The following is a 144,179-nucleotide window of genomic DNA, read 5'->3' on the forward strand; positions in this document are numbered from 1 at the left end:
AGCAGTGTAATTCCAGTAAATCTTATCTGTATGTATTTTGACCATTTCCTCATATTTTCCTATATGGAAAATGCACACATTTTGTTAAGAAAATTAATTTTAAAATGTTAGTTAAAAACAATGATAGTCCCTGTTTCATAGCACAATGAGATCAACTTTTACAGTTAATAGGTGAAGATGAAAACAGACCATTATTGATTCTCCTATGCATGAAAATTCGGGCTTAAGAAAGGTAATTCTAGTACCAGAAAAGGGCAGCAATGGAAGCAGATAATACTCAAGCGCTGGAGCAGAGAGATGTCGATAAGAACTTGCTGGGATCTTGAACAATAAAAACTCATTAATGGAGTTTGTTTTTCCTGTGTGTACCCTGCTGTGACATAGAGCGAATGAATCCAAACCAACAATCTCCCTCTCGACCTGTGAGGGCACTGTACGACAGGAACTGCGTGCCTCGTACTGAATGGATGGACAGTTCATTCCAGGGGCAGTCGGAAGTCGGTCATTCAGGAAGGGGGTGGCGTCACGGTACCAGGAGTCATCGCCCTAGTACAGTGAGCGGAGTTTCAGTCATGAATTGGAAGAGATGTGATTGAACTAGCTATCAGAGGGGGCGGGGCTTAGGGTACTTTATGGGGGTGTGACGTCGTAATCGGTTCCTTTTTTGTGGTTAATGGGAGGAAACGAGGACGGAGAAACAGTGAGTGAAGTGTTTTTGTTTGCTATCAATAACTGTGTACATTTGTCTTTGCCAGATGGCTACTATACGTATGCGGGAGCTGCCGCTTCAAGCCAGTCATAAGCCCGGACTTTACTGCACCTGCACCTAGAGCATGCCTAGACCTAGAGTCCATTATTAAGACGCCCGCAAGTCGTCGCACCCAACACAGCTCTTACCCACATTAAATGAATAAAAAGCAGAAATCGGTCACAAGTAAAACTATAAAAATAATAATCAATTCAGTTCTTCTATGATAGTCCAGGTCCAGAGAGGTCTTTGCTTAATAGGAGGAATAGCCAGACACTCGCAGCTGGACCCCTCAGCAGAAAGGTATTGGCATGTGACCTATAAAATAATAAGAATAAAAAACGGGTAGTGAACAGCAATACAATATTAAAAACAAATAAAAAGCGCTACACCAGTAGAACCCTTCACACTAACAAAAGCCTCTGCAATTTACCCTAAAATCCTGTTAAATACAAACAGCCTAAGACCAGATGCAGTAGAGTAACAAACAGTGGAGTAGGTTAAACCACACACAATGTCTCAGACCACTAAAGAAAATATTGCCTATCCCACAGCAATATTACACACTTAACTTTCCATGTCTGGATTCAATCTGATCTCCAGGACAAGTTAAAACCACCACTTTTACAGGCAGCTGTCCAAGCTTGTTTATCTTTCTCTTGCTCTCGCCTCCACACTCCAGCCCTACTTGTCTTTGATTTCCCACTTCCTGGTCCACTCCCAGTCTCTCTCCCACGTTTTCCCCCCTCCCCCCTCCCCACTCCCACGTCTTCCTTCCTTCCCCTCCCCCCCCCGGTCTCTCTCTCATGTCTCCGCCGGTCTCTCTCCCACATCTCCCCTCCGGTCTCTCTCTCACGTCTCCCCTCCGGTCTCTCTCCCACGTCTCTCCCCCTCTCTCTCTCCCACGCCCCTCCCCGGTCTCGGTCTCGTCTCAGTCTCGGTCTCTCTCTCTCTCTCTCTTTCTCCGGTCTTTCAAACAGCTGCGCACCAATAAACTATCCGTCCCGTAGCTGTCGGCAGTTGTCAGCAGCCCAAGTCCTTGTGCTCAATTTAATAAAAAGTGAGTGCTCAACACAACACATTAATTAGTACAAATCATAAAAAACACACAAAATGAAACCAGTGAACATATGTGGAAACAACAATGTAAAAAATAAATGTGCCCAAATAAATAACCAAATCAAACAAAGTGATGCAAAAATAAAATGTGTTAATAAATCATGCAATAAAGGACTTGGTTGCCCTGCAACAGTCACTCTACATTCTGTGATATTTAGGAATTGAAGGCATGTGTGCTCTTTCTGTATGCCCTTGTGAGGTGTTGCAGCCTTACCTTATGCTTACGAGACTTCAGCACTACAAATCCTGTTTGTGATGTAACCTCGCGTGGCTTTCTACTATAGTTGTGTTCTGGTACATGCCCTCTGAATGCTATCTGTCAATGTAAACTGTCTGCTTCTTCGCTGTCCTATATGTTTAATCTATCTATTTAAATATAGTATCGCAAATAAAGTTTCTCTTAACAATTCAGTGGCAATACAGTTACCACCCTCCTCTGTGTCTAACCCAACTACTCTTTCCTTAGCCTTATATAATTTGGCTAGCTGCAGGTTACCATGGAGCTGTGTTTACAGGAAAGCTAAGAAAATGATTATCATTTAGAAGATGCCTTTCAGGGGCTACAGTGTGTGAACTATGAATCAGCTGGAGTCACTTACAACATCTCACACAAAAGACAGAGCACAAGTGGTCAGGGCCACACAGTAAGTGAACCACTATTTGAACCGGGAACCTCCCAGTTACAAGCCCTTTTCTTTAACCACTGGACCACACAGGAAATGAGAATATACCAGAATGAGTTGAACCCTCTTCTTTGAAGTACCTGGTGAAAATGTATCATTTTTATTTTTGGCACTGGGTCCAAATACATGCAGCAGTGATATTTTAAGAAGATAGTTATTGGAATTATGTCACAATATCAGCAATATTGTGCTGATGGCAAAATACAAAAGCTAATTAATTATACGCATCTGTCTTTGTTTCTTCCAAGTCTGACAGTTTCCGCTAAACCTATTATCAAAATCCAGGAATCAGTTCAGTAGAGCAGATTCATTGCAAGGCAAACCCCCCTCAGGCAAGGAGCATACAAACAATGTGGGTGAAAGACTGACAACACAAAGAAGTTACTGTTAATTTGTAGCCAGACAATGCCAATTCAATGCAATAAGGCACAGAACAAACTATGATATCATCATTTAACAGGTTCGCCCTGAAAGGTTAGCTCCTCATTTAAAACAGCACAAAATTAAACGTCACAGTGACTATTATAAATATTATTAGAACTGCAGCACCTGTCATTTGTGATAAAAAATGAAGGTAGAGAGGAGTGGGCCTCATCTCCATAGCAACACTGATAAAGTTTGGAGGACTCACAGACTTTTCTTTCACTTCCTTGAATTCCAGTGCTGGTAATTCAAGCTAGCTGTTGTAAATAATGACATATGTTGGTGAGTTTGAAGATAACAAGTCGTCAATCGTCACACACTGTATCAGTGCTGCAGTCTGAATGAAGTATTTTGTGCAATGGAATTAAAGAATAGAGAATTGCAAAAACTATACTTGGGGAATGTAATCAATGTATAGTTACAGAAAGGTTGATGTTGTGGAATGTAAAAGAGGCGTGGTTTGAATCTTTCATGAAAGTAAATTAGCAGCTAAACAGCTAGGATAATTACAAAGTGATACATGAAACTGAATAAGAGGTGCTGGGGTTGTTTTTAACAGTACATAAATGGGTGGTATGTGTTGTGAAGGACATTTTATATATATATATATATATATATATATATATATATATATATATATATATATATATATATATATATATAGTGGCTCTCAAAAGTATTCACCCCCCTTGGACTTTTCCACGTTTTATTGTGTTACAACACAGACTCAAAATGGATTTAAGCAGTTTTTGCCACTGATCAACACAAAAAAAGTCCATAATGTCAAAGTGAAAAATAAAATCTACAAATTGTTTTAAATTAATTACAAATATAAAACAGAAAATAATTGATTGCATAAGTATTCACCCCTTTGCTATGACACACCTAAATAAGCTCTGGTGCAACCAATTGTCTTTAGAAGTCACATAAATAGTTGACTGGAGTCCACCTGTGTGCAATTAAGGTGTTTCACATGATTTCAGGTTAAATACACCTGTCTCTGGGAGGTCCCACAGTTGGTTAGTACATTTCCTAACAAAAACTACGTCATGAAGACGAAGGAACATTCAAAGCAAATCTGGAATAAGGTTCTTCAAAAGCACTAATCAGGGGTAGGATATAAGAACATTTTCAAGGCATGAATATCCCCCGGAGCACAGTAAAGTCCATTATTAAGAAATGGAGAGAATATGGCACAACTGGGAATCTGTCTAGAACAGGCCGTCCTCAAAAACTGAGTATCCGGGCGAGAAGGGCACTAGTCAGGGTGGCCAACAAAAGGCAACTCTAAAGGAGTTACAGTCTTCCACGGCTGAGCTGGGAGACACTGTGCATATGGCAACAATAGCCCGGGTGCTTCACAAAACTACCCTTTATGGGAGAGTGGCAAAAAGAAAGCTATTGTTGAAAAAAAACTCACATCAAAACTCGGCTAGAGTTTGCCAGAAGGCATGTGGGAGACTCTGAGACCAAGTGGAAGAAGAGTCTATGGTCTGATGAGACCAAAATAGAGCTTTTTGGCCTCAACGCTAAGTGCTAAGTTTGGCGCAAGCCTAACACCGCACATCATCCTGAGAACACCATCCCTACCGTGAAGCATGGTGGTGGCAGCATCATGCTATGGGGATGCTTCTCTGCGTCAGGGCCTGGAAACTCGTGAAGATAGAGGGCAAAATGGATGCAGCAAAGTACAGAGAAATCCTGGAAGAAAACCTGCTGAAGTCTGCAAGAGACCTGGGGCTTGGGAGAAGATTCATCTTCCAGCAGAACAATGACCCCAAACATACAGCCAAAGCCACACTGGAGTGGCTTAAAAACAAAAAGGTCAATGTCCTGGAGTGGCCCAGTCAAAGCCCAGACCTCAATCCAACTGAGAATATGTGGAAAGAATTGAAAATTGCTGTTCACTAAAGGTCCCCATCCAACTTGACGGAGCTTGAGCAATTTTGCAAAGAAGAATGGGCAAAAATTGCAGTTTCCAGATGTGCAAAGCTGGTAGAGACGTATCCAAATAGACTCATGGCTGTAATTGCTGCCAAAGGTGCCTCTACCAAATATTGACTCAAGGGGGTGAATACTTATGCAATCAATTATTTACTGTTTTGTATTTGTAATTAATTTAGAACAATTTGTAGATTTTATTTTTCACTTTGACATTATGGACTTAATTAATTAATTATCCCCTGCACCTGGTAGCCATTGTTAAATTAGAACCAGGTGCAGGGTATTTAAGAGAGGCAGTCAGTTTGCTCAGAGCTGCTGAGGAGAAGGAGGCAGAAAGGAGTGCTCTGCTTCCTGGCAGTCGTGAGGTAAAAGTGTGCTGTATTAAACCTGTGTGGTTTTTGTTTATTGTTTGGTGGGGAAACGGCCTAGCTGTCCCACTTGTAGTCAGGGTGTTCCTGTGTGTTTAGTTAGTACTCCTTTGAGAAGTTAGGCTTTTGTTTGTTTTGTTTGGGGTTTATGAATAAATATAAGGCCCTGTCCTGTTTAAATAACCTCTGTGGTCCAGTAAATGTTTCTTTTACAATCAAGAAGGTCCCGAATTGTAGCAAGGCACCCCTACTTTGTTACAATATATATATGCGCTTAGGATAGAAAAGGAGGCACTCTGTTACAGTTTGATCATTCATTATTTTAGTGAGTAGAAAGTCTTTGAGCCATGAGTACTTCTTATAAATACAGTTGATAAATGGGTATGTACTAACTACAATAGGAATCATGTTTGCATTCTAAGGCCTCATTTCCTCTCTGTCTTCTCAAACCCATTCCGGATGTGGGAAGACAGGCATTTCGAAGTTGGAGATGCTGAGAGTGCAGCTGTGCTTATCTTTGAAGTATGGACCATCTGCGCCTATGTGAATGCCAAGTTTAAGAACATTTATAATGAACTGTGCACCCTGAAAGCAGAAGCTCAACTTTTGGACAAATATTTATTTGCTGGTTTGGCGACGCTCCCCGTTTGGTTTTTAAAGCGAATTCACTGCAGATACATATCAATTTATTTTTCGTCTACTACAAACATTTTAAATGGATTTACAGGGGACATATTTGATGTGTCCATGGTTTTAATTGATTTAAATCATGTTTGCAATGTAAACTATTTCCTGTGACGTCAGACCTTTGGTCATTGCGCCACTGCCTTGAAGTAGCGTCCTCTGTGGTGGATGATGTGCTGCTGCTGTTGCTGCTCATACTATTGATCCCTCCAGAGCGTGGTTAAGTGTGGAGATGATTGCTGTAATTCCTGCTGCTATTTGTCGATGTCCGCTTGATATAGTGGCTGACATCACCTGTAGAGCTCTGGTCTGCTGTTCTAAATCTTTAGTTTGTCGGTCCACAGCCTTAGTAAGCTTTCTTGCAGATGCAGTCTGGTTTCTTATAGTTTGCGTTCATTTCACAAATTTTGACGTCCAACAGCCCATGCTGTTTCTGTTGTGAATGTAGGGTGGCTCTATCGTAATCGACTGCATTCAAGCCATCTTATAGACCTTTTCAAGGGCTGCTTCACCTTCACCTGGTGATGGGGAAGTTGCGGGCTCCCAATCGAGAATTAACTGGTCATCTACATTTTCATCCTCTACGAGTGTGGAAACCTCTGGTTCCTGAGAAGTCTACTCACCTTCAGTTGTTCCCTCTGGTTTATCTGGTGGCATATTTTGATGTTCCCCTGTAAAGCTAGAGGCACCTGTAATATAAATACGTGTTTATTTACCTATACATTTAGTAACTGTGTTTTAGTATTAACGTAACATGTAATTTCGTGAGACCGAACAAAACTGGACAATCTCATTTTGCTGAACCACTCTAGAAAATGAATGAGTTATGAATTTGAAACTGAAGATTTCATCTTTACAACTTGAAATTTTGTGTTTGAAAAAACTAACAAAATTTCACAAAATGGCCAAAACCTGTTCCCGTTACGCATCAACCACGCGGAACAAGTCTGTTTGCCTGACAAAATTCAGCCTTTAGATTTATTAAAGTTTTCATATAGAGCAGTGAAAATTACCTGTAAATAGCAGGTTCTATTAAGCGTGACTAAACGTGAATTAATGTTTAAATTTTAATTTTATAGTTCATTACATTGGCACAACTAATAGAGTGGTTAAATAAAACACTTTTAATTTTTAAATCAGATTGCAAGATGTTGTCTTCTGATCTAAAACTAGGTTGAAAACGTTCCTGTTCGATTAAGCTTATTCTTGATTGTACAGCACTTTGTGATAACTCTGTTGTGAAAGGTGCTTTATAAAAAACAATTGTATTGTATTGTATTGTATGTTGCATAAAATATGAAAAACTTTACAAAAGCAATTCAGTGGTTTGTGTCATTTGTAACTTATCTGGTTGAGAATCAGGTTTAAGTCTAGTGGTGATAATGGCGCCATGCAAACCTTCTAGTTGTTCTGGGTAGAAGATGTTCTCAATTTTCTTTCCCAGGCTGGTCAGTTCCACTTGTCTGGATGGTCCTCCTCCTGTGCGTGTTGCCGCAGACCCTGCTCTGCGCAATCTTATCTTTAGTTTTTCTTTTCAGCACAGTCCATTTCTTTTTTAGATGTCTATGATGGCTCTTTGGCTGTGACCAGGGCATTGACCTTGTGTTGTATGGCTGCCCATATTGCCTACTTTCTAGAAACAGGAGTTTTGGAAGAGGCTGGACCAAACAAGGTATATTCATTTAAAACAACCCCCTCCACTAGAATTTCTAACTATGCGTGCAGTTTTAGTTTGCATTGCCTGTCCCCTGCAGAGGGTTGCGTCTGTTGATCGCTCATTTTTGGTCAATGTAAACCACCTCCACCTTTCACAATAAGCCACTGACCAAAAGATACGCCTGGACTGCTGGACTTTTTTATATCACAGGTTAGTCTCGGACATTACCATGCACATTCAATTATCACTTGCAATACTTGTAGTGTACACGCTATGGTATGTAAATTAGCCAAACAGTGTGCACGTAAATTAATGCATGCTCTGTTAGTAAATGGGACAGTAAATTTAGATGGATGGTGCTCGCTACTTAATGTGCACGTTACAGCTACATTTAGTGCCCTTTCGTAAATGAGGCCCTAAGTGCAATACAAGTACTCTCGGTTGATTATAGTCTTACCCAGCTTAATAGCTTTGGCCATGCGGTTGAATTTAATTTTACAATAAATTAAACAAAACAAAGTTATAAAAATGACTTTATGTGAACTGTTTCAACTTTGAATTTCTAGGAGAAATACAGGTTACACATTTTTTATTCAACCTATAACCACATTCCTTATTAAGAATACAATAGGCCCCAGGTTACTCAGTTTGGATTGAAGCAGTTTAGGCATCCCAGTGCACCGTATTTTTTTTTATATCTTGCCTTCACAGTACCAGTACAAAAGCTATAAATACTAAACGCTAAAAGTCACAAATACAATGTTCTATAGAACGTTCATCCAATTGGTAGTTTTTTTCCATGTTCAATGACACAGCCAAACTGTATGTTTTTCAAACTAGTTTATTTGTTTTCTTGGTGCTAAGCTGAAGTTCTACGTTTTTTAGTACTAAGTGTGACCTGCAGAAACCAGCAACAGGATATCGCTCTGATGCACATTTTAATAATATATCAAAAGTTTAAACAACAAAACACTGATACTAAGCCGATTACCTGGCATACACAAAAACAAACCACATACTTTTTCCATTGACTGCTTGGACACATACCACACTACCCGTCTCCTTCTACACGGCAGCCCTGAACAGACTGGCTGCTTTGTTTAAATACCCTGCACCTGGCTCTAATTTACAATGATAGCCAGGTGCAGGGGATAATTACTAATCAAACAATTAATACAAATAATTAAATAATAAAACAATTAAATTAAACAATTACATTCAACCCATGTGCATTTTCACATGGTTTTCATGCAGGGAGGATATTAACCCTCTCCCTGCTATCTTACAATATATATATATATATATATATTTATTTCTTAGCAGACGCCCTTATCCAGGGCGACTTACAGTCATAAACAAAAATACATTTCAAGAATCACAGTACAAGTATTAATACAATTAAGAGCAAGATAAAATACAATCACTTCGGTTCTAGCAAGTAAAGGTATATGACAAAATACGACTCAATAACAGAGCAGATAACAGTGTTAGTGACAGTTACATCAGGATATAATTAAATACAAAATACTAGATTAAATGACACTTGACAGATTTCAGTACTCTAAAGTGGTGGAGAAGGAGCGGACTCTGGAGGCAGGGGAGCGTAGAGGAGGTAGAGCCAGGCTTCTAGTGCAGGAGGAGCGGAGAGGTCCTCCTGCACTAATGTTGCAGTATTATTTGTGTTTATCAGTTGGGACTTGCAGTCATGTATTGAAATTTGATTGTATCACTGCACACCTCAAGTGAGCTGTCTTTTGAGATTTCTACTGTTTCAATGAGCCTCCTGGTAGCCCATCAATCAGCCTTGACAGCTCATGGTGTCAGGCTGTCTGTCTACACTCTGGTTAATATACAAGTTACTCATTTTTCTAAGAAATTCATTGTTACCCCAATGATGCAGCAGAGACGAACAATGACGAATCTGGCTCTGAAGCAGACTGGGTCTGCGAAGATGAATCTTCCAGCAGTAGTGACACAGAGGGCGCAGGAGATCCCGTGGAAGAAGCAATCCTGAAGCCCACTGTCAACTACAAGATGATCCATGGTCAATGCCCTTGGAGGAATAGAAGCTTTCATAGTACTAGTATGTGCTCGTGGAGCATTTGGTGCCAGAAGCCTGGGTTTCTGTTGACAACTGTGCCAAATGCCCAAGACAGTCTGCGGAAAGTGCACTGCATATGTTGAAAAGCACAGGATCTGTGTGATTTGTGCCAGCACTTAGACTATGTAAACAATTGTAAATGAAGCCCATTCTGTTCAAATGTTTATTTATTCATGTCATTTCGATTATAATATGTTTGCATATAAACGCAAAGCTTCGGTTGCATATATGCGTTTTGTTATATAGGCAATATAAACCCATTTATTTCACATTTTTTTATACTTATTTACATCGTTTCAGTTGTACAGTTTTGTATGTACATGATATACCTGTATATACACAAATGTATTTTCAAATATTTGTTTATTTCATTTTTTACAGCAGATCACAGTTTGCCATAAACACACTGGTGAGTGAGATTTATTTGCAGCTTTGTAGCATACTTTTCATTTGCAACTCAAAAGAACACAAATACAAATCAGCTTAAGGGCAAACTCCCTTTACTCAGTCATTTCAGTGTTCACCACTTGTTATGTCTTTCAAGTCATAACAGTTTGTGTCTACATTCTGTTAAAAAAAATATTTTCCTTTTCAAGTCCTACACACACAAAATGTAAACCTGTAAACAAAGCCAGCACTGTAGCTATTTCCAAGACCAAGAATCTTTCAATCTACAGCATCTGGCGCAACAGATCATATTGTTACCGGAACATTAAGAAGTACAAATAAGTACAGATGGAAAAGAGGCATTTCTACAGGTGCTGTCTGAAGAGGTGAGTCTTGAGGAGGCACCGATTTATTTCTGTGGTTTTAGTGAAAGCTGAGAGATTAAGTGATCGTTCTAAAAGTTTACAACTGAGATATGTGACTCATAACTTTTGATACGAGGCACAAGGATCATTATTGTTATCTGATACAATCTACAGACATTGTTTTCTGCATCACAGAAGCTGCGTAGGAGTTTTTAGAAACAAAAACAACTGCAGTACTGAGATCACTGCTAGGAAATGAAGAGAGATGATGACTCTATGTACCACTATTTGTAAAACTCTTACCCATTGCCACTGCTATATTCTTTGATCTTTTAAAGTACTCGGATCCAGATCTTATCTAATATATATCACTTTGTAGTGATAGCACTAGACAGGGCCCAAGAAGTCATCAAACAGACAGTGGAGGAGGCAGGGAGCCAGTGTATATATATACAGTGTTTACTTGAATTTAAGTCCCCCTTTAAAATTGCAAGTCGCATTTTACTCGTAATGAAAAAAACACAATAATTAACGGTTAAATTACTTTTTAATTTCTAGGTGCCAGCAGGGAACACTGCATTACTGTACATTAAGAGTACGTCACCTACTATATTACAAAAGCAAATGGGAAAAGAAAATATGTAGAGTACAGTACAGAACTTTCAGTATTGAACAACAGTCATTGCAGTTTATGATAGCTGGGAAAGGGTAAATTACCTTGAACTTTACTTCAGTCTGCTTTATTGTCCTTGTTTGTTTAATTTGGCCAACGTGACTCTGTCACGTTCGCAAGCAAAATTAGTGTCGTTCATTTTAAGTTATTATTATTAGTTTATTTAGCAGACGCCTTTATCCAAGGCAACTTACAGAGACTAGGGTGTGTGAACTATGCATCAGCTGCAGAGTCACTTACAACTACATCTCACCCGAAAGACGGAGCACAAGGAGGTTAAGTGACTTGCTCAGGGTCACACAATGAGTCAGTGGCTGAGGTGGGATTTGAACCGGGGACCTCCTGGTTACACGCCCTTTTCTTTAACCACTGGACCACACAGCCTCCTATAGGACTTTGGAGTCGACACTAGTGGGGTTCCCGTAGTTAAACCAGCCACAGACCATAATAACAGTGAGTAAGTTATAGAATCAGAGAGCGATGGAGAATCCGCCATTAAGCAGTACATAGTGTTGCTGTTTCTTGTGCTCCTCCAGATAGAGAAAGAAAGATCTATAAATAAATGATTGTTCATTTTGAAGCCGGACCCGCGTTGATCATTTCAACAAGTACTATACTGGTAATATTATAGTATTACATAGCCTTTCGGTTGCATCTCTATCTTCTGACACATCTCAGATGCCGCAGATTCTCTTTTCTTTAGCTAACAAAATAACTTTTCTTTTAAAAGCTGCATTGAAGTTCACTGTGCAGCCATTTTAATATACGGGTACTGTACCAAGAGTAATATCTGTAGTGGGCAGTACTGTGTACAGTTGGTCTTGTTCAAGCGCACCAGAATAATTGACATGCGCAAATGTAAATTGTTACCCTAACTAAAAACTTCGAAAACAAGTCGCTCCCCTCAAATCTGAACTTATTTTGGTCACAAAAGTGCAACTTAAATTTGAGTAAATTAGGTATATTGTGTAGCATTATAATATAATAATGTTCAATTAAACAAAAATATAGTTATGCAAGAAAAATATATATTTTAATCTAAACCTTTGATTCAACATTCCTATAGTAACAGCAGTTCTGGCTCCTCAGAGGAGACAAGGCTCCGTTATAAACCCCTATCTGCTATTAACCACAGTACTAGCAGATCATGTGTCCGTGGTCGGCAGTGGAATAAGATTGTATTTCTGAATGGTGCTAACACCTAACAAAGCACTCTGTTGTAAATACAGTAGGGAAACCGGAACAATTTAACACATGTATTGTTTCTGACCAGGACAAAAAATGAAGGCTGAAAACTGTGTAAATCTGAGTTTCCCCCAGACGTCTGGTAACCCTGCTGATGGGCAGTAGGGGCACTATAGAGACAAGATGCAGTCCTACATGACTTTACCAGGTCAGCCACTCAGACCCAAATTATTTATCCTTCTAATAAAACCATTTAAACCTTATGTTATATACACTGCACTTACTTCTGCTGCTAAACCTCTAGATACCAAACAAGCTGTCTGCCATTAAGATAATTTACTGATTCGTCTGACAAGTTAAACAGTAAATCAACTTTTTCATTTTACTTTCAACATGTAAGGCAGCAGTGTGGAGTAGTGGTTAGGGCTCTGGACTCTTGACCGGAAGGTTGTGGGTTCAATCTCTGGTGGGGGACACTGCTGCTGTACCCTTGAGCAAGGTACTTTGCCTAGATTGCTCCAGTGAAAAAAAACCACCTGTATAAATGGGTAATTGTATGTAAAAAAAAAAATAATAATGTAATTGTATGTTAAAAATAATGTTATATCTTGTAATAATTGTAAGTCGCCTTGGATAAGGGCGTCTGCTAAGAAATAAATAATACAATTTCTGACTCGTACATAAATTGTAATTTATATTGAAGTGCTTCTAATAAGTGATCAAATATATTTATATAGACATACTGCCTTTAACAACATTTTTAGTACAGGATCAATTGAGTCTACAGCTATGCTCAAAAGTTTTGCATCACCTAGAATTTTAGGATTGAGTCATAACTGAAAAAAAAAATACATGAATATAATTTAGATATTTTATTTAACTTCATGTAATCAAAGAAACTAAAAAATGACATTGCAAAAGTCTACCAGAAACCGTAATAGTAGTGCAGTATTTCGTGCTATATTTCGAAATGCCACATTTTTCAATTTTTTTTGTCAGTTTTTCGTTGTGTATGGGAAAACTACAATGCAGTATGTAATTTAATATGTTAACATAACATTATTCAGCAGGTTTCATTCGACATTATCAAGCAAAATTAGTTCATTCTACAGGGTGATGCAGAACCTTTGGCCACAGATATAACTAAATTCCGTTTCATGTACCAAATGTATAAAATACACAAGCTTTCAAGACCACATATTAGTTGAGAAGCAGCAACTGAAAGCAAAGACAGTTCCATAGGACTGATTCTTATTATAAATCGTAAAAATGATTTTGTACTCGGAACTACTTTTATCAAAAGGTTTATTCAATTGATCTACTATTAGCAGGTTTAAATACAGTCACTGTGACCATCTGAGAACCATTGGTTGAAAACCAGCCCTCTATCTTATATAAAAAGATTATAAAAAATATATTAAAATGTAGCCCTTGTCTTTATCACCACACAATGTGGTACAATTAGCACTAGATGGAATTATATACTTATAAACAGGTCCTATAGAAAAACATTACCTGTCTGCTTATCTGTAATGTAGTCCTACAGCCACAAGATGTCACTTTACACTCAACCTAGGTAAAGTAATTAGCAATAATTCTCATTACTTTCCATCATTTAGGCTTGTATTTTCAAAACTTGGTTAGTGGTTTTTATGTTAAATTAAGAACCCATTTCCAGGAGCAACTACGATTGTAACTAAACAAAACTATGATTGTAATGTTCATGATGGACTGTTGTGAATTTTCCCAGACCGCCCCTCATACAGACAGATGAAAGAATAAACTGCACCCTCGCCCCCAAAGGAAAGGGTGGTCTAGACCTGCTGGCCAGGTCCGTTGTAATGCTTTTTCCATACACTTTCCCATAGCAAAGGAAAGAGGTTTGGAAATTTTAAAGCATAAGCCAGACTTTTCACATATTCGTTCATTTTGACACTATAATGACTAACATGTGGAAGTTTTTTTTTTTTTTTTCCACATGTCGTGTCATTTTAGTAAAATATGTTCTAAGTAAGAGAAAGGTTATCGTGGATGCGTCCTGCACGTTTGACTCACCCTGCACACCCAGAAACATTTTCTCGCTGACTCGCTAGGTCGTTGTAGTATTTGTTTGACCGCGTTGCAATACAGTGACCAAATGCACGGCGCTGATAAAAGTATGAATTCAATGCGTGAAATACTGTAAGGAAAGTAAAACGCCTATTTTTTTCACGGTAAATTGCAAGAAGCTGAAAGCAACTTTTATTTTTTGCTTACGAAATCAGCTGTCGATTGGCCAATGCCATCCATTGCTACAGTACACATTCCAAACACACACTCATTTTTCAGTTACCAAAATATTTTTAAGACGGAAAACTGTCTATAGTCAGACAGAACACAACCACTATATCTCCCATGTAAACCATTTAAAATGTTTTAAGTAGACAGAAAATAGATGTCCTTACATACAGGTAATGGACAAAAAAATGGAAACACCTGGGTAAATGAGGGACACCAAGCATATTGAAAGCAAGGGCTTCCACACAGGTGTGGCTCATACGTTAATTAAGCAAATAACATCCCAGCATACTTAGGGACATGTATAAAAATGCTGGACAGGCCTGGTTGCCTAGAATTATGGCTAGCATGGCTGTAAGAGGAGACCTCAGTGACTTTGAAAGAGGGGTGATTGTTGGGGCGCGTTTGGCAGGAGCTTCAGTGACCAAGACAGCTCAACTTGCTGATGTTTCACGAGCAACGGTGTCTAAGGTCAAACACGCAGCCTCACCAAACCAGCAAGAACACTGTATTACATTTGAAGCAATTACTAAATACAATGAAAGTCAGTCAGTTACTTACCATTGCCTAGTTAGTATCCTCTCATCTCCGCTCCATACACAGGATAAAGTGTTAGGGCTTGCAGTTATATAGTCATGACCCTCCAGAAAATCAGCTGTCTTAATCCTGTTCATCGAGCCTCTATTAAACTAAACTCTCAAAAGTGTGTGCATATTTATTTTGCCATGTTGACATTAATGCACATTAAAATAAACGTCTGTCACTTTCAAGAGATCCCCGCCAACTGCCTCGCAAGCTGTCAATTAAATGTGGCTTGCACATGATTCATTGTGTGAGAGGAAGATCCGTCCCAAATATTGCATCACAATTACTACTTTTAAACCTGCGGCATTTTAAAAAAATAGCTTATTTGACCTAAACTTAAACACCCGCCTTCAGAGCGCACAGTTGACGTTTATTTATTTTTATAAATGTACTTAAACTTGTCATTCACATAGGCATGGATTTGGATGGGTCTGTGCAAATTGGGTGGGCCTTGGGCCACCCAGGCTACACCACGATATATGTGTGTTACGGCTGAATTCGGCCAATGACGTCAATGACCAGGCACTGTTGTCAGAGCCCAACATCAACGGCCAATGACAGCATTGGCCGGTCATTCACATCATTGGCCGATTTTGTTGGTCAATGTAGTCATAAAGATCTAAATAACAACATTGGCCGGGCAAGGACGACATTGCCCAGTAGTAGGTGGTCAATGTTGAAACAATCGTAAATACAGATACTAAAATATACTGGAGGTAAAAATTAAAAAAAAAACCCTGGCCCTGTATATTTTAGAATACTTAATTGCTTTATTCAACAACATGTATTAAATATTTAAGAGAACCAACTATACAGATTTAAATTAACAAATCAGACGCCATTTTAGAAACTAGCGATATCAATTTATAAAAAACAGCTCTATAAATCAAACACATTCTCAATTCTTATTTCTAAATAAGAAAAGACCAAGAACAGAGAGATACAGTATCCCTCACTGAAAACAAAGAACTGCAAATAGCAAAAATGAAACGGGAAAATGTATCAAACTCAAAAGACTGTTTATTTACACAACATTTTCAAATGCTCAGAATGAAAAGAAAGAGAAAAGTAACAAAAACAAGTATATGCTTTGAAACACAAAACCAGTAACAAACATGTTACAGTAATCCAAATCGTGAAGGAGGAGTCTTCAGCGATAATATTCTTGCTGATCACGGCTTTAGAAGAATGAAGATCCACAGCAGGGCATGGCGTAACGCAGTAATAACACAGCTCCCTTGTAGTTTTTTGGTTGTTATTTATAGATTTGTTGTATCTTTCCATAGACCGCTACACTGACTGAACTACAATGGATTACAAACTTTACAAGCAACTCCATTCCCGGGAAATATATATCATTTCACAAAGTGTGCGCATGACCCAGGATGTCTCTTTTAAAGAGATACACTCCTAATAGAAAGCCAAACAATGGGCCAGAGAGCAACAGTAAAATCAGCTCATTTCTATCTTTCTGCATACCCTTTTTTTAAAAAATAGTGTTGCCTGGCCAGGCTTATTACTGCTAAAAATAAGAGACCGCAGGTGGAACGCTTATTGTCCCAAGTTATGAGGCATTTGCTACAAAATGGCATAGTTACACACACCATTTCCCATTGTTGACAATGGCCAGCTAATGTCCAAAGTACTCTACATTTATGTTAAGAAAACAACATTGCCCAAAATTAGCAGCGATTGACATCATTGACCGGGTACTGTTGTCAGAGGCTAAGAGCAGCATCGGCCAATGACAACATTAGCCGGTCATTGACATCATTGGCCGATTTTCTGACTTTGTGTGTGTGTGTGTGTGTGTGTGTGTGAATCAGTGATTGGAAATCCTGGCCTGTGACTGGTTAAAACCTCATCATAGAAGGAAAAATAGATTATAGATAACTATTTCCCTAACATCCTTACACCACCGGTCAATAGGCTCCATCTGTCATTTGGTTGGTTCACATCACTGTCAGTCCCACCCCTTTTGAAAGGAACACTTTTCTCCCCTGCACTCTTCACCAGAGAAAATGGCTGAACACCGATTCTGTGAGTTGACAGAAAATGAATTACAAAACATACTACAAAAGAAAGATGCTCCAAACACTAAAATGGTGATTAAAACATCACTGTCACTGTTTTCTGACTTTCTGGAATTCTAATATGCCGGGCGGGATACAAACTGGATTATGCAGCAGTCGGCAAACCACATATGGTATGAACTTCAAAAACATTTTCTGTTATTTATTTATTTATGTTATTTATTTATTTACTTATGCTGTATCAGTTATATTTAGACAAAATATATAAAGTTGTTTTTGTTATCCAACCTTGCCTCACTTATTTTCTTGAGTGATTCATCTATCAAATATGTACTCCAGACTAAGCCACAGTGGAAAATTAAATGCGAGAAGATTATTGTGGTTCCTGGCATTCTAGCCAGTGGCAGTTGCTCACTTGGACACAGAGAAGGGACATTGTAAGGTCGTTGGGTATATATATATATATATATATATATATATATATATACAGTGTGTGTGTGAGTGTATATATAAACTAATCTTAACAGTTAAGATTAGTTTTCTTATGATTTTTTTTTTTTACACAGTTTTGAAAATACAATCGAAGCTGTGAAAAACATCAAAATCATTTTTAAATAAAGATATGACATCTGGTGGTAGACCATGACAGCAATGCCCAAACACAAACCACATAAAACCATAAACAAAGTACCATAAACTAAACACACAAACACACCACAATTAATAAACTGCCAGAAATGGGCTTGTAAACACAATTACGGTATCAAAATAGTTAATAACAGAAAGATAGCGCAAATAGCAAAGTCACAATCCACATACAATCTTGCAAAGAGAACAAGTTCAGTACATATCTTTCAAACAATCAATGTATGTAAAAATGACTGATAATTGAATTCCCAATATGTTACATTTACTATAGACTTTGACAGCAAATTACTATTTTACGGCAAAAAAGGTTAAAGCTGTCAGTTCAACAGTTGTCTTACCATTACTTGTAAATAAAGTCTGCCCTTCTCTCCTTCTGAGATGCGAAGTGGTCAATCACACAGTCATGCCAACAGGGATTCTTCTCCAGAGCCTTCATGATTCCCTTCTCAATACACAGAAGTTCCTTAGTCGTTCTTGTCCCATTTTGTTTCTGGTTTAACTCTTTAGTCTCTTGAGACAGGAGAAGCTCCTTTCCACACCAGCTGAAGTTGCACCTCTTGTCATTACTAAATAAATGGAAGCTGGTGCATAGCTTTGTCAATGCTGTGATCATTGTAGTACCGCTCCCTGTCCAAGTAAAAAACCTGCAGCTCTGATTTTAATCGATCCATGTCAAAGAATCGTCCATTTACTCAACTGGAAATGTATAGATGAAGAAATATTAAAAAGTAAACATGGCCAACAATACAGGTGATTTGTAACAGCGCTGCCAATAAGCCAATCTACTCTATCATACCAATTTCATTGAAATAACCGACTCTTTCCAGAATCTACTTGTACTGTGTTTAGTTTAGGCTGAGGCCTATCTGCACCTTTTAGCCATTCTAAATGGATTCTTTAACAGTCAATCTACTACGTTCTCCATTTCACTTTAAAAACAGTTTTCAATAACACTGTGTGGTATCCAAATACTGTATTTTACTATTGACCTCTTACAAAAGTTGTGCAGTTGGGCGGGATGTTGTCTGAGGCACTAGCTATCCCATTCCATGTGAATTCAAGGTGTTGGTATAATCATCAGCATCTTACTACTATATTATTATTATTATTATTATTATTATTATTATTATTATTATTATTATTATTATTATTATAAGTATAATAATGATGATGATGATGATGATGCTCTAAGGAACCTCTACGTATTACAGCCCCCTGTCGGTAACAATAGTGTTTCTTCGGGCCAATCATTTTCTACTATAGCCCCCCTCTACAGTATACTGTATATATATATATATATATATATATATATATATATATAGTAAAAACCTTTGTATAAGTCTATTTTCTAGGTATTTTTAGGGGGTCCTAAAGGGGGGAGCGACATACACTGGTGTGACCTATAGGCTTTTTCCTGAAATTGTTGTCTCAAAAAGGGGGGGGGGGGGGGGTTATATAATCCTGTTTATACAGATAGACTCTTTATAAAAAGCACAGACTGATTAACTGTCTAGCCTGTAGTGTCTCGTTGAACAGTCTACTGAACATTTCCATTGCAATTGTCATACCTTGGTTTCCAATAACAGTTCAACATTGCACACTATAAGACACGAGCTAAACCTAACATTGGCATGCATAGATAACAAACATGCCATGGACATTGTTTGTTGTCTGCAGTCGACAGGAAATTGCAGAAGTATGGGTGGTTCCGGACTGTTTTCTACATTCTCTCTTAATTTAGTCATCTTTGTGCAGTACAGACACTGCTGGAATCCCACAAAGTCTCCAGTTCACATTGTTTTTATTCCATGAAGACAGTTTCAGTTTCTGATGACATTTCTCCTAGCCAAAGAAAAAAAAAAAAAAAAAGATCTTTAAAATCTTTTGCAAAATAGTATTAACTTCTGGGCCCCTAACTTCTATTCTAATATGAATAACAATAAATAGCAGGCATGTACACATGTTTGCACAGTGTGAGTATGAGAGAGAGAGAGAGAGAGAGAGAGAGAGAGAGAGAGAGAGAGAGAGAGAGAGAGAACCAGAACCAGAACCAGAACAAGAGTGAGTAAGCAAGTCGAAACTACCAACACCTGGGCGAGTAACCAGAGTTTATTATTTAACAGAGAAGATTAGTGCAGAGATTGTAGATCACACCATTCCTACCATTGCTGGTAGTGTCACGTGAGCTGTTCGGTGTGTTTAAATGTAAATAAATCCTGTTTGTCTGCGTGGCGTATCAACTTCTGCCTGTCACTCATCAGTGAATACATGCACCCACGCAGCAGATGGATACTCTGTCACTGTATCTTTCTAAAGAAGAGATTTAGGGGAGCTCTCTAATAAAAGCTGAATCTCAAAACAATAATTGTGTGAATATAGTAATTGTTACAGCAGTGTGTAATGGTATTTAAAACATGATTCATTTATCTGACTTTTTACATATCCGTCCTGACTCTGGTCCCACCCTAATCAGATTACTGTACTTCTATATTTACCATGTACAAGTTCAGACCTGTCTCTCCCTTATTTCTCGGGACTCTCTCCTGAACAACTCCCGGGACAGATTTTCTCCTGTATTTTGCTAAAACTCTACTGTTAATCCCCCTTTATGTCAGCAAACCTTTAAATCCTGCAAAAGTCATGTACAATCTGTGGTTACTGCAATCCTTGTCTGTACCTGTGCATTGTTTAAGACATTAGGGAACCCTGTGACAGGCATGCGTTCAGTCTAGGAGCAAAAATGGTGTGTGCGGTAAGCACAAGCGATCACAAAAACACCAAAAAGCCAAAGACACTCAGAAAACCAGCGCTTCAATAACATTTCGTTGCCAAAGGAAAAACGATGATCAAGAAAGTTACAATGCAGAAACCTTCGCATGTTGTGACTAGTTCTGCAGATATAGTAGGTATGTTCCCAGACTCACACATTGCAAAATAAAAAGGAAAGTCTTGGTCATAGACCGATTGTACTAGAATTTCAGCATCAGCATTGCTTTAGAAATTCTGATTGATTGATAGCATGTGCTTATATACAGCAGTAGTGTATTCATTTAAAATAGAATATAGTTGACAATGAAATGTTACTGACAGTGGTATTACTGATCTGCCACATATGTGCAGTGTAATGGATAACTTTGCAATACCACGTTGTTGTGTATTTTGGCTTTTTACTTATTTTATTTCTATAATGTACTTATTGAAGTTTTCTCCTCCTTTTAAAGTAGGTGCTATAGCTCATCCTCTGATGGCGAGGTCAATGTGCAGTATCAAAGTCAGCCTTTAGATTTGTTGCGTGATAAAAGTATTATTATTATTATTTGTTTATTTAGCAGACGTCTTTATCCAAGGCGACTTACAGAAACTAGGGTGTGTGAACTATGCATCAGCTGCAGAGTCACTTACAACTACATCTCACCCGAAAGACGGAGCACAAGGAGGTTAAGTGTCTTGCTCAGGGTCACACAATGAGTCAGTGGCTGAGGTGAGATTTGAACCGGGGACCGCCTGGTTATAAGCCCTTACAGGCCTTCTGTTTATATCCATCTTTCCAGTGTTAATTTGCCTTATTGGCTATTAACCAATGAGGGAGCTTGAAGCATCGCTAGATAACAAAGTCATGTGGGAGACCGAAGTGTGTTATATCCATCTGCTTGCTTACTTTGCTTTGGATTCGGACAATTGCTGAAAGATATTGATTAAGTATAAGTATTGTACTGTTTTCATCAAGGATCTGTTGTTTTTAATAATTGAGCATGTATTAACATATTCTAAATAATGTTTTCATTAAAAAAATAACACAATACTGTGCATAGTTAATCGCTTTATCCATGACTTTTTGTCAGTTGATAGCTGATACAGCATTAATAGCAAAATAAGGGTAACACTTTACATTAAGTGTCTCTAATTACTGTGTATTTACATGGTAATTACATAGTAAATACATGAGTACTTGCACATAATTACAATGTTATTATGCATAGTGTAATGGAAGTTTTCAATTCCTCCTTGAACCTAAGTTTGGTAAGGAGTCACCCTTCCTGGTTCTCTATCCCAGCCCGCGTGTTGACTCAATGAGGAGACGTTGTAGTTCAATCAATAGTTTTAATAAGTTTGCAAACTGGTGTGCTCAACAAAGTAACGTGGACTCTGTTAGCAATCAGCAAAGACACACACCGAGCTAATTTTAAATGCAGCTTATATAGTTTTCTGGTACATCATACAAGAAGGAAATTAAACAGTGTAACCATATAAGGATTTGTTATAAGACTTAAAAGGAAGTGGACACCATATATCATACAAACAGTCATAAGACAAGTGCACGCTAGACATGACAGCTAAAATTAGTTTACTGGTTGCTCCTTGTTACCCACAAGGGTTGTTTACTTTAGATTCTCATTGGTTCGTCTGAGTAGAGAGGTTAATAATAAGTCTCTGATTGGTTGTTGCTACTCCTGCCGGTGGGGGCAGTTCAGGCAGACTTTCTAGAAGCTTCTCAACAGTTACATGTGGCGCTGTGCCAAAAGGAAACTTATGTCTGTCATACCTCTAAAAGTATATAAAATATAAAAGAGAAATAAACATACACAAACTACCCTTTCTATCTTATTTCAGTTCCCAGTATCCTAGAGATACCGGGCAGGGCTAGTTCTTACCCTCATTGTTCCATCTATAAGCTCTTTGTACTGTTAATGCTGTGTCTAGCCTTATTGAGTTATTTAATGCCATTTAGGCAATACCTTATAAGAAAATAATCCACTACAATAGTTGCATTGTACTTAACATGTAAATCTTTTTGCACGGTATATATGTAAATACACAATTGTATCAGAAAAGGGTTAGGATTAAAGTTATACAACGCAAAAAGATGAGATGAGGTTAAAAGCTCTAAAAAGGATAAATGCCAACGAGCCCTACTCTTCTGTGTTGTGGGCAAGACACTTGCAGTCTCTGCTCAGTTACATTGATACCATGACCTGGATCTCATAGATCTGCAAGGTTAAAGGGGTGTGGAAGAGACTATAACAGGCAGTGTTGTGTGATACACTGTCTACATATTCTGAAACAGTTACTGATGTCTGGCTCATCTTTATTTGTTAGACACCTTTATCCAAGATGACTTACAGAGACTAGGGTGTGTGAACTATGCATCAGCTGCAGAGTCACAATTACATCTCACCTGAAAGACAGAGCACAAGGAGGTTAAATGATTTGCTCAGCGTCACACAATGAGTCAGTGGTAACAAGCCATTTTCTTTAACCACTGGACCACACAGCCTCCTATCTTCTGCATTGTGGTTAATTGTTTCTACACTGTTACAATAGTGTGGAACAAAAACTATTATTGTTTTATGAATCATTAGTTTAAGAGTTTAAGTTATTGCATGTTACCTAAAGGATAACTGCCATTAATGTCATCAGGGTTAGTAATGCTGTACTTATATGGACTGGGACAAGGGAAATGAATGCACAAGCCCACTCGAGCAGGAAGCATAAAAACATCATAAGCTGTTGTGATTAGACAAGTCATAACAGATCGATTAAAAAATAAAGTGATGAAAGTTTTATTTTTAACATTGCACAACAGCTATTGTTGACGTTGACAAACTATCGTTGTTCGAGCTTGTAAGAATGCTACAATCCCCTGCCAGGAGAGGAAGACATACCCCTCACTATTTAGTAGAAAGTGATTTTTATTGAACAGATTTGTAAATACAATGGACAATGGAAGACACAGAAACAACTCCAGTGTTTTGATACAATATTAGATCTCTTGCCCGCTGGTCTTGGTGAGACGATTGCCTAATTGGATATTTGAAGGTGATCCAAAACCCCTACATATATATATATATATATATATATATATATATATATATATATATATATATATATATATAGCCTTTCTGCAAAATCCGTTGGCTTCATGTTTCTGTTCTTCCAGGAAATGTGTGCATATGGAAATGTTTTTACCAGCGTTGCCAAACAACACAAAGTATTTACATTTTTTTATTTATTTTTTTCTTAATTATGACATGTCCTGAATTTTTGGCAGACGTGATAGGGGCATTGGAATCAGGTTTTGCAAACTGCCTGTGACTGGCAGCTGCAGACTCGGGTATAGGTAGTACTGTCGGTGGATTCAGTTTTTCTTTTTGCAACAGCTACCAACACCACCCTGGAAACATTCATAATGCTGATGATGTGATCAAAAAGAGTTCTTGAACGACTGTATACTCAATCATAAAGTGCTTTGCAACAGTCGCCCATATTCTCAGATCATGTTATGAACAGCAATATGGACGACTTTCGTTAATTTAAAAACGGAATTGGTTTTATTACGGCAGTCAGCAATTATTTTTATGAATAAGACCCACAATACTAGCGAGTTGCTTAAGTTTATTTTAAAGCTCAGAATTTCTTTTAAAGAAGAGAAGTGAAAGTGCTTGCTAATATTTTTAAAATGCATTTTGAATAAAAGTGAACATACAAGCAAGTTGGTGTAACTCTGGGCACCACCATCTTGAGGAGCGAACGCGTTGACGTCAGACTTTATTATAGTCGTGAGTGCACTTAATAATAGTTAATGTGGGAGGAATACAGTATATAATCTTTGGTTGGGTTTTAACTATAGTATGCTTAACTGGCGAGAGTGGGTATATAATGTTTAAACCAAGAGAAATTACCCTAACATTGTAATAAGTGTGAATCAGTTAATGCAGATACTGTAACATTTATAAAACCATACTTTAATTAAGGTGTAATGGATTAGTCCTGGGGAGGGGCTACGGATAAGGGAGGGTATAAGTACCTGTGTAGAGATCATTTTAGGGGCACTGGATATGAGATTCCAGTGAGGCTGGAGTGACTGAGTAGCAGTGTATAATATCTGTGTGTTAAATACAGTCTTGTGGATTTTGTTTATGTTAAATTACACTATGTAACACAATTTTTGTTCCTGGGTAGTAAGTGTTATTTCCTAATTGCTTATGCCTCAAAAGTATAGAAAATGGCTATTATTCCCCACAAACTTTGCTTTTGTGACCAGGACAGTGATATTTTGAAATTTACCTATTTCCAATGAGAAAACGGGCGAATTTGTGTCTTTTCGTTCACATAAAGTCAGAAAAAACATCATATGAATCCAAATTAACATGTATTTATACTAAAGTAATACAACAATGACTACAAAAGATTTAGAAGTGAGTAGTTTTTCGAGATTTACGATTATACTGTAAATCACTTTCACGAATCAGCCCCCAAATGTAGTCTCCCATCATGTTCTCGTTATACTGTCCTTGGTAGCGGCGTTCAAAGTCCAGTATATCCTGGTGGAAGCGCTCGCCTTGCTCCTCTGAGTACGCTCCCATGTTCTCCTTGAATTTATCAAGATGAGCATCAAGGATATGGACTTTGAGGGACATCCTACAGCCCATTGTGCCGTAGTTCTTCACCAGAGTCTCAACCAGCTCCACATAGTTTTTGGCCTTGTGATTGCCCAGGAAGCCCCGAACCACTGCGACAAAACTGTTCCAAGCCGCTTTCTCCTTACTAGTGAGCTTCTTGGGGAATTCATTGCACTCCAGGATCTTCTTTATCTGAGGTCCGACGAAGACACCGGCTTTGACCTTTGCCTCAGACAGCTTAGGGAAGAAGCCTTGAAGGTACTTGAAGGCTGCCGACTCCTTATCTAGAGCTCTGACAAATTGTTTCATAAGGCCCAATTTGATGTGCAGTGGTGGCATCAGCACCTTCCGGGGGTCCACCAGTGGCTCCCACTTGACGTTGTTCCTCCCCACAGAGAACTCGGTCCGCTGTGGCCAGTCCCGCCTGTGGTAGTGCGCCTTGGTGTCCCTGTTGTCCCAAAGACAAAGATAGCAGGGAAACTTGGTAAAACCGCCTTGGAGACCCATCAGGAATGCCACCATTTTGAAGTCTCCTATGACCTTGATGCCATCTCAGAAAAATGCAGATATGTATCCACTTAGGCAGCTGGAACTAAACTGAACTGGTGGGCTTAAGGCCCCTGTATTTATACTACTATTTATATTACTGGAAAGTTCTAGAAAGTTCTAGAAGTTACTCCAAGTTTACTCAGCACTGAATCTATCTGGAATGTTCTGGAAAATAGGTATATTTCAAAATATCACTGTCCTGGTCACAAAAGCAAAGTTTGTGGGGAATAATAGCCATTTTCTATACTTTTGAGGCATAAGCAATTAGGAAATAACACTTACTACCCAGGAACCAAAAAAAAAAAAAATTGTTACACGGTGTTATTAGTTTTTTGCTACTGACATTTTTTCACCTGTGACCTCTATAAAAGCTCACTTTTGGCATTTTAATTTTGACTTCTGACTGTTTCCTGCCACCTGAAATAGCCACTTGATCATGATACTTTGCAGGTGCTGGATTTAGAAGCTTAATAAATTCCATGACATTTCGAAATAGAATTATTCTTCAATGCCTTCATTGAATTTAGTGTTTCTAAATTTCCAGTCAATACTTGGACTGGTAAGTTTAGAAAATGAGGTGTGTGCTTTTAAATACACTGAACAGTATTTTCAAAAGTATTTGGAATGATTTTACTTATTTTTTATCTCAATTTAGTATTCTGTATAACAACTGAAGATCAATTGCAAGCTATTTAAAAATACAAACTACAAATATTAAATTGCACATTTCTAATTATCTACAGACTTTCAAACATGCATTGAAACGTTTGAATGGTCAGATGTACACAATTCTGCACGCATTGTCCAGGATTATAATCTAGATCCTGCATGTCTTTAAGAATTGTGACCCTTGTCTGTGAGATGAGATGACGTTAAAAGCTCTATAACCAACTAAACCTTTTGCCTAGTTGTTAAGATGCCCACTTCCGGTGTGCGCAGATGTGCACCCAGCCGTCATCCTGTTACACTGGTGCCTTGACTCAGATCTCACCGATTGGCTGCAGCCCATGATCACCAAGGTTAAAGGAGGGAAGATTGTAATGAACAGTTCAGTCAGGAAACTCATGCGATAGATTATTTATTAAAGTGTAGACTAGACAACACGAGTACATTATACATATTTTACACTACATTTTTTAGCCTCGCCTTTTGAGGTACCCCTGCCATAGGGAAGCAATGGGCAGGGGGCAGGATAGCTGCCCTCCCCCTTAGACGAAGCCAAAAAGCAGGTGGAGGCTGGGCAGGAGGCGGCAAACTCTGACACACAGCAGGGACGTAATGGATTGAGGGAGGATATAAATCATTTCCTTGCCGATCATTGGACGTATAGTTTATTGAAGGACAAATAAGATACAAGCTGTTCGACTGAATGATTTGATCTGGTATTGGAAAGGCCTACAATATGCTTGACGTTTAAGTGATTTGATCTAAGGTTAAAGTGAGTTCCCTGCCAGAGCCACCACTTTGCTTAACTGTTGTCTGATGGTCTGCCATTCCAGATTCTGATGAATCATGGTCAATCTGTGCATGCAATAATTCTAAATAGCTGTGTATCTGCACTTTCATCTTTCAATCATTTCATTCCTTAACATCCCTGTTGGAAAACATGGAACAAGTATTGAATAGCAGTTTGCTACGCATGAGGAATGACGGCTGTATTCATGTTATTTTTCTGAAAAGTGATTTAACATTGGATAGAAAAAACTGTTAGTTCCAAAAATGCAAGCACTGCTGTGATAGATGAAAGCTGCAATATGGTAGAGAAGTTAAGATTCATTTGTGTCAAAGCAAATGGCTGGCCAGCAGCACACGGCTGTACAAACAAGTCCTTTGATCTCCAGCCCTGACATGAAAGAAGCTTGCCCTTCGGGAGTCCACTGGGTTATAAAACTAGTTAACAGGTTTTTGCTTAGAAAATACAGCTGGTTTATGACGGGGTCATAAAGCTAATTTTCAAGGAGACCAAAGAGCCAGGCTCTAAGACTTCAGAGAGATCCAAAGAGAAAAGGTCTCAAGAAGATGACAAAAACCAGATGTATGGACCTTTGTGACACCAGGGTCTGAAGAAAGCACTGAGTTCAGAGGTCGTCACACTAGACTCACACACACACACACACACACACACACACACACACACACATACTCACACTCACACTAAATGAAATATATGTTAACAGGATAATGAGTTGTACCTTTTCTATTGGTTAAGTGTCAGAGAAAGAGGAGGAGAGAGACACCTATGCAGAAGGGTATTTAATGTCATGCAACAATTGTAAGAACGAGTATTCTGTGTCCTGTACCTGGGACCAGACTCCCTGCATATTTCAATAAACCTAACAACTGACTGAAGAAAAGGACTCTCTGCAGTTTCTTGAATCTACTTACTCACCATCCTCTTTTTTAAGTTACATCAATCCCACACACACAAGCACCTGTGTATCAACCCAACCTCAAGCCTTAGTTGATGTTAACCAGTTTATAGTGAACATTCTATTTTTATTTTAATATGTTTTATTAAAAAAAAAAAAAATAATAATTTATAGTCATGCAACACCAAAGTTCAGAACTACCACCACGACCTGACAGTAAGCTAGACCTTCCTAGCCAATGAAGTCTTACCGGTAGGCTACCTCCAAACCGGCTGTAAACACCATAACCTAATGGAAGCTGGCCTAAAAAGACATGGTCATTGTATGACAAACAGCAAGCCAATATTTTTGTCATGCATAGCCATCGAAAAGTATTTCTTAGTTTCCATATTCATAATTCTATAATATTTCCTGCATTTCACAAAAGCTACAAAAAAAAAAGTTTCGACAGATTTTCAAGTTAAATTCAGCACATGTTCATATTAGTAATGCATTAGTTGTAAGTGTAATACTAGAGCCTCTGTTTCACTATTTTGCCACAGTCACCCAGACAGCTGCTAGTGTTTACTTTGAACCAACATCTTTCTACCTACAGTAGTGTGCAAATGTATTAGAACACCCCATTGCTTCTGTTGTTTTGATTTGTTGTGCAAATTAAATCAAACCACTAACTTAACATATTGAAAAATTGTCACATATGCAATTAATTTAACATAGTAAAAGAAAAGGAACACATCACCACAAATAGTAAAACGCAAGCGACTTTTTGGAAATTGTTTAAGATGCCTAACTAAAGCACACTTTCACACAAGTGCCTATTGTTTCTATATCACTGATTACTGAGTGAAAATTGAAATTCCTACACCCAGAGGATTTCATGCAGGTAGGTATATAAATCATATACCATATAACGGGAAATTTTGGTGGGGAATTTATTTTGGTTTATTAGCAGTTTTGATTGGATCGCCAATAATTCTTCCACCAATCAGAGTGTGGCATACAGTGAGCGATCACAGCCTCTGACAGACTGGTATGCAGCACATGTTAAAGGGAAAGAATGTGTCGGATGTCAAAGTGAATATGAGAATATGAGAATGGCAGTGTGATAAAGCCAATTTGCTTGAGAAAATTAAAAGCAGACCGGACATTTACACCAATGGATTTAGAAAATCTGGAATTTATGATGTGTTCAGGAACTCCGAGGCTGTGTAAACTGCGCCTGCTACTGTGGTACCTGTACGACTCTTCTTTTTTATGTTAAGCAGTTTTGTGTTATTTATTTTTTTTACAAGGGGTTAATTAATTACTGTAACAGACAAAATAGTTTATTCCAGACTTGTTAGTAAGTCTGTAAAAAAAGCAAATTTGCTTTGGATTGTTATTGTTGATTCATTGTAGATACTTCTATTAAGATACCCACCATGCAGGTATCGCAACGCCCCTAAACAATATGTTAAAATATATTAGTTCTGCACCGTATAAAAATGAGTTGATTTTGCCAGTGCGTGCTAGTCTATTAACTAGTTTTAAATTTAAAGCATTTTTTGTTTTGGCTTTATTGTTAAAGTTTTAACACTTGGCAATACTGTCCTACAATTACTAAATGATATTGTGCTCATTGCACTGTGTTACGTTAGTGAACCAGAGCTACGTTTTAAAACCTATCGTTAAAGTGTACTGCAGCTACTAATCCTTTCCAGTTACTGGTATCTTAAAATTAATGACTATATAAAGATAATGCTGTAACTCATTTTTAGAAGGCCTTCTTTGTTCTTATCCAAGTTGCTGCAGTGACACTGTAGATGCTATAACGAGTTACAGTAAATGAGATACTGTTTTAGAAGACAGATTTCATTAAGTAAACATGTACTTGAATGTTTTTTAAATTAAAAGTAGAAATACAATACTGTGGCATTTTTCTTTGTGAACGTGCAAAGTGAAAAACGCCAATTCAAAAACCGACAAAATCTACCAAGGTAGGAAATCTGCTGAATTTAATACCAGCCGAAATGTCTCGTGATATGGTAAATGACAAATCTTAAGGTGTTCTAATAAATGTGCACACTACTGTATATGACCCATATCCTTTATTATTTTCTTAACCCTTTGCGGTCCATTCATTCAGCACGTCTCAGGCACGTCAGGTCCAATTTATTTTCACATGCGCAGTTTAGTTTAGACGCGCTGTTGAAAAGTATTTTTTCCACAGTAAAACAGGTTTAAAAGGCACCGCATATCAACAGGACACTCAGTACTGCATGTCGACATTGGACCGGAAAGGGAAAATTGCAATGTCAGACCAGGTCCGTCATAGGACCGCAATGGGTTAATTAATAAATAGATACATTTTAGAAGAATAATAATAAATTAAAAATGAAAATACTGAGAGTAGATTATACATTTAATAGTTTAAAGAACTGGATCTGAAACAATAGAAAAAGCTACCGGCCCCTGAAGGCAAGCTGAGGCACTGATGTTACACATAGAGGACAAAAAATCCCTGACAATCCTCCTAATCAAGAACCCCCAGAAAAGATTTCACACAGCCAGGATGCGAAAGCTGTGCTTCCCTTTACAACAGAACAAACCATGGAAAATCATTAGCTGGTTTTAAAAGGCTCCAGTCTAATGTAATATATACACAAAAGGTTAATTCTACTGAGTATTATTATTATTATTATTTATTTCTTAGCAGACGCCCTTATCCAGGGCGACTTACAATCGTAAGCAAAAACATTTCAAGCGTTACAATACAAGTAATACAATAAGAGCAAGAAATACAATAACTTTTGTTCAAGTAAAGTACAAGTTTGAGAAACATGTCGACACATGCTGTGTCGATTATTTACACTTGTCCATGACCTGCAGGATGGTGAATACAGGACAGGACTCAAGGTGGCTAAGTTCAGTCATTTCTACGGAATTTTCCAGTGTCACAGAGTCTATAGTCATGTTGTGTGGGATCCACAGTGCGTATGTCGCTCCCAGGTTCAGCAGAGGGCAGAGGCAATGGTCCACTGTGATGATCGTAGGATGAGACAGGGGGACAGCACTCTTGTTTTTCATCACTTCCAGGACATCGATCATCACATAGACTCGTCGAGAATGCTGAATAGCCAAGCTGTGCATTCTCCCCATGAGAACTAAATAAAGAATACAGAAACAAACAAGTCTGTAAATGACATACAGCTAATAGATAGAACGGTAAGAGCATGAAAAAGTCACTACAACCTACATTCAGTGTTTAAAGTCAAAATGCTAGCCCAGTTTTTTTTGTTTTACATAACTTTCTATTTATTGTTTAACAAATATTTTTTTTGGTAAATATAACACACACTGTGTATAACTCGCATGACTGAAATGTCTATAAATGGTGTGGGTTGTATACTGAGCATTATGGTATCCCCAGATTCTGGAACACTTTTGTGGTGAAGAATGTCCTTATCTAGTTTCTTCACAATTAGATAAGCGAATCTCCAGCACGTAAAACATGTGACATATTATGGGGGCAAATGGCTGTGTATAAGGAACCTTCAGCCTCAGGTCAATCTCTTCTACTTGTGCCTATAGAATCAACACAGACGCTTTCAATCCTATAACTCTATTATATACCTTTATCATTTACATATTACAATATAAAAAAACTGCTATATTTGTTTCGCTGTCATTACCAACCTTTATGTAGTCCCTTGTTGTTTTCAATGAAAATAAGGGTACACAGTAAGTATTGCACATTATGTTTTTCTTGGCATTATATCACTATTTGATTTGGATTTCCATAAAAATATATATCTGTAAGCTATTTATAGATTGCACAAAGCTAGTAATTACAGGAAAAACCGGTCTCCCCCCCCCCCCCCCTTTTCTGGAGACAACAATAGGCCTATAGGTCACACCGTTGCTCCTCCCTTTTTAGGGCCCCCTAAAAATACCTTATACAAAGGTTTTTACAGTTTGTAGCTCCAGTTCTACTCATAACTCAGTGGACATTCAGCTAATCATTTCATGGAACTGTTTATGAAATAAGAAGTTTCTGTTGAAAATTAAAGTAAAGATCCAGCAGGTAAAATAATCAGTGAATGAATTGATTTCATATAAAAAAAATACACATTTTATTGCTATTGTGGTTTACTGGGACATTAATAAAAACAGTATTCTACGAATGATTATTCAGTATCCTTCCTCTCTCTCTCTCTCTCTCTGTCTCTCTCTCTGTCTCTCTCTCTCTCTCTGTCTATTTGGGTCTGTTTATTTGTAGCTGGATTATATATTAGAGACCGGCTTTTTTATATATTTTTTTAAAGCTCCTGGGATGCTTGCATGAAGAACTCTATATAAGTGATATTTGTATTGCATGATTATTATTATTATTATTATTATTATTATTATTATTATCATCCAAAAAACAACCCAGCATAAAAAAAAAAGTTTTCCTATTTCTGGATTAATATTGTTGCCCCTTCTTTACAGTTTTATATTTATTTACACAGAATTATACTTAAAAATTCCAGCATTTGCTGTGAATTAGTTTCAACTGCTAAATCACAATGGAGTCAGTTTATTACTCACCTTAATGCATTTCAAATTATACTGTATATTTTCTCATCAGTTCCCTTTAATATAGAAGCCTGGGGGGGGGGGGGGGGCAAACCAAGGTCTTGGGGGACAGGGGACTGTCCCCTCTGCCCTATAACAAATGACCCCCCTGTACGGAACAAATGTAATCTCGAAACAAACAGCTCCTGTGTTACCTCTCTTGTTGCACACTGCTGAGTCTTCAATGTCTGCAATATGAACCAGTCTGCAGGCTTTTCCTAATAGAACAAAGACAAGCATATTATTGAAATAGTGAGTACTATTTCATCTATATTAGGGCTGTCAATTAATCGCAGTTAACTTCTGTGATTAAAATGTTAATTTTTTTGGGAGATTCATTTGGTATACGCTTAGAATACCTTAATTCATTTCCTGTGGCACTATTTTAGAGCATGCCAGGATTAAATGAGTCATTGTTTGAATCTAAAATTAGTCACAGAACAGCATTATGTAGCAAAGCACTCAAACTGAAGGCCCTGTGAGCGGGACGTTTATTTATTTTTTTCAACTTTCTGACGGTTGATTGGATAGAAAGAGGGTTACTTGTATCTATTGTCAAAGTGAGTTCCAGTATCACAGACATGCATCTAGTCTGCAGTACCCCCTGTGTGATGAACATGCCTGCAGTTCTCAAAATACACTCTAGTAGTTTTTTCTGCTACAGATATCAACAATACAACAACAAATGAAACCCATCAGTTTCAACAGAGTACTCTTTTAGAAATTCAGGATCGCTGCAAACCCATGAATCAAGCTCAGTACAATATTATAAGTATAGCCAGTGCTGTTGGATAGCTACCAACTGCAGTCCCATCAACACTGTAGCTCTGTTTTATTTCAATAACCACATTTATTTTTAAACAATATTATTTACAATTATGAAGAGATATAACAATTACTCATTGAATGTTTTGTTTTATTTAGACAATTTCAAGCTATTAAACAAGAGATTAAGAGATAAAAATTATTAGTGGTCCAGTGGTTAGAGAAAGGGGCTTGTTACCAGGAGGCTCCCAGTTCAATCCCAGCTTAGCCACTGACTGTGTGTGACCCTGAGCAAGTCACTTAACCTCCTTGCGCTCCGTACTTCGGATGAGACGTAAAACCAAGGTCCTATTGTAAGTGACTCTGCAGCATCAGCAGTTGTAAGTCGCTTTGGATAAAAGTGTCTGCTCAATGACTAATTAATAATAATAATAATAATAATAATAATAATAATAATAATAATAATAATAATAATAATAATAATAAATTATTCTACAAAGCTACTCTGTTGTGCACTCCCATTCATTATAGATGTCTCAAATGTCCATAAATGTGGTCCTACACTTGGTTAAAGAAACATCTGTTTACTATCAGATAGTGTTGCACTTGCTGGATCATTTCTCCTGGAGGGTGAAATTCTCCCCACCCCTTCAACAGCTTCTTTCCAGATGTTTTTTGTCTTTTGCTTTAAAAGTCAAAATATGCTGTTTCTGTTGATGTAAAATTACAGTGTAAAATGCTTTTCAAATATACTTTTCAAATAGTGATACGGTGACATTGTCTTTAAAATGGATACAGCTAATATAATTCTGTATAAAAACAGAAAACTTCCTTCACAAGTGTTCATCTCAGCATTTGCTACTAAATGCACAAGAACAATAAAAATAAAAACGAACAGACCCTGACCTGTGCTCTGTGCTTGTTTGTGTTTCTGAATGAGACGCCCAGCGCAGCAGGAGTCCAGTGAGGTCTTGTAGTGGTGGTGTCCACAGCAGGAGAACTCTGAATCCTTCTTGAAGACCAGATGCTGATCTTTGGAAGAGCAGCATTCGTGAGTCTGCAAGTCAATGAGACCCTCGCCACAGCAGCCCCACGATCGGGGATGACTTGACAGGGCATGTAGCTTCCCATTACAGCACTTGAAACTGGAGTTCGCTGGGTTGTACGGTTGCGAGCCACAGCACAGCAGCCCCGTGTTAGTCCTGGGGTGACTGAAAGCAGAAAAGATTAATGAACTGGACTGGAAGCAAACACTTAGAAATGCTTACTGTGGGTTACTTCCACTTACGAGGCCAATTCTTGAATATGAAACCACAAAGCTGCACTAAAAAAGGAAGTCCAATTAAAACAAGACTGAGGTCAATGAAAATGAGGGTAATTCACACACTAAATTTCTCAATTCCTAGACTGTTGGAGTGAGCCATAGGTATTGATTGGATTGAGAGGTTTGTATCAATGGACGAGTTTGATATTATTTGAGTACACTCCCGGGTATATGAAATTGCCAGTGGAGTTTTGTAGTGTCTACTATGACTAATAAACCCCTTGCAGAACTTGAAAATAACAACATTCACTGGAACACATTGAGTTAGTATGAAAATTATTGTGAAACTTTAACGAATCAGTCTGTAAATGAATAACAGGAAACTTGGTATAATCCCTGGTAGAAATCTTGCACAGGATCCTGTAAGTTCCTGTAAGATCAATCAACTCAACCAAAATTTGATGTTCAATGATATCAAAAGTACACCAAAATATCAAGAGTTCCAAGTTTGAATGTGACTGGTAATTAGCAGGATAGAGGGTGTCAGCTGTTTTCAGAAGCATCCTACACGATCCTACAGGTTCTTGCAGGATATTGACAGGATCCTGCAAGTACTCTTCCAGACTGCTATAGGGTACTGTGCAAGATCTTACAAGATATTCTAGGATCATGTGCAGGATCTTACAAGATCTTGTAGGGTCCTATAGGATCCTGTGCGGGATCCTACAAAGTCTTGTAGGATCCTGTGTAGGATCTTAACAGGAACCTGTAGGGTTTGGGTACTTTGCCAACTCCTTTTAAAATTATAAAGACTTTTAAAACACAAGCGATTCCTATAGAAATAGAGAACAACAATCTCTTATAATAGGTGGATACGATGGACATAGTATTTACAGTAAAAGCATTCTGTTCTGGGTTTTATGCCTTAAAAAAAACAGTGAAAAAATCAATAAAAAGCACTATTGTATTAAAAACTGTTTTCTGTGGTACAGTAATTATGCACTTTACCAAGTTTTCACTGTGCTGATGCCTTGCTCAAACATAAATCTCACAAAGCTCACAACATTCCACCCGCAGGCAAAAAAGGCAATTGTTTCTCAACCACCTGACAATCTAAAGTGATGTAATGTGCTAACATAACCATAAATGATGATCGTTTTGTGATTCTGGCACCTGCTTAACATGACTCATGAATATTATTTTAATGTAAAGCATGCTATAATTGAGTACAGTTTACCGTAAGTCACAGCCTACATGAACACTAACCTGTTTTTCATGCAGCTGTCAAAAAAAGCTGATGTTAGTCAAGCCTTTATTTAGTTTAAGAAATAATATATAACCACTTAAACCAATTTGTAAAACATAAAACCACATACAATAGGGAAACATATAAAGACATTGATATTTAGATTTGTAGTTTTATTGCAGGAAAGAAACAACAAGCGATATTAATCTTTTACAAAAAATGAACCACTAGGCAGGAGTCAGGGCTTCTCCTCTACCTTCAATCAGCTTGCTATTAAAACCCCAATTCAGGCTCGTCTCCTTGCCAGCATCAGCCTCACCTCCTCAAGGGCAGCTCTCAACGAGCCAGAGGGGGGAAAAAACTACAGCTCTGGACAAAAGTTTTGCATCACCCTGTAGAATGAACTAATAATGTTATGTTAACATATTGAATTACATACATACTTTGTGGTTTTCAGATACTTAACTGAATGTTTTTTTTCTTTTTAAAACAAAATCTAACATTAAATATTGTACTACTATTATGGCTTCCGGCAGACTTTTGCGCTATCATTTTGTAGTTTCTTTGATTACATGATGTTAAATAGAAGATCTAAAATATGTTCATATAGTCATGTTTTAAATACCATTATACACAGCTGTAATAATTACTGTACCATATTATTATTGTCTTGAGATTCAGTTTTTATTAGGGAGCTCCCCTAAATCCCTTGTTTAGAAAGACACAGGGTATTAATGCTTGTGACAGGGTAGTCGTCTGCCATGTGGGTGCGTGCATTCACTGCTGAGTGACAGGTGGGAGATCGAGACGGAGGTTGAAGGTGATACGCCCCCCGCAGGTGAACAGGATTAATGTACATATTGTAGCGCTGAGCTGCAGGGTTTCCAGGATATAATGAGACAGGCAAGAGTTGCGGTTCAAAGCAATAGGAAACCACTGCATTTATTTTTTTTTAGCTTTTAGTGAACAATGACTCTCATTTTTCTCCTCTCACTCACAGTCACACTCTCTCTCTCTCTCTCTCTCTCTCAATTATCCTGTCGCCAGATCCGCTTCTCTCTTTCAAACTGTCATCTCCTCACACACACCCAAGTCCCTGCCCCTTCCTCACTCATTGGTCCAACACTCCCTATCTCTGACTGGTCATGTCGGACCTGCTCCCACCCCCCTCAGTGACGCACTCACACACAGGCAGTAAACAAACTGTAAATAAACCGACACTGCGTACAGGGATTAAATAGCCAAAGTACAGTACAGGGGTAATCGCTCAGTAACGAGGTCCAAACAGCTGTTGATCGATCTGTCAAGTTTTTTAATTACACTGTACAGATGTGGTTTTGTACTGTATTTACAATTTAAAGCAATGTTAAAAGCTCAAAGACTGTCTCTACTATTAGGGAGTTTATTTGTAAATAGCAGTGCCAAGTGGGACTTAGAGAAAATACTAGACTGTTTAAATGAGAACAGGAGATGTGGGTCTGGCTGTATTTAATAAAATACTTAGCATATTACAGAGGTCCTGCTGTTGCCAGAATCAACATCTACTGTACAGTAGCCTGGCTGCCACACCAAATAGTCTGAGGCAGTGGTTCTCACACTTTTTGGGCTGCTCCCCTCTTCCTCTTGTCTTTGGTACACGGCCCTGAACCTTCTAATGCCCTCCCCCCCCCCCGGGATACAGTTTGAGAAGAGGAACAAAGTGAGAACAATAACAGAAATCAACGTGTAATCATTCTGGAATGCATTCAACAACAATTATATTTCTATGGAGTGGACAGCTCTGCTTACTTCAGTTGGTTTATCTCACCAGTAGAGAATTGTTATACGCTGAGATGAACACAACATCCTAATGGATGTACTGTTACTCCCCCAGCACAACACAGCATCCACTTAATGAAACTGATAGTTAAACTGACACCATTATCATTTAAAGCCTTTAATCTTCAGAGCTGTAAGAATATCTTTTTAAGTTTCCCATAGTAAAAGCACAGCAGACACAGTGAAAGCATGGCAAAGCATAATCTTATAGAGGTATGGTACAGCTTATTAAAAACCATGGTGAACAATAGTAAATGCATAGTATAACCATGGGAAAACTTCAAACTTACAGTGCAAATGCACCATGGCAAACTTTTATAAGCAATAGTGTATATAAAGATTGTTTTATGTTGATTGTGATAGAAAGAAATCACATATTTTTTTCCTTTATGTACAGCGATGGCTAAAAAAGATGGCCAGAAGTCTACAGGGAGCCATAATAGTATTTCCTGTTAGATTTTAGACAAAGAGAAGAAGATGTGAGACCTTTGATGCCTAAATACTTGTGATTAATTATTGTTTAGTTAGTCCAATAAAAGGTATCACATCTTCACTTTATCTATCATGTCTGGACTGATACGACTACCACTTCATCAGTGTTAGATTTTGAAATGTCAAGTATATAGAAAACTACAAAGCGGTAGGCAATTCAATATAACATTAACGTAACATCAACCAGGTTTCATTCAACTTCATGAAGCAAAATTAGTCTTCTACGGTATGTCAAAAAAAGTCCATGTTTCAGCTTTCCTGTTTCATGATAAAAACAACAGGTGCTCAAGGGTTTCACTTTAACCATGCCATGTAATACCTCATTTAAAAGACACAGAAAGCTTGAAAGTAAGTAAAAACCTTTTGGGAGAAAAATCTATTTAAATAATCGACTTATCTGAACGACAGCAAGGAGCAAGTCACCTCTCTTGCCTTCATTTTTAGTCCAGTAACCATGGTTGAAATATTACAGGGCTGTATTATGACGAATAAGTTATGTTACAGTTCATAAATACATGACATTGAGCGCATTTAATAACAAAATAGCTAGAATCCCACAATGCAGGTTTTTTCACTGAAATGTGAAGGCTCCATTGTTTGAGGAAAAAATAGACTGTTCTGGCCAGTTACCACATTTTAAATCTGTATTATAAATCTATATTCATAGCCTGTTGTTGTTTGTTTAAAATTAAACATTCACAGCATTTAATGATATTAAATGCGAAACCTGCGACTGAGCTTTGTCTGAGCTGTTGGGCAAAATGTTAAACTGTAGGAATAGCGATACTGTATGCCGTTCGTGTGGGCTGTATGGATCATAAATTGTACTGCATCAATAGAAGCGCTTATCCTAATTATTAATAACGATGGAAAACCAGGCTAAACTACGGTAAATACATAGTATAACCATGGGGAAAAAACATGGTAAAGCTGCAAAAATAGTGTGCAAAAACACTGTGGTAAACGTTTATAAGAGATCAGATTGATTTCTTTATACGGGGTATTCCTGACATAGATTCTGTTTATAAATAGTTAATGCTGCTTCTCCGTGCTGCTAATCAGTCACTGTGGGCAGAGCGAGCAGTTTATCAGAGATTCTGAACGAGAGCTGATAGTAACCGCTTGGTTGGCACAAATGACCGTTTCACAAGGAATAGACTCAAAATGTACCAAATATTTTAGTGAACAGACTTTAAAAAAAAAAAAACTGGTAGGTAAGTCGATCACTTAAAAAAAAAAGTTTGTCCACTTTGTTAAAGCTACTTTAAAAACTAGGCTATATTTCAGAATGGGGTGAAAACACATACATCGTAAGAAACGTGTATTTCAACCTCGGATCTCCTTAAAAAGGGTTTTCAATTTGAACTGCACCAAAAACCAAGATAGATAGATAACATTTAACGGTTACCATGCTAACAGAAACCTTACAGGCATAAATAAGTCCACTTGAGAAAGCTGTGTTCTTAAATATAAGGAAAACTGGCTTTTCAGACCAAAAAAAGCAAAAGAGAAAATTAAATACCTTTTTCCCCGGCAGCAAATATCAGTCAAAGGTTTGAAAATATGATTCCCGCAGCAATGTTGCCCACTCTCATGCGTAACTTTGCCACAAACGGTCTCATTTGTGGGATTAAAGGGGATGCCTCCACTGCAAACTGTCTCTCCGTCTGTCTCTTGATACAGAGTGCCGTTGCAGCATACACTTGATTTGATGTCATAGGCGGAACCACCACAGCACTGTAAAGAACAAAACATTTTCAGGCAGCGTTTCTATGCACAATACTTTATGTCTTCATGTAGGCAGGTTATCCTATAATTAGTGTTCCGCGTTTCCGGTTATTAACAACGTCGGTTTTTTTATGATTTTTGTCTATTATTCAATATTTTCCCGGTTCTGTTTTCTAGCAAATACACAATATTTTGATTAAATGCCGTTTTATTTTAACTTAATAACGGAAAACTGACCTGAAGCAGCACCCAGCAACCGATGGACATAAGAAAAAACACACAGATCAAAGGTATGACAAATATTAGCAAATTCTTTGTCTCTTCAAACACTGACTTGCAGCATGTGAAATTGCAACTGTTTGCCACACAGTTAAGCACAGCCTAAGTTATAATATCCTGTGGTAATAAGCTTGCCAGTGAAATGTTTCGTGATGTGGGAAAAAACTAAAACAGAGCTATGATTAGTGAGGAATGTTTTGGCCCCAAAGTGGGTGAGCAGCAAGTGTATGTTTCTATAGCGACCGATGCCTCAAATGAGAGGAACAGGAAATGTTTCTGATATTTCACCGTGTCAGACGGCGTTCAGTACAAACTCCTCAATTTTTGTGAAGACATTCATCGTGCTGTAATGAACTGCCTAGACTAGAGAAATACCAACTTAACGTTAATTCCATTATTGCATACTCTGCTGATAATGAAAATGTGAACTACGGCAAACACAATTCGGTAGCTCGAAATAATTACAAGGCTGAAAAGATTGTGCCAAAATGAAAAGACGAAATAAATAAAGAAATAAAAAGCGAAATAAAAAACGAAATAAATAGATAAATTATTAAATATATTTCAGTTTCTATTTATTTATGTATTTATTTCGTTTTATAGTTATTTATTTATTTATATTTGTATGCATTTATTTCGTTTTTTATTTATTTATTTAATTAATTATTTATTTCGAATTTTATTTATTTATTTATTTATTTTTTAATTTTGGCACAGATTATCCTCCATACCGGAAAAGCTACTGCTACAACAAAAACCGAAGGTAACTCAGGACTTTGACTTTGCTTTAGTACATCGATAGACGGTTTGATTTCTCTACTGACAATGCAGTGATGAAGCTCAAACCGATTGGCCTCTTTAGAGAAGCTTAGTTTCTCAGATATTGACGCAGACACACTCCAAAATGAGGGAAATCATTAATATGGACCAGCTGCATGAGGAATTCTGCACCAGTCGAGATGCGATCGAAACATCAAGCAATTTCCAGGTCTACCAGTGAAATATTGATGTATGTTTTTCATTAGTGTGGAAAAGAAACTTGTGTCGTTTGTACTTAGTGTACAAGGATCAAACGCATTTGTAGAGAAGATTCTTTCATTAATGGGGCAAGACATGCCCCTGGCAAATGTGAGTCCTGCTCATTATTATTATTATTATTATTATTATTATTATTATTATTATTATTATTATTATTATTATTATTATTATTATTATCGGAAGGAGGAGTGAGGCGGGGGTGCTAGGAAAACAGTCCTGTATTTTTTAAATACAATGTTGGTTTTAAAATTGGATATGCTACCAAAAATAGATGTTAGGTTTTACAAAGCCCTGTTGAGACTCAGGGAATGTATTTATCCTGGAAAGGTGTGAGAGGGGACATGGTGTTTTTTTTTATTTTATCTTGATATGCAGCAGGGATGGTATCACAAAGCTAAGAACCCATACACATCGGGATACATTCTTCCAGCTATTAATTGCTAATCTTTTTTTTTTTTTTTTTTTCTTAGAAAGGAAAAATAACCGAGTAAAGTTACCAAATCAAAAACCTTTAACATAGGCTTGCAAAGTAATCTTAAAGTAATTGTACGTAACAAAATAATTCCATAAATCCTGCCCATTTTGCATTTCCATTAATTACAGGCCTCAATTAAAACAACAACAACAACAACAAAAAAGCCTGTTATTGCAAACGTGTATTTTCATTTTCTAGGTTAATGAAGGCACATTGCTTGCCTTGACTCCCAGGAAGTCTGTAACTGCTTTACTTTATATTGTTGTTTTACTCGCAAGAGTGTCTTTAGGCCCTTACACAAGTTCAGCACTTGTTGTTCAAATGGTTCTTCTTAAAATACATTTGAGAGTGACTCAAGTATGACTCAAGGAGGAAACTGACCATTTGGACGAGTATATCCAACCTGTCAGTAAATTGTAAACCTGCTTCATGCACCTCGTTGCAAAAATAAGAAAGCTTTTTTTTATTATTTGTGGGACACCTACTGTATGTCCTTAGTACTCCTTAACCCAGAGTAGCAACAGATATCTCGTTTTAAAATGAAAATGCAAGTTTGCTAAAGCATGTGTTTCTTTCAAAACTGCACACCTAATGAATGGGTGTGCATGGCGAAGAACATTTATGGAATGGTTTTGTGAGCTGCAGTTACTTGAAGCTGTACTTTTTAGAATTGTAATAGCTGTTTTTTTTCAGCTGTTCCCTTTTTGTTATGGGCACTTGCTAAGGACTGGTTCGGCACAGGAATGAAACAACACATAAGTTCAATCAAGATGTAAATGTAAGTTGGTCCTTACCTCTTGGTGTATCCCTGGTTTTAATGTATGGATCACTCCTGAACAGCACATGTCTAGATTGGGGTTGTAGCCTTTTGAGTTGCAGCATTGTCCACCATTCAAACCAGTACCTAGGCAATACAGGGAGACAGCTGTTGGGCAAAATGTACTATTCTTGCAATAGGCATATCAATAGCAACAATTTACATTTCTATAGCGCCTTTCATCATTCCAAAGCTCTTCACACACACACAAACACCCAATGAACAATTAAACCATGAAATTAAAAACAGTCTAACATAGACTTTTAATAAAACAGAAATTAAAGAGAAAAAGGTGGTTTTAACTATAACATTTGAAAAACTAAGATAAAACTATTAAGAGTCTAAAACATTTTTTATTTTTATAGTTGGAATACAAAAAAATGTAAAATTAGAAAAACTAAGATTGGTTGTTAATAGTAAAGTTATACTGGTATGTGGAGTAGTGGTTAGGGCTCTGGACTCTTGAGCGGAGGGTTGTGGGTTCAATCCCAGGTGGGGGGCACTGCTGCTGTACCCTTGAGCAAGGTACTTTACCTAGATTGCTCCAGTAAAAACCCAACTGTATGTAAAAATAATGTGTAAAAAATAATGTAATTGTATGGAAAAATAATGTGATATCTTGTAACAATTGCAAGTTGCCCTAGATAAGGGCGTCTGCTAAGAAATAAATAATAATATTAACCTAATACAGACTTACTACAGTGTTATAAAATGGCCCAAGTTACATTACACGCTGCTCTTGTACTGTATTTAAATGTCATGTTCTGATATATTTTATTGTTCACTGTTAACTAATGCACAAACAGATTAACAAATGTGTTTTATTATTGTTTGTTAATATAGTGACTTCATTTTCTGGTAAATTTCTAGTCTTTAAAAATACATTTTAATTAAGATTTAATGTCATTTTAGAGACAGTGGTACTTTTTTTAATGCTGATGTTTAAACTAACCATTAACCAAGAACAAATGAACTGTAAGATAAACCCAGCCATGTTTATTTGATCAAAAACAGATTTCCTGCACAGGGCTGTGTGTAATTCCCAAATGTCAAGTTTCAATGCTTCCTTTGTAAAATGTCCAGGCAGGGCAAAAGGTTTTATGGATTTTCGCCAAAAAAAACAAACAACATTTTCACAGTAAATGTGTTTGGTGATTTTGCAGTTTACTATTGTTATACTATGCAGTATTTTAGTTTACTATACTTTACCATAACTTTCTAGGTTTTACAATCATTACCTATGCTTCACCAGGCCTTCACTGTGCTTTATTACACTTTGCCATGCTTTTACTGTGTTAGTTTTATAAAGGAGTGACTGCTAGATCTAACCACAGAATCTGTATACTGTACATTTATACAGCTGTGCCACGGTAAATACATGTATAGTATTAAATGTGTAAGAGGTAGGAAAATCTAACTATGGTAGCACAAATATGGTTAACCAAACATGCTGTAAGTTAGACAGAAATAGCACAAGACTGAGATAGAGAGTGTGAAGGTTGGTTCATACTTCAGACTGCAACCTAATTTCTCCGATCTCCGAGGGTCTCCGATCATCCACACTCCTGCAACATGCGTCTTTTTTGGAAAGCCATACTGCTTTTTCTCATGGTTCTGCGACCTGAATTCGCGTTGGGTCGGATGTTGAAAAATGTCAGCATTTGCTGCCTGGTCGGGGTGAAACTACACAGTTTTTACAGCTGTCTGTGCCTGACGCATCACATTCATCTGCGACGGAAGTATGAACCAGACCTTATGACGACAGCAAGTGCTACTACTGCACCTGCGTGAGTTCAAGAGTGTTAAGCCTAACCTAACCACCCGATTATATTACACTTAGGGATGAGTCAGAGGAATCTAGTGGCAGCAGACAGCCTACAGTAGTACAATGCAGAGTGAGAGAGTGCCTTTAGTCACAGAAAAAACAAACACAGAAAAGTGTGATAAATCCTTGTAGAATTCAGGCAAGTGTTGTGCCAGATGTGCAAGGCATAATACTGTAAAAAAAAATGCTGGTAGTTTGCCATAGTAAAAGCAAAGTGTAGTAAAGCACAGTTATTAAAGCATAGTAAAGCATGGCCATGCATTGTAAAATAACAATAGGAGCTTGTTTGTTTTACGTCTCATCCGAAGGACGGAGCACAAGGAAGTTAATTGACTTGTTCAGGGTCATACAGTTAATCAGTGGCTGAGTGGAGATTTGAACCGGGGACTTTCTGGTAACAAGCCCTAAACTTTAACCACTGGACCACCAAGCCTAAAATAAGCTGACAAAGTTAAGCCCAACCAATATTGTAAGCCAGAGGTGTAGTCGAGGGTATACGCAGGTAAACAGCGTTTACCCACTTTTAATTTGGCAAATATAGGGTTTACCCACTTCTCATATAAGGGATACAGAGTTTACTCATTTGTACTTTCCGGTGCTATGCAAATGCCTGGCATTTACATTTTGTTTGCCTTGGAAACTCTTTTTAGTTTGTGCTATTTATAAAACCAAAATCATTCTTCAAACAATGGTGTCACTGTCCCTGTGGAACTGAATGCGTTTCAATGGCTTTCATTTTTGCTCCTGATGTCCTCCAAACCTAATTAAAAAACCAGAAACAATGGTCAACATAATTAGGGGAGTTTACCCACTTTGTTATTTATCACTACACCACTGCTGTAAGCACAGTATAGAAAAAAAAACTGAAAGCACTGAAAATCAAAGTGACAAACAATAACTAACATGGGATTCCACAGAGAGTGGCATGTTAGCTCAGGCAGGATAGGATAGGGAGACAAAATCGTCAGGGGCAGATTCTCCCTCCTCAGTGGGCTACAGTGGCCCTCACAGGTCATCTGGGTTGATACAAATAGCTTGCTTAAAGAGTAAGTAGCAGGGTTCAGAAAAATATAATGTTACACCTCCCCACGTGTTGCTACAATTGTTTAAATAAAGTATCTGTAATTTCTCTTTTCATTGTTAACATCCTGACAACTTTTTACACTCGTAACTTTAAAGTCTGTTTCAAAGCTGTTTTCAAAATGCCCGCTCTAGTGCACGGCTAGTGTAAGGATTATTTCCCACATTGTCAAACAGGTAACACAGCAATAACAATCCATGATGTGGTACGGAACAGAAAAGCCAGAGCACCTGCTGTTATGTTGTTTGTTAATTTTTTTTTATCGTTCATCCTGCAGTGATTTTTAGGATAGATCTCAAACCCCAGTGCACTAGAGCGGACATTTTAATAAGAGCTTTGAAACAGACTTTTAAGTTATAAGTGTAAAAAGTTGTCAGGATGTTAACAATGAAAATAGAAATTACAGGCAAAGAGACAGAAGGACACCCACTGCCCTTTACTTCTCCTGAGGTGCTGTGGGAAATCAGAAAAACTGAAACAAAAGATAGATGAATGCTTGGGAAACCACCTAACATGCTAGTAAACATTTCATTCCATTGACCAAATACTTCAGGAATTAGGGTGGAACATTTAAAAAGTTCCCATCACGGTGAGGCATAAAAAACTTAAGTTAACAGTTGCCTATTCGATTAATGCTATTTGGATGCAAACTGAGAGAACTCCTTTAGTCATGGAAAAGAAAAAACTTAGGAAGGTGTGGCAAAGCCTTGTAAAAAACAGGCATGAATTGGGAATCCCAGATGTGTACGGCAATTATATAAAAAAAAAAAATGGTATTGTTGTTTACCATCATAAAATTGTAACAAAGTGTAATAAAGCATAGGTAAGCATTGTACTTTTGAAGACATTGAAAAATACTTCTAGTTGAAAAATGTGCATTTACTACGTTTCTTTTTGTATTTCTAAATTTAGTACTACTGGGTATTTTATTAGTGGATGAAATTGTTTAAATCTACAGCAAGCTTTAGTGGTATTTTAGATTTTGGGTTTGGAACACAGTCAAAGAAAAATCTTCTTTTTACATTCAAGTTACTGCTACCGGATATTGCTCTCAAAAAGCGAACATGAAGTAACTACCACACACTAGGATTACGAAGCAACTTCTTACCATATATATAGGGGTGTAAATGCACTTTATTTCACTTTGCTGTTGCTGTAGGTAGGCTGTGCATTAATGACTCTTACCTGGGGTGGAGGAAACTATTCCCTCACAGCATGTCTGGTTCGAGCGATAGACAACTCCTTTGTTAGATGTCTTGTTAATACAGCATCTCTCCATTTTAGGGTCAAAGTAAGTGTCCCATCCACATGGGCTTAGATTTTTTTTAATACTGCAGCTGTGGATTACAAGATAGGAAGAGTGAGCAGGGTTATTTATGATTAGGCACTATTTAATCTCTTTACATTCGGACATACATACAGCTGTGGTCAAAAGTTTTGCATCACCTACAATTTTAGGATTGACACATAATTAAAAAAAAATAAACTCTATGAACATAATTTAGATATTTTATTTAACATCATGTAATCAAAATGATATCGCAAAAAGTGTACCGAAAACCATAATAGTAATACAGTATTTCATGTTAGATTTTGAAATGTCACATTCTTCAATTTTTGTCAGTTTTTCATTACGTGCATGGAAAACTACAAAACGGTATGCAATTAAATATGTTAACGTAACATTATTCAGCAGGTTTCATTGGACTTTGTGAAGCAAAATTAGTTCATTCTACAGGATGATGCAAAATGTTTCATTTCTTGTGTGTGTTGTAATCTCAGATAAGTGTTTTATTTCATCCAGTTTAGCACAGCTACTGGTAGGGAGCCCCCCCCCCCCCAAAAAAAAAATAAATAAATTTACCACTTTGTATTGCCCTGTAACACCTGTAAGTCACCTTGGATAAAGGTGTCTGCCAAATAAACTAATAATAATAATAATAATAATGGCTCTTTTTGGTAGGCCATTCTTTCCACTAGATATCAAAGACGTGTTCTCACAAGCTACCCACCTTTTACCTTTCACCACCTTGTTCCCACAACAAGCCAGTTCAGAGGAATTGTAGATGCGATCGCCGCAGCATTTTGTTGCTTTCCCCGCTATCCGAGGAGAAACTCGATCACCGCAGCAGATGTGAGTGTTCTTGTCCAGGCATTTGTTTCCACAGCAGTATTTGGGCTTTGCACAGAGTTGCCCACTGCAGCAATGGTGCATTGTGGGATCATAATTGTTTTTTCCCTAAGTAAAAGGCAAGAGAATACAAAACAAACTGGATAATTAATTGAATACTATTATTATTATTATTATTATTATTATTATTATTATTATTATTATTATTATTTATTTCTTAAATAATAATAACCAGTCCTGGTGTCCTGCCTTTTCAGCACCGCCGCTAGAAACCCAGCACACCGTTGCTCCATTGTTGTCAGAAGTGAAGGCGAGGCAGGTACCCCGACACGCACTTAGAAGTTGGAAGGGGAGAGTGTAGAAATGCTAAACTAAACTAGTCTAAATAATTGGCATAGGCAATTGAGATTGGCCCAGCATCGATGTTGTAGCTTTGGACGAAACAAGACTCGCCCAAATTAATGGCATGGGCGAACCAGATTGGTCCAGCATCGATTTTGAAGCGTTGGACGAAACTAGACTCAACTGGGCTACTCCCAAAATTCAACGAAAACTGAAAAAACAGGTTTTGCCAAGTCGTCTTTTTCAAGTTCTGGGCCAATCATTGATATATATCAACACACAGGTAAGCTCTTATTTTTGGCAGAATTGTATGGGACTACTGGAAGTTAGTTTTCAGAACTGACTTCAGTTGCAGTGCCCACAGATGCCATCTTACTTACTGCAAACCAAGGAATAAACTCTGGGCGTTTTTTGAATGATAAAATACTTGGAATTGTCATCATGGTTTCTGACAATGAGTCAATATCACAGTACAAGGGTGTCCCAAATGCATTAACTGCTTTATTTTGATGAGTCACACTTATACCTGGAGAATCACTTATCAAATTGTGATTAAATATTTCGGCAATTCTTTTCATCTTTTTCAACAATTCTTTTCATCATACTGTGATTTGCAGCTATGGTAGGGGTAAATGTTACTGTCATTACTCTTACCTTTGAGGATTGTGGCTTTATGGTGGTTATTCTCTGGCTTGTTCCTGGAATATAATAACAATCACCAGGTTATTCACAATTGTGCTCACTTTCTTCTGAAAGCAATAGTGGGGTTGATGTGATGTAGAGGCATAACGGCACACCACGGCTGACCAACCAGGCTTCAGACACATACTGAACTCCAACAATACTTGTGTCTACTTGGATATAGAGTCAGTCCTCCAAGCTTTTTTGTAGCTAAGAAAATAATTCCATCAATATTCTCCATTATTGCAAACATGTATTTTCATTTAAAACAGGTGCAATCAAAATGACTGTCGGGTCCTGTGCCACATGGTAATGTTCCTTGTTGAGAACCTTGTTGACAATCAACAGCGACCCACAGAAAACACTGCCGTTTTCTCCTGCTATTGTCAACAGGTTTTCCTATACAGATGTGTACTGGCTCCTGACCACCAAAATCTCAGCCGAATTGAGCACAAAAGATGCAGAGGCAACATCAGAGAGAAAGCAGCTATTTTATTCAAAGATAAAAACCAATCACTTGGAACACTAGTTATGAGATCTTAGGCAAGTTACAAGGGGACTGCTTGTAATAGGGATGGAAATTTTAAACATATAAACTCTAAAGAAGTGGTTAAACATTGAATAATATGCTAGGTGTATAATCGGTCACGTGACCAAATGCATATTTTTTTTTTAACATTTTTATTAATTTTAGTAATTTATCATCATATACACTACAGTACTACTCCATCGCGTATCTGCCTGCTGCAGTGCCACAGTAAAGGTGGATATTATAAAAAGGAAGGGGTTTGGCAATTGCCTCAAAGTAGCTTTTCTAATTGGTGCAACAGAAAGATTGACACTGGGGCGGTTTTTATTCTCGGTCGATCTGGCGCTTCACTGGTGCACTGCTTTTCATTGCTGTAGTGGGCGTGGTATGTTATCAACTCCACGGAGTAAGAAAGTTAATGACAAGCGATTTTTTTTCTGAACTTTGTTATATATTTTTAATAAAATGGCTAAACAAAGGAACGAAGTGAAGCCACGTTTGGAAGTAATTTGAGGAACCGGGTGAGAAAACTGGAGGTATGTAATTATGCCAAACAAAATTGCTGTACCACAAAAACACGTTCAATGCTTCACCATTTGAAATGAAAACGTTCAGAAATTACTGTGGGTGGAGTTACTGAATGCAGTAAAAAGCAAACACCCATAATAAACTGAACCCATCTGTGTAAACACGTTCAATGCTTCACCATTTGAAATGAAAACATTCAGAAATTACTGTGGGTGGAGTTACTGAATGCACTAAAAAGCAAACACCCATAATAAACTGAACTCTGCAGATGGCGACTGACATTTATTTATCCCTTACATCCCTGTGTATACTTATAGCATGAGTTTTCTTTTTCGATATTAATTTAAAGAACCCATCTGTGTAAATACATTATGCATTTACCAGCACACTTTTGCGCAAATATTTTGTTTAAAAAAAGCCATTTATCTATGTAATTTGTCAACAGAAGGTCATATATATATATATATGGATTTCCTGTTTGTGGCACCAATCCCTAAACAGTAGCGTTACTATAAAAATGTATTGGAATCTGTGAATTTGGAACACACTCTTGTATATTACATTATAAGAACATAAGAAAGTTGACATTATAGTCATATCAAAGAGGGAAAAAAAACCCAATAATAATAAAAACACAGCTGCATGTGTTACAGAATCTATCAAATGCACAGATTCCAAATACATTTTTATAGTAACGCTACTGTTCAGGGATCGGTGCCACAAACAATTTAAATGTTCATAAAAATGTACGAAAAGCATCCCTAGCTTGTAATCCATCAAATTCTGATAGCTGGGGAACATAGATGCTAAACCAATGCTGTAATCAGGGTGGAACATTTTAGTCCAGGTCATGAGAGACATAAAAAACAAATTATGTTCTTGGCAGAAACTCTCACTATCTGGCAATGCCTTCAGGTCTCAACTTGCACAGTGTCACGTACTCCATTGCTTAATAGTTACTTATTCGCTTTATTTGGATGCAAAGTGAAAGAATTCCTTAGTCATGGAGAAAAAGGAAAAAAAGGAAGGTGTGGCAAAGCCTTGTAAAACACAGGCACAAATTGGGAATCCCAGATGTGTACAGCAATTGTAAAACAAAATCTAGTATTTTAGTTTACCATCATAAAAGTGTAATAAAGCATAGATAAGCACTGTACTTTTTGAGAACTTAGAATCACTAAGCGACCAACAGCAAACACTTTTCTCCTGCTATTGTTAGCGAGTTTTCCAATACAGATGTGGATCCTGACCACCAAAATCTCGGCCGAAAGATAAAAACCGAATACGTGGAACACTGTTTAGGAGATCTTAGGCAAGTTACCAGAGGACTGCTTGTAAGCCATCAAATATTATTACAGTGTGTGTTTTCAGTTTTTGAAAGATGTCTATCAGCATGATCTCATAGCTGGGGAACATAGATGAGAAAACAATGCTGTATAGCGTTGAATTCACCCCTTAATAGATTAAAATTAAATGATTCCAGCATTACCTTCTATTGAACTGCCTTTACTTATGATAGTCATATCGACGGAGCATGTGTGAGTGTCTTCATTAAATAATGTAGAGCCGCAGCATTTGTCGTTTGGTGTGTTTTTCTTCAGGATAATGTTCTGTTCCGCTCCACAGCATGTGTGAGTTGTAAGGTTGTAGAGCTCTGAAAATCAAAAGACAACAAGGAACGTTACACCTTCACAAACAGTACACCGAATTCCAGTCACATTCATATTATTCCCACTATTCCATGAAAGTTCCCCCCAATGTACACTTCCATTTACTATATTGGTTTACAATGTGAAGTTTTGAAAAAAATAAAAATCTAGGTTTTTTTTTTGCATTTTGCATTTGCATTTTGCAACTTGCATTTTAATTTTAAAACAAAATATTGGGTTAAATACATCTCTGTTTGTAGGGCTTATGGTAATTTCACCTGGACAGGAAAAATGTCCCAAGCCTTAATGAGTAAGTAGCAGGGTTCCGAAAAATATAGCATTATACGTCCCACATGTTGCTACAACTGTTTAAATAGCGCACCTGTAATTTTTTTTTTTCATTGTTAAAATCCTGACAACTTTTTACACTTATAATTTTAGTCGGTTTCAATGGTCATTTCAAGATGTCTGCTCTAGTGCCCTCGGGTTTGAGATCAGCCATCATTTTTTTCCTACCCTCTATATTCCCGAAGAGGCATGCTCTAATGAAGCTGGGGGAGTGACGAGGGTGTGGTTTCAACTGAGAGACTGCTGTGATTGGATACAAACTGAGAAGCTGCGAGCCTGCATTGATTGGGCCTTTTTCTGGTCAGCTTCCTCCCATAATGACCGACATGCTTTGCGGTAAGACCCTAAATACATTAATGCCATGCAACGACCTTGGAAGTGAAGCAGTAATAGATTATCAAGATGGCAAGATAAGAGCTTTCTTTTGTTTATTTCATAATTGCACACTAGCTAGTGAATAGAATTACCCTTATATAATTATAACATGTTATACCATTGCTGTCACTAAAAGGCACATGCACTATCTAATAAGCAGATGTAAAGATATGAATGGTTTCCACTCACCACAATCCCCATAAGAGAGGACTTTATAAACTCCTAAATGTTATTGATAAAGGTAACCCAAGTCCACCCTGATGGAATTGTAACACTGTGAAACTAAATGGGATTTAGGAGACATGGGCTGTATGTATAATGGTTGTTATATCTTATTTAACTCATCTGTGATGTATAAAAGTCTGCTTTCAATAGCGGATGGCATAAGAAGTGAAGGAATACTAAACGCCAATATGGAACTTCATTATACACCAGCTTGCTTTATTAGCATATATTGCATGAGGTCAAATTGAGGTACGTGATCGACAAGTAACCATTTTTACAGTCATGTAGAACCTGATTTCCACGTTTTGTTTTGTCGTAAGGTTTTTGTTACTGGGATCTTGCAAGCATGTATGGGATCACTACATATTTCAATTCCCAGCCTGTACATATATTAATGGTAGGACGGAATTCCGTTCACGATTCAAACAGGTATTGGAATATTTCTTTATTTGCAAAACATTATCAAAGGCATTACACGTATGGTTTCTGATTTTCGGTTTTAACCGATAAAAAAAAAAACGATAAAACACCCCCAATACAAAAAAAAATGTAATCTATGCATATCCAATAAACACCGGAAAAATACTGGAAATGGTTACTCCGTTCACGTTGACTTGACCCTTGACCCTTTCCTCATGAAAAAAGAGAAACAAAAAAAAATACATACTTCCTTTTGTTCATATTACATATTCTGGCATTTATAGTGTATGTAAAACATACATAATTACAGGAAAGCATGTGAGAGACAAACAGAAAATTCATACGTTATGGGCTTTCTTTTAAGAGACCACCTGTGTTAAAAGACCACTATTGACAGCCCCGTCAATAGTGACTGTATTTACATATAACTCGAAAATAGCTAAATAAAATAAATACATAAATAAATAATAAGCACCAAAAATGAAATTAATACAAATCGAAAAACAGAAGGCCTAATTATATGCAACACATACATAAATATTAAAGCTTCAATCTTTCTTCCGTTCAGTGCGCGTCCAGTGTGGGCCATTGCATTACTGTGTTAACTGTTGTGCATTTGATGAAGGACCAACCAAATTCTATCACAATATTTGTTACACAAATACCAAAAACAGAGAATTGAATAGAAAACCATTTTTGTAACGCTGTGCAACGAAATAACTAACAGTTTGCTTTGGTTTATACGTGTGCTATCATCATAAAATATATAAAGTGGGTTACTTTGTTACTTTGTTGTAAACAAACAAACCAAAACGTAAAATAACTAAACTACCACAGCAGAAGCAGCAGATGCACACAAAGAGTCTTTTTGGACTTCAAACGTTATTTTTTAACGGTGTGTACAACCTGCAGTTTTTGATTGCTGTCCTATAGAAACCCCACAAAATGTTATTTAAAACGAACATTTCTGTTTAGTTGTGTATGCTGTGAAGCTTACCAATTTTACAGAATTAAACCTTGAACCTGATGTTGTGAAAACCATAATAAATAAATATTTAGATGAATTTTCCTACTTCTATAGACAGACTAACTGTATGTTTATGTAGGTAATGTATATTGTATTTAAAAAAAATAAACATAGTTGAATTTTCATCCCTGTGACTTCACACATTTCCCCCATCCTCTGTGATTTTGAACAAATTTACCGTGACTGCTCCGTGATCTTTAGTACAAATTTCCTTGACAAAATCCCAGCCTTACTTATCAGTTATTAAAATAGGAATTAAGTATCAAGTAAAAATGTATTTTCTATTGGGGTTGTTAATTTCTAAATGCCATGTGTTTACAATTACCAAAATTATAGATTGAACAGCAAAAATGAGATAATTGACTTGCAAGACCCAAGAACCTTTTCATTTCTAGGGTTAGGAGCCTCTGGCCTTAAAAAAAAAAAAAAAAAACAAACATCTGCTACTATGCTACTGTTTTCTACTTCACTCTGTTGGCATATCTGCACTAGTAATGCAATAATGCAATTCAAAAAATGTCCGTGGTCTGTGGCTTTACTGACACACGTGTTCCATTATTACCTCAAAACATTCCACAGCAATGAATTTATCCCTTATTTACTGCTTATCTTTCTGATAGGAATATTTGGCAAGGGGATGAGAGGGAAATGCTCAATTGAAGTATGCTATTAAACTATTATAACAATGAAAATATGCATTCAGTTATGAAACCACAAGACCATGAAACCAACAAATATAGACTCCATGCAAAATCAACAAAAGATAGATTTATACTGTATCTCAGAACATGTAACTGCGAATGATCTTGGCAACCCATAACTCATCTGGTTCCTAGTAACTGGTTGATCTCAAAACTTTGTCAAGTTGGATCTTAAAGGATCCCAATGATTCATCATCATCAACAACAACAACATGACTAGGTAACCCATTCCAAGTGTCTCCTACCATCCTGAGTCCATCTTGTCCTCTGGTTCTGGTTTCTGTACTGCACTTATGATCAGCATATTCAAATTTAGACATGAAGATGGAGAAAAAATATATGCATCAACATGAAAATGCAAAAACATTGAAAAAAAACCTCAGCCCTAACCCTTTGCTGGCCAGTGTTCTATAGATATATAGAACATACCCACACCAGTAAATGGTTAATGTGCATGATGCATTATTATTATTATTATTATTATTATTATTATTATTATTATTACTGTACTATAATACACTAGACACTGGTAGCTCCAACACTCTCCAATAATTTCCATAGGTAAGGCACATTACTGACAAACCTACAGATAAAAGGACAATCCCCACGAAAAGTAATAATAAACTAATGATCAGTTAACAGTCCCATACCGTCTCCACAGCACAGATCATAGGTGTGATAATAGGCCTTAGTTCCACAGCATTGCGACACCATTTCATTATATTCCTTAGACAACTGACCTGAAGAAAAAGACAGAATACAGACTGAAGTCAATGACATGTTCGTCTAACTCCTGTGGCAGAAACAATCTCATTAGGACATATGATAGGGAACCAGTGGTATATTTGAGAAGTAAAAAGAATGAGTTAAGGTAACGCTTTACATTGTGTCTCTAATTATTGGTTATTTAAGAGTAAGTAGTGGGGTTCCGAAAAATAGAGTTACACATCCCCATGTGTTCCTACAACTGTTTAAATAATGTACCTGTAATTTTTCTTTTCATTGTTAACATCCTGACAACCTTTTTAAAATGTTCTTATGCCTAGTTACATTGTACTTAATGTGTAATTCTTTTTGCATGCTATAACCCTAACCCTATCCCTAAACCAAACCCTAACCCTTTTCTGACACAGTTGTCTACTTTGATATAGTGGGCAAAAAGATTTACAACAACAACAACAACAAAAATTGTTTCAGCACTGGTACAGTAATTATATTCATCCTTTGCTGTCTTGATATCCTTGGGACTTATTTTTAAAACGTTTGAGCCCAACATAGTTTATAGCAATATCTACTAAAGACCATTAAAACATGCCTCAGCACAAGGGTGTTTTGCATCGTCAATGTGAAACTTGACAAAAAAAAAAGATCACAAACAGCCATTGTTTTTGAATACTGATAATGATCTTGTTTTAGTGTTTATTTTTGTCAGATACAATCGCAGCAAACAGAAAGGCCAATACTGATTCCATCTCCAGCATGGCAGGAGAAAAAAAACAACTTTCATCAAAGCATTTACTGTATAGCATGCCAAGTTCACATTTGGCTTGAAAAAATATATAATTGCTGCACTACGAGCTATTGCAGGGAGATAAATACCACTGCGGCGATAAATACCACATATTTCCAGTCACATTGCATGTAAAACATTTGAGTTGAAAGCAGCAACAAAGGGTTATTTTTATCCTGAGGCAACAGCGCTATAAAACCGACTAAGTACTGTATAAATCTTCTATCGTTCTGTAGGTGGTGTGTCTGTTTAGATTTCGCATCATTCCCATCAGAAACGTATTCCTTTCTTAGGTATTTAACCTAGACTTACATGATATCATCAAGTTTTTTACTCTTTTCAATGAAAATCACTGTGGACTGAATAAAGGTTGGGTATAAATAGAAAACAGATATAGCTATATTAAACGGTAAAGCAGTCTATTACAGTGCTATAGGACTATGTGCGTCTGTGGATGGGTTGTATGTGCACATCAGCTTTTGCCTGTTCATCTTGCCATATGCAGATATTCACCGTTTGACAACCCTAAAATGTACAGCCACCACATGTTTTTATTATTCCAGTGTGGTGCAGGCTGTTTGAATTTGTTCATGGCTATTTTAACCCATCAATCTGTGAGTAAAATCAAATGAAAGATCTCATCGCGGTTATGTTTTCTTCCGATACCACTACAAATAATGGCATCATAATATTAAGCTGAAGTATAATTCTTCCTGAAATTGTAAAGATGATTGCAACAGCAGTGTGGAGTAGTGGTTAGGGGCTCTGGACTCTTGACGGAGGGTCGTGGGTTCAATCCTAGGTGGGGGACACTGCTGCTGTACCCTTGAGCAAGGTACTTTACCTAGATTGCTCCAGTAAAAAAAAACAAAAAAAACTGTATAAATGGGTAATTGTATGTCAAAAATAATGTGTAAAAAATAATGTAATTGTATGTAAAAATAATGTGATATCTTGTAACAATTGTAAGACGCCCTGGATAAGGGCGTCTGCTAAGAAATAATAATTTAATGTCAGCGGCTTTTAATTCAGCTGGTTTTGAACAATTGAAAAAAAATCATTAGATCTGTCGCACAAAAAATCCCTAACACACACCTGACCACAAGTTAAGGGACCATGTGTATAACCTTTAAGTTGCTGAGACCTGAGTCATGAAATAATTCCATGTATCTCACCTGTTTTGCACTTCTATTACTAACATAGGTCTCATGAGCAGTTTTGAAAGGAACTAGTTTAAAGAAAGGTATCAGTTCCATGCCTTAGTCTCAGGATATCTGTTACACTTGCACTTCCTTTTCACCTCCTATGTGCCTTCTGGGTCAAAGCATGTTACTGACTTAAGCATGTCAGTCAATAATTATTATTATTATTTATTTCTTAGCAGACGCCCTTATCCAGGGCGACTTAGAGTCGTAAACAAAAAGACATTTCAAGGATCACAGTACAAGTAATAATGCAATTAAGAGCAAGAAGTAGCTGGTTGGTATAGCCTAACAGGAGGGAAATGGGGACAGTTTCATCTCCCAGAGGAAATGACCAAGCAATTGTAACACTAACTGAAAGCAGGGCTTGCAAACAGAGGTTTAGTACCATATGTAATGTTTTAAAATCAAAATAATGTTTACTACACCTGTCTTTTTCCAGAACTACAAATTTGCATGTAATGGAAGTGCAAAAAGTAGAATTATTTTGTTATCTATTCCCATTTTAAACACAGGCCTCCAGAGGTCATTGGTTTGCAAAAATGGTATAGTAGGGTAGGTACACCATAGGGTGACTTAGCCTGCATATTTTAATTGAATTGCATAAACAGAAAGGGGCACAAAATTAATAAGTTGGTAAAAAACATTCCTAAATATTTAACATTTCAATACATTTTACTATCTCTTACCAGCGCAACAGGATGCATTGGTCCTACTGTAGGCTATCTGTCCACAACAACTCAGGCCTCCACCAGGGGAAACATAGCCATGGCAACAGGTGTGGCTACTGGGGTCAAAGGTCTTGTTGCCACAGCACTGAGCATCGGGAGATCCAGGTAACACTTGTCCATCTTCGCAGCAAACCTGAGACTTTCTGGAAAACATTTGGTTAATAATGTTAGTATAAGTTACCAGGCTCGGGTTAAGAGAGAATGGTACTGCTGTGGTGAGGAACAATGGAACTCCTGTGTTATTTTTTGAACAAGGAATCCGCCACAGCAATGGCATTATCAACATTATACTACAGCTTATAAAAGTAATTTATCTATTTATCTCTGTCTGAAATAATCATTGTAACTTTGAGAGCAGGGCATGAACGCCTAAGGCAACAGGTGTCATTGATTAGTGTCATCTCATCTGTGCTTTATTTGCCATTCCGATCTTGAGTAATAACAGAATTGATGAGCTCCATAGAAAAATATGTACAAGAATAAATGGCTATTACCCTCGCATGCTGAAAATGTAATGGGTGCAAGGGCATACAGTGTTTTCTTCTTTTTCAACCCCTAACCAATACTTAAAGTGCAGTACAGAAAGCAGGGCCAGGGGACAGAGGACAGAGTTGGGAATCAAGTGGAGATAGACTTTGACAGAGGAAAGGAGACACTTCTTCACACGGGGAGTGGTGAGGGGATGGAAAGGGTTACCTAGTCATCTTGTTGAGCCAGAATCACTTGAAACCTCTAAAGACCCAACAAACTTTGGAGATCAACTAGCTACTAGAAACCACTTTAGACGGGCCAAATGACCTCCGCTCGTTTGTAAATGTTCTTGTGTCCTTATATTTACAGCAGGGTGTAATTGTCTGTGTCTGGTTATGGGGAGCTGGAAGCTGGCTTGCGCCAAACTTGGTTTTATTTAAAAATAAACAAGTCTGAGAAATGTCCCTGACCCAGAAATGAGTAATGTTTTGGAGAAATGTATCGCGTGTAGAAATTAATATGAATTCAGTTGCCAAACTGTCCTTCCGAGATTAGAAATTCATGTTTGGAACATATCCTTTCCTGTGACTTGCCCAGTTTCTGGAGAGTAGCAGTATGTATTTATTTTATTATTATAATTTTTTTTGCCTATCTGGGCCAGTTCAGTTTTAGAACATCTACACCTTATAGGAAGGTTACAAGTACAGGAACCATTCTCACAAAGTACTGGGAAGCCCAAAGACCAGATAGCCAGCTAAGCATTAGTATCACTGTTAGCACAGTGCCAGTTCAGTCTGCTTTACATGTAATCACTCTGTTGCTAATTCTATCACTTGTGCGAAGAGTTGCTTCAAGGCTCATAAAGAATAGAGGAAAAAGCACCAAACACTTGGAATTCTTCGCCAGTAAAGTGCAAAAACACAAGAATACTAAAGAGTTACAGAGCAGTGCTCTGCCTTTTTGCAATACGCATTTTATTTACAAGGTATTTCTTCTGCAGTATATTCATATCAATTCATATATGTTGTAACAGTAGAACATTCATTATTTATGATATAACATGAGAAACAAATCTGATTATACATCAATGCTTTCCTGTTATGGTTGACTGTCCTTGATTTGTATTTTTGTGAACAAAACCCAAGCATAATTTTGTGTTTGTTTGAAGGTTAAATGTCCAGAGGTTAAAAACAATGTGGCACTTAAAAGGTTAATTTTTACTAGACACCATATGTGATGAAATTCCACTGAAGGAATAATAGAACACTGTGTACCAAATAAATAAATAAATAAATAAATAAATAAATAAACATGTGTTTTGTATCACTGGGAAAACCTGAATTTAAACGGGAGTAACCGTGAAAGGGGCTCTGTTTTAGTGAACAGCTCCAGAGCACAAGGAAGTTAAAATAACTTGCTGAAGGTCACACAGTGAGTCGGTAGTGGGACCCGGGTTTGAACCTGGTAGCGTTGTGGCAAAGCTAGCCCACAGTATGTTATCGTTAGTGGAAATAAAAAGCCCAGATTGTCTGTTTCAACCCTGTCCTAGACACAGTATACAGCTCTGGCCAAAAGTTTTGCATCACCCTATAGAATGAACTAATTTTGCTTAATAAAGTCGAATGAAACCGGCTGAATATTGTTACGTTAACATGTGGAATTACATACCGCTTTGTAGTTTTCCATATACTTAACGAACAGCGTTCGATAGAAAAATGTGACATTTTGAAATCTAACATGAAATACTGTTATGGCTTACGGTAGACTTTTGCGATATCATTTTGTAGTCGCTTTTTGATTACATGATGCTGAATTAAATATATAAAATTATGTTCAAGGATTTTTTTTTAATTATCTCAATCCTAAAATTCTAGCGGACGCAAAACTTTTGACCATAGCTGTATGTATTACAGAGTATAGAATTTACAGTTGTGAATATTAGTCACAGTTTTTATCCGTCCACTTCCTCTCCACTTTTACACTATGCTTATGGCCAGGTCTGCTAAATAAACAAATAATAATGGTGATGATTAGTGGTCAGTATAGAAACTTCAACTTCATCTCGACGTTGTCAGATTCATCAGAATATCTCTTCTCCTTTTTGGCTAGAGATCTGGTGTGCAACTGAGGCGAGAGACTGCAGGCAGAAGAAGGGAAATTTGAACTGCTTGCGGCAAACTGTAACATCGACGGATACATACTGGCAGCATCAAGTCCCGTCAAAGTTCTAACGTCTATACACCTGCCCTGCAACTCTTTTTTTTCAAGAAATGTAAGGGGGAAGTGCAAGAATGACCCAGATGTCATGGTATGAACTGTAGTTGCTGATATAAATCAAATAATTGATTTTGATGAAGTATATTTGAGCTGTTTGGATCACTGTCTTAAGTGCCGATTTAACCCGTTTAGGTACGCAAGGAATCGAGCTGTTCAGTTGGTTTCCTCTTAAAATACATTTGAGAGTGACTCGAGGAGGAAACTGGCAATTTGATCCAACCTGTCAGTACGCTCTAAACCCTGTTTCATGTACCTCCTCACTGCAAAAATAAAAAAGGCAGCGTCATTTCATTTGTGGGACACATATTTCCCTTTTCTTTTAAAGAGTTTGGAGTTGCGATGCACCAGGGTTCGGTTTCGGATTTGGCCCGAAAACCTACTTTTTGAGCAGGATTCGGAATCCGAATCTTATATCTTCCCAGACGCACATCCATTTTAATACATCCCGCCAATGTGTGCAGTTCTTCTTTAAATAAAAGACACGACTCCGGCATTGAACATAACTTAATTTAATTTAATAACACGAACACGTTTGATGAACTCTGTCGCAGATTTCGACTCCATAAATTACTGGTGGCACACGCACTAAACAAGTCAAGTTTTGCAGTAAACTTGTAATATATAGTAACGGCAAACTGTTGTAGACTTTTGTGCTTTGTCTGTCAAACGTGTTCTAGAGATCTTACTGAGATTAATAATAATAATAATAATAATAATAATAATAATAATAATAATAATAATAATAGGTGCACAGAAATATATATTTTTTGTAACTTTACAACTGTCAGATGTGCAAGACGTTGCAATATGCTTTAGTAAATTAAATTACGTTATTGTGCATTTAAATCAACGTGGGTTTCATTTCGCAGTGAGATTCAGGTCACTCATCACGGTAATTTTTTTCCTCGTAGCTCTCAGATTGGGTTGTCAACAGGCTCCAGAATCTCGGGACACTGCAATGTATTCGACATGTAAAGTGAGCGTGAATTGCTTGAGCTGTTTAGTAAATATATGTAATTGTTTAATTGTGGTGGCGATTCTATCCAGAGAGCCTTGTAACAACGATTAATCGTATTGCTTGAATTTATACAGTAAATAACATCTATCAAACTTGCGCAACACCATTATTATAGATAGCTTTGCACTCACCTGCACTCTCATTTAACCTTGTGGCAGCAGGTAAAGTTTCTATTTGTTTAATATGTCTTGCTTCACACAGTCCCGCCCAGTCAGAGACCCAGAAAGCCAATCAGCTGCTGTATAGGTCTGATTGATGGAAACGATCCTCGCAGGCAGGTGTGTGCTTTTGGTAACAACTAAGTAAAACAACTCAATTAATTTAGCGACAGTTCGCACAATTCACACTCACTTTACTGAATACACTGCAGTTCAGAGAGGTTACAAAACCTGACCTGTCTTAAAGTGTCCCGAGATTCTGGAGCCTGTTGGCAACCCTACTCTCAGATCAGGTGACACAGGTTGAAACATCATTAAACAAAATAGAGGGTTATGGCAGCTCTCCTTTCTTGTAAAGGTAAAGTAAACGGTTCTGTATTTTGACGTTTCTATTGTTGGGGGGCTAGCGGTAAATTGTGTAAGTTTCAAACTGAAATCTTATTCAGGGATAGATTTCCATTCGGTAATAAAAATACTATTAGCTAAAAGGCTCAAAACTATAGATTGTGCGCGTCCCTTGTAAGTAGCTGTCAGTCTGTTTTTCATTCAAGTTTCCTTCAGTTCTTTCTTGACAGTTTTTGTAGATTCGGTATTCGGCCGAATCTTTTGAGATAGATTTGGTATTCTGCCGAATCCCAAAAACTTGGATTCGGTGCGTCCCTATTAGGAGCTACAAGCGACTGCCCAGTCCTTGACCACATTCCGGCGCCTCCTTAAGACTCACCTCTTCAAACAGCACCTGTAGAACTCCTCTGTTTGTATCCTGGGACACTATCACCCTTCATGTAAATGTGCTTTATTTTGCTCTTATCTGCCCCCTATTTTACTGCATTTAATCCTGTACTTCAGAATACTGTAATCTGCCAAGTACTTAACCTGTAGTACTTTGTATTTAATCATATCCTGATGTAACTATCACTATTTAATCATATCCTGATGTAACTATCACTATTATCTGCTGTATTATTGAATTGTGGTTTGTCACACTTGTACTTTGCTTGAACAAATGTTATTGTATTTCTTGCTCTTATTGTATTACTTGTATTGTAACACTTGAAATGTGTTTGCTTACGATTGTAAGTCGCCCTGGATAAGGGTGTCTGCTAAGAAATAAATAATAATAATAATAATAATAATACAAGGTTCTCTGGTAATTGTTAGAAGTCCTACACGCAAATTATGAAATGTGTTTGCCAAGCTGTAGTTTGTTTGATTTGAGAAATAATTAATGGAATGGGGCAACTGGAAAGCTTAACAGTGTTACCAGCTCTCTCAATCACAATTTCCCAAACCCTCATTCAAAACATGTTCAGCAGAAAAGAACAATGGAAAAAGAGCCCTAAACACACTAATTAGAATGAGGAGGTGAGTTTATACCTAGCACTCTCTCAGAGAGAGGGCAGTCATAATGTTGATGTAATGATGATGATGATGATTAATATTTATTACGCATTAATAAAAACAATAATGTGTATTTTATCCTCCTCCTTCCTCGTTACTAATGTCCTATTGTCAGTACTTGGGTGTGTTCTACACTCCATAAAAACACCGCCTACAAATGTTTGAGATCAACATAAGAACGGCCTTTTCAGTAGCAGAGAAGGAGAGCTGAGAGGCAGGCAGGAGGCATTCTTGCTGGGAGGGGGTTTAAGCAGCAAGTGCGCGCATTTGTAGATTTCACATGGTCAAGTTATTTTTGTAAATCAGTAACTGCCGTTATGGAATTTCTTCGGATTCCCTCTGATTTTTCTAACAGCTTTCTGGATTGAAGCTTTATGTTTTATTTTGGATAGTAATGGTTCTAAGATTTACCTCTGAATCCTGATAAGTATATCCACTGTTTTCTAGTTTTTGCCTAATACATTTGCTCCTTGCTTATGCCCTTTCTTTGAAGGTATTTGTTTTTACAGTGTAAACTGATCTTGGTTTTGGTACTGAGAGTTATTTGAAGTAAACACTGGTCTAGCAATTGTAGTCATTCAGAACTAATTAAAGATTATTACATTTTTATTGGTTTCCATACCAATTAGGAATATTAAGTATAAAATGTATATATTTGAGTTGAATATTAAAAAAGAGGGGGATTTCTTCATGCATGTGTTCATGTTTCTTTTATTTGGATTTAGTTATATGTGTTCCTTTATTTGATTTTTAGGTAATCATTAATGCATATTAAGTTACAATCTCATGCCTGAAGGTCACACAAAAGGAACGGCAATGCTTGGAAAACTGAAGAAAATGTGTAGTGTATTTTGCGAAAGTTTTTTTTTTATATAATAAATGATTTGCCAGGTGATGTTTGAATGTGCTTCTATTCCCTTAAATACATTGCACCTTTAAATTGTTTTTTTTAAATGCGCTGCCTCTGAGTTAGTGTCTACAGCAGCTCGCTTCATTCAAATATTGCCGATTGCAATAAAACTGTCAACTGAAAAGATCCACCTCGTTAAATCCCAGCTAACGTGCTGGTTACTGGCATGCACCTGACACTGTGGTTCCGAGATTATCTTGGAGCTCCACGTATCACCTCACCACAGTGCAAATCAGCCAAGTAAAAGTGTTTTTTTCTTTTACTGTTTGAATAATACATATTATGAAAAAGGGATTTTTAAAGGCTGTGTTATATACATAAAGATATGTGGTGCTATAGTGCATGCTTTATAATGGTTATAACTTTACAGCTACGGCCAAAAGTTTTGCATCCCCGGGGGAGGGGGCGCTCCTGAGTGGCGCATCTAGTAAAAGCTTTCTTGTGTTCCTACATTTATACAGCGTTTTTGTTTTATTTTATTTTTTTAAATATCTGCCAAGTGTTGAAAACAATAAAGTAAATAACATTGTTTGACAGTGGAGAGGGTGCTATTATAGTTACTTAACTGTCAGCTAGTGTCTTCCAATTGAAAAGCGTCGTATTACGTCACCCCCAAGCCGCTGTATCTAGATGGGAACAAGCTCAATTAAACTGAAGCCTGCCAACAACCCTTTAATACCTAGGAAATGAAAAGCACTATATACTGGTTGTATGTCATGTTTTTAGAGGTTTCAATTAAGCACTGAGGCAGCTGTACATCTATGGCTAAAAGTTTGGTATCACCTAGAATATTAGGATTGAGTCATAATTAAAGAAAGAAAAAAGGAACATAATTTAGATCTTTTATTTAGCACCATGTAATCAAATAAACTACAAAATTATATTGCAAAGGTCTACCGGAAGCCATAATAATAGTACAGTATTTCATGTTAGATTTCGAAATGTCAGTTTTTCATTAAGTATATGGAATACTACAAAGCGCTGTGTAACTCAATATGTTAACATTATTCAGTATGCTCATTTGACTTTATGAAGCAACATTAGTTAATTCTATAGGGGGATGCAAAACTTTTTTTTTTAGCCGTTGCCAATTAGTTTTTATTATTTTCTCCCCAATTTGAAATGCCCAATTATTTTTTAGGCTCAGCTCACCACTACCACCCCTGAGCCGAGGACACCCTGGCCGACCTAACTCTCCCTCCCCCCGAGCAACGCTCGGCCAATTGAGCGCCGCCCCCTGGGAGCATTTCAAATTGGGGAGAAAATAATAAAAACTAATTGGCAACGACTAAAAAAAAAAAAAAAAGTTTTGCATCCCCCTATAGAATTAACTAATGTTGCTTCATAAAGTCAAATGAGCATACTGAATAATGTTAACATATTGAGTTACACAGCGCTTTGTAGTATTCCATATACTTAATGAAAAACTGACATTTCGAAATCTAACATGAAATACTGTACTATTATTATGGCTTCCGGTAGACCTTTGCAATATAATTTTGTAGTTTCTTTGATTACATGGTGCTAAATAAAAGATCTAAATTATGTTCCTTTTTTTTATTATTTATGACTCAATCCTAATATTCTAGGTGATACCAAACTTTTAGCCATAGATGTACAGCTGCCTCAGTGCTTAATTGAAACCTCTAAAAACATGACATACAACCAGTATATAGTGCTTTTCATTTCCTAGGTATTAAAGGGTTGTTGGCAGGCTTCAATTTAATTGAGCTTGTTCCCATCTAGATACAGCAGCTTGGGGGTGACGTAATACGACGCTTTTCAATTGGAAGACACTAGCTGACAGTTAAGTAACTATAATAGCACCCTCTCCACTGTCAAACACTGTTATTTACTTTATTGTTTTCAACACTTGGCAGATATTTAAAAAAATAAAATAATACAAAAACTGTAGGAACACAAGAAAGGTTTGGAAGTGAGATAAGTCTGTTCAGCCCATGAAGGCCTTGTTAGCAAACGATTCACCCCTATTAGGGGGTATCTAATGTAACCCTTTCAGGACCAAGCATTTTTCAGTGGGATGCTCCCCCAGGACCAGGCGTTTTTTGGCTGTATTTGACTCTTCCTATAAAAATTCACTAATATTTTTTTTACAGTAGCATCTTGGAAATGGTGTCCTTTTTTCAGAACACTCTGGTGAACATTATAAAGTACTTCAGAAACCCCATATATATACCCTTGAGCAAGGTACTTTACCTAGATTGCTCCAGTAAAAACCCAACTGTATAAATGGGTAATTGTATGTAAAAATAATATGATATCTGTATAATGTGAAATAATGTATAATGTGTATAATATGATATCTTGTAACAATTGTAAGTCACCCTGGATAAGGGCGTCTGCTAAGAAAATAAATAATAATAATAATAATAATAATAATAATAATAATAATATATGTGTGTGTGTGTGTGTATATATACAGTGCCTTGCGAAAGTATTCGGCCCCCTTGAACTTTGCGACCTTTTGCCACATTTCAGGCTTCAAACATAAAGATATGAAACTGTAATTTTTTGTGAAGAATCAACAACAAGTGGGACACAATCATGAAGTGGAACGAAATTTATTGGATATTTCAAACTTTTTTAACAAATAAAAAACTGAAAAATTGGGCGTGCAAAATTATTCAGCCCCCTTAAGTTAATACTTTGTAGCGCCACCTTTTGCTGCGATTACAGCTGTAAGTCGCTTGGGGTATGTCTCTATCAGTTTTGCACATCGAGAGACTGAAATTTTTGCCCATTCCTCCTTGCAAAACAGCTCGAGCTCAGTGAGGTTGGATGGAGAGCATTTGTGAACAGCAGTTTTCAGTCCTTTCCACAGATTCTCGATTGGATTCAGGTCTGGACTTTGACTTGGCCATTCTAACACCTGGATATGTTTATTTGTGAACCATTCCATTGTAGATTTTGCTTTATGTTTTGGATCATTGTCTTGTTGGAAGACAAATCTCCGTCCCAGTCTCAGGTCTTTTGCAGACTCCACCATTCTTCCAGAATGGTCCTGTATTTGGCTCCATCCATCTTCCCATCAATTTTAACCATCTTCCCTGTCCCTGCTGAAGAAAAGCAGGCCCAAACCATGATGCTGCCACCACCATGTTTGACAGTGGGGATGGTGTGTTCAGGGTGATGAGCTGTGTTGCTTTTACGCCAAACATAACGTTTTGCATTGTTGCCAAAAAGTTCGATTTTGGTTTCATCTGACCAGAGCACCTTCTTCCACATGTTTGGTGTGTCTCCCAGGTGGCTTGTGGCAAACTGTAAACGACACTTTTTATGGATATCTTTAAGAAATGGCTTTCTTCTTGCCACTCTTCCATAAAGGCCAGATTTGTGCAGTATACGACTGATTGTTGTCCTATGGACAGAGTCTCCCACCTCAGCTGTAGATCTCTGCAGTTCATCCAGAGTGATCATGGGCCTCTTGGCTGCATCTCTGATCAGTCTTCTCCTTGTATGAGCTGAAAGTTTAGAGGGACGGCCAGGTCTTGGTAGATTTGCAGTGGTCTGATACTCCTTCCATTTCAATATTATCGCTTGCACAGTGCTCCTTGGGATGTTTAAAGCTTGGGAAATCTTTTTGTATCCAAATCCGGCTTTAAACTTCTCCACAACAGTATCTCGGACCTGCCTGGTGTGTTCCTTGTTCTTCATGATGCTCTCTGCGCTTTAAACGGACCTCTGAGACTATCACAGTGCAGGTGCATTTATACGGAGACTTGATTACACACAGGTGGATTCTATTTATCATCATTAGTCATTTAGGTCAACATTGGATCATTCAGAGATCCTCACTGAACTTCTGGAGAGAGTTTGCTGCACTGAAAGTAAAGGGGCTGAATAATTTTGCACGCCCAATTTTTCAGTTTTTTATTTGTTAAAAAAGTTTGAAATATCCAATAAATTTCGTTCCACTTCATGATTGTGTCCCACTTGTTGTTGATTCTTCACAAAAAATTACAGTTTCATATCTTTATGTTTGAAGCCTGAAATGTGGCAAAAGGTCGCAAAGTTCAAGGGGGCCGAATACTTTCGCAAGGCACTGTATATATGTGTGTGTGTGTGTGTGTTTGTGTGTGTATATATATTGTATGTTGTTTTTTTTTAAGTTAAGTATTTTTTAGTGTTTTTGTTTTATTAGTGTATTTTTTAGTGTTCTGCTTAGAGATGTGTGGGCAAAATACATGACATTGTTTCACGTGAGTGATTGCACTGACATAACACACGTTTATTCTCAGGGTCTTTATAAGCAATAATGGACACTACTCTGGATTATGTTCTCAAAATAAACATTTATAAATAAAATATTAGTTATTCATTCCATTATTATTATTTGTAATAAGGAAAAAAAATGTTCCTGATACATTTAGTTCATGAAATAGTATCTGCTTATATCCACTCATTTCTTGATATTTATAAATGTTGATAGCTATATAAGTTATTTTATAACTATTTTACTTTATCACAGCTGTTAGTTAATAGAAGAAAAACACATTGATAAAAATCCTTCAGCAAAAGAGACAAAGGTCGGCAAAGGGAAAGGTCAAGAAACTTTTAAGTTTCTCCAAATAGTTTTATTTCCAAATGTCCTTTTAAACACGTTTTAACCAACAGGTATCACTTAAAACGGAAAGGAACCTGTCAAAATCTTGAAAAAATTGTATGATGACATTTTCTGCCTTGCCTGCGGTTTTTCAATACCAAGAAATGTTAAAATGTCTCTGTGTATTTTACAAAGCCTAATTCTTATGCTTATATTAGGAAGATTACATAGTGTTCCTTTGTAAGTAAAGAAGAGACAATATTTCATTTGATCAGAAAAGGAATGATTTAATCTTATTACAGCTTGAAACATATCTCGGCCTATACTGTTGACTCAGAAAAAATAAACTCCAGCCAAGATCAGCAAAGAAATGAGCCTTCGTTAAATGCATAGTCAGATTGTCGGAAGACACTTTCACATGATCATTGATTGGTACCAAAAACTGCGTAGATTGAAAACAATGGAATTGGCAGGAAATTTCATCATGCAATTAACTCTTTTTTTAATGGGTTCCTCTCCGTTTTAAGTGATCCAATCAGCTTACAGCATGTTAAAGGGGGAATTTGGGAATACAACTATACAGAGAAACTTAAAAGGTTTGCCTACATGGATACTATTTACCATACTTAATAACTACTCAGAAGGAAATTCCTGTTTCTGCAATCTGGGCAGCCTCTAAACATAACTCACAAAAGCTAACTATTTATGAAAAAGTGGGCAAGCTTATGGGTGATGCAGTGGGCTTCATTTATTGCACACAGTCAAAAGATATTTAGCACATTTCATCACCTTTAACAGTAATTGTTTAATAGTAGAAAGTGGCTGAAAAATGTCCCTAGTATCTATTAATCATGGCACACTAATGACCCAAGCAGAAGCTGCAATAGGGAAATTCAATATTTTGAAACAAATAGATTCTATAAAGTAACCATTTAATAAATAGAAATGTTGAGATATGGAATGTTTCCATACAGGAATTGCCTGGTTTGCAAACTGGACACTGGAGCAAGATGGAAAGTGTAAATCAAAGAGAGATGCAGTTTCTTAGGCAGAAAAGGGACTAGATTTGCACAATTAGCAATTCAATATTTTGAATTGAGAATCTCAGAATTTGTTATTGTTAAATTGTTACTGTGTAATGTTATAACTATACTTGTTGTGTAGAAATGAAATCACAAAGACTTACATAATTAATTCACACAGTTTTTTTTAAAGTAAATGATTCCACTCTGAATATCACCATGAGTCTCTGCATTCACTTTGAAACATTCCCAAAGTGAAAATACAATCCCTAGAGCTTTCCCATAGCTTGGAAGTTGGAAGTTTTTTAAAAATCTGGTCCTCTTATCTGTACCATTCAGGAGAACAGTGTTGATGCATATCACACTTTTTATACTATTCACATAGTAAAGCTGTACTTAATCACAGTAAAATAACAGGTTTATAAACAATAAACTCATTTTTTGGGCTCACAGTAAGATAACAAGAACATAAAAATGTCCAACTCACCCTTTGCAGGCTTTCTTTATGGCCTACCTTAAATCCGCTTTCTCTCTGTCATTGAAAAACGCTTCCTCATTCCAACCCTTTGACTCTAAACTTGGCCTGCCTACTCTAATTCTTAAAGAGGCAGTTTTGACACATATGAACCTATGAGTGTATTTTCTATTGTTATTTAAATACACCGTTTTTACACATTCTATCCTTGTGCATTTTGAGTGGGAAAGGCCTGCCTAATTTACCAGATAGAGGTTTGTTTTCTTGAAAAAAAAAATTGGAATTAGTCAAAATAATAAATTGTTTCATAACCATGTGACAGAAAGAGCCTTACATGTTATATTGCTTTCCTCTACAGTCCCTCATGTTTGTTGGTTGATGTCCATGATGGCACTGATCACCTACAAACAAAGACAAAAAAAAAGCATGGAAAAACTGGTAGCAGCAAGTTCATCTGCTTGTCATGTCTTCAGAAATACCTAAATATGTGGATTATCAAGGAGTATGATGACATATAAGCATAGATGAGAGTTCAACACAGTGAGAGTGGTTAAATCCAACTGAACAAAATAGGCATTGCAGGAGAAGAGCAGTGAAACTACAGACCATCCACTATTCCTTCAGCATGACAAGTACCATCATAGGGATACATGAAATTATTATTTATACAGTAAAAACATACTGCAGTACTGGGGTACGCGTGACAAATTGTGTAATGGCGAACATTTTTTTTTTTGTTTTTTTTTTTTTTTTTGCATTTTCATAAGACTTGTCATACTCAAAACTTTAAAACGCATTGGAAATTCCTTTTAATTTCTGCCGTGAAATGGAGAAACAAACAGAGAGCCGTCCAAGACAATCTCGCAGCAGTGGGACACTTGGGATCAATGCTGTGGTGTGCTCGTTTATTGCAAACCTCCAAGAGGTAACAATGAGAACAAAGATACACAGGGACAGTGACGTACAGAACTCTCACAACCAATAACTGTACAACGCGAATTAAATGTATTATATTTATGACGTATGTTTTTAGTTTTTTATTAATTACATTTTTTTGGTGCTTATTATGAGCTATTTTCGATTTTTATGTAAATCGTTTTTTCAGAGCTTTCGATTTTTATGTACTGTATGAAATTATTGTTTTCTGTTACAGTACTTTACAAAATGCTTGTTTTTTTCTGTCACAAAGTAGTAACTGTACAATACCACACTCTGTACCTTCTTTCCTTTGTTGTCTTCCACAACGAAATCCCTGTGGTCATGGACACATTCTTCTGGGTTTTTTGTGTTTAGGCATTTTTTTTACATTTCGACACAATTTGCAATTCTGTTTTAAATCCTACGTATTGTAGCGAGCACAGGGATTAATGGAGACACGCACACAATAGCTCTTTTAGGTAATGCAGTTTATTAAGCAGCTAACAGCAAGTCGGCGCCAACCAACCAAACACGCACACACAGCCCTTCCCCACCCCAGAGCACTACTCTGCCTCTCAGGGTGACATTCACATACTTAACAAACAACACCGGAAGGGTAATAACAATTACAGGGAAATGCATAGAACAGTACTGGAACTTTTACAATAACAAACAAATAAACACAACAACAATAATTCCGTTTCTCCCCTACCATAGTTCGTACTCCCAGCATCCTCTGCTGCACATTAACCAAATGTAGGGGACTGGCTCCGGGCACAGCGCCCTATTCGCCGACAGGTGGCAACGGCGAGTCAGTCCAGCCGTGCCCGTTACACAGCCCCCATCTTAGGGCCGAACGTCCCGTCGGCCCAACACTTAATGTCTCACAAAGTCAGAGAGTCCAATCGGTCCTGTAGCTGCTGGAGGTATTCCGGGCCGACAGGTTCCGGAGTGTGGAGCTGAGGTGGCCGGCCGAACACAAGGTCCACTGGGGTGCGGAGCTCTCTCCCAAACATAAGAGCCGCTGGCGTGCACCCTGTAGATTCATGCACTGCAGTCCGGTAGGCCATTAGGACCAAGGGCAAGCATTGATCCCAGTCACGCTGGGAGGTCCACATGGTCAGCTGGGTGGCAAGGGTGCGGTTAAACCGCTCCACCAATCCATCGCTCTGTGGGTGTAGTGGGGTCGTCCTGGTTTTCTTAATACCCAGCCGCCTGCACACCTCACCAAACACCTGCGCTTCAAAGTTACGCCCCTGGTCACTGTGTAGCTCCTCGGGAACCCCAAACCGACAGAACATGCCTTCCAGCAGTGCCTCCGCGCAGGTAGTCGCGCTCTGATCGGGGACTGCGTACGCCTCAGGCCATTTAGTAAAGTAATCCATGGCCACCAGGACGTACCGGTTGCCCCCCTCCGTCCGTGGAAACGGCCCTAAGATGTCCACACCGACGCGCTCTAATGGTGCCCCCACCTGGTACTGCTGGAGCGGGGCATGAGAGCGGTCCAAGGGGCCCTTCCGGGTGGTGCACTGGTCACAGCGTCGCACATAAGTCTCCACATCACGTCGGCACCGTCCCCAGTAGAACTGCTCCCGAAGCCGACCCAGAGTCTTGGCAACGCCGAAGTGTCCAGTGGCTGGTCCGCCATGCACGGCTGGCAGGACGGTCTCTCGGAGAGCTTGAGGAACCACCGCTTGCACCCTGTCGCAGGGTCTGTCCAGGCACGGTACAGCACACTTTCCCGGAGGCTCAAACATTCCCATTGCGCCAACAGCGCTTTTACCTCCGGGGAGAGGGCTGACACCGCATGTCTGGCTGGGCGCTGACCCGCCGATAACCAGCGGATCAGCGGTGCCAGCTCAGCATCCAGACCCTGCTGACGCTGGATCTCCCCAGCTGGCAACTCAAGGGGGGTCTCCACAGCTACAGTGGCAGCACTTACTCGCTCCTCCAAGGACCGCTGTGCCTCTCGCTCCTCTATCCGATGGCAGTGCTTACAGTCCTCAGAGAAGCAGGGGCGATGGGACAGGGCATCTGCATTATTGTGTAGGCGGCCAGCCCGGTGCTGGACGGAGTAGTCATACCCTTGCAGTGTCTCTATCCAGCGAGCCACCTGTCCTTCGGGCTCGTGGAAGTTGAGCAGCCACCGCAGGGAGGCATGATCCGTGTGCAGCTTGAATCTTCGCCCGTAGAGATAGGGACGGAAGTGGTGCACGGCCCGTACTACAGCCAACAGTTCCCGGCGAGTCACATAGTTCCGCTCTGTTTTACTAAGAGCTTGGCTGTAGTACGCAACCACTTGTTCCCCGTCCGGGCCTTCCTGGGCTAGCACTGCTCCGATCCCCACATCGCTCGCGTCCGTGTCCATGATGAACGGTTTTTGGGGATCAGGGAACTCCAAGACTGGGGCCTTCACAAGGGCCTCTCGCAATTCCCCAAAGGCAGCTGCGCAGTCGGTGTCCCAGCTGAACCAGCCCCCTTTCTCGGTCAGGCGGTGCAGGGGCCTGGCGAACTGAGCAAAGTCCTTCACAAAGCGGCGGTAATAAGACGCCAGGCCCAGAATGCTACGCACCTCCGTCACAGTCCTGGGGACCGGCCAGTCCTTTACAGCAGTCACTTTAGCAGGGTCTGTGGCAATGCCGTCTGCCCCGACAACGTGTCCGAGGAAGTGTGTTTCTCTTCTCAGCAGGTTGCACTTCCCAGGGTGGAGTTTCAAACCAGCTCCACGGATGCGCTCGAACACAGTCCGCAAGTTCTGCAGTGCCGCCGAAAAGGTTGTGGCGTGCACCAGTAAGTCATCCAGGTACACAACACAATGGGTCCGTGGAACTCCGGCGAGCACCCGCTCCATCAGGTGCTCGAACGTTGCTGGGGCATTGCACAGTCCAAAGGGCATCACTGAAAACTGCCACAGCCCCTGGCCAATGGAGAATGCAGTTTTCTGTCATGCCTCAGGGGCCAGCTCAACCTGCCAGTATCCACTGCGCAGGTCGAGGGAGCTGAACCAGCGGGAGCCCGCGATGTAGTCCAGAGCTTCATCGATTCTGGGGATGGGGTACAAGTCCTTGTGGGTCACTGCATTCAGTTTGCGATAATCCACACAGAACCGCATTGACCCGTCTTTCTTTTTTACCAGCTGGGCTGGCGCGGCCCAGGGGCTAGCCGACGGTTCAATTACCCCGGCAGCGGCCATTTCCAGAATCATGCCCTCGGCCGCTTCCCGCTTTGCCAAGGGTAGCCGCCGTGGCCGCTCCCGGATCGGAGCCGCGTCTCCCGTGTTAATGCTGTGCTGAACTAATCCTGTCCGCCCACAGTCCTCTATGTTTGCAGCAAAAATGTCCAAGTACCCCCTTAATAGTTCCCATAACTGGTCCCGCTGGCCCTGAGATAGACCCTCCTTACTCCTCTGCCACAGCGCTTTCACCGCATCAGTTGTCCTGCAGTCCTGTGTTCCACCGGATGTGGTTGCAGGGGGCGGTGAAAGTTCTGCAGGGGAGGGGGCGGAGACAGTTGAAGCCCTTGCAAACTCTGTCGCCGATGTCCTGTCCTCTGCTTCTGGGAGAGGCCGGGTCCTGCCCCCCCGCGTCCGACGAACCTCCCTCGTCTGGCTATGCCGCACGGTGGTTCTGGTGCGGCGTTGCTCCCCTTCCTTCTCCCGACCCGGAATCAGGCGCAGTTGGCTCTGGCCAAGGCACAGGGTTCACTCAGCCAAGTCGATGGTAGCTCCTACTTTGTTCAGGAGGTCCAGGCCCAGAATGCAGCGATCCTGTATCTCCGCCAGCCAGAATTCGTGTTGGATCGTGCAGTCTCCGAGCTGGATCTCCAGACGCCGTCGTCCCAGCATGGACGCGACCTGGCCGGTGACAGTGCGGAGGCGAACCTTGGTGGGCGTCCAGCCTCCCAGCCATCCGTCACTTTCTCTGGGGAGGACCCCGGGCCGCAGGATGGAGATGGTGGAGCCCGTGTCGACCAAGGCCTTGCACTGCACCCCATTTAGGAGGCAGGGTGCATGCAGACTGTTGCCCTGGCCAACACGGCCCACCATTGCCACCAAGTCGTTCTCATTGTCTCTATGGGTGGGGGAAGGAAGGTGAAGGAGCGGCGGTCCCCCGCCGCTCCTTTTTCGTTTCCCGCCGACGACGTCTCTTGTTCAGACGGTACTGGGTGACGGCGGCTGCGGCATTGTGCATGCAGGTGACCCGGGCTTCTGCAGTTCCAGCAGCGCCTTACAGGAGTGGTCTGCCTGACAGCGGCGGTATCCTCGTCTCCATCGCTATCTTCCTTTCCTCTGACCGCGCAGACTTTGGGGATCCGGACTCGCTCGCCCTCCTCGAGCACGGCCTCAATCCTTAGGGCATGGGTTAAAGCCTGCTCTAGGGAGGTTGGGGCAACGAGCTGAACCTGTTGTCTGAGCGCGGTGGGGTTCAGGCCACGGATGAATGCCTCCATCGCCAGGTCTTCTTGTACAGCCGGAGGTAAACCAGGATACCCCCTCCGTGCCAAGTATTTAGTGTCCGCGGCCAGTATCCCGAGTTTCTCGCCACTGGCTCTCTTGCGCGTGGTGAGGCGATTGCGCAGGCTGACGGATGACTCCACTTGTCCAAAGCGGCGCTGGAGAGCCGTGGATAGGGTATGGAAGTCACACGGAAGTCTAAATCGAGCAATGCTTGCATCGCCTTCCCTTCCAGTGCTGCCGCCAGCTGCCCCGCCTGTTCTTCTATTCTCCAATTGTTTGCCAAGGCTGCGAGGCGGAACTTTGCTTGGTAGGCTTCCCAGGGCGCAGTCCCGTCATAGCGGCCTGCCTTGACAGCACTCTTGTTGGCAGGCTGCGGTGGTTCCACCGAGGCAGGGGGCTGGGGCCACCCAGGCTGTTAAGGGTTCACACCACTTTGGTTCTGTTCTCGGCCGTCCTCTTCCCCACCACCGGCGTGCTCGCAGCCTCTCCTGGAGTAGCCCGCTCAGCTAGCCTCGTCTAGGCTGCTGCTCCCGAGGCATCCCGCCTGGTTGCCGTCTTCGGCGTCTCTCCGGAGGTGGCGCACTTGGCTGCCAGGTTCTTTCTGCTGCAGCAAGAGTTCGCCGCCGTGGGTCTTCTGAAGCGCGAGTCTTGCTTCTCCGCGTCGCCGCTGGGTGTTCTGCATCTGTCCCGTCAGCTGGGCGATCTGTTGCTCCATCCTCTGGAACTCTTCGTCCATCTTCCAGCTGCGGATTACGTGCGTGTCATCCATCCCGCTTCTGACACCAGTGTAGCGAGCACAGGGATTAATGGAGACACACACACAATAGCTCTTTTAGGTAATGCAGTTTATTAAGCAGCTAACAGCAAGTCAGCGCCAACCAACCAAACACGCACACACAGCCCTTCCCCACCCCAGAGCACTACTCTGCCTCTCAGGGTGACATTCACATACTTAACAAACAACACCGGAAGGGTAATAACAATTACAGGGAAATGCATAGAACAGTACTGGAACTTTTACAATAACAAACAAATAAACACAACAACAATAATTCCGTTTCTCCCCTACCATAGTTCGTACTCCCAGCATCCTCTGCTGCACATTAACCAAATGTAGGGGACTGGCTCCGGGCACAGCGCCCTATTCGCCGACAGGTGGCAACGGCGAGTCAGTCCAGCCGTGCCCGTTACAGTATCTTAACTGTAATATAGCTTTAAATCCCGCGAACAAGCCTCCAGTCAAGAAAGTATTCAGAAGTAATCAATACAATTTACACAATGGGGTAAAACAGAAGAGTGTGAAGTAACTTCTAGTAGAGTGCCATAGAGGTTGGTGCTAGGTCCCCTATTCTTTTCCAAAAATACCAGGTAGCTTGTACAATTTGCTGGTGACTCCATTAAAATACATTTCCTTGGTTCAAGCAGTAAGATGCCTAAAATTAAGGCAGAATGCCTTAAAATAACTGTGACAGGTCTGTTTCGGTGTGTTAGAATTCTACAGCTATGGCCAAAAGTTTTGCATCCCCCTTAAAAATTAACTCATTTAGCTTTATAAAGTCGAATCAGACCTGCTGAATAATGTAATGTTAACATATTGAATTACATACCACTGAGATTTCGTAATCTAACATGAAATACTGTACTATTATTATAGCTTCCGGTAGACTTTTGCGATATCATTTTGTAATTTCTTTGATTACATGATGTTAAATACAATATCTAAATTCTGTTCATACAGCTTTTTTAATATATATTTTTTTTATGTATCAATCCTAAAAGTCTAGGTAATGCAAAGCTTTTGGCTGTAGCTGTGTATTTCCCCATGATTAGTTCAAATGGACTTATTAGAACTCACAAGGCACTAGACAGCTTTAAGAACATAAGAAAGTTTACAAACAAGAGGAGGCCATTCGGCCCATCTTGCTCATTTGGTTGTTAGTAGCTTATTGATCCCAGAATCTCATCAAGCAGCTTTTTGAAGGATCCCAGGGTGTCAGCTTCAACAACATTACTGGGGAGTTGGTTCCAGACACTCACAATTCTCTGTGTAAAAAAGTGCCTCCTATTTTCTGTTCTGAATGCCCCTTTATCTAATCTCCATTTGTGACCCCTGGTCCTTGTTTCTTTTTTCAGGTTGAAAAAGTCCCTTGGGTCGACATTGTCAATACCTTTTAGGATTTTGATTCTGAACTTTAACGCTGTGGGTTTGTTTTAGCATGCACCTTTCTGATTGTTTATGAGGGAGGTGGTTCTTTAAAACCATGCCAAGAGTTTCAAAATATTAGCAGACACAAAAGACAGGGAACTATGCTCTCTTGTCTGCTGTTTGGGAATAAAACAGCTTTGTTGAAAGGAGGTATGTGAGATATCTGGCATGACGCCAAAACGTTAAGCTTCATAAGACTTCTTGTCAAAACTTAATTTAGTATTTCTAAATTAAATCATCTTGGGACTTAATTGGAGGCTTATTGTAGATGCAGCAAACCCAAGTCACTACTTCACATTTATCACATATTGTAAAACAAGAAGGCATGGACAGAAGCCAAGAAAGTTTAAAACAGAAGGTAAGAAACACTTTTTTACACAGAGTGTTATAATTGCATGGAGTTGCCTACCAGGTGAAATAGTAGCATCTATGTAAAACACTGGGGACAACTAGATTCTATCCTATTAAATTAGATCTCCCTAGCAAGGGGAAACAATAAGCTAAGAAGGGACTATTGTCTCTTCTTGCTCCCAAACTTTTCTCTATGTGGAAATCTGAAAAATACCTAGTTTATTCGCAGATTAAGAATTACAATAGACTTGTGAAAAGGTCAACCTGAGAGAACCACCACCATATTATATTTTCACATAGAACCGTTGAGCTGTAATTAAAAGGGAAAAAAAACTACATGAGCATTATTTAGATCTTTTATTTACATCATGTAATCAAATAAACTACAAAATGATCTTGCAAAAGTCTACCGGAAGCCATAATAGTTGTACAATATTTCATGTCACATTTTTTAATTTCTGTCAGTTTTTGGATATGGAAAACGACAAATTGGTATGCAATTCAATATTTTTTGTGTTCCCTGAAAAACAGACAAGGGTTGGAACGGGCCAAAATGAAATAATCAGATATGAGTCACCTGCGTTTAACTGTTCCTGAAGTCAAACTTTTATAGGGTCGGATATGTAAGTGCTGAATGTATGCATTCCAGGGTCCCTCTAGTGGCCATTGTTAACCAGGCACGAGTTAACTGGCAAAGAATAGTACATTCTGAAGGAGTGTTTGATTTTTCAGCAAGTCAAGTAGTTGGATTTTTCATTCATATTTTACAAATAAACTATACAAAACTATACAAGCTTCCAAATTATTGGTGTTGAAACATACTTCTGAAGCCATGTTTACCATAAGCAGACAGCTGGTGCTAAACCAGATTGGATTGAGTAAACATTTTACAGCAATTAAGCTTCAACTAAACTTTAAACAACCCACATGAAGGAAACAGTGTTTCAGCCATTGGTCACGGTTTCATTTTTAGAAATGTTTAAACAGTTTGTGTGAAGTCTATGGAGTTTGGAAGCTGCCCTGCCAAAACTATGAAAAAACATTATGCATTATTATTAAATAGATACATAGCTAAACTTAACATGGCACATTTATACACGCAGTGACTAAAGGGAATATGTATATATATGCAGTATATATATATATATATATATATATATATATATATATATATATATATATATTGCAGAAACAATAGGAATGACTTTCAAACCTGTTTACTTCAAAGTGTAAATTACCCATTTGTTTTTAAGAAAACACACCTGTTCTATTTTCTAGAAAAAAAGTCAGGTTAGGTATTTCATTTAAAACATTTTACAATCAGGTTGTCTGTTTCTCTTTTGAGAACTTTTTTTTTTAACTTTTGGGACAAATTAACAAATTACACTTTGGAGTAGTCTAAATAGTTTACTATAAGGAGTACAGCTATGGCCAAAAGTTTTGCATCACCTAGAATTTTAGGATTGAGACAAAATTTATTTTATTTAACATCATGTAATCAAAGAAACTACAAAATGATATTGCAAAAGTCTACCAGTATTGCATGTTAGATTTCAAAATGTAACATTTTTAAATTGTTGTCAGTATATTGAAAACTACAAAGCAGTATGTTAACATTATTCAACATGTTTCTTTCGAATTTATCAAGGAACATTAGTTCATTCTAGAGGTGATGCAAAACCTTTGGCCAGTAGCTGTAGGTGGTCTGGAAAACCTTTATTAAAAAATAAATCTCTAAATTCAGTTTGTAAGTTGCATTTGTGCCTGGGTGACCCTCTTTGTCTGCTGTTATACTGAATTGTCTTTTTTATTTTATAAAAAGCTACAATTGAAGCCATTTGCGGTAAAAGTATCTGTAGAGAAAGGATTGATGAATATAATACTGACAAAACTCTAATTTAATACATTACATTTTTCTTCAAATTAGTGAAAACATTTACATTTTCATTCATTTCAGTGGATTCACTGGTATGTTTCAGTACTGAGATCAACAATACCAAGAGGTCTAAAAGTTATTCAAGTGCATTAACAGTATTACAGAAAACATTATAATATATATATATATATATATATATATATATATATATATATATATATATATATATATATATAGATAGATATAGATAGATAGATAGATATATATATATAGATAGATAGATATGAAATAAAAACTTACCATTGGAAGGTGTTACTCCAAGAATTGGAAGCACCACTGAAAGACAATATTTTAAAAAGAATCTCAAAAATAATATATTACCATAAAATAATGTGATATGTAGTAATAGTAAATGCATGCTTACCAAAGAAAAATAATATGTTTGACATATTTTCAAAATGCACTCACAGCAAATGATAAAAACTGGCATCACATGTCTTTTATACACCTACAAATGGGTGGCTGTCTGATGTCATATCCTGTGACAACATTTGAAGATCAAACCATTCCTATTGACCCTTTTCAAAAAATCTTTATTTCCTTGTACCCAGCTAGGTTGTCCTGGCAGTCAGTTTAAAGCTGTTGATCGATTACATAATTTAAAGTTACTAATTTTAGGTTGTGAATTGCATCGTGGTTACATCATTGCAGTGAAATTATTTTGGTTTGTATGGGAGTACTTGTGGGATCATGCAACATTTTAAAATTAGTTATTTGGCACAGTGACATAGCTGTCAATGAAAATACAGTAGATGTAATTAAACAGTGGATTTTAGCCAAGATTTCCCCCACCAATTTAGAATGTCCTAACATTGCAACATTTCCCCACACAGCTCAGACGAGCCTCTGATTCCACTACAACACTAGCTGGCTCTTTACACCCTACAGCTATGTACAAAAGTTTTGCATCACCTTATAGAATTTTAGGACTGAGACATAATGAAATAAAAAAAAAAACTATATGTACATCATTTAGATCTTTTATCTAACATGATGTAATAAAACAAACTATAAAAAGTTAACTCAAAAGTCTACTGGAAACAGCAAAAGTAGTACAGAATTTCATGTTCGATTTCATGTTTGTCTGTTTTTTTGTTAAGTATATGGAAAACTACAAAGCGGTATGTAATGCAATATGTTAATGTAACATTATTCAGCAGGTTTCATTCGACTTTATAAAGCAACATTTGTTTATTGTATAGGGTGATGCAAAACCTTTGGCCATAGCTGTAGGGTGTGGCAACTGGCTTGGTCATGGAGCCTGAGAAAGGTCATCCCTGCAGCTGTCTGCTTGAGCTCACCAGGTGACGGGCCAGTAGGGTGCGCTGTAGTGTGATGAGGGGAAGCAGGTCCACACCACACCGTGTGATTTTATTAGATATTGGGTCAGTGAGAGGGCAGTTATGTCACCACTCACCCACTCACATGCATATTTGTAACTCTATAAACAATAGAAGGAACAGATGTGCAAATTCATTCGAACACCTCCAGAATTGTTATTTATTAACCATTATGTAAAGTTTTAGCTCTGAAGATGTTAATTCTCTTTTTTGCATTTTAATGCTACCATTAAACAGGTATCACCAAACTATGCTAGCTGTACTGGACTCTATTTAGCAATGAAGTCACCCTTTCTATACCTACCTGCATGGGAGATACTGAAATTGAAGAAGGAATCTATGAAAAAGACCTAGGAGTTTATGTTGACTCAGAAATGTCTTCATCTAGACAATGTGGGGAAGCTATAAAAAATGCCAACGAGATGCTCGGATATATTGTGAGAAGTGTTGAATTTAAATCAAGGGAAGTAATGTTAAAACTTTACAATGCATTAGAAAGACCTCACCTAGAATATTGTGTTCAGTTCTGGTCACCTCGTTACAAAAAGGATATTGCTGCTCTAGAAAGACTGCAAAGAAGATCAACCAGAATTATCCCGGGTTTAAAAGACATGTCGTATGCAGACAGGCTAAAAGAATTTAATCTATTCAGTCTTGAACAAAGAAGACTACACGGTGATCTGATTCAAGCATTCAAAATCCTAAAAGGTATAGACAATGTCAACCCAGGGGACTTTTTTGACCTGAAAAAAGAAACCAGGGGTCACAAATGGAGATTAGATAAAGGGGCATTCAGAACAGGAAATAGGAGGCACTTTTTTACACAGAGAATTGTGAGGGTCTGGAACCAACTCCCCAGTAATGTTGTTGAAGCTGACACCCTGGGATCCTTCAAGAAGCTGCTTGATGAGATTCTGGGATCAATAAGCTACTGACAACCAAACAAGCAAGATGGGCCGAATGGCCTCCTCTCGTTTGTAAACTTTCTTATGTTCTTACGTTTTTAAAACCTCAGGGTGTGACAATTTTCAATTTTCGGTCAGTAATTAGTGATACAATAGACACTTGTGTGAAAATGTTAGACCACTGTGTGCTTTATTTAGGCATCTTAAACAACTTATAAAACGTTTAATGCATGTTACCATTTGTGGCTATATGTTCCCTTCCTCTTACTATTTTAAATGAATTGCATTTGTGGCCTATTAAAGTCATCAAAAATAGTCAATGACTATTAGATGCGCCACTCCTCAGATGAGATTGAATGCATTTGCGCACTGCTGTAACACTCAGCAAACTTGTCTGTGCATGCTGTAATTGATTGGTTCTATGCACTCCCCTGAGGTAATGACCTCATCCCTGTGTGTATAATAAAGAACCTTCATTTTATTCCTTTAAATACTTACCTGTGGTGATTGTAAGTATAAATGATTAGGCACAATATTTATCTAATAAGTGAAGTCAGCACAAATACCCTACGACATGTGAAGCAAAACGACGGAACAAATTAGATACATTTCTTAACTTAAAGCCTTGGATCAGCATTCCTATTTAAACCACAGGTCTTTTATCTTCATTTAAGTTGGCGTAATTAGCTGTAACCTTGCATCCACCAAGGTTTCTCATTGATGGGTGGGAGTTGTGGGGTGTAACGGGGGTGTGGGTATCCGCTGGCAGGCAGGAGAGAGCAGAGAGACACGGAAGGGGGCGACGTTGACAGATGCGCAGGTTTGATTTCATATTGCAATACAGTTGCAGTGGTAGATGGCTGCCACTAGGGGACTGGCAATGGTAGTCCTAGTGTGAAAGGACATACACACAAGTGTTAGTAACAAAAATACAAAACAAAACACTGTGGGTAAAAACCGCTAATAAAACAAAAGCCGGCCAAAACTTTGGCTCCCACTATAAAGGCGATCCCGTCCCTGGAACCTTCTGTCCGATATACACAGGTTGGGATTAAAAATCCCCTAAACTAAGTCATCTACTAAGTGCAAAGGATCCTGACCCTGGTTATACACACAGTGGTTGCGTATGTGATTCACTCACCTTGGATCTACACACAGTCTTGAAGTTTTCAAACTGGTAGACAAAGAACAAAGGAACTGGCTTCCCAGCACCTTTTTTTAAATAAGGTAACAGGATGTCCCATTTTGGACAGGACAGTCCCACTTTTGGATTACTGGTCCCAGTGTCTCCAGAACCTTTCTTGGGACGCTCATTTCGTCCAGTTTTTCTTTTTTTCCCAGAGCATCGTCACGCCGCTAATAAAATATTGTATTTTCATCCAGGCTGCCATCTAACTTACTATAGTAGAATGACACTTGATGTGACTAAAGGGAAGGTTTGCCTATGTGGATTAGTATTTACCAGACTTAATAACTACTTCAGAAAGAAATTTCTGTTTCTGCAAGCAGGGCAGTTTCTAAACAAAACTCAGAAAAGCTGATTAGTGGGCTTCATTTATCGCACACATTTCATCACCTTTAATAGCAATAGTTAGAAAGTGTATCTATTAATCACGGCACACTAATGATCCAAGCAGAAACTGCAGTAGAAAAAAATATACAGAACAAATACCATGTTGTCTGCACTTTTTACACAGCTTGCACATTGTGTTTCAGCCTGTCATTAATAAATACAGCCTGTTGTTTTTCATTTATCGATGGTCTTGTTACCTGTGTATTTATGGAGATTGATGCACCTTTTCGATACTGCCTGTTGGACATTGTTTTTAAGGCGCAGTGAAAACGTACTTCTTCAATATTATATGGTAAGAAATTAAATATTTTGGGGAAAAAAATAGATTCTATGAAGTAACCATTTAATACATAGAAATATTGAGATATGTAATGTTTTCATACAGAAAGGGCCTGGTTTGCAGATTGGACACTGGAGGAGAGCAGATATAGAGCCAGATAAAAGTGGAAATCAAAGAGAGAAGATACAGTTATTATAGTTATTAAGATATTATATCAAACATTGCCAAATAAAAACTTCCCGGTAGCTTGAAGTCAGAAGTTATTCACAATGTTTCCATACTGTCCTAGTTTAAGGACTTAAAAATCTGGTCACCTTATTTTTAAATGCATGTGGCCTTACAACGATTAACACCTGTCATATGTATCACAAACTACAATTAAACAAACTTTTTTTTTTATAGAGAAACACAAATTCATACTGTTTAACTTTTGAAGCTACAGCCATGCCAGTGTTCAGGGCAAATGCTGTCCCGACTCAATATTAGGTACAGGTCCTAATAAAGTGACCTGACAGTGTATATAACACATTTAACATGTTGTGTTTTTTTTTTTTGCATCTGCATTGACACTTTAAGCTGTATATAGATAATTAGCATCTTTTCATTGTGGTTTAACTAAATTAGTAAAAAAAAACAGGTTTGAACAATAAGTGAATCAACCTGTCTAGTCAGCAAAAGTCAGAGCTGGATTTCTTGAAGACTGTATTACATTTGACCTGAATTCTTCAACCACTTGTCTTTGGTTATTCTGGGATTAGCAATAAGAAACATGTGTCTGTAGCAATGTAGACTAATTTTCCATAGATAAAAAAAAAAAAAAACTCTTAATACATTCCAGCTGTGCCTCAGGAAATACACCAGGAGAGGGCACACCAGTTTCAAGATGAATGAACTGCCACTATATATGTATAAATTCGATTTTTAGGCACACTATTGTAATCCTATTTTGTAGTGATACATTTCAACATTACTAAACAGGATTTTTTGCGGCAACTTAATTTCACTAATGGCCTTCAAGGTCAATTTCTGCTGCATTAAATGTTTGCGATTCTTCTTCTTTTGATGTATGGCTGTGCGTGTCATTGCACTTGATCAAGTACTGTATTACATGCAGTCAGTTTGCCACAAAGTGATTCTTATGAGCGGAGTATTTTAGCATGGTTAGTATAGAAATGATTTTGTCCCAGTGGTTTTGATCACTATATGCGGTTGATTCATATATCAGTAATTCTTATAAACAGAGTGCACTGTAGTTTATTACAAATGCAGAACAATTCAAGCTAAGTGCAGCAATGTAATGCCTTGCATTCACTCAGGCTTGCCGACATCCAAGTTATTAACCCTGTTATAATCACTTCTGGTAATGTCATGCTGTAATCAAGCGTCAGAGAACTGATGTTGAAATAGTGGTCAAATAACCAACTTGATTACACAGAACTTCCCAATAACATATTCAGCAGATATGGGCCCCCTCTGCGCAGTGGTGTAACACAAAATGCCTGCTCCCCCCCACCCCCCCCCCACCCCCCCGGCCAACTATGGTGGGGGGGCCCTAAGTGCATCAGCACAGCTGAGGAGCCTCCTCTCATGCAGCACACACACACACATATATATAAACGCTTTTAACTTTTAACCAACATGAACAGTTACTTAAACAAAATCATTTAATTCCTTTAAATCTTACTTCCTTTAAAACTTCCCCTCCCTATGAAATCAGACGCATTCCTCTCAACATATATAGAACCACTGTCTGACCTTTTGCTTGGAACTGTTCTCAGTAGCCCTCGTCTGTCTTGTCTGACCACTGAAGAGCTGGAGAATCGATGCCCGCTTGCTGCTCTAAGACTGGGGATCGGTGCTTCTTTTTCTTTCTTTCTTTCTTTTTAACGGGCATCATCGCTTATTTTACTAAAAGCGAGATTGCCGTCTCGCATTTTTTTGTGCAAACTCCTTTATTAAGGCTTCACATCTAATCGACCTTGCTCGTTCACTCTCTATGTTCAAGGTTGACAGTCTCTCCTGGGTCATTGAACTTCTAAGGTAGTTTTTGATCAATTTCAGTTTTGAAAAGGACCTTTCTGCACTCGCCACAGTAACTGGTATAGTCAAAAAGAGTTTCAGTGCCGTTGCAACATCCAAAGCACTAGGCAATATAGAGTTATGTTTCAAAAATAAAAGCTCAGTTAGATCTTTAGACAGTAGCTGCGTAGGAAAGTCTGGAGATAAATCCCCTTCGAACAGAGCTGCCAGGGACTTGCCTGATTTAAATAGTGCATCGTCATTAGCACTAAGAAGTTCAGAAGGACTCATAAAATGAAACCGATGCACTATAGTGTTCATTCCACAGAAACGGGTTTTCAACTGAGTAACAATAATGTCAATGTTGGTGTAGAACACAGCTACCTTAAAATGTTCCTCACGGTTAGATAATCTTTGGTCTTCACAGAGTTCATCAAAATGTTTTTGTCATAATCGTTTTTCGGTAAACTTTTGTTCAATTCCCCATCTACTTGCAAGTGAAAATGCAGTTGCTTTAGTTTCTCCATACTGCTTCCTAAAGCTTGTGAAGGTCTCGGTTCCACTATTTAACATTATAGCTGCTAGAAAAAGGTCCATGTCCTTAGACTGAAGCAGTTTCGATAGAATGTTTACAGTCTCTAGTACTTTGGACTGGAATTTAATTTCCGAGATTTCATTAGAAAAAGCATGACGGAATCGCTCCGGTAAGCCAACAAGGAGCCGGTCTCTTTAGGTGAGAAAAAGAGAGAATTCCAAAGTACAGCAGAGAAACGTTTTCAGGAAAGATCAAATTGTTTTTAATTGAAAAATAATGCCTGTGTAACAATATAAACTATGATGCATGGTCAGATATACTTCACTATATATAAACCGAAAAAATATATTGTAATTAATGTTTTTCTGCTTTAGTAATTAGGGAATAATTGTATGGAATATGTACAATACTCTGCATATTTACATAAACCATGTCTATTAAAGCCAAGTGGTTATGAGCATATGTTTGCGAAAGAAAACAAGTTACTGAGATTCTGTCTGCTTGCTTGTTTGTTAATACTGGAATCACATAAAAACAAACCAGTCACTGCAGAATGAGCTATCCAAGAAGAAATCTGTAAAATGCATTTCCAAAATCCTTTTGGACATCAGCCAATAAGGTAGGTGGAGTCTGAGGAGCATCGATATGGATCAAGCGAAATGCACATTCCGAAGAGGGGTTGTAAAAATGTGCTACAAATACCAGTATAGGATTTTTTGTCCTGTATAAATCATACTTGTTCCATACTTGTTATGAGTGTTCATTTCTACTCGTTAGTTGGCACATCCTTAAGTATTAGCTCAATCATCAATATTGTGTTAGGTACACAAATCATAGATTTAGACCAAGTTTTTGTTGCTGCAGTTTGCTCACCTGACTCCATTTTATCCATAAGAGGACCCACATGAATAGATCATAGAGGTACATTGCTGTATTGACAAAGTGTGATCATTAATTATTATTGTGATTTCCCTGAAAACATGCCAGTAGTAGTGCTGTATTGAAGATAAATGACAAACAACACAGTCTTACAGGATTTGTTATGGCAATGTTTCAAAACCACAAGTATACCATCACACATTTCACACCACCCCTGTAGAGCTGTACATGCCTGGCTTGCATTCATAGCTACATGTCACTGAATTACTCAAATTCCTGGCAGGCAAATATTTCAGGAAACATGTTTCTCTTTGTGGAAGGCAATTCTACTTCTGTTTTGACTTTTTCTTCAATATGAACACTGCAAGTTGTTTCCCAGTTGTGTACAACTACATAAGTATGTAAAGGCCTGGTCAGACCAGCAGTTTTTGTTTATGGTCACAAGACAGATTATTTTGTTGCAAGCGTGTTGCCTTGTAAATACCATGGTCACCGAGACAATGTTGCTATCGAGAAGGTGTCAGCATTCTAGCAACAAAATAATGCAACCGAATATGAATTAACATTCAAATGTTTAATCACAATTTAATAAGCAATTCTCCAGATGAATGCAAAAATGTAAGTGTGGCATACAGACAGATGGATCGATGGAGCTAATAGAGAGTGACATCACTGCTTCACTACGACAACACAGACTTTTCACAGCACCATAGCACCATGTGTCTTGTTAAAGATACTGGGCAGTACTCCCTCCAGTTTGAGACACTTACTTGAAAATAATTGGAGTTCAATCCAAGTTTGTATCTTTGTCGGTAACCTTATAAAATGTTCTCCAAGTCGAATCATCGTTTCCACTTGTACTTTGAGAAAACAACTGTTGTACTTTAATTCTGGTGGAATGCTGGGATTCCCCAAGAATGTCCATAAAAAAGAATGACGTGATGAGGAGAAACTGTTGCTTCTTCCTCCCTAACCTACAGGAGAAGGTTAATGTGCTGTTTCCTGTGGAATCTCCAGCTAGGAGACCAGTGACTTCACACAGCCAGGACATGAACCTGCACTCCACTGACTGAATGACTGACTCTGCACACCATGTGGCTGGGCTTTTACCAGGGGAGGCACTCTGAGGCCACCAGTGCCTAATGTGTTTTGACATAGGATTTCTTTAGCAGGGAGCACAGTGCCCTGTATTCCTTCTTCAACTGCGCTTTAACATGATCTATAGCCCAAGAGTGACAAAGCGTGGAGACTGAGCCCGTGCATAGAACTAAATCTAGTCTGGAACAAATAGGAATTAGTGGGAGAAATAAGTGAAGTCTTTAACATCTTAAAAGGAGCTGATAAAGTTCCCAATACCATATGTAGCACCATGCAGCCCACCCAGCATCCAATTCATTTAGATTCAAATTTACAATTAACCAGCCATATCCAAATTTACCAATTTAGTAAACCCAGTTTAGTACCTTTTAATTACCAGGTCCAAATACTTGGTCCCACATGCACCGATACTTTTTTTCTGAGCAGTAACAACAAAACAGTCAGGTGCACTATTAGCGTTTTATTTTATTATACAATTTATTATTCTAATTAAAATTCAATAAATACTAAAATGGAAATACAGGTTTAAAATTTAGGATAATCTTAAAATACTAAAACAGGTCTTTTCAATTAACAGCAAGTCAGGAGTATAATTAAATTAAGTAGTTTGTGGGTAAAACTGTAAAATAATGCCAACAGCATGTTTCAGTAAAATGACGAGAAGAAAACAAAACAAAAAAAACACTGAAAACCAACTAGAACTAATCACACACAATTAAACACACTTTAATTATCAAACCATAAAGCAATAAAAGAAAAACACTACACAACTATCGTTAATATACCAAACGTGAAGGAATTAAAATGATCCAACGTGCAAAACACCTGTCAGTGACTGAAACAAATATACAATACCACACTAATACCTCTATCAGATCTTTAATTACTGAGCCTAAGCCAGCTTTAATTTTACAGTGCAAGAGAGCACAACAAGCTATAGCTGATTTTTATAATCAATGCTAAATAAAAACAGAAAGGGAGTAAGAACACTATCTTGTACTGGCCCAGTAACACAGCAAGATACAGAACTTAATAACTAAATTAAGTATTACACGGAGCCAAGACTCAGTACTCACTAAACGATACCCAAATAATAATACTTCTCCGAAATATTATATCTCCACTGAATTACACACTGCTTGTTATAGGTGCCTTACCCTGTCTCCACTTTCTTACAATACAACAATACAGTCTGACATTATTAGCTTGTCTCTGTCACCCCAATCGATCTGCTCCCAGCTCAAAAAGGAGAAAAACCCAGACAGGGGGTGATTAGTACACTGCAAAGATCAAATCTTGTTTAACTGTAAGGGGGTATGCACAATGCAATCCTGCAGTTTAAGTAGGTCAAGACCTTTAAATAACAGAGGTACCCAAATGAGAGCTACACCATAGACACTATCTTAAAGTGATTGTAGCTAACACAATAACCCCACAACTATTACTGGGTGTGCACAGCCATTCATTGTGTAAGTTCCAAATGTGCAGTTTTGAAAGAAACACATGTTATAGTAAACATGATCTGGTTCTACGCTTGGTTAAAGGAATCTCTTTGCAAGCCATGCTGTCAGTTAGTGTTGTACTTGATTGGTCATTTTTAACAAAGCTATGCTTGACATTGTTATTTATTTATTTATTTATTTGGCAGATGCCTTTATCCAAGGCGGCTTACAGGTGTTACAGGGCAATGCAGGGTTACAATGCAAGCTTTATATTTAAATGCAGTGTAGTATACAGTAAGTGCAATAGTACGACTAAAATACAGTATGAACTGCAACAAGTTAGGATTACAACAAGTTACACCTACAATGACATGATAGTGGTGCAAAGATTGTGTGTTTGGTTGAGGGTCCAGAACATGGTGCTTAGGCAAGGCCAGTGCATGGTAGGAGGGGAGGGGTCGGACCAGCAATCTACACGTGCATTGTTAACAAGAAGTACGAAAGTGGATATGATCACTGTCAAGGCATTTAATTTGGGTTGAAGATGGGACTGCAGCTTATGGGGCTGTACTTATGTACTAGTGCAATTGTTTGTAAGTTAATACTTGGTGAGTTCTCACATTTTCACTTTAAATGGTCCTGTGATAAAAAAAAAAAATGCATTTCTCGCCAAATTGAAAGATCACGTCCAGCAAGAGATTTCCATGTGAAAATATGTGTCAAAACATTTTCTAGCCCTGAATCATGTATTTTTGTTCAATGGTTTATTAGTGGTAGCTGTATTTTTTTTTAAATTTTCTTTTAGGAAAGGTTTAGGTACTGGGCATCCTGTAGGATTTCCTGGAGAAAGAGTTACAGGCCCAAAGCAATGCAGGGAAAGTCATTGTTAGGAGGGAGTACCTGCCCACGATAAAGTCACTTGATATTCACAGAAACACATTAATCACATTAACCATTTCATTTTCTGTTCTAGAAAACATTGGGGGCAAACTCAGTTTCTCCTGTTTAACTTTAGTTTTTGTGAAGAACTGGTTTTACACTCTTCAATTCCACCCCTTCTTATTCCTAATTAAACAGATATTAAGAGCCTAGACCTTACAATAATGACATTTCACCATTTGTCATAAAGTTTGGTTTTATTCTATTTAATTAATACCTAACAACTTACAACTTCTTAAATGCTCTGTAATTTTGAGTATTGGCACACTCCTACTATTTATATATGCAAGTTTTCAATAAAAGTAGTATAGTGTAAGGCCATGCCAAGCAACAAGTACAAATGAGTATTTGTAACAAGTATGGCCATTTTGTTTTTCGAGTACGGTTAAATACATAAGTCATTTTGTTATTACTCATTATACAAGAAAAAAATGTATGTAAAGTTGTTTTTGTGTTGATTTCGGTTGTTTTTTGTTTATTTTGGGGATCTTTGTCTTGGTTTATTTGTCTCGCTATAACAGCCATTTTGTGTGTGTCTAAATAAAAGCTTTAGCCTGTTGTATTTTGTTACACACAAAGAAAGACTGTTTTGCTATACAATTTGAAAAGCAATACATGTGTTTATCATCTTGTAAGGAGACAAGGGTTTTCTTTATCTCTGTGACAGGGAGGATCCTGAAGCTGGTTCACTGCTTGTAGAAGCAGCTGGGACGTGGAATAGGAGACACATTGCTTGGCAACCAATTTGATCCTAAAACAGTATAGTGAGGGTTTCATAGGGTAGGTTCCTGGAGTGGGACGTCTCTTTTAGTGAGGCAAGCGCTCGGTGTGTGGCAAACTTTATTTCTTAATTTTGTCTTAATTAAATCTGACACTAGGGCTACCATTGCTGGTACCCTAGTGGCAGCACCTGTGTGGTATGTCAACACCCACTGCTCTGTGTCTGACTCATTATTATCAGTGACGACCCCCGCAGGGAACACCTCACTGTTACAATCTCAAATGAAGATTTCTTGTGCTGTTATAAAAAACTTTTTTTTTTTTTACCTGTGACATCTTTTAAATTCAACAAGGACCTCCTTTCCTTGTTCGAGTTAAAAAAAAGATTTAGAAAGAGAGTTAGAAAGAGATTTTTTGCGTTTTTGTGTTACTTTTATTATTTGAGATCAGATTTAATAGTACTGGATTAGTAGTACTGTATTGTCACAGACGCCACTTCCGATGTTACGTGCATGTAAAATGAATAATGTTCAGCTTTTAATATACCTGTTTGCACACACACGCTTTGTATGTTTTGTTGAAAAGCAGTAGGCTTTTTATCTTGTGCTACAGTGTCTTGAAATTCAGTCTTACCAAGGTAATATAATCCTTTTTAAGGAGGCGTGTTATTTTTTCTTTGTATGATTTAATTTTGTACTAGCAGTACTGATGCAGGTATACACCCAGGCAACACTTAATAAGCACTGTAAAATAACTAATAATTCTGCTTTTCATTTACTTTGCACACACAACCTATTGTCTGATTTGCATTAGCTTTTAAGAAGATGTTTTTTTATGAAAAAGATGTTTCATGAGTTGTCTACGTTGTTTTAAGTGTATTTTTTCCTTTTTTTAATCATTGAATATCACTTTCCAAATTTTTGGAAAATGGACAACTATGGCCAAAAGTTTAGCATCACCTAGAATTGTAGGATTTAGTTATAATCTTTTTAAAAAAATATATATGAACATCATTTGTATCTTTTATTTAACATTATGTAATCAAAGAAATTACAAAATGATATTGCAAAGGCCTACCGGAAGCCATAATAGTAGTACAGTATTTCATGTTAGATTTCAAAATTTCGTTAAGTACATGGAAAACTACAAAGCAGTATTTAATTCAATATGTTAACATTATTCAGCAGGTTTCAATCGACTTTATGAAGCAAAATTGGTTAATTCAATAGGGTGATGCAAACCTTTTGGCCATAGCTGTATATTTAAAGAGTCTCGACAAGGGTTAGAACGGAACTGTGTCACCATCTTGTTAGTAAAGCTATGTGATTAGATTTTATAGCTGCAATTTATATAATTTTAAATGAACCAAAGTTGTTTTTTTTTTTTTAATTTTTCTTTTATTGATTTGAAATGCAATTTCAATAACGTAGGTCCTCTTAACCATTAACCATAAAATTGTCTCGAGGAAGGGGAATGAACTTCCGCCCTCCCCGTCCATCCACAGCATTCCAGTTTATAAAACTTACATGTCATTGAGCATATTTTTTACTTTCTTTGAAGCTCCTTTACCAAGAAAACACAACATGGAAATGAATAATTCTTCTACATGTTAGTCACCACCATGTCAAAATAAATTATGCACTATACAAGGGTGATGAGTCAACGGGGTTGTGGTCTGTAATTCATTCTCCCAGCAATAGAAGGCACCAAGCTACCTGGGGACTTCCCTTAACAAGATCATGTGACCATGACAGAATTCTCCTTTATGAGGGGCGGAAATGCAAGTATGTCGCTCTCGGCCACTCGTGTCAAGTGAACGACTAAATAAGGGGAACTTGGCAAAATGCATGTTAACGAGATGAAGAAAATTGAATGGAAACATAATTCGTTGTTATGGAAACTACTAGCGAGCAGCAGCCAAATGGAAATAAAAAATAATGGGAATATCTATTTTGTGTAAAGTTTGTAAACTTAATTTAATTTGTAAACTTCATTAAAATTGTGCATTTTGTCATGCAGAATGTACGTTTATTTAGAACACTTCACATATAAAATGCTGATTTAAGATTATCTCCCCTGTAGGTAAAAACCAGACTGCACAGATTTTTAAAAAAAAATGAATCCCACTAGTCATTTAACCTCATTCGGGGAGATATTTTGCCACAGCTTACTATATACAATTCTTTTAATGTGCATTTTGCAATTGTTTTTTGGTTAAAAAGAAAAAAATACTGTAAGCCATTGTGACAGAGAAAGAATGATTCTTGGTTATAAATCTCTCTCCCGGCCTGTGACGGCGCTGTGTAAAGGAAACAGTGCCCTGGACTGGATGGCTTGACAATTCATTCCCATGGTTAGGTGGAAGTTGGCCATCTAGAAAGGGGGCAGAGCTACGGTACACCAAGTCATCGTTTTAGAAGGGAAGCGATGTGGCAACCTTGGATTGGAGGAGAAACGGTTGCACTCGTTAACCAAGGGGGTGCGACTGACAGTATATAAGGGGACGTAGCAAGGTGATCTGTTCCTTTGTTTATGGTTAAGCCGAACCGGAAGGAGTACTGTGAATTACCGTGAGTGTTTTGTTTGTTTTGTCGTGTCTAAAAATCTACTATCTGAATAATCCCCAAAATAATTTGTAACTAAATATTTTTACGATTTTTTTTCCAAAAACAACCTCAAATATATTATGTTACCTATTTTGAATATTTATTTTTTTCAAATAAGAATGTTATTTATAATTATACAACAACCGGACACTGCTCTCCCATTGTTTTCTATGGAGGTCTGCCATTCTGTTATTACTCAATAATGGAATGGTAAATAAAGCACAGCTGAGAGATTATGCATGATCCTGCAGGAGGAGGTCAGGAGCCCTGTAGGATTCGCCTGTCAACCATGGCAATGACACAGAGAGGTCGGGAGGCGGGCCTTGGTGGTTGCTCGACCTATAAAAATAATACTTTGCTATCCCATTGCTCTTGCTCTTCTAGGAAATACGACCGCAGGAGCTGGTTATGAAAACCTGGAATACACAACCTAACCACAGATCGACAGCGTCTGGAACGGGAAAAGGGCAGGCAAGCCCTGCTGCAGAAGGCAGCTGCTGCATTTGATTTAATTATGTACCCGAGAGGAGCATGGCTAGTTTAGCTGGGGAAGACTGCGCATCCCCATAAGTAAAAGTGAGGGGATAGCAAAGTCTAGCTGAAGACCAGAGCCGCTTTGGATAGCGACAGTTGTGGGAAGTTGCAGGAAGCAGCCACTTTCATTTGTAGTTTGTTAACTGTATTTTATTTTCCTGTTTTCTTTCTCCTTCTGTTTTGATTATTATTTCGGGCACCTGCGTGTGTGCCAAGAGTGGACTACAACCCTTTACCATTGCTGGTATTGGGTTTAACTGTGCACCCGTGCCACCCTGTGGTGGAAATAAATCAGTGCACCCAAGCGGTGTTTCAAACACCAACCTTCTGTCTCCTGTGTCAGTGAACTTCCCACACCTTCCCACACAGACACAGAGGTGAAGAAATAAAAAAAACTTTGTAGTATAATAGTGTCAATGGCATTGCTGTTGCTGTAATAACGAAACTCCCTCATTCAAATAATGCCACAATGCCCTCAGGCTTTATTGATGCAGGACTTCCATTATTACCTTGTGACACACCACAGCAATGCCAGCATCCCTTTATTATACATAATTATAGTAATTGTTTACAGTGAGGATGTTGTATAGTCAGTGACGGGGACTCACTTTTAAAAAGGTATTCATTCCTGATGGCCCTTGGGCACAAAACATTTTACAGATAGGCTTGTGCATCGTCAGTGTCGGTGTGCTTGAGGGGCCATATTAGTCCTTGGAGGATATTAAAGGGAGGATGTGAAAATTAAAAAGTTGTAGGAATGGGTGTGAACTTCTGTTTGTTTAGGTGAGGGGTGTCCAAAGTTTACCCTTCCACTCCTTCATTCTTCATTCTGTACCTTATCAAAAAACATTCTCAGTAAAACTTGGGGGGAAAAAAAACTAAAAAATTCAAGTCGGTGTGATGGATAACAAGACTGCCCAGTGACTCAACCTTTAGTTATTATTATAGTAAGGAAAAAATGCACTTCATACTTGACAAAACAAAACAGACAATGCCCAGGATCCCCACCCCCCCTCAGTGGAAACCAATTAAATGGAAAGCAATTTACTTTCCAAGTAAAACGTGGCCTGTGTGCTGCTAAAATAATAAAAGAGCCTTGTCTTCTATGGAGGTTGGACTGAAGGGGTAACGTCAGACCTGAAATTAATGCAAGGATACGGGATATGGGGTAAAACTGAGTCGCTTAGCATTTATCAACTAACAAATACAAGATTTAAACAAAACAAAACTACACAAAACAAAAGGCACTTTGGCCAAACAAATAAACAATAAACAGCAACAAGTAGTATGCTGGTTGCGAAACCAGCGTGCGTAGCAATTGTTTATCTTTTTAAATTATTATTTTACCTCCTGTCTCCACTCGCGTTCTCCACTCTGAACACTTCCTTCAGCAGCCAAACTGCGGCTCTTTTATATTGGTGATCAACTAGCTATCAATTACTGTATTATCCCTCGGTCACCTTTTGCACAGGTTTAGTATGGATGCATGACTGCCAGTTAATTATATACTTAGTAGCTGATCAGTCACGCATTCCCACAAGGTATTTAAAATATAAACAATAACATGGTGGGTGGCACCTTGCTCGGCCTGCCACACAATAATGAAACACAAATAAACCCTGGTTTTTCATATATACATAAATCATAACAATAATAATAATAAACAAATATATACACAAAGGGGCGGGACACCCTGCCACAGGAGGTTAGCTGTTCTGTTGTTACTCAATAAAGGAATGGCAAATACAGCACAGCTGAGGTTACACTAATTAATGACACTTGTTCTAAAACCACTGCTTCCTGATGAAACGCTTCACAGGGACGCTTGAGCCCTGCTCTGTACAGTCTGTCAGTAACTACAATGATTATTTCAGACAAACAGAGGTAATGTCATTATCCCTTGATTCACATACAGTAAAAGAACAGGAAAACGTTATTTATGTATATGTTTGTTTTTTTATCCTGAAGATGCTAATGATGTAATGCATTTGTTTTTTTTGTTTTGTTTTTTTTATGCACACTTTCTACCACCCCCTCATTCAGTGCTCCTGTGCTTGTAACTCAAAAATGTTCCTAGAATAAAGTACAGCATCCAGAACACAGTGGTGCCTTCACTTGCTAGGAGACAGCAGTGCGCATTGGGCGTCTTATCCATTTTGCATAGCATAAACAACACATTATACCAAACGATGGTTAGAAGTAAAGGAACAGCAAAATAAAGTGTTCATATACACATTTTCATTCATTCATTAATTTACTCCACTTGTTGGTTATATGTTGTTTTATTGCTGGGATGTCAGAATCACTGTCGAGCCCTCTTAAGGTGTCATGGGCTAGTCGACGAAACACCAAGGATGGAAGGTGCCTATTTGAAGAGAAGTACCCTACTCAGGAGGGAGGAACTAGCAACCCTGCACACCACAAGTGAGCATCTTAACCACTATGCAAAAGAGGCAGGCCCATCTTCTTTTCTGGTTTTAGAGCTTTTAACCTCATCTCACTGATAAGGGGCAGACTCCGTAACGGCAGTGGAGCACACTCGTTAACCTTTAACCTTGCCTGTCAAGCAATGCTACTCGGTTTCATAGCGAAGGTGGATTCAGAAAACGCTTCTTACAATGTATTTATAGTTACTGAAATACAACTAACTAGACCTACAAGAATGAATCCCGTTTGACACGAATATGTATTTTTCAATATAAATAGTAAACACACCTACGTGTTGGGGGACTAAAATGACTTGAGCTGCCTCTATCGGTAGATGGAATGCTATGAAAAATATGTAAAGCTAAGTAGTATCTGCTTTCTGTGCATGGACAGTGATAAGAAAGGAGGCCCCTGACCATTGGGGGCCTTGACGGATGATGATTAGGGCTCAGTCCCAGGCCGGTTAACCTTAGGGACCTGGAAACACACGATAGGCACCATCGGGCGAGGAAGCTGGTTCTGGGTGTGGTTCCGAACCTGTAAGGAAAGGATAGAATGGACTCTCTGACTGGTCTGGTGCTGCCCGCTGATGAGTTGAGGCACAGGCCTCCAAAGCTAGTTGTGGAGAAGCACCCGCAGGGATCCTAGAGGGAATTCAAAGAGAAATGGTTCGTTTAGGACTCGAGCTCTGGAAGGTTGAAAGCAGAATAACCTCTCTTGAGGTGAGATAAAGTAAATGAGCTGAAAAAGAATAGTGTGACCGGGGGTGACTCATGCGGTGAGGAAAAACTGAGAACACTAGGGAGGGAGGAAGCAGTGCTTTAAATAGGAAATATTTGTTAATTGACAGGAAAGAAAGGTAGGCAGAGCCCTAGCTCACTCCCTGAGAACTTTGCCTTTAGGCTAACGTGTGTTGTTTCATTTATTTATTTTTTACCTGCAAAAACTTGCTCACATAAGAATCCAAATCATTATTCATTTCGCAGACACTTTCAACTTTTATCAACAGCGACTTACAGTGACTAGGGGGTAAATCATGCATCAACAACTGAGTCACTTACAATAGGTAACACTAGGGAGGGAGGAAGCAGTGCTTTAAATAGGAAATAGTTGTTAATTGACAGGAAAGAAAGGTAGGCAGAGCCCTAGCTCACTTCCTGAGAACTTTGCCTTTAGGCTAACGTGTGTTGTTTCATTTATTTATTTTTTTACCTGCAAAAACTTGCTCACATAAGAATCCAAATCATTATTCATTTCGCAGACACTTTCAACTTTTATCAACAGCGACTTACAGTGACTAGGGGGTAAATCATGCATCAACAACTGAGTCACTTACAACCTCGGTTTTACGTCTCATCCCAAGGACGGAACACAAGGAGGCTAAGTGACTTGCTCAGGGTCACGCACAGTGTCTGAGCGGGGATAAGGACCAGGGATCTCCTGGTATCAAGCCCTTGTCTTTAACCACCGGCCCACCAATCATGCAGTGAGTTTGTATATAACCTTCATATACAGGTACAGCCTTGTTTCTAGCAGTTCAGCTCCTCAGTTGATATAGTTCTCCGCAAGGGTGAATAATTGTGCTCCTGTTAAGTCTGCGGGGTTTTCTGGAAAGATCATCTTCCAAGATATCTGCTGCCTCTTGATGTGCAATCCCACACAATCACACCGAAGCCTGCCATTTTCTCCATTTAGAGCAATGAATAGGCTACAAACGTGATTTATATGTTTTCCAGCCAGTAAGTAGCCTGTCCTGTTCAGATGAATTGATAATGCAATTTAATGTATGCGTTACAAATAACAACATACTGAAATGACTGAATTATTGGATTAAATACATGTTCCTAAACCCTCTTTATTTTATGTTTTGCCTGGCTGAGGCGATTTTCTTTGCTTAAATATTTTTTCTTTTGTTTTTTTTTGGTTTTTTTGTTAACAATAAGAGTGCTTTACAAAAACTACCCTTGATTTGTATAATTAAACAATAGGACACCCACAAGAGAGCTCTACAGTCGGTGAGGCTCCTGCAGTAAAATGTCCCAAGCTGAAAGAAAGTTACACCAAAATAATGGAGCAATGACAAATGATGAGTCAAATTAGAATACTACCGGTACACATAAGTTAGGTCACATGTGTAAGTTACATAATGTTGCAAAATGTAATCAGGTCACTTATCAGCTTATCAAAAAAAAAAAAAAAAAACACTCTACAGTAAAACTTGTCTAATCCGACCCCTCTGCTGGCATTCTATATCATTTGGCATCATTTTTGGGTCCTGCCCAGTTCCCTATTGAAATGAATGGTGTGAGCCCCTCTACAAACCATAATCTATACTGGAACCCTGCATAGTTTGCAAGTCTTGTCTGTCTAACATGTCGTTTTTATAATTAAGTACAATGCATAAATATACACATGTCTTGTGGTCCACCTATTGGACAAAGTCAGTAGGAGTGGGGAGAGTCTGTTCGAGCCTGGTGATAGTTTTGAGTTACATGACACTTACTGTAGGTGCAGATAATATCCCTGTTAAAAAGAAAGGTTAAGATAAACTAACGTACTTGAGAGCCAAGATTAACATAATTATTTCTTGGTAAACCACACTTAAACAAGTGCAGGACATCTTGCAGTAAACTACTTTCATTACATCCTGTGGTAGCTTAATTTTACATCCTGCAGTAACATAATGATAGACTACAAGAACAAGACTATTTACTTGCGAGAGAACATTCATCCACCAGACTGCTTTGCAACTGTTCTGGAATATTGGAGGCATTGTGGTTCTGCAGAGTCCAGTAGTGTTTTTATGTTCTTATATACACGAGGCTGCCATATTTAGTTTTTGGTAACACTTTAGATTAAGTTGCTGCTTATTAATGTTTTGTAAATATATAATAGATGCTTAATACCTATGTTATAGAGTGTTAATAAAACACGGTAGATGGTTTATAACCATGCAATAGCCAAAGACAAAATTATAATTTTACAAAGAGGACAGTTTTTAGCCACCTATTGTACTTTGGGATGTTTAAACATAATTCTGACTATTGCATGGCTATTGCATGGTTATAAACAATCTATAGCTTTATTAACATTCTATAACATAGTTATCAAGTATCTATTATATATTTATAAAACATTAGTAAGCAGCACCTTAATACAGTGTTACCGTTTTTTTTTTTTTTTTTTTTACTATCTGCAGTGCACTGTACTGCATCTTTTAACCCTTTCAAGGCCAGGCCTGCCTTATTTTTCATTTAAAATGAGTTTGGAGGTGAAATAGAGAGAGCTAATTTTGTGAGCCGTGGAGCAGTACACTATACCATTTTTATGAGTTAGAAAAGAAAAAAACATTTTAAAACATAACAAAAATGATTTGCGTTCTGTGGGTGAGTACTTAAGTACGGGATAAACAATGAGAATGTTGAACATGTTTGTGTTGCCCAAGAAAGGTTCTGGGGACCAGTGTTCCAAAAGTGGGACTTAAACGGGTCACCTTAAACACAGGACAGGGCTTTTCCTCTTCTGCTTTCAGTGACAATGACACAAAGTCTCCCCCAGTTTAAGTGGTTTTTTTTGCTTTTTTTAAATAGACATGCAAACTTCTTGCCATTTTTTGTTACCTCGTTGTGTTCCTTGCTTTTGTCTGAAGACAGAGTTGGGGTGTATAGCATAGGAAGTGAAGCAGTAACAGAGATCCTGGAAGACAAGGCATGCAAATTGAGAACTTTCTTTAACTTAGTTTAGTACCAGAGGTCATGCTCAGTTAACAGATTGGCAAACTGGTAGGTTAGGTTGAGGGGGGACTAAGACGGCACAGAGAAATCCTAATTCACCAGTCTCACACACACGCATTGCAAGTGAGTGGATTCAGCCTCAGGGATTTTTTATGTTTTTTTTTTTATTATTATTGCAAGCCCGTATTTTGGTCACGTATTTCTGACAATTCCCAGTCAGGTTACAAGTAGTGGTGACATCAGACCAGGAAATGAACACGCACAGTACTACGCTGGTGCGCGTACATAGTGAAAAGGAAATATTTAAACAAAACAAAAACACTTTGTAAAATAAAATGCACGATAGCAAAAAAAAAGACAACACACAGTGAAATTAAGTAGCAACTGTTTACTTTCAATATCTCAGTTCCTACTTGTCTCGTTTCTCCTCTGAACAAACCCAACCCCAAAGCTGTGGGTTTTTATACATGTGACCGCCTCCAGATTAGCAATAAATTAATCCATCTGGAGATGACCTGGCAGAGACGAGCCCAACGATAATAGATTGCCTCACCCCTGCTACATAACCCAAAATAATACATTTTAAATCAAAATACACATAACAAAGTGAAACACTGAAGACAGTGAATATGTGATGGGTCCTTATAAGATGAAATATAGTTCATGTATAATGTACCGTCAACATGGCCATGGAAGCACTGTATTTCACAAGAAATTGGAGCGAGCTGTTGTCAGGTATGTTGTTTATTCAATCTAGTCTAATCTGCTTTACAACACAGTACATGGTATAACCTACCTTAAAACACACAAAAAAATAATTGGTCATTTATAGGGCTAGAGGTAATATCAAGTTGGGTATTTGTGGTAACAACAATATTGTTGTCAGGGAATATAACTAAACCAAAAACTTTAAGACAGCTCTGAAGAGTGTGGGTGATTATTATGTTGCATCCAGTATTGGGCGTATCTTGGGATGAAATTCCCAAGTGACCAGCCATTTCTGTGCTGTCCTTTCTTGCCGGACAAGCATAGCTGATAGGCTTTCTCTTGTTCACATTTTTTCTAATGTTCTTATGATTTTTTCTAATGTTCTTACGATTAGTAATGATTTCAGATCACAGATCACAACTGGGAAATTGTACACAAAGTCTGTCGGTTTTCCGACATGACAGGTCCATTTCCCAGAAGAGCTGACCACAGGTGTGCACTGACTAAACAGAACTGCGCTGATGAAGTAATGTATTTCTCTGTTTTACTAACATGCTGAATCTTGTGATCCAAATCGAGGGTAGATAAACAATAAAAAAAGAATATAAGGAAACATTACAAATGAGAGGAGGCTATTTGACCCAACAGTGCTCAGCTATTTCCAGGCTGTTTCAAAACTTTTTCAAACATTCCAGTGGTTGGGTAGTCCATTCCATCCCCACGCTCTGTGTTAAGCAGTATCTCATAACCTCTGTTGTTAATCACTTCATTCCCAACTGTGTCCTCCGGTCCTAGTTATTGTTCTACACTTAAAGTATTAGCTAGGGTTAACTCCTTTTTAAGATTTAAAGGCTCCAGTGAAGTCTGTTGAAAGAAAAAGTGTGTTTTTTGTAATAGTTTTCTATTTTACATGCTGCTATGCTTTGCCTGTTATGATATGTGGTGGTTGTTGGTGTCTTTTCCAGTCTTACCTCAAAGGTAGGCTGCATATCCAGAAAACTAGTTTAACCTAAGGGGAGGCTGTGTGGTCCAGTGGTTAAAGAAAAGGGCTTGTTACCAGAAGGTCCCCGGTTTAAATCCCACCTCAACCACTGAGTCATTGTGTGACTCTGAGCAAGTCACTTAACCTCCTTGTGCTCCGTCTTTCTGGTGAGATGTAACTGTAAGTGACTCTGCAGCTGATGCATAGTTCACACACCCTAGTCTCTGTAAGTAGCCTTGGATAAAGCTGTCTGCTAAATAAATAAATAATAATATTATATATATAGTAACAATTTTGCTGCTGTCTTTCAGGATAAAGTCCTCATGGTGTGTAATATGCAAGAATAATTCCAAGGAAAACAGAACTTAGAATGAAACACGCCAGGGCGTGGCTTTCTTTGAAAACAAAACAAATGCACCGTTGGTCCATACAAAAACAAAAGAAAAGCCTAAACCCGTTTTTGGGTCTAACAAAACAGTTCAATCGTCCCTCTCTAAACAGGAACAGGCTACTCCTGTTTACCCCGATTTACACACACAGGTAACTTATTTAGTTTTCCTTACTTCAGTTTATTGGTGCACAACCAACTCCACTCATGCTCTCATCAACTCCTCTTCAAGTTCTACCCCCCACCTTCTCAACCTTACCACTCTTAACTCCCAGACAATTACACAACATTGCAATACAAAGCAAATTAAATATCTACTTGCTGAAGCAGTTTTTATTTTAGCAGACGAGTTGTTCAGTTGTAGCAGACAGCAATGTAGCAAAAGTCACAGGGCAGTGATGTCACTTCCCTAGCAACAAGCCTCCTATGTTGGGAATGGGTTGTAAATCTTTTAGCATGATACAACCCTAACCCTAACTGAAAACCTAACCTTAACCACCTTTACCCTGAAGAGGCAGAAAATATGTGATGTGATGTCTAAAGGGTTAAAAAACGATTATGTGGTGTTGTGAACAATGTGTGTTATCTTGTGTTCTGAGCACAGCACATTCAGCACACATGGTGAGAACTGCTTGAGATGCATTTCTCAAAAGTTAGGGCGCTGTTATGTCTAGTTTGAGGTAAAGCTGTTTAGTTAAAAACAACCCCTTATAAGGGAGTCTTCATCTTTGAGAAAGTTCTAGAAAGTTCTATAATCATGACGTGTTAATTTGCCTATTTGTTGCTATGCTAATCAAGTATAAATATTGTGCTACTTTGTCAATCATTAAGAGCGAGTGTGTTCCTGTAGCCATTGCTGCTCTTCCCTTGCGAGCATTGTATTAAAGCTTCTTGAAACTGCTATTCAAGTGGAGTCATCAGTCATTTCATATTATACGGGATTTTACCAACTACAACCCTAACCCTAACCCTAACCTTTTTCTGATACAATTGTGTACTTGCATATATTGTACAAAAAGATGTACACATTAAGCACATTGTAACTATGCATAATAACTTTGTAATGATGTGTAAGTCCACATGTATTTACTAAGTAACTACTTTGTAAATACACAGTGATTAGAGTTACTTAATGTAAAGTATTACCCAGAGACAATTCCCCCAGTCTAGCATCTACAGGGTAAGCAGCTTCACATTTTAAATGTCTGTTTGGTGTTTGAAATCCTTCTGAGTGCTTCTGGGTTATCTTGTTTTTCATCACATCTACCTTTACTGGTCTTGAGCTGCTCCGACTGTCTTGCAAGACAGTGCAGAAACCGGACACTTCCTTATCCATTGAGATTCTGTAATGCTGTCACCCTCCAATTTAAGACGGAGCACAAATTGCTCACCCTCAAGGAATAAAACATCAAACAAGGTATATTGGTAACGCATATTGCATATTGGTAAATCGACATGCGTGCAACAACAACGAATCTCTCCTAGCCATCATCCTCTGAGTTGGAGGAGAGCTCTTTATTACTTGACATCTCCCAGACAGTGACTCCCGCTTCTTTGAAAATGGCTGCCTGTATGTCACGGATGATTGGAGCAGTAACGTTTTTGTTTGTCTTTTTTCAGGTAGTCAACCATGTTCCTGTTTGTGTACTCAGGTGTTTTGTTGCCGATTTTAAGACACGCATCACTGTGCTCAAATTTAAGGCCATTTTTGAGATGGAAATGTTGCTTTTAAAGGTGTGTCTTAAATTCGAAGGAATACAGTATCCTGACAATAAGACCTTTCAACTCTGCCAGCCCCACCGACTCTACATGAATGTAGACAAAGAGAAAGGTTGATACAGGCAAACATTTGAATTTCTAACGTTTGCACATGATTACATTATTTACTACCCAATTACAGTAAATAGGCATTTGATCTGCCAGATACACAGGAAACATCCCGACTAGATTTCACGTCTCTACAGAACACTTAAAGTCTAGACCACAAAAACATTTTTTAAATAGATTCCATTCCCACAGTCTGTTTTCATAACTCAGTGTTTGAGATTTTAGATTTTAGATGTACTGGCGGATTGCCCTGTATAAAGATTCACCACACTAAATGTTCATAGTAATTTATGATTTTTGCACTCACCGTAGTTAACCATGATTCCCCATGTTTCTTATTACACTTACCATACCATAGGGCAGTAGTGTAGAGTAGTGGTTAGGGCTCTGGACTCTTGACCGGAGGGTTGTGGGTTCAATCCCTGGTGGGGGACACTGCTGCTGTATACTTAAGAAAGGTACTTTACCTAGATTGCTCCAGTAAAAACCCTTAACCTCCTTGTGCTCTGTCTTTCAGGTGAGACATAATTGTAAGTGACTCTGCAGCTGATGCATGGTTCACACACCCTAGTCTCTGTAAGTCCCCTTGGATAAAGGCGTCTGCTAAATAAACAATAATAATAATGCAATTATAATCATAAACCTCTAGTGCACTTCACTTTATTAAGGTGTCTCTTTGTATTATATATTGTAAGGGACGATCTTGTGCTCTTAATGGAACTGTAAAATGAAGCTAAGCGGTTCTGTGTGAAATGATTTCTGTTATAAATAAGAGACACTCTACATGTTGGCCCAGCAGTTAAAGAAAGTGGCTTGATTCCAGGAGAGTCCTGGTTAAAATCCCAGCTCAGCCATTGACTCACTGTGTGTGATCCTGAGCAAGTCCTCCTTGTGTTCGGATGAGACGTAAAACAAACAAGGTCCTATTGCAAGTGACTCATGCATAATTCACCCCCTAGTCCCTGTAAGTTGCTTTGGATAAATGTGTCTGCAAAATTACTAACTAATAAAGGCTAAATAATAATAATAATAATAATAATAATAATAATAATAATAATAATAATAATAATAATAAATCAATCTAGCATGCAATGGGTTAACTGAAATTATTGTCTGTTTCTTGCTATTTAGACCATAACTGTGTTGCTTCACCACTCCTAGAAGTCAGTATTTGTTAATTAAGGGGCTGACAAAATTAAGTTAAGTTTCAATATGCCAGCCACCTACAGGCTTCTGGACAAAGGCCAGGTCCGGGGGTGTCTGCTTGGGCTCACAAAGCACCTGGCCAGTAAGAGCCATGGTAGCGAGATGACAAGAAACCGTCCCTGTCTCATTTTGTCTTACTAATCCCCAGTGAAGACCAGCAACTTTGCACAGCCTGGACTCAAACCTGAGCTACCCTGACTGTATGACTTACACTGTACACCAAGTAAACCTTACTTATGCAGTGTTGTGTTTGAGAAGTATTCTCCAATGTCTCGTTAATGAGGGTTATGTTATGATTGAATCTAATGGCCTACAGTGGGACTTTAAGCCTGAAGTTTTTTGCTGAGGTCTGTGAAATGAGCCTAAACACTAGATTCTAAATGTTTTTCCACCTGCATAAACATCTACGCATCTGCAAATAGAGGTCCTTGATGATTTGTATCACTTCCCTCCTGTAAGAAAGATAAGGAGCAATAATGATTGTTTATAGGGAAGACAGTGTGATCGTGTGTATTGCTCTGCTTTCCCCTCTGACACCTGCTGCTGAATATATAGCACACTCTGTGCCATGGTGTGCCAAAGTCAAAATTGCAACTTTCATATAACATAGCAAGATGCATAGCAACATTGCTTTGTAATTGTTGCAAGGGACCTGTAAAATGAGTTTATGAGTGCAAAGAAGAGCAACCAGAATTATCCCAGGTTTAAAAGGCATGTCGTATGCAGACAGGCTAAAAGAATTGAATCTATTCAGTCTTGAACAAAGAAGACTAAGCAGTGATCTGATTCAAGCATTCAAAATCCTAAAAGGTATAGACAATGTCGACCCAGGGGACTTTTTTGACCTGAAAAAAAGAAACCAGGGGTCACAAATGGAGATTAGATAAAGGGGCATTCAGAACAGAAAATGGGAGGCACTTTTTTACACAGAGAATTGTGAGTGTCTGGAACCAACTCCCCAGTAATGTTGTTGAAGCTGACACCCTGGGATCCTTCAAGAAGCTGCTTGATGAGATTCTGGGACCAATAAGCTACTAACAAGCAAACGAGCAAGATGGGCCGAATGGCCTCCTCTCGTTTGTAAACTTTCTTATGTTCTTATGTTCTTATTAAGAAAGAGGAAGCTATTCATGTAATAATAATACATTACAAGATTATTATCTTTTATTATCTATTATTAAGTATGTGGTCTGAGTTAAGGACTTAATACAATGAAAACAATCCCTACTGTTTCGCTGGCTTCTTTCCTTGCTGCTGTTAGCTGATTGTAGCCAACAAAATAATGTCATAAATCTTCCTGTTGGGTGCAGTTAAATTCATTAGATAGGTATGACCAGTTTTGGAAGAAAGACATTTTTTTTTTAGTAAACATGTATTTTTATTTTAAAACAATATGGAACTAGACTTGGTTAAAGAAATCTCTGTTTGCAAACCGTGATTTCAGTTAGCGTTGCACTTGCCTAGTCATTTCACCTGGAGGGTAAAACTGTCCCCACTGCTTCACTGGTTTCTTTCCTGTAATTACAGTAACCAATCAGGTGCTTCCCCTGTGGATTGACATGCTTTCAGCCAGTAGCACGCTTTGACCCAGAAGACACTGCTGAGGTCAAATTACATAGGAAGTGTAAATATATTATGATAATATAAGAACATAAGAAAAGTTAAAGAACAAGAAAAGGCCATTCGACCCATCCCCTGTTAGCACACCATTCTCCCCTACTGGGGTGGAGGAACTAATTTAAAAGCGCAGAATCTAGTCTTTTTTTTAAATGTTCTTAGTGTTTAAGATCCTACTACTTCACCTGGTAGTCTATTCCATGCATTTATAACTCTCTGTGTAAAAAAGTGCTTCCTACTTTCTGTTCTAAACTTACTTTTACTCAGCCTCCATGTAAGTTCTTCTCTCTGTGCTAAATTTGAAGTCTATGGTTCCCTTTATCTAGACTATTTATGATTTTAAAGACTTCAACCAAGTCCCCCTTTTCCTTTCTTTTTTTCTAGATTGAAGAGATTTCATTATTTTAACTTGTCCTCATAGCTCCTGTCATTAGGTCCTGGGATCCACCTAGTTGCCCTTCTCTGTACCTTCTCAAGTGCAATGTCTTTTTTGTAGTGAGGTGACCAAAACTGCACACAGTATTCTAGGTGGGGTCTAACTAGGGCATTGTATAATCTTAGCATAGCCTCTTTAGACTTGTAGTCCACGCTTTTGGCAATATAGCCTGGTACTCTATTTGTCTTTGTAATTGCCATTGTAACCAGAGATCCTTTTCAAAGTCCTTGACCCCTGTTTCCATCCTGTCTGAATCAGAATTAATAACACTGACACACAGGCTTTCCATCTCAACACAAAACAATGCTAGTAATTCAGTAACATTTTAAGAGGAATTGAGTATAGCACTGACATTTTTAAAGGCATTGAAAATGGACCCAATATCTAGATGTCAGTGGTAACTCAATTGATAGCAAGCTTGCCTTCCAACCTACCAGGACTGAATCCTACTGAGAATTCATTTTTATTTGGCAAACCTCCCTGACTGGAATACTGTGTGCCTGTAAGTTTGCTGTTGAGTTAGGAACCTCCAAATTGTTTTGCAATCAGGGAGTACCCCAGGCAACATTATAACACATACAGTGGCTCTCAAAAGTATTCACTCCCCCTTGGACTTTTACACATTTTATTGTGTTACAACCTGGTATCAAATTGGATTTAATTAGGAGTTTTTGCCACTGATCAACACAAGAAAGTCCATAATGTCAAAGTGAAAAATAAAATCTACAAATTGTTCTAAATTAATTACAAATACAAAACAGAAAATAATTGATTGCATAAGTATTCAACCCCTTTCCACAAGCAGGGCGGAATTAACGCACAGGCAAACTAGGCACCTGCCTAGGGCCCAAAGTCATGGGGGAGGCCCAAAATGAAAAGGTTTTTTTTGTTGTTGTTTTTTGTACACACCCTTTGTAAAGTATCTGGTTGCCCGATGACAAATTGCATCATGTCTGGTGTGCAGCGTCTTTCAAAACTGCACCTTTGAGAGCAGTGGAGCTAACGGAAGTGCAAAACAGATGTTATTTTGTTAGCTACAATCACTTCAAAAACAAGAACTTGCTAATCTGATTAAGAAACAGGACACCATCCACATTGACGCAATTAAAATACTCTGTTTACTATATCTTTTCTGCATGATAATTGTACTCTTTAAATGTTTGAATATAAATCTCACAAATGAAACCAAGTCATCTGATGTTAGTATTAACTTTAGATAGTTAATAAACCCTTTACTGTTTTTTTTTTATATCAATTGATCTTGTATTGAATAAGTCTATACCAAAGAACTTGCAAAGAATATTATTTAGATATATTTCATTACAAAGTGTCCATTTGCTATAAAAAGCCTATAATTCATACAAGCCTCGAACCAAGCATTTCTTACATTCCTTTGTTATGGAAAATGTTTAATAAAACAATTACCATGTAGGATTGTTTCAGTATTTCAATTCCCACATGAAACATGATGGCTACTGTTTTTGACATTCTTTCAGAAATAGCCTGTATCTGCTTTAAAGAATTCCTCAAATTCCAATGTGTTTTTTCCATTGTTGATAAATGGGACTGATGTGTGGGCGGTAGAAACTGAACAGATGAGTTTAAACAACTCAGGAATATCTGGCTTCCTCAAGCCTTATTCACTGAATTAATTAACTAATTAATGGAACTATTGTAGCTAACAAAACAGATTGAAACATAGTCGCTGCCATGAACATACATTCATTTTATTGGTCTTAAATGTGCAGTTTTGAAAGAAAGTCCTGTTTTAGCAAATACGTATTTTCATTTTAAAACATACCTGGTACTACTGTAGGTCAAAGAAATCTCTGTTTGCAAGATATGCTTTTAGACTGACTTCCTGGGTCATTATTTTTTAACTGAAAGGTGAAATTGTCTTCACCCCTTCACTGGCGTCTTTCCTACCAGTAACCAATCAACTGCTTCCCCTACCGACTGACATGCTTTCAGCCAGTAACATGCTTGGACCCAGAAGACACTGCTCTGGTGAAATGAAAAAATAGAAATGGCTTTAACCCTAAAGTAAAGTTTGCATGAAATTGGCATTGGGGAGCTTGATGTTCATTTAGCAAAGTCTGTATACTGTATAGAAAGTTGTGGAATCCATATTTTATATAGAAAATAACAAACAGGGCTGAAGACAATTACTTACGGTTATATCTTGGATCTCTGGTATTTCATAAAGCATGAAACCAAAGCTTGTTTTATGGTGACTTCACCAGAAACCTGGGTGTGGTCCAGTGGTTAAAGAAAAGGGCATGTAACAAGGAGGTCCCCAGTTCAAATCCTGGCTCACTCATTGACTCACTGTGTGACCCTGAGCAAGTCACTTAACCTCCTTGTGCTCCGTCTTTCGGGTGAGATGTAATTGTAAGTGACTCTGCAGCTGATGCATGGTTCACACACCCTAGTCTCTGTAAGTCGCCTTGGATAAAGGCGTCTGCTAAATAAACAATAATAATAATGCAATTATAATCAGCCCATCTATTACACATAATACAGGGTGAACAATATTTTCCCTATAAAATGAGAACTGTGTATCATAAAATAAAGTGGTGGTGCAGACCTGTGTATAATAAGATATCTGACCCGACATAGTTAACCCTAACCAATATGTAGTGTGTCCAATTATTATTAGATTTTTTCCCAATTTGGAGTACCCAATCGCTTTCTCCCTCACCGCAGCAATTCACAGCGGGCGTCCTCTGATCCCACGACCGAGCCAGCTTCCTCTTCTACACCCAGGAACTCGAGAGCGACTGTCAGCCAGCTACCGGCCTCTGGAGGAAAAAAGGCCAACACCGGCAGGGTTCGTTGTAGCACGATGAGGAGGAACAGTCCCTGCCAGTTTTGCCTCCCTAACACAAAGGGAGAGCCAGAGCCAATGTGACGCTCCCTTCTTAGTCTCCAGCAAAGACTGGCCTACTTTGCACAGCCAGGACATGAACCTGCACTGTACGACTCACCCTGCACACCACACGGCTGCGATTCTGCTAGGTGAGCCACTCGGGGACCCCCCTAACTAGTATTTTAAGCGCAGTATAGAAACCAGGACCAGAAGAGACAGTTGAAAATGAAGTGGAGATAGACATAGGATAGAGGAAGGAGACACTTCTTCGCACAGAGTGGTGAGGGTAATGCTGAGACATGTATAACATTAACAAAAACATGGAAATGTCCATCTCAATCAGGAGAATTACTTTCCGTCTTTAAGCCGGATCATAACGGCGAGGTGGTTTAATCACTCTGTGAGAGCAACGCAAAATAGTCAGGTCATCAGAACAATTGTCCATCACACTTGGTACAGAGCTGTCCGGAACACCAGCCAGGATTGAGATGGACTTTACCCCGGCATTCCTTTCTGCAGGTGCATCTTCATCTGAAGTAGCAGGTGCATCCAAGTTGGATGTTCTGCTTGGATGTTCAAGCAGAAACTCGAGGTCTCAGCTGATCCCCATGTCTGCGGTAGGTGTTTTCACTGTCCCGGGCCTTGATTTTATAAGACACTGGTCCAGTTTGCTCATGTACAATTCCTGGAATCCATCTTGGACCGTCTCCTGTGGTGTTTCTCAGGTACACAGTGTCATCAACGTCAAAAGATCTGTCCATGGCGTCTTGGTCATGGTAAAACTTTTGCATGTATTGCTTCTTGCGAACCGCCGACGCTGTGTTAGGCTTAATGAAGTCAAGCCTGGTACGAACATGCCTGTTCAAGAACAAATCCGCAGGAGATTGCCCTGTGGTGCAATTAGGAGTGATGCGATACTGCAACAAGAACAATGAAATCCTGTCTTCTATATCTAGTGGAGTAGCTGTACGTTTTTTCAAGATTGACTTGAAAGTTTGAACAAATCGCTCAGCGAGCCCGTTCGAAGCATTGTGTCCTGGTGCACTGGTAGAATGTACAATCCCATTTTGTTTCACAAACTGTTGGAATTCAAGTGATGTGAACTGGTTACCGTTGTCTGTCACAATCTGTTCAGATGCAAACAACCTCCGAAGTCTGCCTATGGTAGCTTGAGAAGTTATTGCTGACATTGTGAACACTTCATCCACCACAATCATAAACATGTTATGGCCCTGCAAAGTCAATGTGCAGTCGCTTCCAGCATTCACCAGGGAATTCCCATGGATGCAATGGCACTTGGCGTGGTGCCTTCTGTTCAACTTGACAAGTCTCGCACTCTTTACAGATCCCATCCTCGTCGGCAATTTGTTTCTGTTATGTATTGACTGAGACGGAAGCCGCCATACACTTAAAAAAGCAACAACCTTATTTTCCGACAATGACACGGTGAACTTGCAACTAGCACACAGGCAAAATTAAGGCAACCTTTTAGTGCCAAATTACTAGAACACATATTCTAAGAAGGCATTTACTAATTAACATAACTATCTCAATACACTACATAATTGTTTCTACATTTTAATGGACTAATAATGTTTGAGCCAAATATATTTTGCTGGCATCTCCTGGTCTGTCATAAGGCCTCTACACAAGATGCGACAAGCGAATGTGACATACTGCACCACAACACGCACACAAAAAAAATCAAATATGTATTTGATAGAAATTAAACCTAAAATATGTTTTAATTTATGACTATATAGTATCATAATTAAACCAAAGATATGCCTGTGTGTATGTTTACGTATTTACGCGTAACTGAGTTATTGGTTGTAATATTATATTAAAAAAACTGAACCTAATTTGAATACATTTTAACTTGTGTATGTTTTCACATACATACAGTGTGGTTTGTTTTGTTGTATTGATGCGTATTAATAACGTTTGTTAATTTTTTTTTTGGGGGGGGGGGGTGAGGGGTGCAGGGGGGGGGGGGTTGCCATGGCAACACTGGTGTGAAAAAGCGCATCGAAAATATTATTTTATCTCCGGATAAATCGCATCCCGTGCAATGTGTGCTGACCTACAGCGCACAGATGACTAAACACAATCTGTGAATTGTGTGGGTGCGTGCAGCCCACAGACGTAAACAAAAACTTTACATCCGTTTTAAATTCTAATAGAATTTGTATTGAACTGTATGAACTGAAGTCCCTGGGCATGTAACGGTAATCAACACGGATGTAGGAAGAGTGATTTGTCACACTGATGCAATAACTACGGATGTATACTTCCACCACAGGCAACAGACATGTTTAATCAAGCTTATGAGGCTGAAAACAATTGCAAAATTATTTCATTTATGCAACAGTTCCCATATTGTATGGTTTCAGATGTTGGGAACTCAGTGACGGGGCAGTGATGTGAGCTGCACGAAAGTTGAGGATTCTAGGAATGCAGACGAGCCTTTTGCTTTGTGGTTAGGGCGCTAGCTTGCCTTAGATATGTCACACCTGTTCCAGCCATGGTCGCCAGATTTCTGACAGAAAAACAGCGACCTCGTTCTTCAAAGCAAGCACAAACAAGACCAAAACAAGCGCAACCCGTGTTAGTATGGGCGTTTATGCAAATTCCAACCCGCGATTCTCAAATTACAACCGCGACTCTCAACAAACAAGCCCAATCCCGATTATTATAAGAGGACTTGTCAACTCTGGTTTCGGCACAGTGCAGAAGCAAGATGTATCGAGGAACATTAGTAACGAAACCGAGATATCAGTGCTATGTTTGAACTGAATCAGGCCACATACACTGCGTCTAATTGAACTGCGATGCAGATGTTTGGCTGTTTTATAACGGTTATATTATTTAGTCATTTAGCAGTCTTACAGAGACTAGGGGGTGAACTATGCATCACAACTGCTGCTGCAGAGTCACTTACAATAAGGACGGGGCACAAGGAGGTTAAGGGACTTGCTCAGAGTCACACAGTGGCTGAGCAGGGATTAAAACGGGCAACCTGTTGGTATCAAGCCCTTTTCTTTAACCACTGGACCACTAAGCCTGTACGTTTAGCAGCACAACTGCATTTTTGAGGGTTTATTTATATGGTTTGGGTCAGATTTGTGCTGCTCCTGCACAATAACTAAATTGCTGACTGTGCATGATTGTGATGTAGAGCAAGTTTTGGGATGAGTAAATAGATAGCTTCTGTAAAAAGGCTGGTTTTACATAGATAGTCCTGCCACATCATTGGCTATCACAAAACTGGGGGAAAAAAAAAACTGCCTTATATGAATTGCTTCAATAATACTGTTCTAGTAGCTGAAGTTACTGCCTTACATTATAAAATGTTAAAGATTTTTAAACATTTATATGAATATTAATTCAATCCATCTATTATGTGGAAACATGCGGGATTTTTTTGTGTTAATTATTAGATTCCGTGTTTTGCAGCACTAACCGGCTTTTTTAAGAGGCGTCGTTGTTCCGTGTTTTATCGGCAGATGGCGCCAAAGTCTATAAATAAAATCAGAACCGTGGAGCTGATAAATGTGCAGATATGTGTTCCCGTACGTAACACGGTACAGCTATATGAGACACAACCGAAAAGAGTTTGGAGTTAAAGTTGGAGATTTTGTAATGGTCTTCCTTTCTTGGTTGGCAATTAAGCCAAGTAATTGTGTTCTATATATTAGACATACATTAAATGGTACTGCATTAAAAGTGTGATATTACGTCCACAACGTGCTTAAGCCTTCAGGGCATTATGTTGTGTGGCATAGTCACTGTGTGAAATATAGATGGTAGACGGTACTAGCTCTGTACGATTCGATTCCAGCTCTGCCCGGTCAAGGCGCTGTGCCCGTCTACCATCTCCGCCTCTTGCCCGGCGGATTCTGTGGATCTGAGAAGCGAGCAGAGAGCTCGTTTGGTTTTGCGGGAGCGTTACCTGCGGAATCTGATCGCCATGGTTAAAAGAGACGTGAAGTTCACCATGTACGAGAAGGTGAAAGTGGACGCAGTGTTTGCAGGCTCGGATATCGACATTTTAAATTTCCAAGTGACAGATTTGAAGACCCCGCTTGGGATGCAAAAGGAGGCGCTGATTCGCTGCCCGGACGTCATCTCCTATTCCTTCGAACTCGATTTCAGTTTGTGAAATTTTAAAGGCAATGGAGAGGTCAACTTGATGTATTAGTTTTAAAAGCAATGTTTTTGACCTGGTTGACTGAATTTAACATGACTCCCTAACCCATGTATTTCAATAGGACCACCAGCAAATCTCTTGTTTCCTCTTACCTTTTGAGAAAGATCTTTACGGTATGTGTATGATTTATTTGGTTGTTTACTAACTAAAGACGATAACCTAACCAGAGTTAAGTATAGTACAGTTCATTCTCTAAGCTGATCCAATCCAAGAGGATCCTGTTCACACTAGTATACTGTTATGCCTTTAAATCTTTGTTTTATGTCTCTGATTCCCATTTCATCAAAAAACAGTATTAACCCTTTGAATAAAACAGACCACTGTAATACATGATTGACATACTTGTCAAAGAATGATGATATTGGAGTTTGTTTTACAGCTGCTGGCAGTTTGCATGTTATTAGAATGCATGTTTCGGATGAAAGATCAATTCCAGCTGGTTTGGATTAGCGTGGGCCTACTGTGTGTGAAATTGCAATAGAATAAATTATATGTTGCTTTAATGATCGCTGTACCATAACTATCTAAACCAGCCATTCTGCCTCCCTGCTACAACTCCACTGACTAAAACAGCTATGCAAGACTTTTGGTTGTAACATCACATGCCCCTGTTCCAGCTTTACTGTAAATGCTAAATATATAAGTGTGGCATACACGTGTCACCTGTTCTGAGAAAGTTAGAGTTTGGGTAGGGCATTACTTTACCTGCACCCAGAACCACTTTGTTGTAACATGTTACAAAAATCATGAACGTCTGCACTTCCACCAAGGGGCAGTAGTGTCATGTCTTGATTACAACTGTACTGTACATATACAATTAAATCTTTATTTGCATTCTGGTCCCAAATCTAAATACAGAGGAGGTATTGCCCACATAAGGTCCAATCTCCATGTGCTGTAGTCACATGCTGTGTGTATATGGCTTTCCTAAACAAGCTAGTGTTAAACTCCCCTATAGATGCCCCAGTAATTCAATGATGACACATTGTAAAATACAAGAAATTGTGCACATTTTACTCACCAAAAATTATATCTAGTGAAAACTACAACCGCAAATTATGAAATCTAGAGATTATCTGCACAGGAATTCCCAATCCCAATCCTGGGGGACCTCCTGGGTGTGCTGGTTTTCATTCCAACTGAGCTCTCAATTACTTAATCAAACCCTAATAATGTGCTTAATTAGATCTTTTTAATTGTTTCTCAGCTCCTGGAAAGTTGCAGATTTCAAGTTACTTATAAAATTGTAGAGTTAACTTAATCTCCAGCTGTTCAAAAGCTGAAAACCATTAAAAAGGTCGGATTAAGCGAATTAATCGTTGGAATTGAAACCAGCAGACACATGGGGTCCCCTAGGACCAGGATTGGAAAACCCTGATCTAGAGGACTGCTTGTCTAGCTGTGATGATTTATTTATTTTTTAATCAGAAGTGTAACATAATCTGTGGGTATATAGAGGCTGTGTTTATATCACTTAATTCTTTTCAATTTACCTTAATCCCTTGTCAAACTCTGATGCAACTTGCTAAAGACATGCTTTAACACAAGGTTTTGAGAGTTTTAGAATTCGGGTTATATAGAGACACCCTATCTGCCTGTCTGTGTTCTAAACTTACAATACTATGTGGATGTAAGTCATGGTGTTTTGTTGATCAAGTTCTGATTTTGTAATTATAGACCCCACAGGCGTACATGCTTCTAAAAGGGGTTATTCAGAGCCCCTTAAGAAAAAAAAAACATTTAATTAGTTTCTGTTTTTTTTCAATGCTTTGTAATGCTTTTTCCTTAACCTGGTTCCTGCTAAAGGCTTCAGCGAGGGTGTGATCCAAGGGCTATAAGAGATAAGCTCTTGCATCTTCTAGCCTCTATTCTACTGTGTTTTCCTGGCACCCTGCCACTTGAATTAAGTGAAAAACATCCTTTCTGGGGGCTGTCCATCCATCCGGTGATGGGGTTGAAGGGGGAATGAGAGCATATTGCACCACTGCCTAGGACAACAGGAAGTACATTCTGTCCTTCGCAGGTCAACCTTCCTGTTTGCTGCGTTTCACTTCCTTTAAAATTCTGGTAACCCCCCCTTTTTTTTACTGGTCTAAAATAGGTACAGTCACTTTTCCTACAGAAAAGTGACTGTACCTATCAGAATCATTTCTTACATTTTCCCTGCCATGTACAGCTATCTACTAGGTCTCAAATGTGCAGTTTTGAAAGAAACACATAACTTTTCTTTTTTTGATTTCTGGTTAAAGAATCTTTGCACGATTGAAATGAATAGCTATCTTTGCACTTACTGCCTGAAACTACCTTGCGTATTGTATAAACCAATTGGCACCATAACAATATCACCTGACAGTATGTATTCCAAATCCATCGTGTTACTAATGCTGCTCTTTCTGGGGTTTAATTAACTGGTGTTATAATGGTTACCAAATTTTTATTATAAAAGGCAAAGCACATGCATTATCTTGTATAACAATAAATAAATGACTTGGTGTTGTTTTTTCAGTACATCCTGAGACATTAATCTGTGTTTTTCAAGAAATACCCGTTAGTTGCAGTGTCTGATAATGTCAGCCAGCCATTTCATCTTACTTTGTTTCTCTGGAATGCTGGGTTAATGCCAGTCTTGTGAATGCTTCAGGCAGTACAGCACCGCATTACTTTCACTGGTGGTGAACTGTGATTAAATCCCATCATATGGATATGATATCAACAAGATGTGGTTGTACTGCTTTCTCTGGCTGGATGATCTGTCCTTAATTGTCCTTTGTGAAGCAAACTTCCAAGACGTCAACCCCATTGCTTCCTGAAAAACAGATGCTGCTTCAGAGGAGAAGATACCATGCTTGCTGAAGATCCATGGATTAACAGAAAGTAGGGTTCTTTTGTACCTTATTATCCCATTCTGAGATGAAGTTCGCTGTGAAGGGGATGTAGTCGTGGTGGTCATACTTACAGCTATGGCCAAAAGTTTTGCATCACCTACAATTTAGGGATTGAGGTGTCATTTTTACGTCATAAAAAAAATAAAATAATGATATTGCAAAAGTCTACCGGAAGCCATAATAGTACAGTAGTATTTCATGTTAGATTTCGAAATGTCACATTTTTCCATTTTTGTCAGTTAAGTATATGGGGAAAACTACAAAGCGCTGTGTAATTCAATATGTTAACATTATTCAGGTTTCATTCGACTTTATGAAGCAAAATTAGTTAATTATATAAGGTGATGCAAAACTTTTGGCCATATCTGTACATGTGCCACACTTAACTTTTCCATATATCCAGGGAACCATTTATTTAATTATCATGAAACTTGGTATTCATTTTTTTTAGCTTTTATTATTGAGAATATAAGATTCTGGGGATAACTGGGAATGTCTGTCTGTACATACGGCCATCTGTATGTCAAACTTACATTTTTGCATATATCTGGAAAATCTAATTGTGATTCAATAGTTAATTTAAATCTCTTCTCTTCAGCACAGACTGCTGATGTATATCATGGTCATCAACTCTTGAATTTACAACCCTGGCAGAGGATGTATTTCACTGACACACTTGTTTAAAGGAACTGTTCCTGTCAAGTTGATTTCTGATCAACAAAATTACTAAATATTTCATGTTTTGCCCTTCCATTGGCTATATCAGTCTGTGCAGTTTTGAAAAAAACACATGCTATAGCAAATATGCAATTAAAAATATATCTGGTACTACTTTAGGTTTAATATCATTCTTAGTTTCCAATACCTATGCTCAGGATCTCAGTTGTGTGGAGTAGTGGTTAGGGCTCTGGACTCTTGACCAGTGGGTTGTGGGTTCAATCCCAGGTGGGGGACACGACTGCTGTACCCTTGAGCAAGGTACTTTACCTAGATTGCTCCAGTGAAAACCCAACTGTATAAATGGGTACTTGTATGTAAAAATAATGAGATGTCTTGCAACAATTGTAAGGATGTCTGCTAAGAAATAAATTATAATAATCATTCTGTTGTTACTGTACAAGACTCTGACAAAGACTGATCTCCGGGAAAACATTGTCTAATTTTATTCCTGTGTTTTTGTGTAAGGATTTAATGAGGTGATAAATAATGGATGATTCCATTAATATTACCTGTTGTGCATTTCCATTTGTTTCACATATGTAATTTTGTGAAACACTCAAGGAAACATAAAGAATACTGGCACCATAAAGAAAGCTTTGTGTCTTTTCAAATAGTCTTGCACTTCCTAGGTCATTTCACCTGGAGAGTTCAATGATCGCCCTTCAGCGCCTTCTTTCTTGTCATGAGCTAACCAGCTACTCTCCTTCAGGACTGGCTTGCTTTGCCGGCAGTGACATGCTTTGACCGCGAAGACACTTTCTTTAGCTTACTGTAGTATGGTACCAGATCTCCTAAACGTTCAGACCTGCACACGGGAGAGAGGAATGGATAGGTAACATGTATTTAATTATATATAAACAGATATAAACAGAAAGCACAGCGGTTCTTTGTGGGTAACTCAGCCACCAATGACTGGACTGGAAGCTGTGCTGGAACCTGTGGGGGCTGAGAGCGGGTTGTGATTTTACATTCTAAAGGGGATGCTGTGTTGCTTACCAGGTGGTTGGATGGGTGGTTCTGACTGTGTCTAGACAGGAAAGATTTAATTTGGATTTAATTATAACAATTTAAATTAGTTTATCGGCGAATGATCAAGGGCTTCTCATCGGAAGCTGTCTCCAGACTAAACATGCTGGTTTAGAGATATCACTAATGAAAGTCTGAAAAACATCCCTGGAAGCAAGTCTTGCCTGCGTCTTCCTAAATCTTGCTATCTGCAATCATCTTGATTTCTCTGCAGAAACAACAGGCTAAAACTACACAACCAAATAAAGGCACTAAATTAAAGTGGTTGCAGGTAGCAAAATAATTTAATGAATCTTACCGGTGGTGCACTTTTTAAAGAAAGAAACGCATGTTACAGTAAAAACGTATCTCTTTAAAAAAAAAAAAAAAACATATCGCTGTTTGCAATCCATGCTTTCAAATAGTGTTGAATTTCTTTGGCCATATCTCCTGGAGAGTGAAATGATCCTGGCCCCTTCAGAGCATTCTTACCTGTCATTAACCAGCCAGCTGCTTCCCCTATTGGCTGACCCCTGTTTGACCCAGAAGACACTGCTGCAGGGAAATGACCTAGGAAGTGCAAGTCTAGCAGACATGGGAACTAAGGACTATATTTAGTCTAGTGTAGTACCAGATATCATGTCAAAACTCCAGAACCATGAACTATAACTTTTTATGTTTTTATTATGTATAATAAATATACTGTTAGAATGCTTTCACATAGTTTTGTCCGCCAAAAAAATGTGAATGACTTATTACCTTAAGGAGTACCTGCATGACTTTGCGCTTGGCTGAACTATTTCAATAGAAAAGAGAGTTTTAGTTCTTGTGTATCAATGTTTGGTTTTTGTTTTCTGTCATACGTTTGGGGTTCTTTTATATTGAAAGACTTCTAAAAGGTTTGCCAGTCTCAACACGATTAAAACCAAAACACTTATTAACACGAATATGTCAGTAACTTACACCCATAGCTGTACATTTAAAATTAGAGCCATCAGTAGTGAACTGAAGTCTATAAAAAATCATAAATGTTAAATCTAAAGTTAACCCAAGACACTACAAATCTCACAAAGAGAAGAACAAGAGGGCATGAATGGACGCTGAGTAAAAGTAAGTTTAGAACAGGAGGTAGGAAGCACTTCAATATATTGTGTCACACAGGGATAACATTTCAAACACACAGTAATTGATGATGAATCTAACTACACATTATTTATTGCATGGATTTATATGATTTTTTCCCCCAGCTAAAAATTCTTTGTGATCAAATCTTTCTTATAATTAATCTCTTGTATTAAAGAGATGCTTTGTATAATCTTCAGTTTCACAATATTTAATTTCCTACCTTTTTAATAACCTATGAAGTTTGGTTTGTTTAGATCATTATTTGCCAGACTAAGTCACTATTAACTGTTATTGTTTCTGAAAGATCTGATTAAGGGGGGAGTGGACTGGGGAAGCATTTTAGCATTGCGCTGTACCCTGAAGCCCATAGATGAAACATTGTGGACTGACATTTCCCCTGAATCAACCTTGAGGAATCCTTTCTAAAGCAATGTTTTGCTCACATAGTTCAGAAGCATTAACCTAGCTCCCTGCACCACTCCATCTAAGAAATACCACCTGTGTTCTGTGCCAGTATTTCTTGCTGATGTATTTTTTTCATCCACTAGGGGCAGTGTTGCAGGGGGACAGGTTAATGGTTACACTCGGGTGGACCAGCTGAACTTAGAGAGAAGACACTCTTGAAAGCTCTGTTGAGACCACACGGGTAGGTTTAAATACCTGAATTTATCACCAGGATGTGGAAACTGAAACAAAGAATGATATATTGAAGTGATTCTAAATGGCAATAAGGCTACATTAGTGAAGATCATTATTATATTTTTGAGCCATACAAAAGTACTCGTTATGGATATCCAGAAGTTTGCAGATGGTCCAAAAGTATAACTACAAGGGCTTTAAACTAAACTTCTGCACAGTAATAAAAGTAATGCATATTAATACATGGTAAAAAGATCGATAGCCCTAAAAAATAGCAGACCGTCAAATAATGTTGTGGCAGAGCAGGGCTCTGCCCTTAGAAATACTGGCAGGGAAAGAGTTAAATTCTCCTCCCTGCCCAGGTTGATTGTGTCAGGTGGGAGCAATCAGTCAATTAATTATTCAATTATGGACTTAGCCACCTGGCATAAAAGGAGGCCTCGGCCTCTCAGTTAGAGGGAGAGTTCTGAAAGGAGAAGAAGCGGTTTTCTGTGTGTGCGGTTTTGTTAAGTTTTGAAACCAGTGAAGGCAATGCCCAGCCTGGAAGCCGTATTTTTGTTGTAAGTTTTGTTTTGTGTTCGAAACCTTTTTGTTTGGCCCTTGTGCCTATTTATTTTGTATTTTTCTTTATTAAAAAGCTTTATTTTGAACTTTATACTGTCTCTGAGTCTCCAGGTGGTGCTATCCCACTTCTGACTTCAAATGTGACAAGATGACAGATGTTTGAGACTCAGAGACAGTATAAAGTTCAGAATAAAGCTTTTTAATAAAGAAATACAAAATAAATAGGCACAAGGGCAAAACAAAAAGGTTTCAAACACAAACAATTAACACAAAACAAAACTAACAACAAAAATACGGCTTCCAGGCTGGGCATTGCCTTCACTGGTTTCAAAACTTAACAAAACAGCACACACAGAAAACCGCTTCTTCTCCTTCCAGAACTCTCCCTCTAACTGAGAGGCTGAGGCCTCCTTTTATGCCAGGTGGCTAAGTCCATAATTGAATAATTAATTGACTGATTGCTCCCACCTGACACAATCAACCTGGGCAGGGAGGAGAATTTAACTCCTTCCCTGCCAGTATTTCTAAGGGCAGAGCCCTGCTCTGCCACATATGTATACTAATACGTTTCCCAGAAAACGATTTCCAATATTAAAATAATAGATTTTTAAATCATTCTTACTTATGAAACCCAAACATAACCCTATTCCTTAATTCACAATGGGCACTCATTATTACACATCTGGCAGCTATTTATACCTTTCCTCAAAAGCACTGGAAAAAGCACTGGAACCCCTTTGCCATAATGAATAAAAAATAAAGATAAAAATTAGCGTTATATTTAAGGCAGTTTCCTGTTGGCGTGGCAACCTGGTGGTTGAACTGACTTGCATTGCCAAGGGCTAATTTCAAATGACTTACAAAAAGAAATAACATTTCTATCATTCATGTGAATTAGTTTTCCTGTTGCCTTAATTCTACCCTGGTCGGCATGGAAATTCAGGAATGCTGTGAAGAAGATAAGTCACTCTTTGGTGACACCTAGGTTATACCCTGTCATGAAAAACAACTCTAGTTAGAGGGATTCTTTATATTATGCCTTTTTCCAAATTAACTTTGCAAGTGTAACTGTGCTGTTTGTGCACTATATTTTAAAACAGCTTGGGTTTTTTATAACTAAAATGTCATCGATATGTTCATTAATTGCTACCGAAAATGCACTTCAGCCCATCTGATACAGCACGCTTCACAATGACTTCACAATCAGGTGGTGTGCGATTAGTCTACTGTCTGTTTCTGGGGTCGACTGTCTCTTTTTCTATTTGAGTCAACTATTTGATGCTACCTTGACTACAATGGGATGTGTCACTGCTGGACTGATAGTCCAAATGATAGTCAAGGGTCGCCATAAAATATATATATATATATATAAAAGAAAAGGGAAAATTCTCTAGCTTCTCTCAAGTGTATTTTTGTCTTTCAAAGCAAAATGACAAATGTGGTTCTAATTTTATATTTAAATTGTGCCACATTTATATCCACTATTGTTTCAATCAAATGAAAAGACACCATTGACTTCATACCAGAAAACAGTTTATGGAAAGCAGTGGATATGCTTTGGACTATACAGCCAATGCCCTTCCCTCTGAGTATATGTTCGAACTAATACTAACAAGTGAAGAGTTCTGGAGATCCAAGGCATAATTCAATTTAACAGGGCTGGGTGTGAACCAGCGATCCTGCACACCGCAAGCTAGTGTCTTAATCGCTATGCAAAACAAGCACAGGAAAAGGGGTCCCAGTGGTAAGGTTGATAGCATTAGTAAAGTCAGACATTTGATGTTAAAATCTTGGTGGAAGTACCAGAAAATGATACTCCTGCTAAATTGCTGTGATTAACAAGGCAGCACTTTTCTGCCTGTCCTACTGTTATCTTTTTGTGCTTGTCCATATAATTGAGAAAATATGTTTCTAGGGTGGAGATGCGGGCAGTATAATTACCTCTAATTAAATACCTCCTCCAATCAGCCCTATCGGAAGCAGCTGGGACTCTTGGTGGGAAAGTCATCCCCCAGATCTCTCTCAGCTCTGGGATACTGGCACAGATCCTGTTTCTGTTGAACAGCGGTTACTTTTACCAGAAGAACGGGTTTCCTTGGCAGAGAAAGTGCTACAACACTGTAAATCTTATTTCATTCCCACCATAAAATAATGTCAGTAAATAATGAAATGCACTGGGTCAGATGCAATGCAAAATGTCTGGGATATTCGCTGTCCCCCCCTCCACTAGATTGAAACCATATTGTCAGTTTAACACAATCTCCTATCATAGGAGGTACCAGGAGGCAGCAAGCTTGTTTGTTAATTGCTCCGGTGTTGTTGTACTGCTTGAGTGTGATGGCTCATATCACGTTGATAAAGAAAGATGTGGCAAAACACTCCCCCCCTTGTTATTCAAATATCTTAAACAGAGGCCACCTGACAAGGAACAATGTCTTACAGGTAATTAGTGTGGGCCCACCTTGGGCAACACTAATCTATGGTTTGAATCAGGTAGGCACCTTCAAGGCCCGATGCACTGTAAACAGTGATGTTTACCTCACAGGAATGGATTAGCCAGCACTAGACTATTATACCCACCAAACTAAGATCAAGCCCTGATAGTGACCTTCAGAATGTCTTTCAGGATTTGAGCTTTGGGGAGAATACTAATAATCTTATCCCTATCATCCTGTGATCAGCAAAAAATACAACATGTCATGCAAAAACAGTTTAGTATTCTCCAACAAGATCCCTCTACTGCTCCTGTTTTCAATACTCCCCCACTGATGTCTTACAAAAAAGACACAAATCTAAGAGAATATTTAGTCCATAGTAACATGCGACCTAGTTGTGACAATCTTAAAGGTTCATTTTCATGCAACAGGTCACACTGTGGTAAATACATCCACAACAACACAGTAATCAAAAGGGCCAAATCTTCATTCACTATTCATGAGACTTGTACTTAAAGGAATAGTATACTGCAAAAAGTCTTCAATGTTTCCTACAAATAATGCTTTTAAAAAAAACCAAAAAAAACAACATGATTGCGCTGGTGAAATGGGTATTATGATACTTACCACTATATTTTGGGTATATATAAACCGTGTGACACAGTGCATTGTACAATAGAGTATTATGATTATCATTGGACATTGTTTTGGAGAAAGAGTGAGGATGATTAATTACAAGCTTCCTTCTCTGTGTTGTTTTCTGACCCCAGGGTGACCGATCGTTCCTGACGTGTGCTGGTCAGTAAGGAAGGGACTGCCCCCCCCCCCCCCACCCGAACCCTCCACACACACCCCTGCCCCCTCCCATCTCCCATCTCTCCAAGTGAGATTGGTCGGCTTCTCAGCCCCTCTCCTCTCGACAGATAAGAGACTCAGGATTAACTGAGCTGGGTTGGCAGGAAGCCAGGGCACGTCAAGCTGTTTATTTTCTGATAATATCCAGGATCTGGGTAAACAGTAGCCACAGATAAGAGGGGCTATCTCTCTCCCCTCCACCCAGCACTGTCTGACCAGGGTCGAAAACATTTACACAGCACAGCCAGGCCTAGTCTGACATGCCCTGCTTTTACTGTGCAAAGCTCTAAGCAATTTAACAATCCTAAAAATATCGTGTCATCCTACCTTTAGAAAATATCTAACAGAGACGTACCATTTTTGAATTTATTATATATTTCATATCTATGTTTTTCTTTTTCCTCGTTTTTTTGTTTTCTGTTCTATATCAGGTCAAATCGGAAATCGAAGCACTTAGCGTTTCATGGAACGCCTAATTCGTTGTTTAGTCTTTGCAAACATTCTACTTCCGGAATGTGGCTGTTGTCATGGCACTATATTGTATGTAAACAGTTTAATTCTACAGGCGATGGAAAAATTAGAGAGTTTTTTTTTTGGGGGGGGGGGGGGGGGGGCATATGTATGAAACATCTAACAGATGTTTGAGACATGCACCCTGGTTTATGAATTAGACATGATCTGTGGTTCTGAATTTTCAGGCACTCCTACAGTAGGATGTCATCCCTGCTGAGCCGAGGAGAAATACTCACTTCATAACCTGAATTTACCCCTCGTTGAAAAGACACAGGATAACTGCAGAAATAATTAAGCAATAGGATCCTGATTAGTTTTTTCAGTCTGGTCAGAAAGGCTTACCAGGCAGACAAGATCAGCTACCAGTGTAATGCAACAGGCCTGCACACAGCCAGTTAGCATACTAGAGCTCTACAGATGTGTGTGTAGTGCTTTTAATCACACCTCACCGACAGGGCTCAGAATCCATAGTGACAGTGCGTCACACACCATACCCCCGTTACACTTCTCCCTTCGACCAATCTAGGAGACTGCCCAGTTTTTGTTCCAGATCCATTATGTTGTCATGGCTGGTATTGATGTGGCCAGTGGTTTGGTGTTTCATTTACTTCTGGACCAGCGCCAAGTTTGGATCTAGTGCACCCCCCCCCCCCCCCCCCCATATACCCCCCAGGTATACTGCTACAGCAGACCTTTCTGTCTTTATATCATCTTCATCTTAATATCTCATGTCTTACCTGTTCAATATCCTATTCTTAGCTCTCTATCAACCCATATCGCTGCATCCTCTTATATCATTTTTACCAGGCCTAAATTCATTTTTAACCACTAATGTATGTGTGGAGGAAGGTGTCCTGGGAATTCAATATGCCTTCCAGGGACACTAAATCCCAGTATCCCAGTACCATAGATGGATGGATACAATATTACTGCAATAGATGCACAACATTAATCGGTTGTCAATACTATAGTAGTGATATTATCAATGTTTCCTATTGGACTAATACAGGCTTTCTAAAGGGTTTTTTGTACCTCAGAGGTGGCAACCATAATTACGTGCAACAGGCAGTGTTGTAAGACGCACTGCCACCACAGATTCTGACACCTGTCGGTGAAATGAGGTTGAAATCTCTCTAACTACACCTGAATAAGACCTTGGCTCTATTGCACAGTGATTAAGACTGATACTTGCAGTGTGAATGGTTACCGGAATCAATACACACATAGGGAATGTCATATTTTATGCCGATCATTTTATGTTGAATCAGGCAGCCACACCTCGTTCCGCACTACATTTCAATCTGAATTTGCCTAAAGAAACAGAGAAACAACCGATATTTAACAACTATACCACCTTGTTCAACCTTTATCAACGTTGGAGCCGATGACATCATCGACATGCAGCTTTTGGAAATAGAGGAAACTGGATTTTATCACAGAGAGCAGAAAGGAAGCAGACACTGTTTGTGTGTATTGAAAGTGTACTGGAAGTCTTCAGTAAACAGTGCAATAAAAACACATTGCTCATTGTTTCAGAGTCTCTTTTTTATGCGCTCCTTGCTTCTCCTCATCTATGAATGAGCTCAAAAGAATGGAATCTTATCTCTTTCAAAATTCTTTTCACAATGGTCATAAATTAAAGAGGCGAAATAACTGATCGTGACTGTAATTCACACCAGAATCTGGAAAGCATGGAGGGGAGCCTGCTTTTGAAAAGGAAAACATCTCGTCTCTTGTTTGGAGTTAAGTTCACTGTGAGTGGGATACGTGGCGGAGTGGGTTCATTCAATTCAATTCAGTTTCCATTCTTATTCCCTTCACCAGTGAAGGAGGTATAAATATGTACATCACATTTTGGAGTTTTGCTCTAGAACCACGTATTCACTTTTTTTTTAATTGTTGAGAATATCAGAATCTGTTTTTACCCTTGTAAAAAGTTTACCACATTCATTTTCCCATGCCTGTCCCATGGTTATAGTTTACCATGTTTTGCCAAGTTTTTAATACCATTTCTCTTTACAATGCTTGCCTATGCTTTAACACACTTTGCTATTTTACTATGGTAAAACTGTCTGCTAAGAAATAATAATAATAATAATAATAATAATAATAATAATAATAATAATAATAAACTGTTATAGGATTGGCACATGAATAAGATCATTTTCGTAGCACTTTAGTTTAGGTATCTGTTATAAGTGATTATAAACCATCTATAAACGTCTTATTAATTATACTAATGACAATAGGATTAGAAATAATAAGACTATTAATATACACTTTTGGCATTGTTTTTTTTTTTGCTATTGTTTATAACCAGTTATAACGGATATATAGTCAGTCTGCCAGTCTTTTCAGGTCAGTTTGTCTTGCTGTGTCTGTCTCACCAATTGTATGGGGCTGCTTTGTTTTTGCAATACACTTATTATACACTTTTTTTTTGTATTGCTATTGTTTATAATCACTTAACGGATACATAAACTAAAGTCTAACCATCATTTTTTTATGTATATATGGAACAACCAAGTAGGATTGTCTTGTTAGAGAGGGGATATTTACACACGGTCAGCAATAGGACAACTGTAATTATTCCCAAGGTAACAAGAATGTGCTGCTTGATCATTCCATTTATGCAACACTTTGGATATTCAATTTAACAGTTCCTTCTATCTACAGTATATAGCTTAAGAAAGGACTGGATATCAGTTCCTTCTATATAGTTTCAGAAAGGACAGATGTGGTGAGCTCATTGGCAGCTGGTTACCAGCGCACTGTGTTGTGAACCAACACACATCAATGCATCAATTCTAATGCAAGTTTCACTCAAAGCGGCAGTATAACTACATGGCTATAATTATATGTGTCGCAGTATAGCCTGCATGATTGAGGTGGTGTTACATGATTTGGGTTGTACTGTTACTGTGTAATAAATCAGTGGCTAGCTATCTGTGTTCCAAGTACCTATAACTACCTACAGTGTGGTATAAATCTAATCTGATTGCCATAAAACTTGTTTACAAGATCAAAATTATCATAACCTTGGGATCTGTGGAGGGATCATATGTCTGTCATAATTAATTTTTACATGTACTGATTTCTTGACTGGTATTTACAGATGTCGCTGACAGACTTGTTTAAGCATGTAAGTTCTTGAGAACGGTCTCTCATCTGATAAGCAGACTCAGGAACTGCAACAAAACACAACCCAATACAAACAACAGTATATATAAGAAGGAGGGGAAAGCATTACAAAAGGAGGTGTTGGGATCCAAAGTGCTCTAGGAGAGGAATGGGCACTAGAGAGCTATGGACACCAATAGCTGTTTTTACGTCTATGTGTCACAGCTCGAGTGACCAGCATTAAAGGACGCGTTGCTTTAACTAAATGTAAGTCAGCTAAATATTCTTTATCTATTTATAATATTAAGCGCATTTCATGGGTGTAAGGTGTAGAAATATAGTACAGGTATACCTGTGTAAGAAGGCAAAAGGTTGTAAGACTTACTGCAGAAGGCATACAAGTTCACTGACGTAAAGTACTTGTCTCTGCAGTTTGGCCTGCTTTATGGTTGTACAATGCACTCACTGTGCTTTTCCATGGTTTATTTCATAGTGATTACCCATGCTTGTCTGTGCTTAACCCTGAGCAAATTGCAGCAGTGACCAGCGCTGGTGTATGCAGATCAGAGCTGGCTGTTTACTGGTTTCAGCTGGTCCTGCTGGTTGTGGAGCTGGTTAGGGTCCCTGAGTGTGCAGGTTTGCGTCCTGGCTGTGTGATGTGGCTGGTCTTTGCTGGGGACTCGTATTGAGCGTTGCATTGGTTCTGGCGCTCCTGGGTTAGGGAGGCAAAACCATCAGGGACTGTTTCTCCTCATCGCGCCACGGCAAACCCTGCTGGCCAGGCGCCCAGTGAGCTCACAGCGGACACCTGCAGGGCTGGCCTTTGTCCTCCAGAGGTTGATAGCTTGCCGACATCCGCTCTTCTCGAGTTCCTGGGTGTAGAAGAGGAAGCTGGCTTGGTCGTGGGATTGGAGGACACCCACTGAACCTTCGGGTCTCCTGAGCCACGTGGGGAATTTCTGCGGTGAGGGGGGAAGTGATTGGGTATTCCAAAATGGAAGAAAATCGGGGGTAAGATAATAATTCGACACACTAACAATTAAATTAAATTTTAAAAAATCCCTTTGCTGTAAAGTTTTGAAGTTAAGGGTTTATTCTATACACTCCTTTATCTATTTGATGTAAACTTTGTCCGGGCTTCTATATTCCTGTTGGCTACCCAGTAGGAGACAACAGTTCCTGGAGTCTCCAGCAGGGATCGCATGGCTTGTAATTTGATTTACTTAATATTTTACCACAGTATAAAATTAATGAGGAAGAGCTTGACAGGAGAAGTATCGTGTTAAATTGCATTGTAGTTTGCTTAGCGTAACTGTCTGAGTGGTGCCTCTGAATATTTTTAAATAATGGGTCACATCTCCTAGCAACCAGGCTTATTTTATGCTGGTCGATGATTAGAGCTCCGGCCTCCCTGTTTACTTCCTTGCTGTTTAGAGTTATTACCCTTCTACTTGATTTCTACATGGAGTTTGCCCCTAGTAACTACAACATGGGCCCAAAGCTCACACAGTGTTGGTAATAAATACCTTCCCAATGAACTTTTTTATTAGCTCTGACAAACACAAAATAACTAGGTTATAAATTAAACATCGTAATATTTACATAAGCGGTATACATTTATACATTTCCAAATACTGTAAATCTCAACAACCTGTTTCCCTGTTCTTTTTTATTTATGATCAAAATGGGGACTTTGGCTTATCGTCCTGTTTTATGATGCTGTTCAATAAAACACACTACTGCATTAACAAATGAGACTTGTGCTGACGTTTTATGACCCTGAATTTAACACACACGTACAGAGGGCCTTTAGTTTGATTTAAAGCTGTCAAAACACAAGGAAATGACACATTAAATCTTCCTGTAGAGGTGTGTCTAAAGCTGAGGGAACACAAAGACACTTTTTCAAGAACAGGAGACCAGATAACCTAGTTTGAGGCAGTGGTCTGAAAACTAGTCTCCTGAAACCAAGTTCCAAGCCACAAAGTGGCTTTGTGTGCCCTCAGCTTAACATGCTTCCCACAGAGGCGTGCCTGACACATCTTTCTACATTCCTGGAGTACCGCATATCCAGTCCTGTCTGTCTGTCCGTACATCTGTACATCTGTACGTCAGCCTTTTACCTTAGGTCGGCCAGGGTGTCCTTGGCTCACTGCACACCAGCGACCCCTGTGGTCTGGCTGGGCGGCTGCGGGCTTGCCTGTAAGCTGCCCAGAGCTGTTCTTATTCTATATTATTCTGTATGAACAATTGATATATGTCCTGGTCCTGTCAACTGTTTCATCTGATGTAGTGTTGGCTGGTCTGCCTAGGTGTTGAATTCAGAAATGAAGGACCTGTTTGAAAAGAGACTGAAAGTAAGTGAGTACCACTAGTCTGGTCTTCATTGGCCCCAAGTTCAATCAAAGATTAACTGAATTGCTCTATAAAACAGGGGGGAAATACAGGTCATACAGTATAGTGGCCATATATATATATATATATATATATATATATATATATATATATATATATATATATATATATTATTGAATCTACCCCCAAATAATATAATCTAAAACAAATAAATCGTAACAACGCTTCAAAACTATGTTTCCTGGAATATTCTTTAGTTTTCTTTACACAAATAGATTTGCCAAACAGTAGTTGAATTAGTTTAATATATTTATAGACTAGTGGCCCCAAATGTGAATCAAATGGGTGGCTATCTAAAAAAAACAAACAAAGGAAATGCATTTTCACTTGAGCTTTCCTGAGCACAGTCGTTATTTTTTGTTGCTTGTTAAAAAGATCTAAATTATGTTCATATAGTTGTTTTTTGTATTATGTCTCAATACTAAGATTCTAGGTGATGCAAAACTTTTGGCCATAGCTGTACACAACAAACCTTAACTGAGCCTAGCCTAGCAGCTCTGAGACACTTGAGTTTGGCATGATCTGCTTCCACTGTATCTGTGACATCACCAGGCAGGTCTTGCAGACAGGAAAGTCAATTAGCTTTAAAGAGAGCTTCTCAACTGACTCCCAGCACAGAGAGAGAGAGGGAGAGGGAGGTGGAGAGAGTGAGACACTAGCACTGCAGGACTGAGCTGCTCCCCTTATTGACTGTGGCACATTTAACAGACTCTTAATTGATAGTTGATTGTGGTAGGACGCAGTGATCACATACCAGCAGACTGAATCTTTTGCGATTAACTTCTTCATTGACATGGGGGCTGTGATAGAGTGAAGGAGGAAGGATTTCAGCATGGAAACAGATTCAGCTGCCAAAGCCACAATTAAGAAGCAGGCACTGGCTACCAGAAGGAGAGGAATGCGTGCGTTGGCACACGGTTTTGAAAGAGAGAAGGACGTTTTACACTAGATTGCAAAGTCAAGCCATGGCACATCTCACACATACGCTGGAAGTGAGTAGAAGGTTTGATTTGTTGTTTTTTTTCATTGCTGCTTGGATACAAATGAGATGAGCATCTCAACTGTTGCTAAATGTTTGAATTACTTTTTAAATTACAAAAGTAAGTAAAACATATACAGAATACCCGTTTGCTTCCTATTTTTGTCATCTTTAAAATAATTTTGACTACAAAACTGGGAACACAATTCTATCTGTTATCATATACCTAATTGTAATGGTACTGTACTTGCAGTTTATCACACTTGAGAACCTTATACTATTAATTTGTGTTTTTTTAATATGCTTTCCATCTTTTATTTCAATGCACAATGCTATTGCTATAGTAAACTTGTATACATTTCAACATTCACATTTCTGTGTTTTTGCTGTAGTGTTATTAATTTTAAAATACCTTTAGTCAAAGAGAAGGAGAGGTGATACCTTTTATTGGACTAACTAAACAATAAGGACTCTTCTTCAGATGAAAGTAGAAAAAATAACTTTTGAAATACTGAAATAAACTTAATACATTCAATACTTTAAATGATTCTAAATTTAACACTATTGAGTGTGATGTGGATGGAAATAAGTGTTAAAAAAAAAAGTTTGGAAGGCATTTTATTTAACTGGGCTAATGAGTTTTGATTTGATATTTGATAAGATAAGAGGTGTTTTGCATATGGTAATTCAATTGTCATTTTAAATCAGGTTTGCATCAGTGCCCAGGTTACTGTGTTAATAGTCGGCACCACATTGTAAAAAACTCTTCCACCTAACTGGCAATCCCAGACTAGACAACACAGACGGAGGCTGGCAAGGGAACAGCAAGTGCATGATGGGAAAACACTAGGAAAGAAGACGTGGATTTTTGAAATATTTCAGGATACATCTAGCAATTCTAATACCTTCTAGAATTTACAACTGTGAAGTCACTTTGTAAAAACAAATCCTATTCTCAGCTTTAGGTCTGCTACAGTCTTGAACTGCTGTTCTTTAAAAGCAAGAAGAAAAGTTAAAAGAAACTAGCACTCAATAAAGTGCACTGCTTTTGTTGCAATTTTTTTTATAAGTGACAGCAATGAGTTTTTGTTGAGGCCTTTAAATAATCTAAAACCGATAAGACACTGTGAGACATATTTTCAAAGCGTTTCCTCCAGCCTTTAATTAACTTGTTTTTTTTAAAGGAAATGATTAATGTTACAAAATGAAAAACAGAAAAAAACCCTTGAGCGTGCTAAGGAGGACTTCAGATGCATATAACTTATGGTCCTATTTTTGTAAAATAAACAGGAGTTTTACTGGTGTTTCAAAAATTAGGAACTAATTGAAGACTGGAGTAAACGCTTTGAAAATGTGGCGCTACGGGTTGATTTGATAAACCTACACATTATCCTGATCTGTAGTTTTCAAGAGCATTTTATTTGTAAGGGTAACCCTGGGATAATCCAGATGGCCCATGAAATCCAGGGGATTCTCCAGTGCTCTAAAAAATATCAGCAGTGGTTTATCCTACTGGGCTGATCAAACCAACTGTTTACCAAGCAGCCATGTCTATTGTCTTAAAAGCATTTAATAGGAGCATCCTAGTGCGTCAGTTCTACCAGTAAGGGAGAATGGTCCCTTATGGAAGGAAAATATATTTTGTAAATATATTGACATACAATATAGTGTAATTTCAATCTTAACCCTCCTTTTATGTTCAGACTTTAGGTACATCTTTTATGTTTTGGGTCATATTGACCCGATGCAATTTCAAACTAATTTAAACAGCCTTAAATTGATTAAATGTTTTTATTTGCAAAGGTTTTACTCTTTTATGCTCTTTTAGTCCAGGAGCTGTGATAAAACTTCTTTGACTGACAACCTGGGAGTGCCTCATTTTGGAATTGTCTTTACCAGTGAGATGCTGTTGCAATACTGACAGAAATTAGGCTCTGGCTTGTAGCTATATATTGTTTGTTTTTTTGTTTATAAATATCTCCAGACAGGTGCAGCCATTTCCAGAAATAATAATACAAATATAATAATAGTAATAATAATAAAATAACAGATTTAAGAAGTTTGTTTTATTCCTGCACACAAATCTACATAAATAAATGCCACGGGTCACAGTGACCCGAAACATCTTATTTGTATACATAACCTGTTTAAAAAAAAAATAACTTCTCAAAGGTTCTGTTTTCTGTGTATAAGTTCATGACCCCAACTTAGGAAAATGAAAAGCTAGAGTCGGGTCAAATAGACCCAAAACCTAGCAGGAGGGTTAAGTCTGTGTATAAGTTCATGACCCCAACTTAGGAAAATGAAAAGCTAGAGTCGGGTCAAATAGACCCGAAACCTAGCAGGAGGGTTAAGGTTTTTAATATTCTTGAATGTTTATTTGTTGTTTTTTTTTGGTTTTTTTGCATTTGTATAAATACTAACTACTTTAAAAGTATCCACATGTCAAAAAAAAAACCCAAATATTAGAGTAAGATTTATATATTGTACAATATAATTAAATATATTGGCATATATTCTATAATACATTTTGTAATCTTCAATATATTACATTATATTTCTCAATATATTCAAATACAATTTAGTTCCTTAAGGGGTGTGCTAACAAGGGACGAGATTTGATGCGTTGAATGGCCTTTTATTGGTCTTAAACTTTTCTTGTGTTCTTAACACTTAACCATTGTAAATATGAACAGCCCTAATGTGCATTTAATTACAGCAAAACAAAAAACAACATCAAATTCTTTCTGTGGCAACAAATGTTTTTTTTTTTTTTTTTTTTTTTATTTTGTGGTCCCTGGTCTACTGCATCACGGTTTGGCAGTGATAATGAAAAAACAGACTTTTGTAAAACATTCAATAAACTATTGTTACGAAAAGAATAATACTTTGGCAGTACTGTCCATTCACTTAACTGACTCACTCGGTCTAATTGATTCAGTCAGTGCGGCTGTGGGAATTTCCAGTCTTGACTGGGAAACAGATTTAATTTCCCATACTTTCCATACTTCTACGCTACAGTCAATACAGACAGAGAGGCGTTCAATACATTAATACAGGCTTGTGTCTGTATTAACTTTGCTTGGATTTTATGGATACAATATTGGATGGTCTGCAGGAAATTCCAAAAAAACAATTCCATCGAGGGGTTCTGTAGCATTATAGACCAAGAGAGCAATTTTTATTTTTTTGACACAGGTCAGTTATCCTTTTTAATCAAAACAATACTATTATGTTTTTATTTGCATGCACCAGGCAAGATTGACATGTTTTTGCCTTTAATCTGTTTATTGTTTTTGATTATACATGTTTTTGCCTTAAATCTGTTTATTGTTTTTGATTATACTTCTATTGAATATACAAGACCTTCCAAAAAAACAAATGCCTGAACTTTTTTTTTTTTTTCCAAACGATCCTAATACATCTTTATGAAACCTTGATTTAGTGACACAACATTAATACAAGGATCTGTGAGATTAATTACTATATTTTTTGACCTGTGAAATCAGGTTGAAGAGTAATTTAAAAAGTTCCATAAAGTGAGAACCCTCACGTATTTGAATTATATATCGCAGTAAAGTCAGATCAAGTGATGTTATAAAAACCAGAAACAAACACTTCAGAAGGTTTACTGCCGTCAAGTTGTTTTATAACATTAATTCCATTCCATAGCAACAAGCCTTGAAAACAGGCCTGTGTTCATGCCCCCATTCCACCCTACCCCCTTTCTGAGTGGCCCATCACAGCCCTGAATTCCTGGTATATTTGCATATTGATTTGTTAGCTATTTAAGCCTGTAATCTCTTTTTATAGAGTGTCTATTGTTCTTGTTTTTATCATGAGTAGATTAGGAATAAAGGAAACTGGCCCAGACGTGTTCTGTGTTTTCCCATGGGATGGAACCCATATCCCTTGGCCCCGTGGCTTAGTGCTCTAACCGTTGAACCACTAACTCTGCAATCAGTTTATAAGCTATGGTAAAACTAGTGGATTACACTGATGAAGGCATTCACTAAAAAATCTGTTTATTACTTTTTTTTATGATTGACTGTTCAAAGTTATGGTACAAAATGAATAGCAAGCTAGCAAAACATTAATTTGTCCATCTGTGGGCCCCTTCCATTATTGACCTAAAATACTAAATCCCTAGATCTAGGTTCACCAGCCTTATACTCTCAGTTTCAGCATTCCTAGTAAATCCAGTACAACATATGCTGTACTTATTCAGTTTATAATACTGGGTGGTGACCTGTAAAAATGTGTTCTCCGCAGTTCCATGATGGTACCTGCTAACCTCCTGGTTCTGATGTTTCTGCTGATACCTCAAGCCTGGTCGAGCCCCGATGGTGAATCGAGCAGCGAGCCCCCCCAGCCTGCCCTGGAGCCCAGCCTTGCCCAGGCCATCCAGACCCTCCTCCTGACACGACTGGGCCTGCGGAGCCTCCCGACACCCCACCCCGGAGTCCTGATCCCTCAGTACCTGCTCCACCTCTACCACTTCCATTCCCAGGAGTTCCACCTCATCCAGGACTCGGGGTTCGTATTCCCAGCCGGGCACACCCAGAGCGCCAACACTGTGCGTGGCTTTCATCACCTGGGTGAGTCCTAGCCTTGTATCTTTAACATGCAGGTGTCCTTAATGCTCCTTCACTAAGGAGGCTAGGTAGCTAATGGAACTCACTCACTGGTCTCTCTTTCCTTTTACATCTGTAAGCCTGGGTTTGTCCTTATATTTCTTTCCCATAGTGTTATAAAGCGCAGTGAAAGCATGGTAAAGCCTAATTAAGCATTGCAAAGCCCAGAGGTATGGTATTAAAAACATGGCAAACCATTGTGCATAGTGTGACCATAGGTAAAACTTGGGAAAACAGCTACATTACTGTGGTAGGCTTTTATAAGAGTTCAGTAGTACAATAAATTTCTCAGGCACTGGCTACAGTCAAGAACAATATTCATTTGATTTCCTATACCCAAGCTGCCCGACTTTTTTGGTTAAAAGTGCTTTAATAATGACCAGGGAGTTCTTAAAGAGCCATTTTATTGATACATTACTGACAGAACAACAGACTGCAATATAAAATAAGATTGGTTTACAAAAATTAAATAACGGTCAGTATGCTTTGTAACAGAACACGTTTTCTATTAGATTAGGTTGTGCTGAATGTCCAGGCTATGCTCTTTTCATGTAACTCTTGGGTACTATTGCCAATCTTTTAATGCTCGTCTTCCAGGAACAAACACTGATGACTTCAATTCTGAATCGTTTGAAATGTAAAGCTTTTATACCCAGTTAAAAAGAAAAACATTTGAATGATTAAAAAAATTAATGCTGTGAATTGACAAGTAGTGAATTCTTCTTCTTCTTCTTCTTCTTCTTCTTCTTCTTCTTCTTCTTCAACAACAAATATAATCTTTTTTCATGATTATCAGACATGTTTGACTGTAATACACCATCTTTGGTTAACTAGAATGACAGCTGTAATGTCTTGCAGTTACAGTGATATCCATAGAAATGTGTTTAACTGTAGTTTGATCAATCATTACTTATTCATATCTCATATACTCTTTTATTCCTAACAGAGGCCCTTGAAGACTTGTCTTCCAGTCCACTACAGGAGACCCAGCAGTTCCATTTCACTTTCAACGTCTCATCTGTTCCTCAAGATGAGCAAGTGACGTCAGTCGAGCTCCGCTTCTATCGCCGAGACAACTTGGGCCACACAGACTCTGGTTTACAAAGGGTTAACTTATATCACATCCGTAATCACAACCCCACTCCTCACTCTAAGAAGAATGCCCAGCTTCTGGAATCCAGACTGCTGACACACAACCCCGGTTCCAACCAGTGGGAGAGCTTCAACGTCAGTTGTGAAGTCTTCGACTGGGTTGGCAGAAGATCTGGGAACTTGGTTTTCATGGTGGAGGTAATTCACCTTAATGGGAGCCACCCTTATCTGAAACAGAGAGGACATCTTCGAGTCAGACGATCTGTGGACCAGGATGAGCCTAGCTGGGCTCACGAGAGACCCTTACTGGTCACCTACAGCCATGATGGGCGAGGGCAGCCTTTGACATCCAAGGTCACAAAAAGGCACGGCAAAAGCCAGCACTTTGTTCCAAAGGTGAAAGGTTGGGTGAAAGGCCAGGAGAGGGCCAATGGACTCGGACCTGATGGGAAAAGAGTAAAAAGAAACGGGAAAAGGAACCAGAAACTAAAAAAGTTAGCAATGGCTCGTTGCAAAAGACACCCCTTGTTTGTCGATTTTAAGGACGTGGGCTGGAATCAATGGATCGTTGCTCCCAGTGGGTACCATGCCTACTATTGCCAAGGGGAATGCCGCTTCCCTTTAGCAGACCACATGAACTCCTCGAGCCATGCAATGGTCCAGACTTTGGTGAACTCGGTCAACCGCAAGGTACCACGCGCCTGCTGTGTCCCGACCGAGCTCAGCTCCATCGCCATGCTCTACCTGGACCAACACGAACGCGTGGTCCTCAAGAACTACCAGGAGATGGTGGTGGAGAGCTGCGGCTGCAGATAAAAGCCAGATGATGTGGTCATAGGGGTCGTACCAGAGCACAACGCCAGCAAACACAGCAGCACCCAGGTCAAACGCAACATGACTGCATTCAAACTGTTCTGTAAAGTATTTATTCATAATAAATTTGTTTCATAATGATTGTTCACAGTTAGCACATATGCAAAACAGTATTACCTGTACAAAAGTGAACATTCTCACCACGGTTGCCACCTGTGTACTACTCGCTGTTGCAAATTTCTTTTAAAACACAGCTTTCATATGTTTATCCATTAATCAACCTGCAGGGGCATAATGATTCACTGTGATACTTTCTTTACATGATATATTGTATCATAAGAGTGTGTATATATATATATATATATATATATATATATATATATATATATATTGTTTGCATTATGACACAGAACCAGAAGCACAATTGTTCTTGAATGAAGAATAAGTGTGTATTATAGTTGGTATACATGCATACAGATGTTCAAAATATTCCATCATTTAATGATCCTAGTATGCATCCTATAGGTAACCCAGCAGGACAGTCACATGTACAGAGACCTGCACATTGCGATACATATCGTGACGTTAGGGTATCGTGACACCCCTATCTGGTATGTCAGTGGTGAGCACCTCTATTTCATCTTCTCAACATCAGTTTGCATGTGCTTTAAACAAAAGTCCCTTTCATTCAGCTTTTTTTTTTTAACGAAACAGAGAGTTCATTCTCCAAATGGTGGGGAATAAAATAACTTGCATAGCATTATCCCAGCTGATTCCTGTAAAACAAATCTATAAAAAATAAATGGCAATTGTGGTGTTTAAAACTAAATTTGCAGCAGTAAGCAGTAAGTCCATGGTCTACAGTATATAAGCAGTTGAATTATAACCCACTTAGAGTAGGGTGCTCCACTGAGGAGATGGGATTCCTACTCAATTACAGAAACTGTTTCAGTGTTAAAAGTCTAGAAGGGGGCAATGGTGTATATTTCTTATGGTTAATTCTGGGTGTGACCCAGAAGTTCAATGATTGACTTTTCAAAGTGTGTTAGTTCTCCTCTACTTCTAGGTGTCTGGCTAACTTTTCAGAGTTCTATATAGAACAGGACATTTGTAACATATCCATGAAAACTGATTTTAATTTGAAATATTTTCTATACCATTAACAGTCCAAATAAAGTCTTTAAGTTAAATTAACTCACATTACACATCGTATTTGTCCGAGGAATGCAGTCATTTTAGTATTGCACATATAACTATGTCAGAAATATTTTAAAAAAATGTAAAGCCTAAAAATAAGTCAACCTGTTGCTAATTTAACATACAGAGGTGTGCAATGAGGACTCTGAAATTCTCAAAGCTTTTTACTTGAAATGCTATTAGCACATTATTTTACTGAAAGGAAAAACTACCTATTACAATCCTAGAACCTTTAAGAAACAACTTGAGACTAGTTACCAGCTCCTAACTTAAAAAGTATTTCAGATGGTAACTTTATTGAGAGTGGTTCTCCTTCCTAACTAAATTGGGCTAATGGAGATTTGGAGTAGAGCTTTGAGATATACAGCCTTCAAATGATGAGTGAAATTGGTGATATTTCATGTCAAAATTACTTATATTACCAACATATGAAATTAAAGCTGTTTCTATTCCTGACTGTATTGTTCAAGGTACTGCTAGACAGAGCATGTTGGAGAAAAATAATATCCACATTATGGGACTTTTTTTATCACAACTATACACTGTTGTACCAGCAAAGAATGCTTCTGGATCCTAATTTGCAATCAGAATACAGAAACGTGCAATTTTACGATTTTTAAGTACAAATTTAAGACTCCACAACCGAGCACCTTTAAGTATCTGTTGTCTTAAGATTGCTTTAACTATTGCAATATGTTAATATATTTATTTTAAAACATATATTAAAAAGCTGTGGTAACAACTACGCCTGTTTAATAAGATAAATACTCTGAAAGGGAGGTGGGGGAATCTGTCTGTTCTGTACATGTGTGTTTGACTCTCTGATAAAGAAATAATTACAGACACAACTGGCGAAATAAATTCACCATGAGTCACGCACTTTAGGGAGCAGCTTTTGCTTGGACAAACATTCCCTTCTAGTGCCCACAGATGTTCGTGTGCTGCAGCTCACAGCTCTTTCCCAGCTCGAGTGCTTGAGAGCATTTAAATGACATTCTGTGCTCTCTCTTTTTTTTTTTTGTCAGGATGAAAACAGGATATGAACTGGGGTTATTCCACTACCGTATGCCCCTTTATATAAGTGACCGTGTCTTTTTCACACTGTCTAATCTATACAGTTAAGAACGTAAGAATATAAGAAAATGTATGCTTTCAGCTCATCTAAGCTTGTCTGGTTCCTAGTAGCTGATTGATCTCAGATCTTTGTCAAGTTGAGTCTTAAAGGATCCCAGTGATTCTGCCTCAGCAACTTGACTCGGTAACCCATTCCTCACTCTAACCACTCTCTGTGTGAAGAAGTGTCTCCTACCTCTGTCGTAAGTCTGTCTCCACTTCATTTCCAGCTGTGTTCTCTGGTCCTGGTTTCCGTGCTGCGTTGAAAGTATTGGTCCGGGTTAACTATGTCAACTCCTTTTTTAAGATCATAAGAAAAACTCTGTTTATACGAGCAAATGTTTGGGATCACCGAGCGTTTCTTTAAAAATGAAGGTAGTGAAGGCGACACTGAAATAAGAAAAGGCTGTGAAGTTAGTCAGAACATGTAAGACTTAAGTGCTGCGAGTAGGTTCTTAAATAGAATGAAGCAAACTGATTATGTAGAAAATAAAGCAAGCCACGGACACAGCAGACACTTCTTACGTACTGATGTTTGGTACCTGCCAGTAGTTACCATTGAAGCCTCTGAAACAGACAATTAGCAAAAGGAATAAGAAAATACACTGAACAGACAGTAAGGGAAAGACTTTTTAGACGAGCACAGCCTAAGTAAAGATACTTTTCATAAGAGTGTTTTTTACCCTCTACGGTGTCATCCAGTCTGGTGCGACACATGGTGAAATGTTCTGACAGTTTGTACACATTTCTATCAGAAACGGGTTAGGGTTAGGGTTAGGTTTAGGGATAGGGTTAGGGTTAAATCGTGCAGAAAGATTTACTCATTAAGTACATTGTAACTATGCATAATAACATTGTAATAATGTGTAAGTGCACATATATTTACTCACTGGAGCAGGAGTCAAAGGCAGCCATTCAAGTGCAAGTCTGCACATTTTTATTAAATGAAATAAAAAAACAAAATACTTTTAACCATACAAGAACAAAAGTTGCCTAGCAGGCTTCTAACAGGATATCTCTGTATAGCAGAGCAGGAGAGCACAGAGGTAGCCCGCCTCTCCCTGGAGTCCAAAACACAACTAACTGCAGCACAGAGGGCCAGGTGGGCCAGGCCAAATTGGCAATCGATTAAACAATTCAGCCTGACCAGCTGCGTTCACATGCAAATTGACAGATCATAAAGACTCAAAATTAAGTCTTTCTTGGGACATATAAAGCAATAAATGTAACACAAAATAAAATCACAAAAAGAAACAGTTTACAAGTGAGGGGTTTTCCCCCATCACACCCTGTAGTAGGTAAGGAAAGGAATGAAGGGTTTGCCTTTAAATGTGTTTAGGTTTCAGGTTTGTTTTTGTTTATTTATTTAGCTGGTGGTTATCCTAATGAGCGAGACCTAATATAATCCTAATGTCCTGAGGGAAAATTAAGAGCCAAACACATACACACACACACCTTCTGCCAGAGTTAATGTTGAAATGAGGATAATAGTAATCTCTGCTCCATTCAAATCTCAATTTTTAATAGAAATAGCAAAATGATTCTGGTTTATACAAACCTGGCATAATGACAAACTCAGATGAACAAAATAAATACAATGCTTCCCCTGCTCTTTGTAGATACACAAAGATATACCCCATGGAAATTTATAAGGGAAAATTAATAAGGTGACATGTGATTTTAATATTATTTTATAACTAAGATATGGCGTTTTTATGAACAGCCATTAACAAAGTCCCTCTGTTGGGTTGGTGGCTGGGGTGTCCCTAAAGAGGCAGATAGAAAGTTGTGTTTCAAACAGGGAAATGATTAGCTGTATAAATCATCCCTGTTGTTCCTGACACCTGTACTTCAGCTTCCTCTACGGGGAGTCGCAAAATCAACTTGTTACTCTTCGGAGAAGCATCCGTTGTGTTCCCCCAGACTGAGGGGAGCTGCCATCTCACAGCCAGGACAGCTGGTGGTCTACTTCGTCGGCCTTTTTTTTTCTTGTTTCCTGGACGAAAGATTTCAATATGTGTGGGAAGTGTGGCTGGTTAAAAACTTACCGCCAAAAATGTGTTGTCTCCGGGGGCAGCTGTTGTGCAGTAATCTATCCAGTCTGAGATGAAAAATTATGTTTTTACAGGTGTCTTACAATGCAATGGTGATTCTGCTCAGCTGGAAATTCGATCTGCTAGCGAAGAGAAAATGGAGCTAGGTTTTTGTCTTTTATTTTTCTTCTACAATGACTGTCAATGGGAATGTCCCCTCTTGTGTATTTGTGCTGATTGTAATGGTCTATTTTTTTCATGAATATATACAATACTGTGAAAAGTGATTGCAAGATGGAGTTACCCACCATTTTCTGGCTGTTTTCTATGGCAAAGATTGAATTATATATTGGGCTGATTTAAATTTCTTCAAGTAATGACATGAGCATAAATCTGAGCTCTCTTAGCCTCAGGAGTAACAGGGGTGTGATTTTCTTTCTTGCCCTTAATTTCTTTTATGACACATTTTTGGCCCACTGATGCTCCTCCTGTTTGTAATAGCTAATTGATACCTCATTTTGCTCTTAAAAGGATCAGTAACAAAGTCATAATATGTTCTGTGGTTCTGGTCTCTGTGATAATTC

The 144,179-nt window shown here is 38.4% G+C and overlaps 3 protein-coding genes and 1 long non-coding RNA gene across 5 annotated transcripts; 3 read left to right on the forward strand and 1 right to left on the reverse strand.

The window, feature by feature from the left end:
• Nucleotides 1-30,581: 30,581 nt before the first annotated feature.
• Nucleotides 30,582-80,599, reverse strand: LOC117416114 (uncharacterized). The gene is made up of 14 exons (XM_034027179.3): nucleotides 80,549-80,599; nucleotides 80,425-80,460; nucleotides 70,652-70,718; nucleotides 57,980-58,164; nucleotides 55,229-55,318; nucleotides 51,323-51,487; nucleotides 48,750-48,793; nucleotides 47,635-47,861; nucleotides 46,808-46,959; nucleotides 42,694-42,803; nucleotides 39,902-40,116; nucleotides 34,466-34,770; nucleotides 32,950-33,012; nucleotides 30,582-31,341 (listed from the first exon to the last, which is right to left on the reverse strand). The coding sequence occupies exons 1-14, from the start codon at nucleotides 80,571-80,573 to the stop codon at nucleotides 31,040-31,042; spliced, it is 1,986 nt and encodes a 661-aa protein (XP_033883070.3). The 5' UTR covers nucleotides 80,574-80,599; the 3' UTR covers nucleotides 30,582-31,039.
• Nucleotides 40,109-64,725, forward strand: LOC117416115 (uncharacterized). Of its 2 annotated transcripts, XR_009329110.1 has the most exons (5): nucleotides 40,109-40,397; nucleotides 41,104-41,149; nucleotides 42,593-42,677; nucleotides 57,983-58,126; nucleotides 60,602-64,725. It is a non-coding gene; the product is annotated as an uncharacterized LOC117416115 (long non-coding RNA). The 2 variants fall into 2 exon arrangements; XR_004546508.3 differs by lacking the exon at nucleotides 41,104-41,149.
• A 34,155-nt stretch (nucleotides 80,600-114,754) lies between the features above and the next one.
• On the forward strand, nucleotides 114,755-116,040 carry LOC117414528 (gem-associated protein 7-like). Its single transcript, XM_059027829.1, has 2 exons — nucleotides 114,755-114,820; nucleotides 115,069-116,040. Exons 1-2 carry the CDS (start codon nucleotides 114,755-114,757, stop codon nucleotides 115,408-115,410), a joined length of 408 nt encoding a protein of 135 aa, XP_058883812.1. The 3' UTR covers nucleotides 115,411-116,040.
• A 16,311-nt stretch (nucleotides 116,041-132,351) lies between these two features.
• Nucleotides 132,352-139,626, forward strand: LOC131737470 (bone morphogenetic protein 2-like). Its single transcript, XM_059026696.1, has 3 exons — nucleotides 132,352-132,726; nucleotides 136,986-137,311; nucleotides 138,294-139,626. Exons 2-3 carry the CDS (start codon nucleotides 136,990-136,992, stop codon nucleotides 139,253-139,255), a joined length of 1,284 nt encoding a protein of 427 aa, XP_058882679.1. The 5' UTR covers nucleotides 132,352-132,726; nucleotides 136,986-136,989; the 3' UTR covers nucleotides 139,256-139,626.
• Nucleotides 139,627-144,179: the final 4,553 nt, after the last annotated feature.

Source organism: Acipenser ruthenus, chromosome 7 (assembly GCF_902713425.1).
Source record: "Acipenser ruthenus chromosome 7, fAciRut3.2 maternal haplotype, whole genome shotgun sequence".
NCBI lineage: Eukaryota > Metazoa > Chordata > Actinopteri > Acipenseriformes > Acipenseridae > Acipenser > Acipenser ruthenus.

Bases quoted from the DNA above. Each gene is read 5' to 3' on its own strand.
- LOC117416114 (XM_034027179.3), bottom strand. From the start codon at position 80,573: ATGTCAAACATATTATTTTTCTTTG. The intron at 80,461-80,548 runs GTAAGCATGCAT...ATTGTCTTTCAG, and splicing joins AAACATATTATTTTTCTTTG to TGGTGCTTCCAATTCTTGGA. The intron at 48,794-51,322 runs GTAATGCTGGAA...ATTATATTCCAG, and splicing joins TAAAGGCAGTTCAATAGAAG to GAACAAGCCAGAGAATAACC.
- LOC117414528 (XM_059027829.1), top strand. From the start codon at position 114,755: ATGGCGCCAAAGTCTATAAATAAAATCAGAACCGTGGAGCTGATAAAT. The intron at 114,821-115,068 runs GTACGTAACACG...AGACGGTACTAG, and splicing joins ATGTGCAGATATGTGTTCCC to CTCTGTACGATTCGATTCCA.
- LOC131737470 (XM_059026696.1), top strand. From the start codon at position 136,990: ATGATGGTACCTGCTAACCTCCTGGTTCTGATGTTTCTGCTGATACCT. The intron at 137,312-138,293 runs GTGAGTCCTAGC...TATTCCTAACAG, and splicing joins GCGTGGCTTTCATCACCTGG to AGGCCCTTGAAGACTTGTCT.